This window comes from Xyrauchen texanus, chromosome 10, assembly GCF_025860055.1.
Source record: "Xyrauchen texanus isolate HMW12.3.18 chromosome 10, RBS_HiC_50CHRs, whole genome shotgun sequence".
NCBI classification, from domain to species: Eukaryota; Metazoa; Chordata; class Actinopteri; order Cypriniformes; family Catostomidae; genus Xyrauchen; species Xyrauchen texanus.
In genome coordinates this window covers 43790290-43934468 of record NC_068285.1, presented here as the reverse complement: position 1 = coordinate 43934468, position 144179 = coordinate 43790290, and the positions used below count along the sequence as shown (strand labels likewise).

The 144179-nt window shown below is 38.8% G+C and overlaps 3 protein-coding genes, 3 long non-coding RNA genes and 5 other non-coding genes across 16 annotated transcripts; 7 read left to right on the top strand and 4 right to left on the bottom strand.

The window, feature by feature from the left end:
• The first annotated feature begins 34340 nt into the window (after positions 1 to 34340).
• On the top strand, positions 34341 to 51696 carry LOC127650139 (CTP synthase 1). The gene is made up of 18 exons (XM_052135345.1): positions 34341 to 34521; positions 38038 to 38218; positions 38431 to 38601; positions 42156 to 42256; positions 42342 to 42458; positions 42568 to 42651; positions 46456 to 46536; positions 46743 to 46894; positions 47292 to 47424; positions 49120 to 49208; positions 49518 to 49612; positions 49696 to 49758; positions 49842 to 49885; positions 49992 to 50088; positions 50193 to 50248; positions 50510 to 50606; positions 51209 to 51353; positions 51551 to 51696. The coding sequence occupies exons 2-18, from the start codon at positions 38053 to 38055 to the stop codon at positions 51633 to 51635; spliced, it is 1776 nt and encodes a 591-aa protein (XP_051991305.1). The 5' UTR covers positions 34341 to 34521; positions 38038 to 38052; the 3' UTR covers positions 51636 to 51696.
• An 85-nt stretch (positions 51697 to 51781) lies between these two features.
• On the bottom strand, positions 51782 to 54175 carry LOC127650152 (uncharacterized). The gene is made up of 5 exons (XR_007971393.1): positions 54128 to 54175; positions 53101 to 53155; positions 52947 to 53012; positions 52505 to 52763; positions 51782 to 52335 (listed from the first exon to the last, which is right to left on the bottom strand). It is a non-coding gene; the product is annotated as an uncharacterized LOC127650152 (long non-coding RNA).
• On the bottom strand, positions 52398 to 52468 carry LOC127651125 (small nucleolar RNA SNORD99). Its single transcript, XR_007971523.1, has one exon. It is a non-coding gene; the product is annotated as a small nucleolar RNA SNORD99 (small nucleolar RNA).
• LOC127651110 (small nucleolar RNA SNORD103/SNORD85) lies at positions 52829 to 52911 on the bottom strand. Its single transcript, XR_007971509.1, has one exon. It is a non-coding gene; the product is annotated as a small nucleolar RNA SNORD103/SNORD85 (small nucleolar RNA).
• Positions 53224 to 53359, bottom strand: LOC127651111 (small nucleolar RNA SNORA16B/SNORA16A family). The gene has a single exon (XR_007971510.1). It is a non-coding gene; the product is annotated as a small nucleolar RNA SNORA16B/SNORA16A family (small nucleolar RNA).
• Positions 54176 to 54579: 404 nt separating the features above from the next.
• LOC127650153 (uncharacterized) lies at positions 54580 to 57807 on the top strand. Of its 2 annotated transcripts, XR_007971395.1 has the most exons (5): positions 54580 to 54712; positions 55432 to 55511; positions 55608 to 55673; positions 55851 to 57215; positions 57322 to 57807. It is a non-coding gene; the product is annotated as an uncharacterized LOC127650153 (long non-coding RNA). The 2 variants fall into 2 exon arrangements; XR_007971394.1 differs by having other exon boundaries at positions 55608 to 57215.
• Positions 57808 to 61242: 3435 nt separating this feature from the next.
• Positions 61243 to 68247, top strand: LOC127650146 (ras-related protein Rab-39B-like). The gene is made up of 2 exons (XM_052135361.1): positions 61243 to 61493; positions 64407 to 68247. The coding sequence occupies exons 1-2, from the start codon at positions 61279 to 61281 to the stop codon at positions 64831 to 64833; spliced, it is 642 nt and encodes a 213-aa protein (XP_051991321.1). The 5' UTR covers positions 61243 to 61278; the 3' UTR covers positions 64834 to 68247.
• A 4497-nt stretch (positions 68248 to 72744) lies between these two features.
• On the top strand, positions 72745 to 74254 carry LOC127650155 (uncharacterized). The gene is made up of 5 exons (XR_007971396.1): positions 72745 to 72757; positions 73029 to 73080; positions 73164 to 73214; positions 73366 to 73410; positions 73518 to 74254. It is a non-coding gene; the product is annotated as an uncharacterized LOC127650155 (long non-coding RNA).
• Positions 74255 to 77302: 3048 nt separating this feature from the next.
• On the top strand, positions 77303 to 99522 carry gmeb1 (glucocorticoid modulatory element binding protein 1). 5 transcript variants are annotated; one of them, XM_052135341.1, is made up of 10 exons: positions 77303 to 77370; positions 83770 to 83916; positions 84124 to 84179; positions 84808 to 84929; positions 85025 to 85128; positions 86763 to 86911; positions 87028 to 87159; positions 89012 to 89149; positions 92904 to 93026; positions 94822 to 99522. In XM_052135341.1, exons 2-10 carry the CDS (start codon positions 83783 to 83785, stop codon positions 95628 to 95630), a joined length of 1767 nt encoding a protein of 588 aa, XP_051991301.1. In that variant the 5' UTR covers positions 77303 to 77370; positions 83770 to 83782; the 3' UTR covers positions 95631 to 99522. The 5 variants fall into 5 exon arrangements, with proteins under 5 accessions (XP_051991301.1, XP_051991300.1, XP_051991302.1 ...); XM_052135340.1 differs by having other exon boundaries at positions 77341 to 77370; positions 83715 to 83916; XM_052135342.1 differs by lacking the exon at positions 77303 to 77370 and adding an exon at positions 77491 to 77822.
• Positions 79041 to 79133, top strand: LOC127651126 (U6atac minor spliceosomal RNA). Its single transcript, XR_007971524.1, has one exon. It is a non-coding gene; the product is annotated as a U6atac minor spliceosomal RNA (small nuclear RNA).
• LOC127651122 (U11 spliceosomal RNA) lies at positions 79590 to 79714 on the top strand. The gene has a single exon (XR_007971521.1). It is a non-coding gene; the product is annotated as a U11 spliceosomal RNA (small nuclear RNA).
• Positions 99523 to 144179: the final 44657 nt, after the last annotated feature.

Here is a 144179-nt window from a genome sequence, read left to right as displayed (position 1 = left end):
CAGGTTAAAAAATAGACATTTAATAACTGTGATTCTACAATACAACACTGCTACTTTACAGTAATTTCCCGAACCTGTTCGATGTGAAGTCGCATACGTTGTCTTTTAATTGTAAAATATACTGTGAAAGTCATGCAACTAGTAGCCAGGAAGTTACAGTAAACTCAAACAAAAATTTTTTACAATGCATGAAGCATTGCAAATGGTGTAATCCAGTTAAAAGATTAAACTATTGATTTAAAGTTTTTGATAGTAAGTCCAGAAACAATATGTTTTGATTTTCATACCCCCTATAAGAAGTGTAGAAGTGTAGAAGAAGTGTGTGGGGGGGGGGGGGGGGGGATCTTTATTTTAGTACAGATAATAATAACAAATACTATTTAATTTACAGTTAGGATACTGTAAACTTTGTGAATTATTTTCAATAATTAGGGCTATACAGTGCGAGTGTTTCTCATATTTGCAAGTGAAAATTATTGCTTGCGAATGTGGAAAAGTAACCGCTGATCTAACGGCAAAAGTTAGGAACTTATTGCAGCCTACCCTCAGGATAGAAATTCCACAATGCATCCTCCCACATATGCCAAACACTTTTAAAAGAGGCACGTTAGATGGGGGGCTGGATAGCTCAGCGAGTATTGACGCCGACTACCACCCCTGAAGTCACGAGTTTGAATCCAGGGCATGCTGAGTGACTCCAGCCAGGTCTCCAAAGCAACCAAATTTGCCTGGTTGGTAGGGAGGGTCTGGTGTATAGTTTCATAGAAAAACAAGAATAAAAAAAACAGCATATAGAGATGCAGAATTGATTCTTTGTGGCAGTCTATTCCTACACGCCTTCTAATTTCCACTGACACACATATGCACACAGTTTCCCAGGATGCACCATCAAGATCTGGAAGGCTCAGGCTTCTACAAGCAATTCACTTATGCAATATTACTTTGCTTAAATGTGAGTGATCCTCCCTAAGATGTATTTGTCAGTGCACTGAACACTCGAGTCCTACTTAACAAATGCCAAAGATTTGCATCCCTCACCTCACACTAGTGTTTTCCCAGCACACATTATTAGCAGCTGATTGATTAAAGCACTCAGTGGCCGAGCTCTAGTCCTAATGAGGCGATGATTTTGAGTTTTGTGTAACAGAAAAGCTTGGTAATCAGTAGAGTTCAGCGGTAGGTAAGGTAAAGGAAGTAGGAAGATAAAATGGCTTTTAAAATGTACACAAAAATGTATTTGTATTAATAGTATGAAACCTTTCGAGACAGACCCACCATGAGCTCCATGATTATTATTAAATGATGATTTTTGCTTTCAACTTATTTATATATATAAAAAATATGTTTATTGCCAATTTATTTTGAAGAAATACAAAACCCATAATCCTTAAACAAGATCAACCAATCAGAGAATTCGCTGTTACCATGAAATAAGTAATTGTGTCTCCACAATTAGAATATCGCATAAAAAAAACATATACGCTTACATGACGTTGAGACAGGTGAAAGCTGAATCCAGATCACCAGTCCTGATTCTGCTGGACCTTTCTGCAGCCTTTGACACAGTCAACCATCAGATCCTACTCTCCAGTCCCTCCTCGCTGGGCATCACAGGAACTGTGCTTGACTGGTTTAATTCCTACCGCTCCGGTAGGTCCTTCAAGGTAGCCTGGAGAGGTGAGGTATCCAAGCCACGTCAGCTACTTACTGGGGTAACTCGGGGATCAGTGCTTGGGCCACTTCTCTTCTCTATATACACAACATCACTGGGACCCATCATTCAGGCACATAGCTTCTCTTTCCACTGCTACGCTGATGACATGCTAATCTACTTGTCTTTCCAACCCAACAACACCACAGTGACTGCTCAAATCTCTGCCTCTTCTGCAGACATCTCTGCCTGGATGAAGGAACACCGCCTGCAACTCAACCCAGCCAAGACCGAACTCCTTGTCTTTCCACCCCTGCTGTTGAACACAACATCACTGTGTAACTGGGTGCAACTACATTAACGCCTTCCAAAACTGTCAGAAATCTAGGGGTAACCATCAATAACAAATTAAATTTTGCAGACCACATCTCAAAGACCATAAGATCATGTAGATTTACACTCTACAATATCAGGAAGATAAGACCCTTCCTCTCTGAACATGCCACACAACTGCTCGTTCAGTCACTTGTCATAACTAGACTGGACTACTGTAACTCTCTCATTGCAGTCCTCCCTGCATGCTCAATTAGACCTCTGCAAATTATAGAGAATGCAGCAGCATGTCTGGTCTTTTATGAACCAAAGAGAGCACATGTTGCACCACTTGTCTCTCTCCACTGGCTGCCAGTTGGTGCACATATCAAATTCAAGGCTCTGATGCTGGCATACAGAACAGTCACTGGGTTTGCTCCAGCATACCTAAAATAATTTCTGCAGAGCAACAGGCCTGCGGTCGGCTAAGGAATGTCACCTTGTTGTACCAACACAAAGAGGCACCAAAACACTTTCCTGGACTTTCGGTTTCATCATACCACATTGGTGGAATGACCTTCCCAACTCCATCCGTGAAGCTGACTCACATTCTGTCCTCAAAAAAACTAAAAACACATCTTTTCCATGAGCACTTAACCAGTCACAAAAAAGAAAAAATTATTGTTGCAATTTAATCTGTCTTCAATACTACTATTCTGATGCTAGTGAAACTTTGTTATGTGGCACTTTTCGTACCACTATCTCCTAAAGATGGTTCGCTTAAGTTTTCCTCTTGTAAATCGATTTGGATAAAAGCGTCTGCCAAATGAATAAATGTAAATGACGTGGATTTTTATTTTTATTTTATGAAAAGACATATAAACTATGATGGGAACACATTTACTGAATGTATTCCTACAGAATTTATAGGAATAGAAAAGCACATAAAAAAAATCATGTGACTTTGCTTCAAAAGCCATGTGAATACATACAGTAATTTGCTCAGAGAATATCATCAATATCATTGCTCTGGTTATTCTGAAATGACAAAGTCTGTCTTTAAAATGATTGCCTATGGTTACCTCCCAGAACTGTGTGACACGCTTTCGCTTCCAGACAGCTGAATGCTAGCAAACAGGAATTTTGTGTGTTTTGTCTGCGCACTCCAAATCGGAAGTCGATTATTACATTTAATAAAAGAGCAACAGTGGCTTCAACTTTCATTATCAGTTCTATTTTGCATAAATTTTGTGCAATTTCACACCAATAAAAGACCATGATTCTTAAACACATGGAATGTAAATTCTGCTTCACTCACTTTTTTTTTCTCCATAAATTTAATTCACAACTTCATGGAATCATGGCAAGTGATGTCGCATTACATTTTTATAAAGTTGGAATTTCCAACTTCCTACTTGGAAAAGTGCAACAGAGTGGAACTGAAGTTAGAATTCCATCTTGGAAATCCACACATTTGCCAAAATAAGAGTTATTATGTCACAGGAACACAGTTAGTGATAACAATGTAAAATATCCTCTCTGCTTATAATCGTACATCTTTAGAACAAATCCTAGTATTGTTTATGATCCACAATTTAGTTGCTAGGAGAGTTTTTTGTTGACACTTAACTGTGCCATTGCCATTCTTTCATTATACATCATCAACTGAACAATGTCCAATGGAACGCCTTTATGGTCGTAAGCTGGAGATATCAAGTAGGAATATTTCAGATCCGACTTTGATTGGAGCACATTTTGAGATATACAGGCTAGCGGAGGCTAACTGGTTAACAATATCTAACATTAGCTAGCTACATAACCTGAATTAATTTAGAATGTTGTACCTGATGTCCCTGCTGGAAAATAAAAATCATCTCAGACTGGTATAAGCTAGTCTTGACTAGCTTGACCACAAGACCAAAATCCCTGTGATGCTCCAGTTTTACCAGGAAGTAACAATTGATTTGTTATCCCATGTTGTGGATTAATCATATAAAAAGTACAGTAAAACATGTTTGATTTGGTTTTAGAAGCATCAATAACATTGTGCTGTATAATTCAATGTGGATTTCATAGGAAGAATAGTGTTACCATGACATTACATAAGCAGGCTGCTCCCATTTGGGAGCAACCTTTATTTGACTACATTTGTGTGTGTTTAAATGGGTGTCATGGAAGGATGCAGTCAGTCTTTTCCGACCTGGTTTGACTTAGGAATCTGCACTGGAATTCCCTTTCCACCTATGATTTGCCTGCCAAAGTTCTTTCTTCATGTTGTTCCAGGATTTCTTCAAGAAATGAATGAAAATACATCCAAATTCTCTCAGTGGAAGACTGAAGAAACACAAACTAGGCAAAGACCTTATAGTCTATCACTCAAAAGTGCTATTTTAAAGAGACTAGATTTTTACATTTCTGAGAAAAATGGTTACTAGGTGGTTGCTCAAGTTAAAAGAGCCCACTGCCAAGGCAATGTTATCCTATAGGAATTTTTAGTTTTTGCCTGTCTTTCATACACCAGATGAAAATTGTCCTGTCACTTAGAAATGTAATAGCCATGCCACTTGATTTGAAGAAGCCTATTATTCATATATTATACGAGTTATAAAGCTAAGAGGCTTTTACATTACAATCATCACAAGATTTAGTACTTGCTGGTCAGTTGCAGGTGGTTTAAAGAGGAGGGACATTCTCATTCTAGAGACCACTTGACTGGACACAAACCTATGGAGTGCAAGATGAGTCAATCAATATTTTGGTCCATTTTCCTAAAGACATGTTTATCGATCAGAGGTTCATTGCTGCTCCTAAAACTTCTCCTGAAACAAGACAAGTGTTGATATATTATATGGCCATAGAGAACTGAGCACAGTTTGAGACATTGAGTTCATTTCTGAAACTAGAAAGAGACACATGTTAGATAACTGGGGTCTTTTTTTCAGGGGACAGTATAATTTGCTCAAAGCTTGCATTGAAAAACACTGCACTCTAAAGCGCTGCATGTGTCTGAGCGCAGGTTTGATTTCTGTGAAGGGTCGTGACCCTGTCTAGTCGTGTTCTGCTGCTGCCACCACAAGCTGCTGCATGTGTCAGATGACAACAGAGCCGCCTGTCTCTGCAGTAAGTGCTCTTTTCACTCCAGCAGCTGGCAATGAAACCACAGGCACAAAATGGCGTTCTCTCTTTATCAGATGATGTAAAATAAATAAATAAAATCACCAGAAAAAGAACAAGGAAGATGAACAAGGACCGTGCAACAGCTAAAATCTGTCATATTTTTATACAGTGCAATGACAGATTATTTATTGATAGATAGATTTATTATTAAGCTGTAATTGAAAGAGGAAAACATGTATTTCTACCACTTTTACAATTTCTCAAGAAAATGAGTGGTTCCCCAACAAAATTCCCCCTGTAGCAAATGTGTAGCAAAAGGCAATTGCAATTAGATTAAATGTGTATGTGTCTGTGGTGAGCAGGGCAGGCCGAGCGGCATCTGGGCAGAGCGAGGCCGGGAAGATAAGTTGTGAATGAGCTCCACCTGTGTGCCTCATCGGTCTCGCGTTTCAGTGATGGTCGTTGGGAGTACCTGAGGAGAGGAGACAGCAGCAGACGAGAGAGAGAGATTGTCAGTGTATCTGCGTGTCAGTGTGGTGCTGCTGAAAAGCAAACCTTTTGTGTACAGGTGAAAAGTGGCCTTATTGTGTGCGACTGAAAAGTGCAACAACAAATCTCTACGCGTTTGGTCAAGCCGGCCCCAGCTCATGCGGGTTTCCAGAATGAGGACACACAACAGGATTCGTTTTAAAGGATTTCTGGGCTTTAAGCTGTCGCCATCTTCCAAAGGCATCTCCAATATTTATCCTTGTTTTACTACACCTCTGGTCATGGTGGTTTTTAGATGGATGGCTTTATAGGTCGGGTGGAATCTGTTATCTCTAATCCAGTCCTTTTGCTGGCTTCCATGGCTGCATAACGCAGTTTGCCTGCAAACTTGTTCATATCTGGCAACCCGGCGGTGCCGAAATATTGGTGAGTTGACAGTGGGTGGGATCACAAAGGCCAAAACAGAAATTTCCGCCGGAACGGAAACTTCAAAGTAGAATATATCGGAGAAGCCATTATTTCAACTTGGCATGTTTCCTAATTCTCTAATAACTGATTATGGTAATTTTATGATTTAGTAGAGTAACAAGATTAAATATAGCTCCTTTTAAGTTTTTTTTCTGTTTTTGTGCAAGATTAGTACAAGGGGTGAATAGTTAGTATTTAATGTAAATTATGTTGCGATTTAAGAGTTGTTGGAATTGTTGTGGGTTACCACTGTGGTGAAGAGTGGAGCTTGAGCATAGTTTGAGGAGGGCAATTTCTTAAAGGAATAGTTCACTGAAAAATGACAATGCACTCATTACCCATACTCACGTCAATCCAAGGTGTGTCTGACTTTCTCCTCTGGGAATACAAATTATGATTTTAAGAATATTTCAGCTCTGTAGGTCCATACAATTCAAGTGAATGGTGATCAATCCATTGAAGCGCCAAAGGGAGCATCAAAGTTATGTCATAAGACTTCAGTGTTTAAATCCATATCTTCAGAAGCGATTTAATAGGTGTGGTAATTCCAACGTATATATTTTTTTCATTTAATATTGTTTTATTAGGGAGTATGTCACATTTCATCACTTCAAATGGGTTGTGAATGCTGTTTCATGTTGGCTTTAATGAAAACCATACTTCTTACCTCAGCAATGTCAATGCAAAGTCACAATACTTACTGATGAATGTGTTTTTTTTTGGTGAAATAATTAGTTTCATGAGAGCTCTCTCTCTCTCTCTCTCTCTCTCTCTCTCATAAAATGTGCTGTCAAAAATTGACACATTTCATCTGTAGTACTTTAAGATTATTAAACATCAAAACATTGTTAACTTTCTGAATTGACATAACAAATTGGATAATCTCAAACTAGCAAAACATTAATTAGAACAATACTTGAAAGAAATATGTAAGAGCATGTTATGGTTTCTTAAGTAGGTATCTTAATGGGTATCACCATATATAGGTATAAACTTTATATACAGATAAACAGATAAACCAAGTCAAGTGGTTTAAGATGTGATGACTGGGTCAGAGCATCTCAAAAAATGGCAGGACTTGTGGAGTGTTCCTGGTATGCTGTGGTTAGTACCTAACAAAAGTGGTCCAAGGAAGGACAACCGGTGAACTAGTGACAGGGTCATGGGCACCCAAGGCTCATTGATGTGCGTGAGGAGCGAAGATTAGCCCGTCTGGTCTAATCCCACAAAAGAGCTACTGTAGCCAAACTGCTGAAAAATGTGATGCTGGTCATGATAGAAAGGTGTCAGAACACAGCCCATCTGGGGCTGCGTAGCCACAGACCGGGCAAGCTGTCCATGTTGACCTCTGTCCACTGCCGAAAGCACCTACAATGGGCACATGAGCATCAGAACTGGACCATGTAGCTTTGAAAGAAGGTGTCTTGGTCTGATGAATCACATTTCTTTTAGATCATGTGGACGGTCGGGTGCGTGTGCTTTGTTTACTTGGGGAACAGATGGCAGCAGGATGCACTATGGGAAGAAGGCATGCCGGCGGATGCAGTGTGATGCTCTGGGCAAAGTTCTGCTGGAACTGGCATTCATGTGGATGTTACTATGACACGTACCACCTACCTAAAGGTTGTTTCAGACCACATAAATCACTTCATTACAACGGTATTCCCTGATGGCAGTGGCCTCTTTTAGCAGAATAATGTGCTCTGCCACACTGCAAAAATTGTTCTGGAATGGTTTGAGGAACATTACAAAGAGTTCAAGGTGTTGACTTGACCTCCAAATTCCCCAGATATCAATCCGATTGAGCATCTATGGGAAGTGCTGGATAAACAAGTTTGATCCATGGAGGCCCCACCTCGCAACTTACAGGACTTGAAGGATCTGCTGCTAACATCTTGTGCCAGATACCACAGGACACCTTCAGAGGTCTTGTTGAGTCCATGCCTCGACAGGACAGAGCTGATTTGGCAGCACGAGGGGGACCTACATGATATTAGGCAGGTGGTTTTAATGTTTTGGCTGATCAGTGTATACAGTATATCGTGTAGCATTAATGAAACTATGGACTAAAAAAATACTGACACCTTTTCACATTACACAGCACAAGAGGAAGTTTACCAAAGTTATCTTTCTCAAAAGACTGCTGGTGCAGTATCATGGTATAGTGAACAAGTATTGTCATAATATATTATGGTATTTATATGGCTAGGCTTCTCCAAGGAAGATGCCCATTAAACATAGTATTGACTTTTAAGTGCTTTCATGTTTGTAAGTGTTTTGGTACTCCTTTAGATAGAAAATGTCTTCACCTGCAGTAGACATTCATTCACAGACTGCACTCGCACATGTTCTTCAGCACTGGCAAACGATTGAATGCAGCTGCAGGTTTTTGTTTCAGTGAATTGTAAGTATATTTTCACTTCATGATTCATAACAATTTTCTCTTCTAAAGCATTCCGTTACTGTTTTATTTCTTGATAAAGAGCTTAAAACGATTCAGCCTGCATGTTAGACAAATTCATTGAGAAGAACCGACTCAAAAGGGTGATTATTTCATGCACGTATTCGGGCATCGCTCCAATTCACGAGGCCCGTGCTCGTGAGCCTATGGACGTGTTCATAATGGCATTCTAGCCATAATTTTCTCAACAGTTTTTGACAAACACAAGACATAACAGAATCAGGAAGAGGAGTGTGGTAGTAAGACATTTAGTACACAGTCTATTTGTTCCGTTGAGGGCGACACAATACATTATAGGCACAGGGCGCATTTTGTTAAACACAGAGCGATGCTGCCCTAGGGGGTCGCCTATGTCGCTTAATGGGTTTACCAGCTCTGACTGCACCAGTTTATATAACAGTCATAAACTACACATCCCAGAGCTGGAAGAATGCTACTCACATTTACTAGATGAGAGCACATACATTTTGTACTACAACATTGTCTTTGCAATACAATGTTGTAATTAGTAGTGGTGAAGCTTGGATTTATTGCAGCCCTAACTTTCTAAATTGGGGGCATGTCAGTTAAAGAATCATGACAGAAATTCATTAGTCTTGTTCACAAACATTTGTGATTAATACAAAAAATATGTGAAGATTGCCACAATTCCTGTTTCTATGGTAACAGTTAGTCTGTATAGTGGCTCTCATATTTAGGATTATGGGTAGTGTAGTACCTCCCTGAATTCTGCATTTAAATATTTTTTATAAATGAACACTGACTCATGGCATCTACAGAAGCATATATAATGACTTCAGAGCTCATGATGTGTCTGTCTTGAAAGAGACATTTTTTTTTTATTATCGCTAAAATCAGTTTCAGTATTTTGAATGGTATTTTTCTTGTGGAATCTTACATTGCTCTATAGAGACAATGAAAGAAGCTCATTGGTTGAAATAGAAAAGAGACTTTAAATGAAAGTGAATACAAAATTAACTCCTCAGGCTTTTGGCTCAGGCAGTGGAGTGATAATAATGTTCAGAGTGCGAGACAGATGATTATGTTTCCTGTTTCCTCAGTGCGACTCTGAACAGCTGTGCCTGCGCTTTAATCATATTTCACCTGCAATCAGCGATGGGGAGAGAGAGAAAGAGCTGATTGGGAAGAGGGAAAGAGGGAGGAGAGAGAGACATTCACCAGGGATATGCAAAACTAATCATGCCACATTCATTAGCATAATGAACAAAAAACTAAGTGAGAAGAAGAAAGTGTGATACAAATGCACCAAAATCTAGATTAAAAGAGTTCCACATTAAAACTAATTTTACATGGATAGTTTGGACAGATATTATTGACTAAATTCTGACTGGATGAGCCGCACTAACAGCCTTTCATAAACATCAGATATACGCACACCAGTGAAAATTTTACTTTGTCACTGTACATCTTGTCTCTAGGCCCGATCATGATTTCAAGCTTTGGCAAGAATTGTATTAATTGGGCTATATATTTAATAATAATAATAATAATAATAATTTCTTCATCTCTCCCATACTTTAATAAGATTAGCGTTGTAAATCAGAGAAAACAAAAAATTATTGACAGTAAACAATCATTTTCATCCATTTGGTAAAAAAATAAACATACCAAGATTGGTTTATTCCATGGTTGAAATGTCCATTCTGTTTATCAAAAATGTCTAAGGTAAATACCCAGAATACCCTTATATATTCTGCATATTGAAATAAAATAAATGTCTGAATGCACTCAAACATGACTATTGTTGATTGAGCTTTTAATATTCTTAAAGAAGTAGGCAACCTTAAAGGGGACATATTATGCCCCTTTTTACACAATGTAATATAAGTCTCAGGTGTCCCCAGAATGTGTCTGTCAAGTTTCAGCTCAAAATACCCCACAGATCATTTGCCTTGCTCAAACAAGCTGTTTGAGTGTCTGTAGCTTTAAATGCAAAGGAACTGCTGCTCCCCACACCCCTTTCTGGAAGTGGGCTGTTCCTTTCCTGCTGGTACCATGGATATGCCAGGGACAACAATAACACTGAGAATTTACAAAATTCTGATTTACAAAAATGTGTACAGTATACTGTATATACTGTGTGCATATATATATATATATATATATATATATATATATATATATATATATATATATGAATAATGTACAGATTTTGTTGTTTCGGAAGGAATATGGTGCTTCATTGGTACACCAAAGTGGCATTCAACTTATCACAAAGTATAGTCAGGACATTACTGATGTTAAAAACAGCACCATCACTATTTGAAAAAAAGTCATTTTTGATCAAATCTAGACAGACCCCATTTCCAGCAGCCATCACTCTAACACTTTATCCTTGAGTAATCATGATAAATTGATCATTTGGTACCAGAAAACCACTTGCCATTATATCAAATACAGTTGAAAGCTATTTGGTTCATTAAATGAAGCTTAACGTTGTTTTTGTGTTTGTTTTTGAGTTGTCTTATGGTCAATATTAGGTCACAAATGGCAAAAATAGAAATGGCTTTCTCTAGAAACTAGTCAGTCAATCATTGTTTTGAGGAATGAAGGCTATACAACGCTTGAAACTACTAATAAACTACAGTCTTCAAATACAAAGGACAACTGTCTCTAACAAGAACAGAAAGAGATGTGGAAGACCAGATGTACAACTAAACAAGAGGATAAGTACATCAGAGTCTCTAGTTTGAGAAATAGACGCCTCACATGTCCTCAGCTGACAGCTTCATTGAATTCTACCCGCTCAACACAAGTTTCATGTACAACAGTAAAGGGAAGACTCAGGGGTGCAGGACATTATGGGAAGAACTGCAAAGAAAAAACACTTTTGACACAGAAAAAAAAAAGAAAAGGTTTGAGTGGGCAAAGAAACACAGACATTGCACAACAGATGATTGGAAAAGAGTGTTATGGATCTTAACCCCATTGAGCTTTTGTGGGATCAGCTAGACTGTAAGATGTGTGAGAAGTGCTCGACAAGACAGTCACATCTATGGCAAGTGCTACAGGAAGTGTGGGGTGAAATGTCATCTGATTATCTGGACAAACTGACAGCTAGAATGTCAAGGATCTGCAAAGCTGTCATTGCTGCATGTGGAGGATTCTTTTTATGAGAACTAGTAGTTTAAGGTCTGAATGTTTGTTTTCAAATTGTAATAGTTATTTTTCACATTATTAATGTCCTGACTATACATTGTGATCAGTTCAATGCCACTCTGGTGAATAAAAGTACCAATTTCTTTCCATTAGAGCAAAATCTGTACATTATTTCAAATGTTGGCTGCCAGTGTTATTCTGTTGACATTACAGTCTCTTTTTGTAGTGACTTTCTCTTTTGAATGAATTAAAAAGACTAGAGTCATGAGTTAAATGACATATAGAGAATCATAATCTAGAGTTAATTCACTTTTTTAAAAAAACAGCTAAGATTTATTTGCATGTACATACAACCAAGCACCACATTTGTCATAATACAAGTTTTTGAGGTGTTTGATATAACCTTAATATAGAATTTGCTAAATGATTGATTTTCTATAATAAGCACATTTAAAAAATTGTTCTTTAAATAGTTTTTTTTTTAATAACTTTATAAGTGCTGCGATGGACTGGCGACCTGTCCAGGGTGTCCCCCGCCTTTCGCCCAATGTTAGCTGGGATAGGCTCCAGCCCCCTGCGACCCTGTACACAGGATAAGCGGTTGACGATGGATGGATGGATGGAACTTTATAAGTGTGTTTTTTAGAGCCCGACCGATATGGGATTTTTGAGACCGATACTGATTTTAGAGGGGGGGGTTACCAATTACCGATTTGGGGTCGATATAGTTAATTTTTGAGCTGGAATGAAAACAGACCTTTTCTATGTGGATTTTGCACTGATATGACTATGCAAAGGTACTCAGAAGGCTGCTTTCTTAAACAAATATTTGCATCAAAGAATATTTGACATTATTATTATACATTGTCAACACATTTTTAGAAATGAACACTGAGAAAATAAAGAATAAATAAAAATACAATAAATAGCTTAAAAAACATCAATACTGTATGTTTAGTATCAGTCAATGGCTGACCATTTGAATAAAGAATAAATAAAATAAATAGCTAAATAAATATCAGTACTGTATGTTTAGTATCAGTCAATTGCTGATCATTAAAATAAAGAATAAATAAAATACAATAAATAGCTAATTAACATCAGTACTGTTTAGTATCATTCAAATGCTGACTATATTAATACTGCCAGTCAATTATTAGCAGGTTGTAAAACAAGAAGCATTTACACCTGCCGAGACAAGAGATAAACAGCGGCATTCTGCTATACAAGTTCAGGGGAAACTTTCAACGGTGGAAAACCAGACTTTTAAATATTACATTTTCTAAATACAACAACTGGAATTGTTGAAGGGGGTACCAAACTGCGAATCCTGAACAAAACAGTTTGATGAATACATGTTTAGACATTAGTTTCCACTCAGCTGACAAGGTATAAAAGTAGCTATGTGGTTAGCTAGTTAGCTATAAGCTCATTGTCACGGAGAGTAAAAGATGTACATTGTTTATTTAATTTCCAGCATTGTGTCTTACCAACTAGGTAACAATGTAGCATGAAATCAACACTCAACAGACACAATCCACCACCGCACCGTTGTCTGCTGAGCTGCAAAAAGATGCTCTGATGTTCATCTTTCAATCTGCTACATTACTGACTGCACTGACAAACTCCAGCTGGCTAACAGCAAACAGATGTGATAAACATGAGTGACATGGTTGTCAGGGACAGGGTTAACGTTATATTAGTTATATTGAAAAGTTGTTTATTAACTTTTCAGTATGTATTTCACAAACTAGTTATCAACTCACCAATTTTAAAGCATTGTTTTCTGCATTATTTGGTCTGAAAAAAAGTATATCATATCTGTGCATATCGGTAAACATATATGCTGATACCAATATATCTGTGAAAGGCTAATATCGGCCAATAATGCAAATGCAGTAAATAGCTTTAAAAAATATTTAAGCACTAGTGTTTTTATAAAAAATAAAAAAAAGACAATAATCTGAAAGTACTTTAGCTTGAATGATGTAAAACAGTGACACAGTAAAAAATAAAACTATAAAAAAACACTTTCTATGTTAAAGAGTGGAATACATTAAATGTGCACATCTAATAGTGTCATTGGGGCTGAGCCCCTCAGATAGAAATCCTAGAATCACCCCTGATTCCCACAGAAAAATAAACAAATATATTTTCACTAGAGGTTATTAAATGCTGTTACTTAATGAATATATTAAAATGTGCTTCAAAACATACACTTGCACTGAATACTTTAAAAATACATTTTTAATGAATAAACTCAGATATGTCCCAATGGACACACTTAACTGGATACTCAGTATAAAATACCCTCATGTTAGATTAACACATTTTGCAGTAAGTGCAAATTCTGATTTGTGCTGTATAAAACTCTTCTCTTGTATACAGTGCTGTGGAAAAGTAGTTGCCCCATCCTGAATTCTTTGTGTATTATTCATAATAAATTGTTTTATATCTTCAAACGAGATATAACATAAAACAAAGGCAACCTGAGTAAACACAAAATACAGTTTTCAAATATATATATAGTTTTATTTAAGCAAAAAAGTTATCCAGCACCTATATATGTATATAAATACTCCTGCTTACATTTAAGTCACTCCACAGTCTACCTCCATCATACCTTTCTGATTTACTTTCTCCCTATATTCCTATTCGCTCAATATGATCTCTTGGGTGCAAACTTCCTGTTCCTAGATTCATGTCTTTTTCTGTTGAGGCACCTTAGCTATGAAACTCAATCCCCCTGTCTCTCCCAACTACTACCTTTATCTCTGAATTAAAATCTCAGCTCAAAACCTATTTGTTCTCCCAATATTATCAGTCATAATGTGTATATGCGTCATGTACTGCTCATTGTATGTGTATGCTTATTTGCATTCTGATTGGGCCACTGCCTACACTACATACGCTTTCTAAACTGTCTATACAATGTTATGTGTTCTTTTGTACTGGATTGAAATGTCTTATTGATTGCATGATCTGATATCTGCTATATGCAACAGCATTTGTTTTTGTTCTGGACTAAGCAACTGTCCACTGTCCATATGATTGTCTATATGGTTGTAATGTTACTGTTCTTTATTGTGAAGCGTCCTTGAGCCCTGGAAAGTGAAAAACTAACTAACCCCTTAAACTTAATAGCTGGTTGTGCCACCTTTAGCAACAACTGCAACCAAACGCTTCCGATAATTTGAGATCAGTCTTTCACAATGCTGTGGTGGAATTTTGGTCCACTCTTCTTTGCAGAACTGCTATAGTTCAGCCACATTGGAGGGTTTTCTAGAATAAACTGCCCGTTTAAAGTCCAGCCACATCATCTCAATCGGGTTCAAGTCAGGATTTTGACTAGGCCACTCAAAAACTTTCTGTAAAGGGATCAATGGAAAGGAGGAGCCGAGAACCGGCTTGACAATATAAATAATATTTTAATAAGAAATTTAAAACAAGGACAGAAATACACATGACGGTGTCCGACATGTCCGTAATCTCTCTCTCCCGCACGATCCTCTGCAGTCGACCTTTATCCCTCTCGGGAGGCTTGATTAGCCTAATACGGGACCGGGTGTGTAGGATCACGACCCGGCCCGCCCTCCGCCCTGCCACATTCCTCCCTTGTTCTCTCAGGCTGGGGAGCCCCCAGCATGACGTACACCCCCCCCCCCCCTCTTTCCCTGGGGGAGGAAACAGATATAATGAAACTGGGGGTACTTCCTGTAACAGTGTAGTACCCCTCAAAAAAAACACTGTAAAATTTAAAAGAGAGGGAAAAGGCCAACGCAGAGCGGCAGTGAGAGAGAGAGAGGAAAAAAAAAAAACTACTCGCCGGTTCTCTGATACATCGTCGCATGGTCCTCGATCACTACTCCACCCTCTCAGGCGGACGACAGCCGCTTCTCCCCGGGCAGACCGGAGTCAGACTCACGACCCCCGGCGGAAAGAACGCCCCTCCGCATTCGATCTACGGTCTCCCCCGGTGGATGGCAGTGGTGCTCCCCTGGGTGGACGGCAGTGTCGAGGACTCCACGACGGGCATCCCTCCTCCTTCCCGGGCTTCGGCACCAGTGTAAAGGGATCAATGGAAAGGAGGAGCCGAGAACCGGCTTGACGATATAAATAATAATTTAATGAGAAACTTAAAACAAGGACACAAACACACATGACGGACATGTCCGTAAACGATCTCTCTCTCCCGCACGATCCTCTGCAGTTGACCTTTATCCCTCTCGGGAGGCTTGATTAGCCTAATACGGGACCAGGTGTGTAGGATCACGACCCGGCCCCGCCCTCCGCCCTGCCACACTTTCATTTAGCTTCTTTTGAGCCATTCAGAGATGGACTTACTCCAATGCTTTGGATCATTGTCTTGCTGCATAATCCAGCTGCACTTGAGCTTCAACTCACTGACTGATGACTGGATGCTCTCCTTTGGGATTTTCTGGTAGAGAGCAGAATTCATGTTCCCCTCAATTATTGCAAGTCGCCCTGAAGCAGCAAAGCAAACCCACACCATCACACTTCCACCAGCATGCTTGACTGTAGGTATGATGTTCTTTTTGTGGAATTCTGTGTTTGATTTATGCCAGATGTAACGGGACCTCTGTCTTCCAAACAGTTCCACTTTCGACTCATCAGTCAACAGAACATTCTCCCAAAAGGTTTGAGGATCATCAAGGTGTGTTTTGGCAAAATTCAGATGATCCTTAAATGTTCTTCTGGGTTAGCAGTGGTTTTCACCTCACCACTCTTATATGGATGGTATTTTGGGCCAGTGCCTTTCTGATAGTGGAGTCATTGATGCGAGAGAGGCCTGCAGTTCTTTATATGTTGTCCTTGGGTTTTTTGAGTCGTTGCTGTGCTCTTGGAGGAATTTTGGAAGGTCAGCCACTTCTGTGAATGTTCACTACTGTGCCAAGTTTTCTGCATTTGGATATAATGGTGGTTCTTTGGAGTGCCAGAGCCTTTGAAATAGCTTTGTAACTGTTCCCAGACTGAGGTATTTCAATCACCTTTTACATTTATGCATTTGGCAGACGCTTTTATCCAAAGTGACTTACAGTGCACTTATTACAGGGACAATCACCCCGGAGCAACATGGAGTTAAGTGCCTTGCTCAAGGACACAATGGTGGTGGCTGTGGGGCCCGAACCAGCAACCTTCTGATTACCAGTTATGTGCTTTAGCCCACTACGCCACCACCACTCCACCACCTTTTTCCTCAAATTTCTGGAATTTCTTACAACATGGCATAGTGTGCTACTGAACAAGTTCTATTCAGGAGCTGATTTATTGCTTTAAGTGCAATAAACAATGAACTCAATGTATACTATTTAACTAATGCAGGGGTCGGCAACATTTTTGACATGGTGTGTCATTTTGTTTTTCCTGGTCAATGGCTGTGTCATTATATAATTTAATTATTTAATCATTTATTTTTCATAGCAAATTATATTAAACAGTTTGAGTGAAAATGTTGTGCAAAACCTGATGATTATGATATAATCATGATCCTGCATCTAAAGTGCTTTAATGAAAGATAACCTGTCCTTTTGTGTTATGAGTTAAACTTATTGTCACAAATTTGCTTATTTGATGACTGATCACAAAATTGTGTGGAATCTTAAATATTTACATTTACATTTAGCAGATGCTTTTATCCAAAGCGACTTACAGTGCAATTATTACAGGGACAATCCCCCCGGAACAACCTGGAGTTAAATGCCTTGCTCAAGGACACAATGGTGGTGGTCATGGGGTTCGAACCAGCGACCTTCTGATTAACAGCCCTGTGCTTTAGCCACTACGCCACCACCACTCATAATATAATATATGTCTTATATTATGCCACTGTAATTATTTAATCACTAGCATGCAAGCAACAGCGAGAGAAAAGAAGGCTATATATATATAATCAATTTTGCGTATTTATATATAAATAAAATATGCAGAATTTATATAAATAAAATAGTCTATTCCTCTCTCACCATTGCTGGTGTGCCAGTGATTACCCCACCGTGTGCCAATACTGGTTGTGCCATAGGTTGCCGTACCCTGAACTAATGGATATGAAATATTATAAGGCAACCTTTTTTCACAACTTCAAGTATGAAAGTATAACAGTACACTCTTAATTAAAAGTGGGCCCATACACTCACTCTCAGCCCTTGATGCAGGCCTGTGCTTGTGTGTGTTATGGCCTTAGAATCCGAAAACTGGCCTCCTCACTCGACTGAGCAAAATAAAATGAGGCTGGAGGTACCTGAAATCTGAATTTTCTTTTTGAAAGAAGCTGATCTCCTTCTACACCGAATTTCACTCTCTCCTTCACTGCAAGAAGAGCCGCTCGTGGACTCATAGTGCTATCTGGAGCGTTGCATCACTCTTCGTCTCTCGTGGAGTGAAAATAAGCAGTTAACTACCGTACACGCTGATTTGCACAGCGATCCATTCTCACAGCTCATAAACTGTCCATTAAATAGCAGTAAATGTTTGTGATTGTGCTTTTAAGCAGCGATGAAGAGAAATACGAAGTCTGACACTTATAAACATTCACTCTAACACATAAACAAAATGTAAACACTTTTATAATGAAACAGAACATAATAACTTGCTTGTTTGAGCAGTTAATTCACTCATTCTCAGTATCGTACCGTTATTGCATCTCTTTTCGATCTGACACTCTTGGCGCTCTCGATGGACTGACTTTCTAAATTTCAGTAACAACCCGCATAATAGTGTGAGGGTGGGTCTTAAGCAATTAACATCCAATAAAAGGAAACAAAAAGATAATTTTGCACCATTGAAATTAAACTGAACTTTTATGTCTGTACGGGGTTTCTTAGGGTGTTTTCACACAGTCCTCTTTAAAAGAACCAAACTCAGACCCCTTTAAGTGGACCAACAAGTAAAAAAGGACCCAGTTCTCTTTGCGTTCACACTGTTTGAGACCTTGATAGTGGGCTCAGATCTCTTTTTGGTCCACTTTACCAGTTACAGGGTCTCAGTACTTTTTGCATTCACACTCTGTGTCATTTGTGGGACCGAGCCCACTTTAAAAAATATTGTATGTATTATAATTATTAGGGAAGTCTCAGTTTGGGTATGTGCCACATACTGTACACAGGAAAGAGTGTGCACCTCGTCAGGCAACACAAAATGAATAAGGACCCTTTTGTGTTCAAAGACGGCTGGACAGAGCACAATAAAATGCAGGGATCTTGAGATGCGTTCTTTGTTTTCAGTCTACTTCGCACTGCATATTAAAATGCAGAGTTTATGGCGAGAGATGCTGAAATGGAACGTTTCAAGAGCTTCCTTCTGACGCATGTGTGCATAGACAGAATGAGTCCTGTGAGAGATTAACGAACTCAATTGAAAATGGCTAGCTGTCAAGTGTAGGACAGTAAAATCAGTAAGGTGATTAGATGGTGGCTGAGTGGTTAAGGCTCTGGGTTACTGACCAGAAGGTCAGGGATTCAAGCCCTAACACTACCAAGACACCACTGTTGGGCCCTTGACCCTATCTGCTCCAGGTGTGCCGTATCATGGCTGACCATGCACTCTGACCCCAGCTTAGCTGGGATATGTGAAAAAAAAAATATTCACTGTATACGTATATGCAGAAATGTATGTATAATGTGTGACAATGGATCAATTATTATTATAAAATCAATGATATGGAAATAAGACAAACTATATATTGATATCTAAAGCCACTTTTTTAATTTTCTACTACTCTAATCAATGCTTTAATTCTACCACAATAATGTATTATGGCCTGTTTGAACTATATCATATTTAAATTAAATATACACTCACCTAAAGGATTATTAGGAACACCTGTTCAATTTCTCATTAATGCAATTATCTAATCAACCAATCACATGGCAGTTGCTTCAATGCATTTAGGGGTGTGGTCCTGGTCAAGACAATCTCCTGAACTCCAAACTGAATGTCAGAATGGGAAAGAAAGGTGATTTAAGCAATTTTGAGCGTGGCATGGTTGTTGGTGCCAGACGGGCCGGTCTGAGTATTTCACAATCTGATCAGTTACTGGGATTTTCACGCACAACCATTTCTAGGGTTTACAAAGAATGGTGTGAAAAGGGAAAAACATCCAGTATGTGGCAGTCCTGTGGGCTAAAAATGCCTTGTTGATGCTAGAGGTCAGAGGAGAATGGGCCGACTGATTCAAGCTGATAGAAGAGCAACTTTGCCTGAAATAACCACTTGTTACAACCGAGGTATGCAGCAAAGCATTTGTGAAGCCACAACACACACAACCTTGAGGCGGATGGGCTACAACAGCAGAAGACCCCACCGGTACCACTCATCTCCACTACAAATAGGAAAAAGAGGCTACAATTTGCAAGAGCTCACCAAAATTGGACAGTTGAAGACTGGAAAAATGTTGCCTGGTCTGATGAGTCTCGATTTCTGTTGAGACATTCAGATGGTAGAGTCAGAATTTGGCGTAAACAGAATGAGAACATGGATCCATCATGCCTTGTTACCACTGTGCAGGCTGGTGGTGGTGGTGTAATGGTGTGGGGATGTTTTCTTGGCACACTTTAGGCCCCTTAGTGCCAATTGGGCATCGTTTAAATGCCACGGCCTACCTGAGCATTGTTTCTGACCATGTCCATCCCTTTATGGCCACCATGTTCCCATCCTCTGATGGCTACTTCCAGCAGGATAATGCACCATGTCACAAAGCTCGAATCATTTCAAATTGGTTTCTTGAACATGACATTGAGTTCACTGTACTAAAATGGCCCCCACAGTCACCAGATCTCAACCCAATAGAGCATCTTTGGGATGTGGTGGAACGGGAGCTTCGTCCCCTGGATGTGCATCCCACAAATCTCCATCAACTGCAAGATGCTATCCTATCAATATGGGCCAACATTTCTAAAGAATGCTTTCAGCACCTTGTTGAATCAATGCCACGTAGAATTAAGGCAGTTCTGAAGGCGAAAGGGGGTCAAACACAGTATTAGTATGGTGTTCCTAATCATCCTTTAGGTGAGTGTATATTATTTGAGGGAATTAACAAATTTACAAATGGGATTAATTACAATTAATTTGATTAATGAATCAGCACATTGTGTAATTATTTTGATTAAAAAATGTAATCGATTAACAGCAATAATGATTATTATGTTTCCTATTAACAATTAAAATGTTAGGCTGATATAATCATTTAAACACTTTCCTGTTTACTACAGTGCAGAAAAAAAAAAATGTGTTTCTAGGTCAAAGTGACTCAAAATTATGGAGCAGGTCATATCTATTCATGCTATTGTTGTTTTTTTTCTATTGTTTGCTGGGAAGACAATAGATCTGCTTAGTTATAATTGGTAGAGACAATCCTTATGATGCTTAAACACTGAAGCTTCTATGGTAGATTTGTAGACATGCTAAATTTAATAAAGATAATAAAACGAGTTCTGTATGGAAGGCAGGGGTGTAGATTCCAGGGGGGATGGGCGGGGGGTAACCTGACTAATAATAAAAACACCTACAATTGCGGTCTTCACACTCAAGCAAATCTACGGCCTTGATGGAAGGCCAAATATAAATCTTTAAATAAATGTTAATATTTAAATAAATCTTTTAATACATAATAAACATGTTAAAAATTATAAAATCATTCAATAAATATATGTCCCTTGTATTTCATTTTTAAACTAGTTTGTGTCCATTTTTATTTTAGCATTATCATTTGGTTATTTTTTCATTCAAGTACGAGCTAAGTGTCTTTTCATTTTTTGGGTTACGGTTATCTGCATGTCACCTTGAATCAAAATTCTCACTACTAGCAGGCACTGCTTGTTCTGTCTGTCCCCATCTATCCCTCACAAGATAGAACATATTTAATGAGACATCACGGGATATCAAAAAACCATCTGACTGGGGTTAACCAGGACAGCATGTTCTTGGAGAAAACTACTGAAAAAACAAGCTTTACAACAGTTGAGTTCAGTCGAACTGTTTATATGACTGAAGATGAACCCTGTGCCCTCCAGTGAACTTCGTCCTGCTGTTTTGAGCTCTATGAATGTGTTTGTGCAGAGGTAAGTTGTTAATCCAAAGATGAAACGTTTGTCATCATTTACTCACCCTTCTGTTGTTCCAAAACAACATGACCATATTCATTCTTCAGTGGAACACAAAAGGAGATATTAGGCAACCTCATTCACTATTTACTTTTATTAGAATAAAAAAAAAAGATGCAACTGGTGACTGAGACTAACTTACTGCCTAGCATCTCAAGATGTTGCAATTCTACAACATGCCTTGAAGAACCTGTGATGGTTTAATATCAGTTTTAATTGTGGATCTATAATTTATCTCTAAGATATAATTTGTCTATGAATTGAATGGCTGCTCACAATCTTGAAACAGTCAACTAACATAAAGACAAGTTTTCTGATTGTCAAGCCAGGCCTACTTAGCTGGACCGAGTGAACGCAACTCAGAGGAGTACTAATACTGTGCAGGCAGCGTGTTTAAAGGTCAGTGTATTGATGAATTGTGGAGTAATGTGGGGAACACTGCCATCTGCCTATAAACACTGGAATACAAGATAACAAATCAACAATTATCTGCATTATCTGTTAACCCTGATACGTAAGCACAACTCAACAAAATGAGGCAATAAGTTACATCAAATTTAAGTTAATAAACTCCAAAGTTTAAGCAAATAGAACTATCTTTTTTAACACTGTCTTTATTGATTTTTATTGAAATAACCACTAAATAAGAAGCACACACTATTGGTGCAGCTGTAATTATGAAGACTCTTCATAGACATAATGATTTTTATACTATACAAAATATAGATTCTATCCCCTAACCCTCACAAAAAACTTTCAACATTTTTAATAAAACATAATTTAATATGTTAAGCTGTTTGAATTATGGGGACACTAGCAATACTGTCCTTATAAACCACATTTATAGCATAATACCCTTGTAATTAACAGTCTGTAACCAAACGCACATACACACAAACACATACACGATTCCATATGTTGTTGAATTTTTCAGGTTTTCCCTTAACAATATAGTTGAGTGTTTCCATAGTCAAACATTAATATAACTCTTCAATCCATTTATTACTATTAGGGCATTCTAAGTTTTTCCAGTATCTAGAGATTACAAGCTTTGCTTGTAATAAACAAAAGAGCTAGTTTAAGTACATGTTGCAGGGCAAATATTAAGACTACAAAGTTTAGGACATTTGGGGACATTTTGTTTCACCGCCAGAGACAAACAATCTAGAACTTTTTCCCAAAAACTTTGGACTGCAATTGAGGACAATTCCATAAGCAATGATATATAAAGTTCCTTTCTCTGAGTTACATTTAATACATTGGTTGGGAATGTGGGGTTACATTTATGAAGTATTTCTGGAGTTATATATACTCTCATAATCCATTTGTATTGCATTTGTACAAGCTTAAACCTTGTATTAGTAGTCTGGATCTGGGCATTTAAACATGTACTCTGCCATTCATCTACTGTTGTATCCTCTTTTAAATCTTGACACCATGCCAGATGCTTAGTTTCAGTTGTAATTGGTAATTAGTCTGTAGAACAAGGAGATTTATCCACCATCATTAAAGTGGTGTATTATGATTTTTTTTTTTCTATATTAGACAGATCCAGCAAGAGAAGTGAATAATGCTGTACCTTATTAATAAAATGTCTAATTTGAAGATATAAAAAAAAAAAAGAAAAAAAAAGTGGGTTTTAGGTAAATCATACTTGTGCATTAATTCCTGAAATCTAAGATGATTAGATGTATACATTACTGTATAAATCTGCCACCTTACTTAAACCTTTTGTTGACCAAATTTTAAAACCTTGATCATGCATCCCTGGGGTGAAATGAGTGTTTCCTCTTATAGTGGTAAATCGTGATAATTATGGAGTCTCACCAAGATGTTTTAAAACTTCATACCATACCACAATGGATTAGAAGTGGCTTTTTTTCAGTTTGGGCAATGGTGCAGAATACAGATACAGATGGCAATTGTGCAGTTGTACTTGCCGTAATCCTTAACCAAGGGGTAGAATTTTCGTTCGAAAACCAAAACATTGATGCTCTTAATTAAGGGGATGTGGTCCATTGTCCATCTAAAGTTTACATTTTGTTAATTACTCTTTCATTTTGTTGTGCCTTTATTCACCATGACAATAATCCCCCAGATTTTTCTCCTTGGTCATTATATGCTTTTTTTATGCCTAGGTATACTTGCCATAGCTTTATTAGTACAGATATTATTGAATTCTGCTTTGTGTAGCAAGAGTTTGTGTCTTAGTTCAGGTGTATCTTGTTTGAAAATGTATTCTTCTACTTCTTTGATATTCTGTTCCAATTCTATAATTTTTTTAACTTATTTGTCTTAGAACTGGTAAAGCTGAACATTTTGCCCCCTAATATAGGCTTTAAATGGCTCCCATCTTATTAAGGCAGACGTCTGGTTTGTATTCATCTTAAAATCATTTCCAATAAAATAGACAAACTCTGGATTATGTAACTTTATGTAATTTTATGTTTAAATGCCATCTAGGTGGGCTTTTGGTTACGCTTCTTAAAGTATAATTAATTAATTACTATATCTACAATTAGACACGCAATCAACCAAGCCCTTTGAAATAAGAAAATAGTCTATTCTAGAATATTTTTGAAAATACATATTAATTATGATCCTGGATTGCAAAAGTGAAGTGTCAATACCTGTGTACTATTCAAAGTACAATTAAAGTCACTGGTGATTATTAAGCTCCCCTGTTATGAGACCAAGGTCAAAAATAAGTTGTGAAAAAATTGTGGTTCATCCGTATTAGGGCCGTATACACTAACAAGATGGCAATATTCATTAAGCATATTACCATTTATAATAATGTATCTACACAATGGATCACGTTTAGTTTTAAGGATATGAAAAGAGACCGATTTATGTACCAGCACAGCTACCCCTCTTGAGTGTGAAACATATGGTGCTGCTATGACTTGGCCTGGCCATCTTCTACATAGTTTAATAACTTTGTCTCTCAATAAATGTGTTTCCTGAAGGAATATTATTTTAGAGTGAAGATATTTAGCTCCATTTATCCCTTGTTTCAGTTTAGTAATACAATTATGTAATACTACAGAATGTAAAAAAACATATAAATAAATAGAAGTCCACAGTATTGATTTACAGTGGCAGTCAGCATTCTTCAGCTATTGAAAATAATCTTCCATCAGACAAGGATCTAAAAAACAATTATTAAAAAAATAATAATAATAATAATATATTATGTGCAAGCGGAACACCCGGTCGGTTGTGCTGCGTTACTGAGTTCTACTGGCTCGGACCTGACAAAACAAGGGATGAGACCGACTCAACCCTGAGATTGTAAAATCTGGCAAAGGTATTGGGTGTTGCCCAGCCTGCTGCTCTGCAGATGTCTGCTAAGGAGGTGCCATGGGCCAGTGACCACGAGGATGCCACACTTCTCGTAGAGTGTGCTCGAACCCGCAAGGGGGCAGCCACGGCCTGGGTGTGATAAGCTAAAGAATTAGCATCAACGACCCAGTTAACCTCTGTTTGGAGACGGCGTTCCCTTTCCGCTGTCCACCAAAGCAGACAAAGAGCTGCTCAGAACATCAGTGGCAGAGCGCAGTTCCTGCAGCACGTCAGAGTCGGAACTACCCAGGTGCAGATCTTTAAGTGCCTTGGCTTGATGGACCTGCAGGAGAGCCATGGCATGCTGGGCAGAGGCGGCCTGTCCGGTGCCGCTGTAGGCTTTGGAGGTCAATGATGACGTCATCCTACATGCTCTGGTGGGGAGTACCGGGCAGTCCCGCCAGGTGGCAGCGTTCACGGGACGCTCGCAACTGCCCTATCCACCTGGGGAACTTCGTGTACCTGTGGACCGCCCCGCCATCCAGGGTAGTGAGAGCGGACGAGCGGAGGGGTCGGTTACTGGCAGTAAAAGTGCCCTCCACAACCGCGTCAGCTCGTCATGCACTACCGGGAAGAACGGTACCGGCAAGCATGTCAGCCATCTGCACGTCCGCCTCAGACTGGGCGGCCTGGCCCGAAGGCGGCAACCCAGTCGAGTCTTCCGTGTCAGACGCCAATGTCATTAGCATTCTATTCCTGACTCTATATTTGTGACACTCTGAGCTTGGAGGAGATATTGTTAAGTTCCACTTGATGAAAGTACATCTTATCTCTATGTTTTGGGGAAAAGCCAAATCTGATGAAGCTTTCAGCTTACAACCTTGAGCTAGTAAGATGTGTGTTTTTTATTATTGCTTTGTTTAATTTAATTTGTTACAAGTCCAGGGGCTCAAGGGAAAATGCCGGCTGGCTGTGAGGCGATCCGCACTCATCCCGAGCTCGGACAGAAGCGAGCGAGCGAGCATGTCGGGGGCGGGGGTTCGTGGGGATTTACCCAGCCAAACCGAGCCCGTCGTTATCCCCATATCGCCTTCATCGCCAGCCGGGTCATCCTCAATCCCGTGGGAAGAAGGAGCGACGCCGGGGGCGGCTGAAGTGGCATTCACCTTGAGGAAGGAGAGCCGCAACCACAACGCTGCCATGGTCATGTTCTCGCAATGAGTAAATGAGCCATCCACGAACGCCGCCTCAGTGTGATCGCTGCCCAAGCACACGAGGCAGCGTCTGTGGCCTTCGGTCTTGGAGAGACATCGACCGCATCCAGGAACAACACAGGGGTGGAAAGGCATCTTGAAAAAGACGCGTCCTGAAAAGGACGTTCAACGCCGCTGTGTATTGCTCTTTTGTGAGTGGAAAACACTTTTAGAGAAATCAAAACTCTTTTAGGAGGAGAACACACTTTTAACAGTGAAAAGCGCTGTTGAAGCTCCCAGGGGCAGGGACTGCACAGCGTGCAAAGAGAGAACGCCAGCTGGAAACGCGCCGTAGATCCAACAGCAATGCTTCTCGCTGACAGAGGTGAGTGAAACAGTGGTGAACTTCAGCTTGCTTGTTGCACAAGCTCTGAAGAAAAATTCTGACTGGCACTCGCTGCCCCGCTTCCCTTTATACCAGTATGCAAATTCTGTCTGCCAACTTGACATTGGCCTTTTCTCAGGTTCAGAGTTACATTTGACGTCCCATGAACATTAAAGACTAACAAGTTTCCATCTTTACCTTCATCTTGCACAAAGACACATTATATAAATCTTAATTTTAACATTTATTCTCCATTTTGAGTGTCAAGTTTCAGTTGAAGGGGTGTATATTTACCTTCACCTTCATCCTGATATCAACTATTAACCAGCATTTTTCCTTTGTGATTTAAGTAGAATTGTTTCATTACAATATATTTCGATAAAATGCTATTTTGAAGATGTATGCCTATATATATATATATATATATATATATATATATATATATATATATCTCTCTCTCTCTCTCTCTCTCTCTCTCTCTGTCTGTTCACCAAGTCTGCTTAGGCCTAACACAGGTCATCAGCATTCTATTCCTGACTCTACATTTTTGACACTCTGAGCTTGGAGAAGATATTGTTAAGTTCCACTTGATGAAAGTACATCTTATCTCTATGTTTTGGGGAAAAGACTTATCTGATGAAGCTTTCACTTGCAGTCTGTGAGAAATGTAAGGAACAGAACACCATGTTTGGAAATGTACTAAACCAGCGTTTCTCAACGGGGGCGGTACCGCCCCCTATGGGGCGTTTGGACAGTGTTGGGGGGCGGTGTGAATGAGGCAGCAGAGAGGGGGGCGCTCAGGCAAAAATGGGGGGCATTACTCAGAGGTACTCAACAGGCGGCCTGCGCAAAAATCTTTTCAGCTCTTCTCCTTAGCCTATGTCTTCGTCTTGCTCGGATTACTGCTGCCACTTCACCAGGAGGATATGCCAGGAGAGCCGCTTCGTTACACATGCTTTTAAGAGGCGGAGAATTTTCAGCACAAAATAGAGGCGCGCTTTCACCGGCTTTTTCTGTACATAACGCGGAATACATAATTAGGCGCATAATTAGTGCTCAGGGCCCACACTAATGACCGTAATTAATAAAAAAAAAGTGGCTGTTTTTGACGTCGTTTTTTTCTTCGGTTCAGTTCAGGTGGCCGAGCTGTTGTCATCTTTGTTCGTCATTTGAAATCAAATGACCGTTTGTAGGCTATTCAAATTTGAGTACTGCTGCTTACTGAATCCTGCATGGGTATATACTGTCTGTTGCCTAGAAATAGTAAATAGTAAGGTAGCTATTGGCCACTCCTTTCAGGGCTCATGTTGTCACACTGCAAGCTTTCTGTGTGTGTGTGCGTGTGTGTGTGTTGCTCGCTGTACTATCTGCATCTGAAACAGTATCTACCGGCTTCTCTTTCTCACTGACTTATTATTTATCACTTGTAAATCCCTCACTGCTGACAGAAGAAGCTATTGTAAACATGTAGCATGTAATGCAGGAGGCAATAACATTAGTGGATGCCATACCGAAATTCTTTGTTGTTGTTGGTTGTTCCTGAGCCGTGAGGGTTTGAGGGTTTGATCAATTTGAATCCCTAGTTTGTTGTCAATCCAAAACGGATGTGCACGGTAAAATGCACGCAGTTCAATCACTATAAAAATTGAAGGGAGATACATGCAGAAAAATCCACGCAGTTGAATTGCGATAAGAGAATAATGTAGTAAAAAACCTGATGCGCTCTGATAAATGACAGAGATTAAAATCTGAAAACAGATATATAAGAGATGCTAAAAAAGCTAGCAGGCTACAAACACACACTCGAGCTAGGTGCCAGCTAGGCACCAGGAGCAACAGGAACAGGAAGTGACTGTGTTATGACTTGACCCCTCAAGTCATAATTTGTTGATAAACCTGTTTTGCGTGATTAATACAGTTGTGTTCACACATAGGATGGCTATTTACAGGTGTGACAACTGCCTTCTATAACCAAACTGACATCCACAAATTTTCATATCTCACAACCGTATTTTCGGCACAACTGGACTGTGTGAGTGCAACCGTACTGGACAACTAGTTGTTAGTTATGCAATGAACAGTGAGAGAGACGCTGCACTGTACACACATGTGTCTCGAGTGTTTCATGTGGGGTTTTATGAACTCATGGAGATGAAGAAATGAGCTGTGTGTCATCCAAACATTCAGCCGCTGTCTTCCACTGGCTGCTCATGTGCACGAACCGTGCTACACAAAAGCTGCGCTCTGCACATGGTTATATAGCATTCAAAGCCGCTGACGGTTAATTATAATCTGATGGATGAGCTTGTGCCTCAATTGGACTTGTTTATTTAATAATGCGGCAGCAGCTGTTATAAGATATACCGGTGTTATGGACTTTGCCATCTTTTAGTCACTCTCACTATGGTAACAGCTGTTAGAATAAGAGCTTAACTTCAGTTATTCGTTCATTCAGACAGCATTCAAATGTCTACGGTAAGCTGTTGTATGAACAGGACATTTCAAGACTCACACCTGTAAGGAAATATGGTTGTCAATAAAATGTATTTTTAAATGTAATAAAATAAATGTATTTTTTATATGAGAAGTCACTGAATATTTTGCAACAGGTAGGTATCAGTTTACAGATCTCCCCGGATATTTGTATGGTATCTGCAAACTGTGAATTATTAGGCTTGTTCGAGATGAGCAATATCTGCACAGCACCGATCACCAGTGATCACTGCGAGGTGCATGTCGGTTAGAAATGTGTCCGAGTGTGGTCCGCCTTGCCATGTCATGCTGACGTATGCCAAAAAACTTTTGTGATGCCAAGGTGGACGGCCAGGCAGAGCAGTCGAGCGCAGTTGCTCTCCCTCCCTGACTTCGCCGAATAAAGGCATGATGGGAAACGACTTGCTGATGACACTGCTTAATGCTCATTGGCTTCAACAACTGTGACATTTTGTTCTCTTCTAAAATGTTCGATTTTTTATGGGAAGACACATCTTATGGGGGAAATGAAATAACAGGTACATTGAGTGTCTTTTTCATCATATTATCTTCATTTTAAAGCAACAGAATTGAAATTATACAAACTTTATCAGCAACAGCGGATGAACGTGAATCCTGTGATATCTACCTTTGATCTCAAAGTAGTCTGATCCACTACGAGAAGTGAGAACTGTTCAACTATGGCTTTCAATTTACCACAAAATTATGACTTTCCATCACACACTTATCTCACTGAACATGTCACTCAACGGCTTGATTTTTTAAATGTTGTATCATGTCGAGACTTAGACAAGACGTCACGTAAAGCACGCGTGTCAGTGAAGGGTCTAGGCAGTGGTGATTTGTGTTCAATTTCACTAACACGTATTGCAACATGGTATGTAACACGGCACAGTGAAGCATGTCAGTGTCTGCCCTAATCATTTTTTTTTTTTACTATGCGTTGAACAACATTACAACACATCATGTCACATTAAATTATTATTTTTTTAAAAACATTATAATAATAATAATAATAATAATAAAAGTGAATCCACAAATAAACACAAGACATGAAGTATTACTTAAAGATCTTATAAAAAGCACATAAATAACAGTCTTTATACTATGTTTGGTACTATCCTTAATAATAGACACATCATTTTCAATTTCTTTAAAAGCTACTGGGAAAATGGGATTCTTATTGGAAAACTTACACATATGTATGTGATACCTAACTTGTAAAATGATTAGATTAATTCAATTTGCCTAATTTTTAAGACTTTTATCATACTTTAAATAACACAAATTTACATTTTCAAAGAGCAAAACAAAGTCTTTCAATTATAAGCATAGATATCTCTTTCCACAAGCTTTTCATATAGCTACAATGCCAGAAAAGGTGGGGCACAGTTTCCAGTTGCAAAGAGCAAAAATAACAATTTAATCAATATCCTTCATAAACTTACAAAGAAAATGTTTAACAGGATAAAATTTGTGTATTATGCTAAAATAAATTTATTTTACTTTGTGACAAAAAATGTTTAAGGTAATAACCATACATTTTCCTAATTAATGTCACTAACAAATTTGGCCAATAAACAAAAGTATATGATTTAGTGGACACAAATTGCTTTGTTTTTGTTTCTGACTTGTAAAACACAGATTTTACCACACACAGTATCGGCTGGGTTGATTAAGGGCAAGGCAGTAGATTTTTTACACCTCTGCATAAAGAAATAACACCTATATGAATTGCACAAAATACATGAGAAAATTCACAGGAAACTTAAAGTGCAAAATAAATTTATCTTAAGTCATGAGATATCCCTGAGAGTTTAAGAGCTGACAAACCAGAAATATCCCTTTGTCAAACCATTTTTTTATATATATAATCTTGTGCTAAGTTCCACATAGAGGATGAGGTTTTTAAACAGTATTTTAGTCAATTCATTTTGAAGGTGTTATTCAAAATGTAAAAATCTAACAAATCAAGGCCAACATTTTTAAAAGAGTTAAAGAGCCCGGATTTATGAATATAGTGAACGCAGTTTCAGGATCAATGGAAAGGAGGAGGCGAGAACCGGCTTGATAATATAAATAATAGTTTTAATGACAAACTTAAAAGACATTTCCGTAAACTATCTCTCTCTCCCGCACGATCCTCTGCAGTCGACCTTTATCCCTCTCGGGAGGCTTGATTAGCCTAATACAGGACTGGGTGTGTAGGATCACGACCCGGCCCCGCCCTCCGCCCTGCCACACAGTTTTTCCATAAAAAATGTATAGTAGCTGGTCAATAATTGTTTTGGTGTCTAAATGTATTGAAGAAGCAACATAAGTGAGTCTTGAAATGCCTTCTGCTTTCAACAGAAGAACTTGACTTCTAAGGGAAAAGTCTCTTATAGCATCCAGATATTATATTTGTTTTTTATTAAAGTTAAGAAATTCTATTCTGTTGACTTTTGGAAATAATAATACCCAAATAGTTAACAGTTTCTTTAATAGGAAGACTATCAATAGATTAAGATGAAGGTACAAACATTAAGCTTTAAAAAAATAATTGAATTGTTTTAATTGCAAGTTGAACCTGACCAGAGTGTTTTAAGAACAAGGCTGTTATATCGCCCAACGGGGGGTGGGGGACTATGAGTGGAGGGGCAAATAGAGGTGCCAGGCTTCTGTCAGGGCCCCCCTCTAGAACCACCACTGCTGTAGACATGGCATTTTGAGTGCTCTCTCATTTTCTTTCTTTCTTTAAAAAAGGAAAAGTGTTTGTTGTTTTCTAATCATGGCTCTTTACTCTTTTGTATTCCTCAGGATTCATTTTTTTGTTGAACAGACACAATGCTCTCAGTCAATCCAAAATGTTATTGAACCTCAAACCTGAAAGTTTAACAAAGAAAAAGTGAGTTTTGTCTTTCTCAGGGGAATATATAAATGTGCACAATTATTAGGCGACTAAATTACAAAACTAAATTCTCCCAACTCAGTTGTTATTCTCAATCTTTAGAGTTGGTGCAACAAATAAGTAACACAAAATGACAATTAAATAACCATTTTGGCCTTTTAAAAATATTCAGTGACCAATATAGCCACCCTTCATTTCAATAACTGCCATGAGTTCATCCATGCAGTCTGTCAGTTTCTCGATCTGTTCTCAATCAACTTTCATTGAAGCAGAAGCCACAACCTCCCAAATGCTGCTCAAAGAGGTGTATTGTCTTCCCTCACTGTAAAGAAGGGCCCACAAGTTCTCAGTAGGATTTAAGTCAGGTGAGGAAGGGGGCCAACTCATTATTTGGGCATCTTTCAGGTCCTTGCTGGCTAGCCAAGCACTTGGATGCATGTGATGGAGCATTGTCCTGCATAGAGATCATGGCCTTCTTGAATGCTGAGGACGTCTTCCTGTACCACTGCTTGAAGAAAGTACTTTCCAGAAACTGGCAGAAGGTTTGAGAGTTGAGTTTCAGTCCATATTCAACTCGAAAAGGTCCAACTACCTCATCCTTAATGATAGCAGCCCATACCAGTATCCCTCCTCCACCATGCTGGCACCTGACTCGAAGTGGTGCCTTGTGTCCATTAGTGATCTAGCCACGGGCCCATCCATCTGGTCCATCAAGAGTCACTCTCATTTCATCTGTCCATAAAACCTTTGAAAATATCTGTCTTTGTGTTTCTTTTGCCCAATCTTGAAGCTTCAACTTGTGAATATATTCAGTGGTGGTCTTGTTTCAGTCTTCTTGGTCATGTCTCTGAGCACTTCTAGATACTCCAGGTAGGTTGCAGTTGTGTGTTTATTCTCTTCTGTCCTATACAACTGATAGACCTATTTACTATACAGTATATTCCATACAGCTCAATATACGATATGTGACATCCTTTGTCACTTCTTTTATTTAACTTCTTATCATTAATTAATTATGCAATTAAAGTCATGTAAATTACATGTTTATCATAAAGAAAAGAGATAGTTCACATAAAAATGGAAATTCTTTCATCATTTACTCACCCTCATGCCATCCCAGGTGTGTATGACTTTCTTTCTTCTGCAGAACACAAGTTAATATTTTTAGAAGAATATTTCAGTTCTGTTGGTACATACAATGCAAGTGAATGGGTGATCAGATCTTTAAAGCTCCAAAAAGCACATAAAGGGAGCATTATAGAAATCCACAAGACTCCAGCGTTTAATCCATGTCTTCAGAAGTAATATGATAGATGTGGGTGAGAAGCAGATCAATATTTAAGTCCTTTTCTTTTCACTAAAGTGAAAGTGTGGCTTTATGGTACAAAAAGGAGCTGTACATCTGTTTCTAGGAATATGGTAAGAAATAATTTTTGGTATTTCTTATCTTACAGAAAAGTGAGAAATACACTTTCAACTGTGAATTAAAAATGTTTTTTTTTCCAACCTTGCTGTCTTAAAATTATATTAATGCGTCTGCCTCCATATATTATGTAATAAATTCAAGTTCTGCTTTAAAAATGACCTTGAAATATTTTCAGTTCCAGGGGTGACAATGTGCTTACCATCAATTCACTGCACTTAGCAATTGGCCTATTGAAGTCAGGACTTTGACAAAAAAATTAAGATAAATAAATAAATAAATTTCTGCTGCCTGGCTTCAAATTGGTGATTCTGTAACTAAAGACACTTAATCTAATTTTTTCTCCTTATAAAATAAAATTTCCATACGGTCTTCTTTCTATCTTAATCTGAAATACTTCACAATCCATCTCTACGCAATAATGTATTTCTTTTCCACAGCATTCTCAGAAAAGTCTGAAATAGTTAATTTCAACAAAAAATGTAAAAACAAGTGACGGTTACTTATATTTGGCATACAATGAAACCAAACGGTAGATGTGGGAGCCAGGCAAAAATAAATAAATAAATAAATCATATTCATCACACTCATTATTGTTCAGGACAATGTTATATGTCACATTTAACTAACTATTTTCTTTCCAGTACATTTATTCAGCCATTTATTTTTTTATAAAAAGACAAAACGACAAAGCGCCAGAAGTTATAGAATCGACAACCATCCAATCAGAAGGCGTCATCAAGCTGATGTCGTCAGACAACATTCGTCCAATCATTTGACGTCTAAATATACCAATGGCGGGAGTTGCCAGAACACAGATGGGGGAAAAAATAACGCCCTGCAAACCTGTGAAAAGCGCCTGCCTATTGGTCGAACCTTACGTCACATAATTAATATTCATCATGATTTCGCTGTGAGCGCGCGCATCCGGATGCGCGGGGGTACGTGGAGCACCACGTGCTGATGCAGGAGATTAAGTGTGATTTAAAACATTGTTATTACCGCTTTACAATTACGCGTTTATTTTTTTAGAGGTCTAGTGCTGTCATCTGTCTTAAAAGGACAGTAAAGTATTTATAAACTTCGCGCATAGACAACTAAACGTCAACTAATCAGGTAAGTTAAAGTCTGCTCCTTGTATATTTTTTTTAGCTTTGTTTTGGGAGAATCAACAAGTCTGTGTGTGAACCATATACAAAGACAACAAGAGTATTTCAACTGTATGACAAATAAATAAAGCGAGCCTTTTCTTTGCTGTGTTTGTAGCATTTATAGCTGTAGTATATAAACGTTGCCTTTGTTTGCACATGTGCACCCCTGTATATGGATGCATGAATATGATGTTCTAAATGATGATTACATGTTAAAAGGTACCGTTTGATGTTAATGTTATTGAATTCCCGAGTTTATAGCAATATACCATAGTTACTAAATATCATAAAATATAATTTTATATAAAAAAATTTGTAATTCAGATTCTGAATGTATCTTTACACTGTTGGATATTCAATATTTATTGTGAGTTCAAAGTAACTATAGTCTAACTAGAAACTATTGTTACCATGATACATTTTTGTATATGTTAAAATTACTAAATTATAGGCAGTAAAGCCTTTAAGGAAAGGGCCTAGATTTATATGTATTATCTCCAACAGTATTAATATTATCTCAAGAAGTAATATTACGTTTCTGACCCCATAAGGATGTATGTGATTGTACATTTATTGTTTGGTTTCCACATTGGAGAATAGATGTTCTTGATTAAATTATGCTAGTGTTTGCTCACCAGTTGGAGTTGTCGAAGTAAGATTGTACTTAGCATTTCACAATTGCTATCACTATTGCCTTTTGTAAAAAAAATGTTTTTTAAAAATGCCATTGTTAACTCACTCTAATGATGCTCTAAACTCAAATGACTAGTATCAGTCAATTGCTGACAATATAAATAAAATAAATAGCTAAACAAACATCAGTAGTACTTATCACTTACGTGCTAGCCACTATATTAATACTGCCAGTCAATTATTTGCAGGTTGTAAAAAAATTATTTTAAATTGTAAAAATAGTTCAAAATATCAATGTTTTTATTGTATTTTGGATCAAATAAATGCAGCCTTGGTGAGCAGAAGAGACTTATTTTAAACGGTATTGTAGGTTTAAAATTAAGAAAAGTCAATGTAAAGAAAATGTATAGTCAGATTACTTCTTTTAACTTAAAACTTTGTTTTTTTTCATTAAGTCTCCTCACATTATTTCTCTTTCTGTCACATTCCTCATTGATTGACAAAATCCAGTTCTCAAAAGGCTTGTTGACATATGTTTATTATGTGTTATATGGCCTTATTTCAAAGACTTAAAATGTTTGTTTTTTCAAAAACCATCCATAAACGTTATTTTCTCAAAAATACAACCATTACACGCATATTATTGTTGCCCAGTTTGTGCTGAATACAGTGTTATCAGACTTTAGCCATTAATGTGTTTTTAAGCAACTGAAAAAAGCACAAATGTCAAGGCATGTCAAAACTTCTCCAGGGCCCAAAATACCCTCACACCCCAGAGGGTGTATTAAACACAGGATGTCACTGTGGCCTCCAAGCTCCACTCTGGAGCACTCTGAGTTCCACTGCTATGCCTTAGTTATAAAGCATGCCCCCTCATTACCATATGAACAAAGACATGTGGAAATAAATAAATGTGGAAATGTATAATTATGAATGTATTTTAATGTATACATGAAGAAATAAATGCATATAACCAATCTATGTAAAAATTTATAATTAAGGGAATAAATACATGTGGAAATAAATTAACACAATTATAAACAAGGAAATAAAGGTATAAATTCTTATTTATGTCAGATTTGAACATTTATATGTTTATATGTACAGTTAAAGTCAGAAGTTTACATACATTTAAAACAAAAAATCTTTAACCACTCCTCAGATTTTATATTATCAAGAGTATAGTTTTGGCAAGTCGTTTTAGGACTTCTACTTTGTGCATGACACAAGTCATTTTTCCAGCTGTGGTTTACAGACAGATCGTTTCACTTTTAATTGACTATATCACAATCAGAAGTTTATATACACTAAGTTATCTGTGCCTTTACGCAGCTTGAAAAATTCCAGAAAATTATGTCAAGCCTTTAGCCAATTAGCTTCTGACAGGTGTTCTGAATTGGAGGTGTACCTGTAGATGTATTTTAAAGAGCCCATATTATGCTTGTTTACAGGTTCATAATTTTATTTTGGGGGTCTACTAGAATAGGTTTACATGCTTTAATGTTCAATATTTTCTCATAATGTTCATTGCTGCTGCACCTCTTTTCACCCTCTGTCTGAAACGCTCTGTTTTAGCTCCTGTCTCTTTAAAGCCTCCCTTTCCAAAAAACCCAGTCTGCTCTGATTGGTCAGCTGGCCCAGTCTGTTGTGAATGGTAAACCGCTTAGAACGTGTTTCAGAAATGTAAAGACCCTTACCATAAAACAAGTAGCACTTAAGTGGGCATTATGCAGATGTGTTACATAATGACCTGGCTAAGTCTCGGAAGTAAGGCTGAAACGATTAGTCAACGTTGTCGACAATAAAAAATTGTTGAATAGTCGTTTACTCTCATTTAATGTAACATGAGATCACATTAAACTGTAATGATGATGCGTGAGAGCAGCACTGTAGTTCGCGTCTGACTGATGAGAGGAATAATTAAACGGCTCAGTCTAGATGCTCTCTAAGCTTTGCAAACAGCTTCAGGTGATTTATAAAAAATATTATACAAAATACACTTTTATATTTAAGATTAATTCTCTTAAAGCAAGTCTAAAAATCTTATATGTGGCTTCTCAAGTAAATTTATCTTGTTTTAAGGATTTTAGACAATTTTAAATGGAAAACAAAACATAAACACTGGATAACAATAGTTGTTTTTACAGTGAATTTCTTTACTGAATTAAACTTAATAAAGTGTTTTCCCCTTTAATTCAGTGAATGTCATTTAGAGGTATTTTTAAAAGATCATTTAGTCCTCTTTATTGTTAGTAAGCACGTTTAGTACAACATTTTTATTCAGGGCACAAGCTGAATAATCGGTTAAGAGCTAATGATTAATCTTTACAATAATTGTCGAATAATCGTTAGCTTAATCGATTATCAAAATAATCGTTAGTTTCAGCCCTACACCGAAGTAATGGCTGGACTGCAAACCAGCCGATGCAGGCAGTTCAGGAGCAGTGCTTTCTGTTGGAGAGAGTAACTTCCTGTACCAAGTTACATTTATCTTTAACAGTGCTATCAAAGTAGATAGCAAGCACAACAATGGTGCAACAACATGGGCCGCCAACTTGATTGTTTTAGTTTGAATGGATCACATGACTGCGGCACATGACAACAAATACTTCATTGTTTTTCAAATATCACAATTTCTTCTGTCCATACTACAATGTGAAGACTGTGTTTTCAAATGCATCCACTTGGTAGAGTGTTTTCGATGGAAACAAAATAAATGTTAACGAAATGTGTTTGTGTGAATGTGGCCTCCCATATGAGGAATTGCCACTCTTCCATATAATGAAAGTGTGTTTTATCCAATAATATTAAACACATTCTATCACCCTCATCTCATTTGTTCCTGCAGCATTTGAAAGGCAGTATGAAGTATATTCTAGTGACGGGTGGCGTTATCTCTGGCATTGGAAAGGGCATTATAGCCAGCAGTGTGGGCACCATTCTCAAGTCCTGCGGGCTACATGTCACAGCCATCAAGATCGACCCATACATTAACATAGATGCAGGGACCTTCTCACCGTATGAGCATGGTAACTTCACACAGGACTGATCATACACCCCTTTCATCTCTTCTGAGAATATTATTGTTAAACGATACCATACGTGTGAGTGGTATTAGTATCTTAATTATGATTGTAACTTACCATAATGGAAGTATTTCAATATTTAACCATTATTTATTTTGTATGATTGGGCATAGCCTTTGTAGTCTGATTTTAATCTGGCATTTTGTTCTTTCTAGGTGAGGTGTTCGTGTTGGATGATGGAGGAGAAGTTGATCTGGATCTAGGAAACTATGAACGCTTTCTGGACATCCGGCTCACCAAAGACAACAACCTGACCACCGGCAAGATCTACCAGTCAGTTATTAACAAAGAGCGTAGAGGAGATTACCTGGGCAAAACTGTACAGGGTAAGAGAGGGACCAGCTATTGACAACTAGTTTACCTTATGATACGGTATACATTGGAGCTCAAGCGATTCATGTTTTTCAGATTTATCTGCACTGATATCTGCTTTTGGAACTATTGGGTTTTGGCAAATATTGATGGTGATTAGTTCACAGATAATTATAATTAGAATCCAATTATGATATTGTATTTTAAATAGTGTGTATGGGGTTGTTCATAGTGAAATGTTCACTATGAACGTCCAAAGTATACTTTAGGTGTGTGCGTTGCTGATCATTCCACGCACAGAATGTGTGATGTAAATTGTGAAATCATTCCCAGTACATCAGCCTGAAAAAAAGACTAATACAAATTTGAAAATCATAAGGCTATCTCTCAATTTGCAATACATCCGAAAATTACCTTATAGTCAGCTTTAAATTTTGGGTACTGTTCACAGTGCATCCGTTCTTCTGACTCAATTCCCTGACTGGGCCAGCCATTTAAGGGCAAACAACCTGCTGTTGGCGAACTGTGCATGGGTCGTCCAAGTTCTTTATGATGCCACCATGATTCTTGAGCCAATCAATGAGTTGCTCATGTTTCTGGTCATGCAGAATCTTTGAGAATGCTCGCCTTGGCTTCTGCCCCATGAAGAGACCATTCTGAAATGCCACAAACCGAGCAGGATGTTGTTCTTCTAGTGTTGCCATATCACAGAGATGGATGGGCAGGTTCTGGGCATAATGGGTATGAACCAGTGTGAATACCCGTGGCATCAGAAAATCAAGTGTCTCCATGTAGAGAGAGAAGTCTCCTGAGCGACAGGACAAACTGTAAAAACAAAACAAAATGCGCTTTATATGAAATATTAGGAATATGTGGAGGAACTGTACTTTTGAGTTTAGAATGTATATTGGACAAAGGAGTGAATGAGACCTATGAATTGAAAAACATATCTTACTTGAAGAATGTCCAGCTCCATGGACTAAAACCAGAAATCTGGTTGGGGATGTGAGGCACACAGTGTCTTAAGCCATTCATCAAAGGGCAGAGGGATGAGGTCGCTCTGCTCATCATCATCATCATCATCATCATTAATTGGCTTCTCCACGTTTTGATTGTAAGCCTTCCTCATGAGCACATAGAGAGCAGCTACAGACACCTGATGCATTTACCGGGTTCTGCAGATGTGGTGAACACCAATGAAAGACGTAGTTTTGCCGCTAGTTGAGACCATTATTTTTAAGAGATGTAGTCCACCCACTGCCATCCAACCAGTCACCAGACATGCTTTACAGCATCTTCTCTGTATGCATTGGCCCCAATGTTACCAGGAGGGAGTCCTCACCTAGCTCTGTCTGGGGGTACTTCCACTGAAGTTTCTTGGCCAGTGTGATGAGTGGTTGATTAGCTACCATGACTGGTGTCTGACCTGGATTTAGGTAGTTGATTGCTTGGCAGAGGACTTTCATTGCATGCCAAACCATAGTGGGGCTGGTAGAGGACTCTGTGAATAGTGACAACATGTATGATTTGGCTGGGGTGAATGAAGTAGGCTCTGTGATGCTGGCATAATATGCAGCCCATGAGATACATTCTCCGGCTTCAAGGTTCTCTTTCAATAGAAAGTTTCTGACTCTAACCAACATCATTTGAAGGCTACCAGTGGTTGGAGAGAGCCTGCTGCTTCCCCATCTCAGCTGGATCTAGGATGTCAGTGAAATTCTCACTTTGTTGGCTGTCTGAATGTAAGTGCTGCTGTATGCTGATGCATGTTCCATGGATGGCTTTGCTCAGGTCATCATCAGAAACAAGGGACCAGCCACGATTCATTCTTGCTGCTTTGATGTCTGAAATCAGGCATTCAAAATCCACCCGAAGGCATGTGGTGTTGCATTTGATGTCTGGAAATTCCAGACCAGCAATGCACTTGTCATAGAGGGCTGCCAAGTCAGCCATTGCCAGTGATTCTCCTGAGCCATGGTAATCTTTGATGAGTTCAAGCAACTCGTTGAGGAAATGTGCTCGGATGACCTGAGGTGGATTACTTTCAGTCATATCACATCCAACAGTTTCTTCTTTTCTATAGAGCCTAGTCAGGCATGCATGATGATGATACACGGCATCCATATCGACTGTCACCAGCAGCTAGTTGAGCCAATAGATGCTCGTCACCCACCACCTGAGCACATAGTTTCACTTTTCTTTCTAAGCCAAGGGTGCCAGCCCGCCAACTTTTTGTTGCCCAATTTACCACAGAAGAGACACCGTGTGTTGACTGTTCATATGATGATGTTGAGGGTGTGGATATAGCCTGTGTGGTGGACTTGGCAACACTGTTCACGTGTTGTGTTTTTACTTGGCTCACAGACTCTTCATGCTTTTTTCTTGCTCTCAACTTTTTGATTGTCAGTGGCATTACTGGTTTCAACATCATAAACAGCACTACAACCTCAGCACCACCACCATTGCTATTACCACCACTAATGTCATCCACTACTATAAAATCAGGCAAATCACCTAATCCCTTCAGCTCCTGGATGTTATCTGTAACTTTGTAACATGCATACAGTTTTTAAGGAATGTTTTACAAATGAGGGATCTAAAACTTTTTAATTCCTTTTCTATTGGAAGAAAAATCCAAGTACTAATTTAATGAGAAATAAATTTGCTTGAACATCATGAGATGGACAAGGTGATAGATAAGCATTCACAAAAGCAAAAAATAATGAAAATGAAAGTTTTTAAAGGAGTCCGCCAATTCAATGGCCAATAATTCAAAACTCTTTATAGGCGTTACGATAATTAACAGATCATTGTAGCCGATTCCGATAATTGATAATTCCCCATTTATAGTTAAAGGGATAGTTCACCCAAACATGAAAATGTTCTCATTATTTACTCACCCTCATGATATCCCAGGTGTGTATGAATTTATTTCTTCACCAGAACAAAATTATAGAAAGTGATGAAGAAAATTATACAAATATCTTCACTCAGTAGGTCCTTAAAATGCAAGTGGAGTTCACTTTACAAGCTCCAAAACTCAGACAGCCAGCATAAACGTCATCGATAGGACTCCAGCTGTTCAATTAATGTCTTCTAATTAACATGATCACTTTTGATGCGAAAAAGCAAAATATTTAACTACCTTTATTTTTCCTCTAAATCATGCCTCCATTCTGCATTGGTATGCGCGTATGTCATAATTGCATTGGCATTTGAAACGTGAGAACTGGTGCACGTGAGTCACAGCCGGAAGAGCAGCGCTGTGAAGAGGATCACTGTACAGAAGCTTTGTTGATTTTGGTTAAGATCTGTATTTATCTGTTACTTTACTAACAATGGTGTGTTTGTGTGCTTTTATCCTGGATGTCTCATCGGAGTGGCAAATGTGAAATGATGTCTGTATCATGGCAACGTGAATAAGTCACACCAGAGACCACTTGAACTATCCCTTTAATAATCCCCACTTTATGCACTAAATCTTGTGCACAAAATCATGACATGTGCACCGGCACATGAAAGATGTTGGCATGTCATTGTTTTTCTCATTGATATTCATTCGTTTTAGTGGTGCCGCACATAACTGATGCTATTCAGGAGTGGGTGATGCGTCAAGCCAAAGTTCCTGTAGATGATGATGATGTTGAGCCACAAGTGTGTGTCATTGAGGTAAGAAAAGAAATGGACACCTCAGGTGATGAAATATTGATTTAACTTGTGATGTTTTTTTTAATCTGAGGTTGTCTTTGTGTAGCTGGGCGGTACAGTAGGAGACATAGAGAGCATGCCTTTCATTGAGGCCTTCAGACAGTTCCAGTTTAAAGTGAAGAGAGAGAATTTCTGTAATATTCACGTCAGTATGGTGCCACAGGTGAGCGTCGTGTGTTCACACCAACACACACACAAAGCATATATCACATCATATGTAAACGTACTGTGGTTATGTAAGTGACATATACAGTCTTGTCTCTGATGTTTAGCCCAGTGCGACGGGAGAACAGAAAACCAAACCCACTCAGAACAGTGTGAGAGAGCTCAGAGGACTGGGACTGTCACCTGACCTGGTTAGTCATGCTTTCAGAGCTGATCAGCATGAAGTTAAAATTTCTGTGCATGTTCCAAATCGTGAATAAATTCAGCCTCACACAAATATTTAGCTGCTGCCCATATTTCTGTTATCTCTAGATTTTTACAGTTGTGAGACACTTTATCAAAGATACTCAAAGTCCCATCCAGGGGCCAAATTTAGCCCCACATGACTTGATTTGCCAACCACAATCCAAACTTGTTTGCTGACAAGTTGCTGCTGCTTTGTTTGGACTTGAGTGATGTGTATTGAGTGCAGACAGCATTGTTGGTTATAATGGCAGTGTTTTATATTTGTCGAGCTGATTAGTATGCTTTTCGTGCAGACACGGACAAGACAACTGAATTTTCAAAAGTTCAGATAGTGGTTGGTGGGCCACTATTAACTTTGTCCACTTACATTTACAGTGCTGTGAAAAGAATTTGCCCCATCCTGATTTATTCTGTTTTTGTGTCTCATATACTAAATTGTTTCAAAAATTCAAAAAAATCTAACATAAAACAATCAGCAATCTGAGTAAAAACAAAGTACAGTTTTTAATGATAATATTATTTGTTGAAGCAAAAAAGTTATCCAATACCAAAAGTATTTGTGAGTGGTGGTTGCGTAGTGGCTAAAGCACAGGGCTGTTAATCAGAAGGTCACTGGTTCGAACCCCACTGCCACCACCATTGTGTCCTTGAGCAAGGCACTCTACTCCAGGTTGTTCCGGGGGGATTGTCCCTGTAATAAGTGCACTGTAAGTCGCTTTGGATAAAAGCATCTGCCAAATGTAAATTTGTTCCTTAGTTAATAAATTACCAAATCTATGAAACTGCATTCATAATGGGGTTCAGCTGGACAAGACACACCCAGACCTGATCAATTAAATCAACATCTGGATATAACTTTTTCAGTAGCATGAAGTTAGCTAAAAAGTCTCACCCTGTAGCATATTATGCCATGGTTGAAAGAAATTCCAGAAATGATGAGGAACAAGGTGATTGAAATACATCAGTCTGGGAATGGTTACAAAGCTATTTCAAAGTTTCTGGGACTCCAAAGAACCACAGTGAGAGCCATTAGTGGCTACCACATTAGTGAACCTTCCCATAAGTGGCCGACCTTCCAAAGTTCCTCCAAGAGCACAGTGACGACTCACAAAAAACCCAAGGACAACATATAATGAACTGCAGGCCTCTCTCGCATCAATGACTCCACTATCAGAAAGGCACTGTCCAAAAATACCATCCATATAAGAGTGGTGAGGTGAAAACCACTGCTAACCCAGAAGAACATTTGAGGATCATCTGAATTTTGCCAAAACACACCTTGATGTTCGTCAAAGCTTTTGGGAGAATGTTCTGTGGACTGATGAGTCAAAATTGGAACTGTTTGGAAGACCGAGGTCCCGTTACATCTGGCATAAATCAAACACAGAATTCCACAAAAAGAACATTATACCTACAGTCAAGCATGGTGCTTTAGGGCCAGGGCGACTTGCAATAATTGAGGGAAACATGAATTCTGTGAGTTGAAGCTCAAGTGCAGCTGGATTATGCAGCAAGACAATGATCCAAAGCATTGGAGTAAGTCCACCTCTGAATGGCTCAAAAGAAGCTAAATGAAAGTTTTTGAGTGGCCTAGTCAAAGTCCTGACATGAACCTGATTGAGATGATGTGGCTGGCAGTTCATTCTCTAACCTTCCAATGTGGCTGAACTAGCAGTTCCACAAAGAAGAGTTGGCCAAAATTCCACCACAGCATTGTGAAAGACTGATCTCCAATTATCGGGGCAGTTGAAAAAATCTTTACACTGGCAGCCTTTTGTTTTATGTTATATACCACACTGGTGGTATTTTTGAAAATGCAGTTGTCACTACCTGAATTTTTGGGGAGATAATTCAGTTGTAGAAAGAGGTTGTCACTCTTTCTTTTTTTTTTATCGAACCATGTGTATACAGAACAGGATTAAGGTCTAAAAGGTGAACTGTCATCTGAAATTAGCTGCAGTGTGTAAATGGCCTCAGTGTCTGTGTCTGGAGTCTGGACTAAACGAAACACTGATTCATCATTGTTTTTATGAGCATAATGACATTTTTCTTATTGCTCAATGTTGCACAACAACAACACATTGCAAATGGAATGTTTAGACATGACTGAAATACACCTAAAGGGATTTCTGTAATTGACAGTTTTCAGGATTAGTTAATTGAGGCAGCTGTGATTTAATGTCAGTTATTTTTCTGATTGTGTAGCCCTAATTTGCACCATATTCAAACTTTAAATGGAGTGCTGTACATTTAATTAAGCAAAGAATTATAGTATATATTTGTAAGATGTATTAATTAGATTCATGCAAATTTTGTGAAAATGGTTAAGAAATTAATCTATTGGAAGCATTTATGGATGGTGTTAATTTTTTATATATTTGTCCAATTTAAGTTGCTTTTCATAAAATGTTACCTTCCTATATTGATATGAAAAATGAAACAAGATTACAGATTGCCTGACCAGTACATAAGACCGTTCTGATGAACACATCATAAAATATTAATTTATGCAACTGTTGTTATTGGTAACTTGCCATTAAATGTAAATCCAGCAATTTCTAGAACTCCTCTGGGTCAGTTGACCGTGTTTTCCGGAATAAGTCGCTTTGTTTTCTCAATTTTGTATGCCCAATTCCCAATGTGCTCTTAAGTCCCCATGGTGGTGTAGTAACTCATCTCAATCCTGGTGGCAGAGGACCAATCTCTGTTGCCGCCATGTCTGAGACGTCAATCTTGGCATCTTATCACGTGGCTTGTTGAGTGCGTTACCGCCTTGGCGTGTGTGGAGGCTCACGCTATCCTTCGCAGTATTCAACCATAACTCGCCACGTGCCCCACCGAGAGCTAGAACCACATTATAGCGACCACGTGTGGGTTAACACAACGTGACTCTACCCACCCTAGCAACCGTGCCAATTGGTTGTTGGCCAATTGGCTTAGGAAGTCTGACTTGAGCCGCTCGGCATGCCCTGGATTTGAACTTGCGACTCCAGGTGTGGTAGTTGGTGTCATTACTCGCTGAGCTACCCAGGCCCCATAAGTTGCATTTTTATATTTTTGTTTTATTTTTCATCTTCTGCAAGGTCCTGAAACTTACCTTTTGAAGCTGCTTACAATATATACATAATTGATGTTGGCCTGTCAAACACGCTGCACATCAAAACATACGCTTACTCATAAACCGATGAAAACATCAGTCATAGAGATGGTAGCAGCACTTTAAAGAAGCAAATAAAGAGTATTCAAAATATTCTGTCCCATCATGACATTATTGTTTTAACAAAATCTCGACTGCTGTCAAATACAACAACTCACATAATAAGGTTTCGTCACACTCGCAGTAAAACATGTATACAGCATAGTTGCATATAAACAGATGTGGCTTATGTATTGCATTTATTTATTTTTTTTCATGAAACATATACAGAATATGAAAAACTGTTACATATGATTACTTAAAGCAAATGCTCCAGATAAAATAAGGCCAAATGCTGCACGATACGATGCATATAGATCCTGAGGGGATCTTCACGGAGCACGTCTTGCCATCTGTTTCTGAACAGCTGCTCCCGTGTCCTAGTGCCTATTGCATGCAATCTCTGTCACTGCGACTTATCTGTGTGTATTTTATGTGATTTTGACCAAGTGCAACTTGCTGTATTCAGGTGCAACTTTATTCCCATTAATTACAGTAATCAGATTCAACAACATGAGTGTGTCTGAGTGTTCTCTGGTGCTTGCTTTTCCAGATAATGTGCCGATGCTCCACTCCACTGGATAACTCAGTTAAAGAGAAGATCTCCATGTTCTGTCATGTGGAACCTGTACAGGTGAGTCTGGATCCCACAGGAACGTCTGATTTCAAACCACCAGAGAGACGCTTGACTAGCAGCTGTTGAGTTGGTGTGAAACATTAACCCCTCACATCTGCTGAGGAAAGAAAGTCCCATGGAACAAAATGATTCCCCAGAACAAATAACAACAACATTTGCAGTCATGTGAAAAGCTCTTTAACAAATGTTATCATCTTCTGCAGGTGATCTGTGTCCATGATGTCTCGTCCATCTACAGAGTTCCTCTGCTATTAGAGGACCAGGGTGTCGTGGGATACTTCTGTCGCAGACTAGACCTGCCCATCGAAACCAGACCCAGAAGAATGCTCATGAAGTGGAAAGAGATGTCAGACAGGTTAGCATGTGTTTAAATGATAGAAACACATTCAGGATCAGTTCAGACGTTGATTTGGAATTGTTATGGATGCACGTTTATCAGATCAAAACTCACAACGTTGGACCTTATTCTTGAAATACGAGCAGAACCAGTTTATTGTGCGCAGAACCATTTATGTATAAATTGTCACCATTCAATTCAATTAGACGGTTTACATGTATGTAAGAACAGAATTATGAGCTATTTTGCGAATTGTGATTTTACTTTAGAGAGCATTAATAAGGAAAAGGACTCTATCCTTGACATGGATAAAAGAGTGATAATGAGTTGATTGACCCAAATTATGTTTAGTAACTTTTTAATCACAGTTGCTCTAAGAATTCACATTTTTTCTGGATTGGGTTTTGTGTTGTAGATCAGACAGGTTGTTGGAGCATTGCTCTATCGCTCTTGTGGGGAAGTACACTAAGTTCTCCGACTCGTACGCCTCTGTGATCAAAGCCCTGGAGCACTCTGCTCTCTCCATCAGCCACAAACTAGAGGTCAAGGTGAGTTAATACTTGTGATGCACAGTTTGAAGAAATCATATTTCATTGTATTTGTTTTCGTTTGGTTGGTGTTGCTATTGGGAGACTGTTTTGTAGGTCGGTGGTTCTCAATAGCTGCGACCCAACATAGAAAAAACAACCTGTTTTTAATGTCAACTGGGTCAACTTTTCTTTTAACTTACAATGTTTTGTTCATGGTCTTCAAGTATAATGTCACGTATTAAGTGAAATTATTCTGTCAACAACAAAAGATTCAGGAAGTGTTCTCTCCCCACTTTTTCAAGTTATTAGCCTATTTATTTATATGAGCCAGTTTAAATGATGTTTATTTCCTAATATCAAACGTCATTTAAACAGAACATGTATTACACAGATGGAGAACTTTGTTCAGAAGTTTAGGAGGTCCAGACTTTAAAGCCCTTAATGTACTTACTCTTGTATTTACATTGCAATGCCATTTAGGCACAGGAAAGACGTGGATGGCTCCTTGTTACTCTGGTTGGGTCATTGTAGCTAGTCTTTCTAAAATAATAATATCAAATGGGTTGCATCAGTTTTGTGGTCTGTGCCACAATATCGAGGGAAGCCCGGTAGACATGCGCATGCTCCATACAGTAGGTTTGAGCGGAGCAGATCATTGGCGGAAGTGTTCTGTGATGACTGGCGTGAATACCTTGCTTCAATTGGGCCGAAGCATATTGAGTGTTTGTTACATGGCTTTCAGGAATACTTCATTCTGATTGGTCAATGCTTTTATCTTTTGGTCTGATATTTCTCTGTAACAACCGCACATCTACGTATCAGACCGCTCATCTGGGTTTCGTATTTGCGAGCCATAGTTACTGCTCAGATCACTGTGCGATCTATACAAGTAAGCTAATAAAATAATTTCAACTCAAATCAGTTTTTTATGTGCATTTATTTGGCAAGTAGTCATGTAATTAGATGCATAATGAGCAGTCAGAAGTTCATTAATTACAAAATATACACAAAAGAACTCGCAACCGAATACCGATTTTATCTGTTCACTGATTTCTTCTCAAATCAATGTTTTATGTCCATTTTATTTGTCCAGTTATTTTGTAATAAGCTGGAAAATGAGGAGTCATTACCAACAGAACTCATCTTATTTAAATGAAAAATATTTTATGTCCATGTTGTTATTTACTTGGTTAGTAGCTTGAAATAAGCATTATCACGTACAGTCATTCGGTTGTTATTGCAAAATAGTCATCCGGTTGTTATTGCAAAATAAACCCTTTCAGGCTAATCCAAACGTCCTCTGCTTCACGTCGGGGTCCTGATCTCCCTCTCAGGGTTTATTTTGTGATATCAACCGGCTGACTGTACATTATCCCTTACATGAAGTGCAGAATGCAAGATGAATATCATACAATTTTCTTCAGTGGGCCAAAACTTCCTTTGGGTTGCCACTGAAAATTTTTAAATGGAGGAAGAACCATTGCATTCTTTCCCTGCTATGAGCCGACCTGCGACCCACCAGTTCAGAAACATTGCTGTAGGCATAGAGTTTCATATCCATGTTGTCATGCAAGGCCACAAACATTAACACTTGAATAATAGACCACCCAAAAGTAGAAATCTGGTCTATATATATATATATATATATATATATATATATATATATACACACATTTTAATCAACACACCTCTTTTTCTCTCGTCATTCTATAGTATATTGACTCTGCAGATTTGGAGCCTAACACAGCACGGGAAGAGCCAGTGAAGTATCATGAAGCCTGGCAGAAGCTGTGCAGTGCAGAGTGAGTACCACTGTGTTTTTATGGCCCCATTGAATGAACTTGCACTACATGCACAATCTAAAGTGATTACGCTTAATCAGTCGACAACTTGCAATGTGATTTAAATCCCTTAAACAATGTTTTTATAGGTCATTAAAACATAACAGTTGTGAGCAAAACCCGTTCAACGTACATGTTTCACCGTTACCACAATTTTAATTTGCATGAATGCCTCATGCCCTTGACCAGTTTTCCTAATAAAATAGTGTACATTTAAATAAAATGTTTCCTCTTAATGAATATTATTGCCATTGTATTTGATGTCTCCAGTGGTATTTTAGTGCCAGGAGGTTTTGGAGTGAGAGGGACGGAGGGCAAGATTCACGCCATCAACTGGGCCAGAAAACAGAAGAAACCTTTCCTAGGTATGATCACATTGATTGCAATTCTTTAAAATCTTAATATCCCAAGTCTTCTGTTAACCTTAACGGTACCATTTGTCTTTCAGGCGTGTGTTTAGGGATGCAGCTAGCTGTGTGTGAATTTGCTAGGAACATGTTGGGCTGGTCAGGTACTTATCCAGCCTTTCATCAATTCAGTTTACAAAATGTACCTTGATGTTAAACAAAGTGTAACTATTATGTGTTATCACAGATGCAAACTCTACAGAATTTGACCCAGACTCAAAGCATCCTGTGGTTAGTAGGTTATGCAAGTGTAGATTACGAGTTGCATTTCAGTTTTGAATCAAACCCATAAATCAGGTGAAACAGGAAGTAATTGAATGTATTTGATTGGTTGCAGGTGATTGACATGCCTGAGCACAATCCAGGGCAAATGGGGGGAACTATGCGGTTGGGAAAGAGACGGACCATTTTCCAGAGCAAAAAGAGCATTCTTAGTAAGAGAAATACATTAACCATACCAACAATAATACAAAAAATAAAATCAGAAAATGTTGTAATAGTAATGTTATCTAAATGTATGTTTGATTTTATCTCACAGGAACGCTTTATGGTGATGTAGACTATGTAGATGAAAGACACAGGCATCGTTTTGAGGTAGATCTCCTTGTTATTGTATTGTAATATTGTACGTTGTTAGTTCATAATACTCGATGTTAATGAATCGAACTTAATTGTAAAGTGTTACCCTTATTTATTTAAAGTGTGTACTGTGCAGTATAGAGACAGTCAGTGTTCCAAACAGCTTTTACAATTAATAATATCATGCACTTCTCAATCAGTGGAGGAAGCACATGCTTGATTTTGTCACATGGCTGTAGCAGCATGCATGAAGCAGGTGTTTTTTCTTCTGTGCAGGTGAATCCAGAGCTGAAGCAGCACTTTGAGGAGAAGGGCTTCAGGTTTGTGGGTCAGGATGTGGAGGGTGAGAGGATGGAGGTCATTGAGCTGGACGGTACGTGAGAGAATTGAACACAAACACTCTTGAGATCTGATGGAGGATAGGGTTGGGTCATGATGGTTGACTAGGCATCTGTAGGGATGGGAAATGTAACTGATTCAACGGTTTCGATGCAGAATCCTCCTCAGAATACTTCTGAGGAAGAATAATTTAAAAATAAGAACTGTATATAAATGCTGTCATCAGCAGTCTGTTGCCAAACAATAAGATCATTTCAGGTGTCTACAGAGCAGACATAACAAATAAATGTGTTTGCATTCTTTTTAGAGGCATAAATGCAATCCAATAATTTATCCTAAATACTGAATATTTTAAATGAATAAAATCTCATGAAAGGTGCTGACTTATTAATTTATTATTTCATAAATGTCCACTTATTGCAATAACATTTCTGTATCTTTACCCACACATAGTCATTAATAACCAGTCAGTAACTGCAATTGCCAGCTATAAACCCAATAAAAATCTCACATTTTTATTTGTATGGCAGAGACCATCAAAAATAGTTGTTTCCCAACATATGTGATTTAAAAATTAACTTTGTTCTGAGGGCCTGCATTGTAAAACTGCAGTTTGACACCCAGTCTTTGTGACAGATCACCCGTATTTTGTTGGCGTTCAGTATCACCCAGAGTTCACATCCAGACCCATTAAACCTTCTCCACCATACTTGGGCCTGCTATTGGCTGCTGCTGGGAGACTTCCAAGTTACCTCCAGAAAGGCTGTCGGCTTTCACCACGGTATGGTTATCTTATCCAAAGTCCTGCTCAAGCATCTCATCCTGACTGAAAGCATGTCCTAACAAAAACTGGTTGGTCTCAAAAGAAAAGGGACCCAGTAGATGTGCATTTTTTATTTTTGTCAACAGCTGTGATGTTTAGCAAGCTTGGCATCAAAGGACAAAAATAAGGATTTTTGTTGGATTTTGTCTTCACAGAGATACATATAGTGACCAGAGTGGCAGCAGTTCCCCAGACTCAGAGATTGCAAACTACAAACTTTGCTCAATGACCCAAGATTAAAGCAGTGAACGGTGTAATTAAAGATGTGGTCCCTCCAGAGATTGTATTTTGTCTATGCTTTATTTTATGGAGATTATGCACAGACTAGTTTCAATTTAAACACTGCAGTTAAGTGGAAATTGATAATTCAGTAAATTATGGTTTAAAAAAAAAAACAACAACTGCAATGCCAACTACTTGGAAGATTAAGACATGTTGGTCAACTGATTGGGGTGGGAGAGTGCTGTTTTTCTACAATTTCCCCTATTTTTACCAGCCATAATTTGTCTAGAAGTTAGTTTAGTCATGGGAAAGGTTGAGCAAGCAGGTTCACAACTAATCTAGATCCAGATGTATGTGGAAATGTATTGGTCAGATTGAAAACCCCAGTATGTTTTTTTTTTGGTCAAATTGTAGTTACAAATTGACATTCCAATGTATCAAATTCCTACATCAAGGATATGGTTAACTTAGTATGTAAATAAAAGTATTTGAGATGTTCTGTACCATTCTTATTGAGACAAATTAAGTGCTACACTTCAGATGAATAAGCAGCAAGCTTTTATTTGCTTAACCAAAGAACAATTACAGATACACAAACTGAAATCCACAGCAAAACTCAGGTTGAATAACGTTCAGCATTTATGGGTGAGTCTTCACTCGCATAATCCACACCAAGTCCAAAACAGCAGTCTTACCTCCATCAGGGAGCAGGTGGGCACTATACATAAATATAAAAAAGTTAGTAATTACACATATACAGAGTAATCAAACTTAAATAAGTACTGATCTCAGTCCCATATCCGCAAGTTTCATCCAGCAGTCACCATTATAAATAATCATCCTTGATCAGGAAGTAGAAATTACATTGTTTATATACACACACATACCTGGGCTCCTGCAACCCCACAGGTAATCAGAAGTGACCATGGCCTTTAACGAGACCATTTATAGGACACATTGAGACCGCCACAAACACCGCTAAACAGGGCAGTCGAAGTCTTCCTGTTAATTTAGCATGTAGTTGTGAATCCCGTGCACTTGGGAGAGCACAGATTATTGGAACCCATGCCAATGCACACAATTCAAATCATACCAGTTGGCTCACTTCTGGTGATAGAGGCCATCTTTTTGTAGGAAGAGCACCATCTGGGGAGGCAAAATTAAACATGTTAAAGACAGATTAGGTTAAATAAACAAGTTACAGAATTACATCTGGCTCAGAAAATGAGGTTATGATTGTGTCATTACAGAGAAACTCTCTCAGATAGGGCAAGTTCTTGTCATCACGGCCAGCATGAAAGCAAAGGAGCTACAAAAACCCCTACCAACCTTATAGATGTTATACGCTTTCATTCAGCCCATTTCAAGGAGTGTGTTGACAGCAGGGAATCACATCTATAATTCAGGATTAAAAAAAAAAAAAGGTTGGGTTGGTACATCACACCAGTCCAAAGCCATAAAGTGAAAATAACTTGCAGCTTACCAAATTGAGGTGGCTCATTCTTCTAACATTGTCGACCAAAATGGTGATGCCAAACCTGCAGGAGCATGTGACAGTCAGACAAGGCTTCATAAGAGGAACATCAATTATAAACGGTTAAGGTGCGAGTGTCCTTTTCCTTAATGTTGCTGGGACAGTTACAGGTGAACTGTACAGCGACCGTCGGTAAAAGTGTTGCTGTTGGCTCCTGTTTGACCGCGCCCGTTATGGATTAACTGGAACGGCTTCGATCAGGGCCACACCGAGTGAATTTACCAATCCTGATCTTTATTATAAAACCTGTATTTACTAGTCAACCACTGGTAGCTAACCAACAGGTTCAAATAACACTTAATTGGTACGTTCTAATTTGTTAAGTCGCACACGTTGCTCACCTGCATTTGGCACAGAATTAAGTGTAAATAAAACAAACAAAAACAATGCCGCAATGGTGATGGAAGGTTATTGTGGTTGGACACACCATTCCTACCAAGTCCAAATACAAGTCGAATTTAGGGGGTCACTACAGAAAACACTTGGGATGAGTAGAACTTAAGCACAAACTGTTACTATAAAAGGGAGCCATTTTATATTTTCAGTAGCCTCAGAATAAGAACTAAGGCTGGTTTGTGAATTTACTCTGTAAATGCATGACAGACACTGAATGGCGTGCCACATTGGACAACTTTATTTTAAGATGACGGAATTTAAAAAATAAATAATAATTTGACTTTAAGTGTTGCTTCAAGTTAAAAATTGCCAAAAAGTTGCTTGCTTCAAGCACGACTTAAAGTGTTAATAACTACAGTATTGAAACTAATTCTCACAAAAAAAAATTAGTTAAGAGCCTCTTTCAGTAGACGAGCCCAGCACAAGCCACGCTGCGATTTCACGATTACAATTCATATTATTCTGCTGTAAAACTCAATAATACTAATTGAGAATAACGCTGGAACAACCAATACACTAATTTACGAGTACAGACCATTTAAAACTAAAAGGCGGAATTCGATGTTTAAGGATTACTCACCACACTGCTTACACTAAGAACGCGTTGAGAAAGAGGATGTACTGTGTAACGCGTCTATTTTATACAGCGCTTCTTGACGCTGATTGGTTGAATGAGGTGGCGCGGCCGCAACGCTTGCTGGGATATGTAGTTCTGATTTTGAAAATAAAATTATAATTTTTTTCTGATATATATAGCTTATAAAATCAGATAAATATATAATTTTTATCAACTAACACGACTTGTAAATTTAACCCTTTCGCACGTAAATTCTAAATTATTTAACTGATCCCCCCAGCGTGAATTGTTTTCGGCAGTTATTTTAAAACGTAGCAAATTTTAAACTCCAGTGTGACGCACCAAGCTTGTCACGTGATACTCTCGACAGTCAGATGACGGTTCACCGCTGTCTTGTCACGCTTTGAGCTGAGGTAAGCGTTTCGCTTTTTTCTTCACTTTAAACCCTTCCTCGTTGGTTTAAAACATGTATAAACTATAATAAATGTTTTAACCAATGGTTTATATTGATATTTATTTATTTTCTCGGGCTTTGAATTTCACTCCCACATGCAACTTTTCTGACAACGCATTACAGGATTGCTACTGGTGAGTACATTTATAGTCTTTTTTGATTGAAAATTATTTGCAAACACGTGTAGACCATAATAAATGCATTAATAATATGTTCATGCTGTGTATTTATCGTAGTTTGATGTGATTTACGTAATAGCTTGTGCTGTTCACTGCTTGTGTAATGTTGTGGGTATATCGTTTCTAATGTTTTATCTTGTTCACTTTGATTAAAAGCTGTTGTGTGAAGTATAGTCTATTCTAATGCTAATATTAGAAATGGGTTGCAATTGAAAGTAGCATGATATATAAGTTCATCAGCAATATATTCTAATGCAAAGGCAAAATACACATTTTACAAAATTGAGTTATGACTGAAAGTCTCTGATTATGATCTGTCTTGGGTATACATTTTAAAAAAACATGTATCTTTGCTCTGTGAGAGTTAAAACAATTATTTCATTTTATTTATTGATCTATGCTTTTTATATGCATTTGTTTATAGGCAATACAACTTTTTTTTTATCAATATAATGATTAACAATATAAATATTTTAACAAATACAAGCAACATAACCATAACAGCTACTAAACAGCATTCATAACATTCAATTATATGGCATTTGTGGTAAACAAAAGCCCACAATGCACATTTAATAGATTATAAACCAATTTCAAGGAAAAAAATACACCATTTACAATACATAACAATGGAACAGTAACCATAACTAACATTTGCTTATTTTATTTCACAGTTCTCAGTAATGCTTCAGTGTGTGGTACTGAAAACATGGGCTAACACAAATGGGAATTTTGCACAGCTCTCATGTACTATGTGAGTATCTTACTACTTTACTACTATGCTTCCTCTTTGCTCATTTTGCAGTTGATCATGGTCATTCTTATCCTATTTGCACCCCCTGTACCACAGGCCCTGTAACGTTTCTAGGAGAATGTGGAACTGGTATACCAGTATCCTTCCTCACATAAGGCGGTGGTAAGTAGGGCTGTACAATTAATCTAAATAAAATCGAAATCGCGATATGACCTTGTGCGATTATTAAATTGCAAAGGGCTGCGATTTAATTAAATAAATAGTCTGCTCACTTCAAAGTTTATTTGCACTGCTCTGTCCAGTCTAGATTAAGTTAGACCATTGTTACGGTGTTTTCAGAACTGTTCCGTGCTCCACAACTCCATCTCATGCTTATGGGTCTTTTCCACTGCACAGTACAACTCGAGACTGCTGGCTTTTTGGGGGTTTTCCACTGTGGATAGTACCTGGTACTTTTTTACTACCACCTTGGTTGAGGTTCCAAGGGAGCCGAGCCAATACTAAATGTGATGTCAAAATCCAGCAGATCACTGATTGGTCAGAGAGAATCATCACTCCCAGCGTCAAAGATTTCCGACACGGAACATCAAATTGTAAAAAGTAATGGCCGTGCGCAAAACCACGCCATGTTCAATAAGGTGCAAATGTTCCTCTCGTTATGCAAAATGGAAAAGTCTTTCAGGAAGCGTCTCAGCTGTTGTCCGCACACGGCTATGACCGGACCTACCAACAGTGTAGAGAAAAGTAAAAAATAAATAAAAACTTAAGTGACTACATTTATTAGCCCTATAAATCAATTGAACAATTTAACCATTTGATATTATGACATCACAACAAATATGAAATGTTCTTAAAAATATCCCTTTGACAAATATGTTACTAGTATGAAATGTTTGCTCTGTGAGAGACAAGAGATAAGTTCAGTATTAGCATTATTCTTAATTCTATTTTATTTAGTTGTATCTATTGATCTATGATTTTATTATGTATTTGTTTATAGATTATTTTTTAAAGAAATATCAATATAATGATTAACAATATAAATATTTTAATAAATACAAGCAACCATAACAACTAATAAATAGCATTCATTACATTCAATTAAATTGCATTTGTGGTAAACAAATAGATAATAAACCAATTACATGGAAAAAATACAATAAATAACAATAACTAATACAAATGTCATAACAATAATAACTTTTAATTAAAATGTGCTTATTTTATTTAGAACATATTTTTTTTATTAATTTTTTATTTAGATTAACTCAGTAATGCTTCAGTGTGTGGTACTCCTCAAAACATGGGGCAACACACAAGGGAGTGTTGCATGGCACACACATGAATTTGGTGAGGCGCCTCTGCTTTGTCCTGCGAGTGCTGGATAGGCAGGCCTTGCAGTGCCGACTGGTCCTGCTGCCCTGGGAAGTTTAGTTGGTATGAACTGGCGAAATGCCAGCCTACCTTTGAAGTTCATCAACGACTCATCGACACACAGATCCCTGTAGGGCACAAAGATGTTACGAAATGATGACGTGAAAGCAGTGAAAATGTTTCAGATTTTTTGCAGGGGTAGTTGATGTTTGCCATCGCATTGTTGGAGAAGTGAAGGCAGCGGTGGAGCAGAAGGAAGCGGTCCTGGGAAAACAAAGTCCCCAAAAAATGGTGTCAGGAGCATGGGATCTGTACTCCAATAATCACGAAGTAAGGTTTTTTTTCACAATTTCGATTAGCAGCACTGCCACCAGGATTGTGTACATTTCGTGAGCATTTGTTGAAACCCACTTTGCAATCTTGCCTTTCACATCAGGTGGTGTTTTCTTCTGCAGCTCTGAGGCATAGCAGTTTGTTTCATCAACAATTTCCTCAATTAGCTCCTCAGTAAGGAACATCTTAAAACACTGGACTTCATTGGGTGATTCTGGAGGGTTTTACACGCCACAAGTCCGGTCATCAAATGCAACCCCAGGTCCAGGATGGGTAAAATTACTGGTAGAACTCCAGCATGAAGAGCTTACCTCCTCCACCTCCCTTGGTGTTGTGTTTACAGGAGTAGGAGCAGTTGCTGAGGCATTTTCATTCTCAGCATCAAGGGCTTGGAGGTTGGGGGCATCTCCTCATCTGTGTCACTTCCCTCATTGTCAAAACTTCCCTCTTCCTCATCAGTATTAAAAAATATTTATCTGATCTCCTCATCTGTAATTTGTTTTCTTTTTATAAAACTGTAAATATATCGCGTGTGTGTGTGTGTGTGTGTGTGTGTGTGTGTGTGTGATAGGCTAGTGATAGTGATAGGCTATGGTCGTAGCCATTATGGTGTTTTTTTAAAGTGCAGGGATGTCTGGAAAAAATTATATATATTTACACAGATTCACAATTAAAAATAATTAACAGCATATGTTTCATGTGAATAAAACTTTGCGTTTGAAATTTGATAGTTTTTCTCGCTGTTGTCATAGACACGAGGAGTGTGTAGATATGCGCTGGAAAATTGTATTCCAATACTTCTGTTTATTTGACTACAATAAAAATGAAAGACTGTTCGAGCAGCTGTTTTAGACATAAATGGCAAGCATTTTATCAGTCACTCTTTCTATAGCAACGCCAGCTATACAGCAACGCAAAAGCAGATTTGGTGAGTTTATCATCTAGTTTGATGCTGTAATACGCGGTGTGTGGATATGGACAGTAAACTTATATCGTAAGTATTCTATGTTTGTTTGCATACAACGTAAAATAAACATTTTCATGTGATTTGAAAAGACTGTTCGAGCAGCTGTTTATACATGTTGCAACTAAACCATACGGCAGCTGATATGGTGAGTTTCAGTTAGTTTACATTGTGTAAATTTGTAGTCTTGTGTTAGTTTGAATGCCTGTAACAAACGTGGTTGAAAAGACAGTTTAAGCAGCCTTTTTAGGCATGTAAATGGCGTTGCTTAGCCAATCCCCCTCAGTAGCAGCTAAACAGCGGGAATGCAGATTTGAGTTTTTAAATGTGCCAGTTGATGACGTCAGACACGAACGTTCTAATCAAACCGGTTTGATGGTGCTCCCCAGGGACCACTCTGGAATGATCAAACCATTAAAGTACATTCTTACGTATTTGTTTAGAAAGTGTTCTATACAGAATCCTTACTTGAAAAGCTCTCATTATGATTTTTTTTAAATGAGATTAAAATTAACCTATTACATTTATCCTTTTACGATGTTTAAACTGACAAGACTAGTTGATAAATGTGGAAACTGTAAGATACTATTGTTTAGCAATAGATAAAATGATGCTTAAAAAAAATTGCAAAGGCAACTGACAATGGCTGAAAATCATAACCTTGGCCCAAATAAACTATGCAGTCAGAAATCAAACCATGTGTGGATGTAAAGAGCACAGATTCCATCTTTTTGCAGGTAATGCCCTACTGGAATTCACAGTGTGGATTCTGTTAATGGGATTGGGGGGGTTGGGTTAGTATCATCTGATTTAGATAGCCCTATTAAGCTCTTTATCTCCTTATATATATATATATATATACATGGAGGGCTTTTAAAAGTGTATTGTGAATCACAGGTGGCTTCAAGTCTAGGGTTGACTACTCAAATTTAGTTGAAGTGTGATGAAGCAGCTGCTACCCAAATGGTTTGTCCGTTTCAGAACCATGGACAGAGGAAATGCAAACACAGCACTGTGACTTGCCCTGACTTAGACAAACCAGTTTCAGTTGTGAAATTAGAAGAGTCAGACCGAGGTTCCCATGCTTTTATTTAATGACCATTCCTTTGTGATACATTACAGATAGACAGACATTTTATTTATCCTTTTTTTTTTTGTCATAGAGCCTAAATATTTTCAACTGTGAAAAGTATACTTATTTAAAGGAATTGGTTTATTATTGCCTTCAAATCCCATATACAGTTCTGAGAATGTTTGATTATGATTATACAATAAAAAAATAAATAATTGAAGGTATTATTAGGTTGTCAGTGTCACACAAACATCCCAATGTTTTGGGAAAGTTAGTTTATGATTTTAAAAATAAAACCTAAAAATAACCATTAAAGAACATTCATTCAGTATAGATTCTTTTTAGGTTGAATAAAAACAGAACCTTAAGAGAATGTTCTTAGACTTTATGAATTGGTCCCCCCCAAAAAGTAACCAAATAGGAACCATATACTAACATTAGGGGAACGTGCTGTGCTTGCTGGGCAGGAAGTGTCAAAGTGAACATTTGAAATGATGTACAGAGAGCACGTACCAATCAACTGTGTGCTAGACTTCAGCAACGGTTAAATGTGAATTGCCTGTATCATATTTTATTTTCAACAGAAATCCACTAATACAGTATAAACATTTACATATTATATAATTATTACTGTAATGTTATTGTTGGCTATTGCACACACAGAGCTCATATTAGTCATCATTCATAATTACTCTAAAGATATTACACTGAAGTTCTCCACACATAAACGATTGCATGTGGTAAAGTCAGTTTAAGTTTTGCAAATGTATTTTGTACTCGGCTTCAAAAAAAATTATAAATGCACTTTTGCTTTTGTGACAACATTTTGAGACGTTGCTCGACAAATACAACTCATCTGATTTGTGACCCCACATCTGCTTGCTAAGAACATTTTAGTGGAAAATTCTGTGTTCGATACAATCTAAACTCAATTTACAGGATTTTTGGCATAATATTGATTACCACAAAAACTAATTTAGACTCATTCATCCTTTTCTTTCAAAAAAAGCAAGAATTGAGGTGTGAGACACTTACAATCAGTGTTGGGTGTAATGCATTAATGCAGTTCATGAATAATTTATTTGAGTTTATATGATTTATTTGAAAGAATTTAAAGAACAGTTTCATGTCTATCCTTGTATTTTTCATCTGGTGGAGGTTTATAAGGTTTTTAGAAAGTAATAAGTAATGAAATTACTTTTCAGACAGAGTAATTAGTACAGTAATCTTATTACACTGTAGAAGATGTAATTAGTAGTTCGTAATTGATTACTTTTTTAGTGTTCCTTACCCAACACTGTTTACAATGGAAGTGAATGGGGACAATTTTTGGAGGGTTTAAAGGCAGAAATGTGAATTTTATAAAAGCACTTACATTAATTCTTCTGTTAAAACTCATGTATTATTGAGCTGTAAAGTTGTTTAAATTGTCCTTTTTACAGTCATTTTAGGGATTGTTGACATTCCATCATCGTTGTAAAATTGGCTCTAACTTTACACAGAAAAGGTTATTAACTGATTGTAGTGTTGTGATTAAGTGAGTATTTTAATGTTTACAGATTGGCCCCCATTGACTTCCATTGTAAGTGCCTCACTGTAACACAGATTGTTACCTTTTATTTTAAAGAAAAGGAGGAACGAGTCAAAATTATTTTTTGTGGTAATTAATATCATGTCACAAATGCTGTCGACTGAGATTAACTTGTACCCGGAATATTCCTTTAAGTGTCTTTTTTTTTTATTTCTCTCCGAAACAGAAAAATAGTGAACACACACACAAAACCCACATCAATTCTCATATTTTGATCCGTTACGTTTTTTAACCCATTTAAGATAAATTATTTTAAAATGGTACAAACTTATCTTACTCAAATGGCGAATCAGTTCACGTTTACCGTCATCACATGACTGCAGCAGCACATCCACCTCTCTCTCTACCTCCCCTCTCCCCCTCCCCCATATAGCTACTCAATGTAAACACCGTGTGTCGGGCGCTTTGTCTGGTGCTCTACACTCGCCATGACATGGATACTTTATGGCAATACCAGTTCAGGATCATTCTACTGGGTGACTCGACGGTTGGCAAATCATCTTTACTGAAGAGGTTCACGGATGGCATATACAGCGATGTAGCGGACCCGACGGTCGGTGTGGATTTCTACGCCCGTTCACTAGACATCGAACCGGGGGTGAAAATCAAACTACAGCTCTGGGATACAGCCGGACAAGAGCGATTCAGGTTATTATCATTATTATTATTATATGTCCCATCTGCTGACTGTTTTGGTTAATCATCCTCATGCACCAAGTGCTATGGATCAAATGATTCATCTCATAATGGCATGGTGTAATAATAATGAAAGCAATATGATAGCAAGTGTGCATACATGCATTTGATGCCAGTGGTTGTGTAATATGGTGTAGTGTAGGGTTGTGATTTAGGGCAGCCTATATTTTTAGTGGAATCAAAGATAATTTTTTTTATGTGTTTGCATTTCTTTGTCATCATTCCCTGCTGGGGTTCATGTAATTCAGTACAAGCATGCATGCACACAGGCCTATAGAGTGTTTATGAACGAGTGACACACATCAAAATGCCGATTTCCATTTATTTGTTCCAGCTCGTCTCATATGCATCACCTGTTTGGATTCTGAGGTTAGCTTGTGTTTAGCTGTATTGTCATCAGCCCTGAAGTCTCTGACCTGTTTGCCCTATATACCGAAGAACTGCTGGCCTTCAGGCTAAAGCATGCATTCCTCTTATTGCTTTTCAGATGAAAAAGACCATGCATGATATTGAAACAAACCTCCACGACAGAACACTATGCATGCACACTTAAAAAAAAAGCATTTTTGGCATAATGTTGATTATGACAATAATTAATTTAGACTTAAAAAAAAAAAAAAAATCTGGGTTCCAGTGAGGCACTTGCAATGGAAGTGTCACAGTTTGTCTCCATCATGTTCAAGGACTCTTATTTTGAAATGTTCTCCTGCACTACGTTTCCCAGTATCCACTGCCCTAATCACCTCATGTTATACCCTCTAGTTTTGTTCATAGTTTGTCAGTCCTTGAATGTTAATGTTTGAATGGCATACAGGTGGAGAATGTTTGATGTTAAGAGTTATTGTCCGTTTCCACTCCAGCGTTTGTTCTACTCCAGTTTGTATAATTAAAAGGCTCAAAGATTCTACTCCCTCTCTTCCACTCCTTGGGCACCAAACATTACAGGAATGTTAAAATACTCACTGTTTCAAAAGTATAACCACAAGACATAAACAATATGTGTGTTAACATGATTTTAGTCTGACAAAATCACACACTAACCGCACCTGTATAAAGTTAAAGGCAATTTTGCAACCTTGTTGCCATGACAACGTAACGCTATAAACCCTAAAATGACCATAAAACAATTTTGTGCGATCTACCAGCATTGCCTTTGCGATCGACTGGTAGATCGCGATCGACGTATTGGGCACCCCTGATCTAGGGGATGAGTCAGAAGTATTGTTAACGCTTAACATTAATATTCCCTTTGTTTAAAGTTTAAAAAAGATGTTTGTTAATGACTAATAAGCTATTTATATGTGTTTTATAAATCATTGATATGCGATTATGATATAATAACTTGGGCTGTCGATTTAACTTGTTAATTCAGTGCGATTAATTTGACAAAAAATAACGCGTTAAAAAAATGTACGCCATTAATCGCAATGCCCCCGGATTGTAATAAGGAAGATTCCTGAGAAATTAAAGCTTGTAGTACCACCTGTTTACTCCAGAGGGCAGTAAGTGAAATTTCAGCTGTGTGGTAATGTACAGTTTATACAGTGAAGAAAACAACCAGACAGCACAAAACAGACATGCGTTACATTCTTGCATTCAAAACACTTGATGGAGCGCAAATCTGAACTAAGGGATCTCAAGATGTGTTCTAAGTATTAAACTATATTTAACTTGACACAGTGACCTAAACATTTTATGTTTATGATGTGACGCACCCGAGACGCTAGTCAAGCATGTCTGATGCAGGTGTTCATTGACGGGTCCTTAAACAAGCCCTCATAATAAATCTTTGACTGATTGACAAATTCACTTGTGAAATGGATTTCTGTGAACTGTGTGTCAATGATTGTCTAATGATCAGTAATATGGTAGTAAACAATACATTGTATTCTAAAGCCGCTTTTTGTATTGTCTTATCAATGATGAACTCTTCTGCCACAATGTAATGCATTTTAATTATCTGAATATTTATATATATATATATATATATATATATATATATATATATATATATATATATATGTATATATATATAATTTTTTATATTTACGGATAACTATGTATCATTATTTCATCATTATATATTGAATAATTGTTATATGAGGGGCTTTCACAGCAAATATTTGTATATGTGATTAAATGCAATTAATCGTGATTAATTAATCATGTAATTAATTCAATTAAAATTTTTAATTGATTGACAGCCCTAATAATAACACTTATTCATCATTAGTAACCTATGTAAATATACCTTAATGTAAAGTGGACATCTGTGAAGTGTTAGTTATGCAGTTGGAAACCTGACATTAGTAACATATTTATATAAATTTCAGCATGGTTTAATGGTCATCAAGCTTTCTTATATGATATCTGCTGTGTATGAGCATGAAGATCTGAAAAGTGTTTTTGTAGAGGACTTTAGGTCACTAGGACTAGTTCATTTGGGACAGCACTCGGAGTAGCACCATTCTTTTGACATCAACGTGACAGGAAAAATAATACATTTTGGCTGTAATGTGACATAAATCATGAATTAGGGCATTTTATGTTTTTGGATAATATAAGAATAAACAAGTGCAAATAAGTGTATTTTATTAAGGATTTTATTTGTTAAAATGCTGACTATTTGGCATATTGCATGAATGTCACCCTTTTTATTCATGTTATTATAGCTGTATATAAATGATTTATAATGCATTTGTAAATGACTAATTAATTAACACCTTTATAAACCCCTTTATAAACCCTTAACAAAGGGTTTATTGTTAAGTGTTACCCTATTTGCTGTGGTAATCAATGAGCTTTACTTGTTTTGAACCCGGAACCTTCCAAACATTCTAAACGTTGTGTTCTTCATCCGCTCAGGTCCATCACCACTTCATACTATCGCAACTCTGTGGGCGGCCTCCTAGTCTTTGACCTGACTAATAGGAATACCTTCGATCATGTGCGGGAATGGCACAGAGAAGTCAGCGAGCACATCCTGCCCCATCACATGGTCTACATCCTGATTGGCCACAAGAGCGACCTGAACCGCGACCGCAAGGTGTCGCGAGACGAGGCGGAGCAGTTGGCGGCCGAACTCGGCATCCGTTACGTGGAAACTTCAGCCAAGTGCAACAGCAACGTGGAACGCGCTTTCGAGCTGCTCACACGGGACATTTATGAGCTGATGAATATGGGGGAGATATCCACCCGTGATGGCTGGGATGGGGTCAAAAGCGGCCTCACCGCTAAAGTTCTTTACCCAGCTGAGGAGGCGGCGGAGCGAGACAAGAGCTGCAACTGCTGACTCCCACAATCCACCAGTATCCTCTCACCTGTGTATCTGTCAGTTATTGCTAACCTCGGCTTTCACTAAGGGCGCCTACACACTAGAGTTGCGTCAGAGAATGTTGCCAATCCATTGATTTCAATGGGTATGGTGTGTCAGAAAGACGTAGAGGAAAAACGCAAGTGTTTGCGGAAGTGATGCGGCCATTGACCAATGAGAATTTCAGACAGATGGGTCCAGTTGTGTTTTCGGAAATCCAATGCATATTCCCTATTGATTCCGAACTGACCCGGTTCTTTACATTCTCTGAAAATTGAGTTTACGCATTCCTATTTTTCAAGTGCTCCATCAGAGCTTGTTTCTAGTGTGTATGCGCCTGAACGCATCACATCATGGTCACTGCCTCAGGTTCTGGTCTCTTTTCCCCAACTGCACTTACCTTATTGTTGCTGTATGAGGTTATGAGTTCTCTCAACGCAAGCCACTAAGAGATGTTCCTTCCTTCCAGTGTGATTACTGATTAAGTATAAGTGTAGTATGTTTGGACTGGAATGGATTGGCCCTTCTTCATTTTATAGAAGGCCATCCCATGATCAGAAGTCACCAGTGGTTAAAAGAGATTGCAGCAGTCTTGTGGACAGTAATGTTTGACTAAACATTTTTATTTGTCAGTGGGTTTTCACGGCCTAGTTCTCTTCTTTCCACATTCTCACGCACAGTGATTTTAAGATTTTAGGAAACATCGTCATTTGTAGTTATTTATTTGGCTTGTTCCATTTCACTTAACCATGATCACTGTGGCAAATTCACATTGAGAGAAAATATCTTGAAGGAATCTAGAGACTACAGTCTTATCCATATTGTCTATTGCAACCTGGTCTCATAGAATGAGCGTCACTATAACTACATTTTTGCAAACTGACTTTAATACCGCGCTGTATGTTTCGCCACAGTTTCCTGGTGAAATGGTGGAGGCACTACAACAAATGTGCGTTTAATTCACTTTCACACAAATCACGAGTACAACGGCTGATTATGACTTTATAAACACTGCTATGATATGATATGATATCAAAACACTTTTACTATAACGCATCATTTGAAAAATTATATATTTTAACATTTGTATTACAGACTCACCTACATTAACACACTTATTTCAATGTCATTAGCTTGCGTGTTTGACATCTAGTTTGACATCATTTAAGCACGCAAGCTGACCCTTGAGATGAGAGTGTCATAGAAGAGACACGAGATGACGTGGTTGTTTCAGAAATCTCATTTTGCATTTGGACACTATCGGTTAGGTTTAGGTTAAAGTTTTAAGTTAATGAGGTATGTTTTACACATTAAAGCCTCCATCTACTATTCACCTTAAAAACCTTATCTGATTACGGCACAATTTCACTCGCTTTTGGCGCCCCCCGCTGGACAGTGCAGCAAAACGTGTTTTGAAGCAGGTCATTTTGTTTAGCAATAATGTGCCCACAGTCATGTAATGTTCATGAGATCTGGCTGGTCTTACCCTTTAAGTGAGATGAAAATGAGACAGAGTTAGACAGCATCACAAAAATTTGCAACCTGGTCTCATAGTTACTATACCTACTGTACATGCTTATTTTAACCTGTCCCGTTGTACAAACTGCCACAGTTTCCTGGTGAAATGAACACTAGAGCCGCCAAACAAATCTGATTAATTTTCACTAAAATCACAAGTTAAATGGCAGATTTTCAGTTCATAATCACTTTTGCTATCTTAGGACATCTAAACACTTATAGCACATGACTTGTAAGGCGATACACTTTAACGTTTGCATTTCATAACAACTACATTAACAAGCTTCTTTGAGTGCGATCAGATTGTACGGTAGTTCAGGTACGAGTCCTAAAGTGCATGTGAGTCGACACATGAGCTGAAAGTGTCATAGAAGCACCACAAATTGAAATAGTTGCTTTAGCAATTGTGTTTTTCCATTCGCATTTGCTTTTCATGACACTACCAGTTAGGTTGAGGTTTAAGGATTAGAATAGGGAGGTCGGTTTTGTTGACTCAAAACTCGATAGAACATTAACCTTTGGGAGAATATTTAACTCACTTTTAGCGCCACCCAGTGGACATTTCACCTTGGAACTGCCTTCATACATGTAATTAACCTTGTAATTTTATTTTGCAAAAATGTTGCCACAGTTGAGTCATTTTTATAAGATCAGGCCACAAAATTGAGCTTGCATAGCTAGAAGCATTAGCATTCATGAACTTGTAGAGTTTCGTGCCTAAGAGCAGATTGTTATCGGCTGGTAATTTCTGGGGAAAAGGGCAAGAGTCTCTGACTAATAAATGGGTCTGCAAATGTAATTTAGCTCAATATTCTCTGATTTACCCACATTTCTCATCCTGTCAGGAGAAATAATAAAATTCCACTCTATTACTCAATTTATACCACTTAGTTGGTGCAGCCCAAGCTCTGCAGAAATCACTATGTGCACATGGGCCAAAATAATGTAATCATTTGTAAAATTATTAAAATAAAAAAAATAAAAATAATTGTAAATCCAGCCTATTTTCATTTAAAATGTCATCTTGTTTGTGGATAAGTACGTAATATTTTATCATATTATTTTTATTTTTTGAGGAAAGGCTGTTTCAAAAAGAAAATTATTCTGACTTATAACATAATTCATTAAAGCAGAAAAAAACAAAACAAACAAACAATCAAACGCTCAGAGCACCTTATCAACTGAAAGGAAACGACCCGGCAGCCACCCACAACACTCTAGCATTGTAGTTTTGTTTCTCAATCACTGCATATGAACCCTGGCCCATGTGCTTCATCGGAGCAGGTCAGAGGTCACAGGAATTAGATCATAATTACAGGAGACATCTCATCACACCAGCATTCTTCTATAATGCCACTATTACAGACCATAACTCTTTATCTTACACCCGGCATAGCTGAGTGTCTGAGCTCTGTCATGTGCTGTTGGCATTACTGCATGCATTTCTGTATAGCTGAACATATTGTACATAGCAACAGGGCACAATGTACTTAAACAGGTCAGGAGAGGCTTTGGCTGAAGCAAATGGTTTGTGTGGCTTAACCACAGGTCAGCAGCCTTTGTTAACAGTTGTAACATCTCTTTTGTTTTCATACATATCTCAAGGAATAGGAAGTTGAGACAACATGAAAGAGAGGAAAGCTTTCATTGTTCTAGAACATCAAAAGTAAAATTCACTTTTGTTAATCATTCACATTTTATGTACAAACTGCCAAAAGCTTCAAGGATTTACTTGTGGTCCTGTACAGTAAGTTCTCCTCTTCTCTTGCTCCTTGTGTGTTTGTTTATTAAATATTTTGATGATGCTTTGAGCTACCTATGTGTGCAGTATGGTAGAGTATTTACATCCATTCTGCAGAATTCTGCATGGATCCCTAAGAGGACGGGGGGGTTCCCTTGCAATACCTTTATCCATCACTCACATCATTGTTTTACTACATAGAAAAATAAATATTTTGTTGTGAAGTAAATATAGCAGAAAAGATTAAGTCATTTCTACATTGAATAAGTTAAAACATGAACTTGAATATATTAAGTAAATTCAACATTTGTAAAAATGAATGTTCTAGCTATGATTGTTTGTTATCTTCACAATGCATCATGCATCAGCCCTAAAATATCAAACATTTTCATATTTATTTGCTAATTTGAGTACATTTCACAGGTAAATAAAATAAGTACATTTTACTTAACTTTTTGAAGCTGGTGTTCCCAGCATGCACCAGGCTTGAATAATTAATCAGCTTGCATGGTTTCACTGTTTGCATGTTTATTCACACTGCATTTACTGTTGATTAAGTTGTTACATTTGTTAACTTCTTATTGCATTAAAATGACCTGTTCATGATCAAAACATTTACTGGTTGATTTCTACCGTCATCTTGTTTTTGTGCACCATGTGTTCAGTTGAGCGTGCGTGGCTGTATATCAATTCAACCGCTGAAAATGCAAGGTGATGTTGTCTAATGGATTACATCGCAAGCATTAAGCTTCGCAGTGGAAGGTTTCTTATTGACATAATTAAATGTGTTTATAAGAACTGTTCACAATATGACGTTCTAATAAAATGTTCATTGAAATTATGCTTCATTTATTTCAGTACTATGTACATCAGATTTTTACCGTATCAACTGAAATGTTTATGTTAAATTTACTCACTTTAATCAAAATTATGTAATTACGTTAAGTAGCTTTTACTGAATTTTATACCATTAATGAACAGTAACCATAGTTTAACTTTGGTACAGTATTTGTTGCTAAACCAGAGTAAGAACACATTTGACACATGGTTTCACTACAGTAACTATATGATATTCATAGTGATAGTACAGGAAAACCAAAACTATCAGGTCTACTATAGTAACCCCATGGTTAATATGTTTATCATTTTTAAAAGAATGGTTTTCACCCATAAAAAATAAAATACAAAATAATAATAATAATAAAGAAAATACATACATACACTTATGCAAAGTAACTATGGGTTTACTATAGTAAACCAGCTGTAACCATTATTGTAGGAATCTTTTTTGTGTGTTGTAAAAGGCATGGTTACAAGTCAATTAATTTCCGTTTGGGATGCCACATTCCACAATAATTCCCTCCCTGTCCTGTAAGGGGCCCTGTAGGTTTCCCTTAAAATCAGCACAAACAACATGTAAATAAAATGTGTGTAAAATATGTAACACCATATTCCTCCTGATCCATGTGTTTTAAGACAATCAATAATAATTATACATTAAGAGATTGAAGAATGGATTGAAATGCATGACAGACACACTGGTGTTGTGTTCTGGTCACTGGATGGTTTTATCACAGCTTCTATAGTAACTGAATGCAGAAATATGCACGTTGCTCCTCGAATAATATTTATATTGAATAATCATTTTAAATTGAATTTGTTCCCCACCCAACACTTGTTTTAATATGGAGGTGCCAAAAAACATTTAATACGTCCCCTTGTGGTCATCACAGAACAAATCTGAGGAAAGATGCTGCAGGGAAATAAATGTGGAAAATGTTAAATAGCCAGTCAGTGTACACTCACCTAAAGGATTATTAGGAACACCATAGTAATACTGTGTTTGACCCCCTTTCGCCTTCAGAACTGCCTTAATTCTACGAGGCATTGATTCAACAAGGTGCTGAAAGCATTCTTTAGAAATGTTGGCCCATATTGATAGGATAGCATCTTGCAGTTGATGGAGATTTGTGGGATGCACATCCAGGGCATGAAGCTCCCGTTCCACCACATCCCAAAGATGCTCTATTGGGTTGAGATTTGGTGACTGTGGGGGCCATTTTAGTACAGTGAACTCAATGTCATGTTTAAGAAACCAATTTGAAATGATTCGAGCTTTGTGACATGGTGCATTATCCTGCTGGAAGTAGCCATCAGAGGATGGGTACATGGTGGCCATAAAGGGATGGACATTGTCAGAAACAATGCTCAGGTAGGCCGTGGCATTTAAACGATGCCCAATTGGCACTAAGGGGCCTAAAGTGTGCCAAGAAAACATCCCCCACACCATTACACCACCACCACCAGCCTGCACAGTGGTAACAAGGCATGATGGATCCATGTTCTCATTCTGTTTATGCCAAATTCTGACTCTACCATCTGAATGTCTCAACAGAAATCAAGACTCATCAGACCAGGCAACATTTTTCCAGTCTTCAACTGTCCAATTTTGGTGAGCTCTTGCAAATTGTAGCCTCTTTTTCCTATTTGTAGTGGAGATGAGTGGTACCCGGTGGGGTCTTCTGCTGTTGTAGCCCATCCGCCTCAAGGTTGTGCGTGTTGTGGCTTCACAAATGCTTTGCTGCATACCTCGGTTGTAACAAGTGGTTATTTCAGGCAAAGTTGCTCTTCTATCAGCTTGAATCAGTCGGCCCATTCTCCTCTGACCTCTAGCATCAACAAGGCATTTTTGCCTACAGGACTGCCGCATACTGGATGTTTTTCCCTTTTCACACCATTCTTTGTCAACCCTAGAAATGGTTGTGCGTGAAAATCCCAGTAACTGAGCAGATTGTGAAATACTCAGACCGGCCCGTCTGGGACCAACAACCATGCCATGCTCAGAATTGCTTAAATCACCTTTCTTTCCCATTTCTGACATTCAGTTTGGAGTTCAGGAGATTGTCTTGACCAGGACCACACCCCTAAATGCATTGAAGCAACTGCCATGTGATTGGTTGATTAGATAATTGCATTAATGAGAAATTGAACAGGTGTTCCTAATAATCCTTTAGGTGAGTGTATATGATATAAGATTATAGAAATAGAATCAAACATTTGAGCTTAGCAGGATTTTCAGTAGTGACCCGCTGTTAGCACGGTGTCACCTCACTGATTATAGTCTGTATGTGAAGTGTTTAGGGACATCACAGACCTGAATGGACAAAGGAAGATGTTTCGCACATTTTAGATGTTGTAATCAAAACTGTAATGAATGCTAAAACCAATAGTTATGATGTACATTGGCATCTGGACATTGTAAACTGTCGATATATTTGCATTGTGATTTGGTATATGTTATAAAATGTTCATCATTTATGTTTCAATAAAATTAGGACTATATCTGTGTTCTCGTATGTTTGAAAAGACCAGCAATGCAACACGAAATTGATTTCCTCCATTGTGTAATTAGATGGATTTGGACATTTATTTCAAGATCATATTCTCTATAACCCCATACAGAAATCTGATATATAGCTAAATATGAACATATATATTGAGTTATAGTTTGTATATTTGTGAATAAATGCATATATTCAAATTCTACTGAAAATATATGGTACATACATGAATACGGACATATTTGTAGTATTTTTAGATATGTGTTCCATATTTGTCCAAGTATGTGACTTTTTATATCAGTGAAAGGCCTGTATTTCATATATGTGTTCAGGGGTCCTGCCAGAAATTCTGGGCCCTATGGAAACCAAAATTTCTGGGCCCCCTACATTTTTTACAGATAAAATTTAACCCAATAAACATGCCCAGTATACTTTAAAAAAGATACTTAGCACATTGCATAGTTAAAATGTCTAAAGATGCGTACAAAGCCTACAAAAACAAGAAAAATATATAGAAATATGTACTTTTTTACATAAAAGGGAGAACATTTATTATCTCAATTGCAATTGCAAGCACAACAGAACATAATGTAAACATATTGACATATACTTTACATGAACAAGCTTTAGCTGGGTCAAACTGCCCAATCAGGAAACATCAGCTAGAACTAACCCATAATTAAATCAGGCTGACACTGAGAGGACTGGGTCATTAGTAGGAGAACGAGGTGCAGACAATAAAGCTGACTCTGCATCTGTATAAGTCAAACACACACACACACACGTAATAATAAACATATTATTTTTATTGGCCTATTTAGTTTTCTTAATATAAAATATTAAAAAATCTATTTTGTAAACTCCTTATAGCCAATGGTTACTACAGACACATGTTTTTTTTTTTTTTCAATTTTATATTACTTTTTCTGGGGCATTTTATTCACATTAAGAACGTCAAGTTTGACAGCATCGATCGTAGCAGCAGCACTGTCACTTCACAGAACACACGACACACACACGGCAAACTGATTTTGTAATTTTTGAAGCGTGTAGATTACTTTTTGGTTTGTAAAGTTATCATCATGTGGCGAACACAGTAGATAAGACGTGTTTAGAGGCTTCAATCTTCGTGAAGTTTCGCGCTCAGGCTCACCTTGTTCGGCTGAGACGGTGACGAGGGACGTGGGAGAAGGGAGATATATCAAGCTGCAGACGCAGCACCACCAGTTTCAGAACCCCAGCGCCAGAACCTGAAGTGAGGGGCGGAGTTATTGACAATGAGACAAGCATGGCGGAGAGCATGGTGAGTTGTGTAACGTTGTCTAAAGTTTTTGACATCATGTGGTGAAAAATTCAATGTGTGTGTTCAAGTTTTGCCGTTCAAGTGTTTAATAAACTTGCTTAATGGTTACTTGCATGATGTTCTGATTTTGCATGCTGTGACAGTTTTTACAAGAAAGACCCAAATACTGTTGACTGTGTTTTTGCATGGATTCAGAGCTTCAAACTGTGTGCTGCACAATGTAACTTCATATTAACAAATCTGTTTTATTATTTTTGTATTTTTGTTGCAGTAAGATGACAGCCAAAATTGCACCTGGCACATGGGTGCTACTGAAAAACAAGGTTGGTGATAAAGAAGTCTGCTAAAGTTGGGACTGCTGAAGTGTCAAACCCTTAATAAACTCATGCTTTTTTTTTTTTTTTAGGATATCCCCCAACAGATTGGTGGTGTAGACTGTGGAGTCTTCATGTTGATGGTGAGACATTGTTTTGATATAATTAAACCAATGATTGGTGTGGTGGTGTTTTTATTTTAATTTTTTTAAGTTGTTAAATACGGAACAAGGAAGAAATTTTTTAATTTGACGTTTACAGAGATAATGTTCCTTAATTTTTGCTGTTTTCCAGTATGCTCTACATCTAGTCTTGGGAGCACCCTTTGATTTTACATCTGTAAGTAATTACCAGTTCAAGTAATTTACCTTTATGATGTTGTAGCAGATGAAATATCAAGATTTCTCTATTTTTGTCTTCCAATGCGACTTTCCACACATACGGAGATGGTGGACTCTTATTCTTCTGGAGAACTTTGGGGTTTTCTCTGAAAGGTAGATACTGGACATTTACTCCAGCCCACCGTTACATTTGCACCCTCTTCTGATCAATTTTAAATGAACCAAGATATATATATTCCAGTGCAGAAACCCTACAAGAGTCCCTTCCATGTGAAGAACAAGCTACGCTTAGCAGCAGTGAGGCAGTGTGTATATATATATATATATATATATATATATATATATATGTATATATAATCTCTTAACATATAATACATTTATAAAGTCACATTTTCCTTTAATATTCTGTAATGAAGGAGCTCCCAATAATCCGGCACATGAAAGAATCTGTGAATTGGCTCCATTCCAACAGCTATCTGCTCAGGGGTCCAGTGGAAGAGCCTCTTTTCATTCAAATGAATGAAGACGACAAGGAAAAGGCCCGCAACAATCTCCTGGAACAGTCAGAAGCTTCCAGAGAGCCCTTTCTATTTCATTTTGTGTTCAGGGATGACATGGAGTTATTTTAGCAAGAATGTAAGGACAAAATGGGCCTGAGAGTGAATTCCTCATTTGATACATTTTAAGTTTAATTTATACAGGATTGTCATGATAAAATGGGCCTAGGGGTGAATTGGTCATTTGTTGTATATATTGTTATTGTTTCTTTTAAAATGATGCTTAATTTTCTGTCTTTTTTAGTTTTTTGACATGTTTTATTTTACATAAAGAAAAATGCATGCTGCACGTGTTCTCGTGAAATAAAGTATATTTGATATAAAATGCCCATAAGTTTCAAGCATTTTTTTTCACCATCATGATCAGGAAGTAACGCTCATAATACAATGAAACGGATAACTATATACAATTATATTACACAAGATCAATGTTTTAAAATGCTTATTGTACTGTACCTTAAAGAATCATTATAACATACGTATAAAGTATGATGTTTCATTTGTAATAAAAGCAAAGTACTCTCCAAAACGTTAGGTGGCGCTACTCGGTTTAGAACGTAAGCTCCGCCCCTCACTTCAGGTTCTGGCGCTGGGGTTCTGAAACTGGTGTTGCTGCGGGTCTGCAGCTGGATACTATTGTGGGGGAAGGAAGAAGTGGGTGTGCAGCAGCCGCTGAATCTGTGTCTACGAGACATGATAACCCCGGAGACAGCAGAGATGTTATTATTGTTGGATGTAAATCATAATTCAGTAATTATTTTACTAAGCTAGCTAGATAAAAGCAGGTCATGTAGCAACAAAAATAAGTAACTCTGAAAGTTTTGGAATACAGAAATAGGGCAAGCTAACTTTCTTTTTGAAAAACTGTGTGACATACTGTCGACTTCGGCGTTCTCTGTCTTCTCTTTCCGTTTTTGATGCCCTGACTTTTGTGACATGCCTGTCTGCACTGCATCATAGCAAGTACAATAAGCAAGAGACGCTACACTAGCGATCGTAGCTTGGACAGCGCAGGTGGAATGAACCATTGTGAGGGGGAGGGGTGTGACTGAAACAGTATTTAATTAATTTAATAATTTTAATTTTAATTTAATTTGACCAATTGTCACACATTATACATACATTTCTGCATATACATGGTGAAATTATTTATTTTTCACATATCCCAGCTAAGCTGGGGTCAGAGTGCAGGGTCAGCCATGATACGGCGCCCTGGAGCAGATAGGTTCAAGGGCCTTGCTCAAGGGCCCAACAGTGGTGTCTTGGTGGTGTTGGGGCTTGAACCCACGACCTTCTGATCAGTAACCCAGAGCCTTAACCGCTGAGCCACCACTGCCCCACTACCCCAGTAAATACATGATTTGTTTTTTAAATATTAAATCTATGGTCAAAATGGACAAAATACACATTTAGTGCATGAGGGGCCCTAGCACATTTAATGTATGTATAAAAAAGAGAAAATAAATAAGAAAAGAATAAGGGGGTCTGCTCTTCTGGGCCCTAAATCAGCCTGGGCCCTTAGAATCGTCCTAACCTTCCACCCCTTAACATAATGTGTTTTACTTATTGCTACATATCAGATTGACTGGGATTATAGAAGTGACTCTTTCACACATTCAGATGCTTTTTTTTTAAGTATGAATGGAAATCTCTGGAGCTCATATTCCTACAATTGAATAAATTGTATTTTAAATATTTTCAGTACAGTAGAATAAATAAATAATTATAAACAGTTTATCTGAACCATCGTTAAATAAATGCCAATCGGTGTGTACTGAATAATAGCACTTTTGTGATTCATGTCATGTTCTCACAGCTAACCAATCAGAAGACACACAGAGTATCGGAGGCTTTTATTGGCCCAGGCGCTTGTCAATCTTTACCATCCCCGCTCAAATCCCATGATCCTTCACTTCAAAACAAACTGACAAATAATGTTTTACTATTTTTTGAACATATTAATCGACAAATATGCTAATAATCTACTACAGTATGATCATCTATTTAAAAAAAAAACTTTGAAACTGTGAAGTGTGTGAAAATAAATCGCAGCTCTTAATTTAAGTAACCTAAATGCTTTGTCACCATCACCAGGATGCTCTGACCGTTTTTTTTTAACCTCTGTTTGTTAAGCCTCTTGTAATTAGCTTAGCTGGACAATGGAAATTGACTGATTGTAGGAGTTGTTGGCAAAATATTATGGATGCATAATTTTGAAAAGGTAGTGTTAGTCTGAGTCACGATGGTTGTAGTCATGTAGGTTTGGAATTTCTCGCAATTGTTAACTCCATATATAAAATACCATTGTTATGGATGTCTGTGAATAGTCTGTTGTGTTTTATGTGTTTGTATGGCAAACAATTTCGCATTAAATCGCGTGCTGCATATTAATGATATATATCAACTCAATTAAATTTAGACTAGTCAATTTTCTATTAAATGTTTGTTATTTTAATTAGTAATTACATTTGCACTCGTGAAAATGTAATTCTCTCTCTCTCTCTCTCTCTCTCTCTCTCTCTCTCTCATATACACACACACACACACACACACACATATTGGACATACGTTTAATAAAAAAATATAAATATATACTGATTTAAAAAACAAATAGCATTTTTCACTAGTAGTAATCCATTCATTAGTATAAGTTTGTGGCTAAGGAGTATGTAAACACCTGAATAGCACTATACTACAGAAATGTCACATAAATAATTTATGAAAGATTTAGAATTTCGACTGGTAAGAAATGCATTGTAGATATCTGTATCTGTGTTTTGAACATTAGTGAATGACAGAGCCTTATGAAATTTTACTTAATTCGATTTTTTTATATGAAGAATTCACATTTTTAGTAGTGCAAATTATATAAATATTTATACCGATTTATGTAAATATAAATAAATATAATAATAAAAAAAATGTATACTGATATAAAACAAATGTCAGGTTCACTAGTAGTAATCCATTCATAAGTATTACTAGTGTACCTCTGACCAATGAATTTCCATGATTTTTTCAGTTGTTCATCATTCGATACTGGGTATTTTATTGAATCATTTTATAGAAACAGATTTCCATTTATATGTCCAATCCCAAATTACTAATCTATAATCTATTTATGATCATCTATATGAATAGAACCTTATACTAAATGTCACTATAGAAATGTCCAGCACTTTTGATGACTTTACACATTTCCGTGACTTTCATTGAAAACCCCCCAAGGTTCCCCATGAGCCTGTGTTTGATAGTTTCAGTGTTTGTGTGTTGCAGTCACGTCTCTCGTGGCTTCAGCTGCACCAGGGACGAGTTTCAGCAGGAAGTCTCGCTCAACAAACTGCGCATGTTCAATCAAAGCCTCTCACTATGTACGGATGACACCGACGGCGATCTAAACGGTAAGGCCGATCCAGCTCGTTTTCATTCTTTAAAACGTAACCGAGGCGCGGACACCTGTGCTGCACTTCACTGGCACGTCGGCTTGAAGTTTCCGCGGTTCAGGTGTCGACGGCATCGACAGCCCCCCTCGAATGGCGCAGGAGCGTCCGCTCGTTTGTGTGCGTCCCGCCGCACGGGCTCACGTCATGAGAACAGAAAACCGCGACGCGACGCCAGAGCGTCACTTCTAAACAGTCCGCCCGACTCGCCGAACACTATCATCAATTAGATGACGTGAGGTGTTTGCGAATGTGATATTTGTTTGTAAACACAGTAACTCACACGGACAAACAGATTGTGAAGTGTTGCAGTGTTAGCATAGAGCACAGAAGTGAAATGGCGCATCACGGAGAGCTAATGTGCTAACTCAGTTAGCCACTGAACATCACAGACCCCTTTAACATTTACCATGGTAACCAGATTTCCTGCCAAACTACCATGGTTACTGCTTTATACAATATATAATGAATACAGGCTCTCCTTTAAACGATTTAAACATATTTGTCATTTAGTTTATTATATGTATTCAGATGACAGTGGTGGCTAAGATAAAATTGCGTCTGTGTTAATGTAAATAATATGGGATTTACACGGAGATCGTGCTTTTTGTTCTGGTGTTATGATGATACAGAAATGGAATCAGATTCACCATGGTAACCATAGGCTCTAACAAAATAGCTATGTTACTACATTTATTGCTACTACTCTAAAATCTTAAGAAATCTATGCAATATCCTTTAAACAGTTCGAATGTATTTGTGTTATTTTGTTTAATTTCAGATTTAGATGACAGTGGGGGTAATGCCAAATTACCACAGTTTTATTGTTGTAAATATGGTGTTTTGGCAGAAATCATGTTCTGCATTGTGCATTTTTGTGATGGTGGTATGATGGTATCAGTATGTCAAATACTACCATGGTACCACCATAGAAGATCACTGTCCACCTCCTCAAAAATGTGCCATGGTAACCATACCATGAATATCTTCTACCAAATTAGTATACTTGGTACATTTATTGGCTCTACTCTAAAGTCATATTAAATTGATGTGGGGTCAAATTTTTAGAAAGTTTAGAATGTTGTTTTAATGTCATTTGGATTAATTTCATATTTAGATGATTGCGCGGGGTAAATACATTTATTATAAATTAATGTGAACCAAACCTTACATTTTTATTTAATAATATTTCATAATATTTCATAATTTCATTTAATTTGTACTCACTGATCAGTTTAATCTCAGGGAAATTGGCATTTACTGGTTGTCAATTAAAAAAAAATATATATATATTAATTATTATAATTAATTAATTAATTAATATGAAATTATCTTTCAGCATTAAAAATAATAAATTAATTGAGAATTAATAATAGTGTTGTTAGGGCTGGACTGGGAAGAGAAATCGGCCTGGAATTTTACATAGCACTTTCCCCTAAATCTTTTTTATTGGGGGTGGTTCGTTGTCCTATTCTGCATGTCGCGGCACTGTTTTGTGGTACGTTTTGCATTACGCGACCCCCCCCCAGCCCGCTCTGTTCTCCCGATGGCCAGTCCGCCCCTGATCGTCCCGAAAGTGCGTCGGCCCACCAGGAAAATGCCTGTATGCCAGATTACCAGTCCAGCCCTGAGTGTTGTATGATAATAGAGAAGATTAGCACTCCCCTTGACAAAGATGAAAGAGGTCTGAGTGGTCTTCAACACATTTACGGTGAAAATGTTGGGGCCTGTGTAGCTCAGCAAGTAAAGATGCTGACTACCACACCTGGAGTTCGCAAGATCGAATCCAATGCGTGCTGAGTGACTCCAGCCAGGTCTGCTAAGCAACCAAATTGGCCTGGTTGCTAGGGAGGGTAGAGTCACATGGGGTAACCTCCTCGTAGTCACTATAATGTGGTTCTCACTCTCGCGGTAACGGGCTTAACAAGGCACGTGATTAGATGCACGGATTGACGCGGAGGCAACTGTGATTTAGGCGAGTCACTAAGCCACCATGAGGATTTAGAGCGCACTGGGAATTGGACATTCCAAATTGGGGGAAAAAGTTAATAATTAATTATTATACAGTTCATTGAGGTCTACTGGCTCTGTCTTTTATTGTTGTCTAGACTCTATAAATTACCCACATTGAGGTACCTGACTCTTTAAGATGGGTCGTTCCACTGCGAAAAAAGGGGTTTAAAAATGGCATCTGCTATGTCGTGGAAGGGATTCACTGAGACAATTATGGAATTGCTATCAAGAGATTTAGATGCACTATATTTATAACCTGGTGTCGCCAATGATGGCTCATCTTGGTATTATTGTTAATCAGAGAATATCAAACACATTATGCATTAAATATCTATTGTTGACACAACAAATACATCTAAAATATAAGTTAAGTTACTTTATAAAAATTTAAGTTCTCAGAATAGCCATCAATGGTATGAAAACATTTATTTATTTTTTATTATGAATTCATATTATTGTCACAATTAGTGGTGACCAATATATCGCAGATATTTGTAATTTTATAATTATCGGCGTCGGACGATACATTTTCCCGTTTGGCTGATTTGTTTCTTGAAAGCGCTGAGAATTGGCTGTTTGCATGTGAAGTGACTGAGACATGTACACAACTAGTCATGGTTCGATTTGTTGTTATGTGCCATCCTGCTACTACAATGATAGAACAGTGAGCAACACCATGTCATTTTAATGGTCCGCATATCGGAGACACCTGCGGCAGACGCATTTGAGCTCATAATGTTAAAGTGCTCGTCTGTTTCATTCTGCCTCTCTCTCTCCTCAACAGTTCCCAGTAACTGACTTGTCTAATGATAAAAAGGGCAAATATAAAAAAAAATAATATCAGGCCTGGGTTGCTCAGCGAGTACTGACACTGACTATCACACCTGGAGTCATGAGTTCGAATCCAGGGTATGCAATCCAGGGTTGCTTAGGAGAACTGGCCAGCCAGTTCTCCTAAGCAACCAAATTGGCCCAGTTGCTAGGGACGGTAGATTCACATGTGGTAACCACCTCGATTGCGATTAGAGGTTTTCACTCTCAATGGGGTGCGTTGTGCGAGTATCATGGAGAGTAGCATGAGTCTCCACATGGTGTCATGCACGATGAGCCAAGTGATAAGATTGAGCCAACTGAGACTTGTCCTCCACCACCGGGATTGAGGTGAGTAACCACGCCACCACGAGGACCTACTAAGTAGTGAGAACTGGGCATTCCAAATTGGGAGAAAAGGGGATAAAATAATATTAATAATAAGATAATAATATCATATACCAGCTGCAAATATATGCATATCTTGTTTAATCAGATGTAATATGTTCAGACATTTTCAGATGACTCCGTAGTTTGTGGATGTATTTCTGAACATTATGAGAGTGAAAATAGGTAGTTGACTGGTACCAGCTTAATACAAGAAAGTCAACAGAAATTATAGTGGATTAGTAAAGGACGACACATCAAATAATACCAGTAAACATCCAGGGGATGGACATTGAGACTGTCAATTCATATAAATACCTGGGTGTCTACGGATCTGATAACACAAACTATTTATATAAGAAAGGTCAAAGTCGCATTCATCTCTTGAGACGACTGAGATAATTTGGTGTGTGCCAGGTACTGTTCAAGACTTTCTATGAAACTGTAGCATCTTTCATTTTGTATGCTCTGGTATGTTGGGGTGGGGTATCATGGAAAGAGAGAAAAAAAAAAAACTTAACAAGTTAATTAGAAAGGTCAGTTCTGTTGTGGGATGCTCTCTGCCTCTTATAGATCAAATAGGAGACAAGTGGATGGCTAACAAACTATCTCGTATTTTAGACAATAACTCCCATCCACTCCATGAGACGGTGTGGGCTCTGGGCAGCACGTTCAGAGCACTGCTTAAAAGAGCGTTACAGAAAGTATTTTTTGCCATCTGCCATAAGATTGTACACTCAATATTTTACATGATTTATTTTTTACTGGTGTAATATTATTATGATGCAGTGCTTGGGTTGGTGCAATATTGTTTATTGTCTGTTGTTTTGCTTTGTTCTTGTTTTTTTTATCTATTATATGAATTATGGGTTGTGTTGCTGCTGTAATGTGTGAATTTCCCCCGAGGTTGATCAATTAAGTTATCAATCAATAAACAAACCTCACAAAACTTGAGCACATCCAGCATCCTGTGTAATGCTCACAAATCTTCCTCTGAGGCACTCAACAGTTCCCTGTAACTTTTAACTGTCTTGTCTAATGATAAAAAGGCAAACATCAATCAAAATAATATCATATACACTCACCTAAAGGATTATTAGGAACACCATACTAATACTGTGTTTGACCCCCTTTCGCCTTCAGAACTGCCTTAATTCTACGTGGCATTGATTCAACAAGGTGCTGAAAGCATTCTTTAGAAATGTTGGCCCATATTGATAGGATAGCATCTTGCAGTTGATGGAGATTTGTGGGATGCACATCCAGGGCACGAAGCTCCCGTTCCACCACATCCCAAAGATGCTCTATTGGGTTGAGATCTGGTGACTGTGGGGGCCATTTTAGTACAGTGAACTCATTGTCATGTTCAAGAAACCAATTTGAAATGATTCGAGCTTTGTGACATGGTGCATTATCCTGCTGGAAGTAGCCATCAGAGGATGGGTACATGGTGGCCATAAAGGGATGGACATGGTCAGAAACAATGCTCAGGTAGGCCGTGGCATTTAAACGATGCCCAATTGGCACTAAGGGGCCTAAAGTGTGCCAAGAAAACATCCCCCACACCATTACACCACCACCACCAGCCTGCACAGTGGTAACAAGGCATGATGGATCCATGTTCTCATTCTGTTTACGCCAAATTCTGACTCTACCATCTGAATGTCTCAACAGAAATCGAGACTCATCAGACCAGGCAACATTTTTCCAGTCTTCAACTGTCCAATTTTGGTGAGCTCTTGCAAATTGTAGCCTCTTTTTCCTATTTGTAGTGGAGATGAGTGGTACCGGTGGGGTCTTCTGCTGTTGTAGCCCACCCGCCTCAAGGTTGTGCGTGTTGTGGCTTCACAAATGCTTTGCTGCATACCTCGGTTGTAGCGAGTGGTTATTTCAGGCAAAGTTGCTCTTCTATCAGCTTGAATCAGTCGGCCCATTCTCCTCTGACCTCTAGCATCAACAAGGCATTTTCGCCCACAGGACTGCCGCATACTGGATGTTTTTCCCTTTTCACACCATTCTTTGTAAACCCTAGAAATGGTTGTGTGTGAAAATCCCAGTAACTGAGCAGATTGTGAAATACTCAGACCGGCCCGTCTGGCACCAACAACCATGCCACGCTCAAAATTGCTTAAATCACCTTTCCCATTCTGACATTCAGTTTGGAGTTCAGGAGATTGTCTTGACCAGGACCACACCCCTAAATGCATTAAAGCAACTGCCATGTGATTGGTTGATTAGATAATTGCATTAATGAGAAATTGAACAGGTGTTCCTAATAATCCTTTAGGTGAGTGTATATCATCTGCTAATATGCACATATCACGTTTAAACGGATGTAATAAACCAACCTCACACAACTTCAGTAGATCCAGCATCCTGTGTAATGCTCATAAATCTTCCTCTGAAGCACAGCCTCTTCTCAACAGTTCCCTGTAACTTTTCTAATGATAAAAGGCAAATATCAATAAAACTTCTATTATATACCATCTGCAAATTTTCAGATATCTTATAGAAAATCCAAACAGTTTTCTTACTGTGGAGCGCTCATCTAATATCTTCCGCTGAAGCGCGAATATCAGCCAGAATCAAAACTTCAGGAGCAAAAGATCCTCTGATTCACAAATCATGGTGGTCAGTCCGTGACAATCCAAGCAGTTGATCCAGGCTGTTTAAACTGTCATGAGATTGCTGCTCGCGCTGGGTCCGCACGAGCGTGTGAGTGAAATTTCAAAGTAGCAGAGCTTTACGTGTGCTATAACTAAATGTCATATTCACCATTCACTGTATGTACAACTGGTTTGATTCTGTATTTTTTGAGTAAATGCGTTTGCTAACAGGGACATGTCATCCATGGTTGCTGGACTACTATGTGTACTGATATTTCTTTCTTCCTAATGTTTTTTTTTATTAAAACTTAATTTTTATAAATAATTTTTTTACAAAGTTAAAGTTTAATGTGAAATTGAGTAAATATAGTGCTAAATAAGAGTTTATTAATTTAAAATTTGTATGTTATTTACTATATTAAATTGTGTGATTAGTCGCTCTTGGTGTGAATAGGCCTTACGTGTTATTTATGCTTTTCTTTGTTATAGTACTTCTGAAAATTCACTTTAAATTGAAATGACCCCCACCCCTCCACATGTGCAGGAGAGAGTGGGCTATGGCAGAGACAGAGGTCACTGTGTCTGTGGAGGACATGTTGGTGCTGAAGAGCACTGAGGAAGAGGATGCTGAGCCTGATGAACAAAACAAGACTCAACAAGTGATTCTGCAGTTGCAGCCCATCACAGCTGGGTAAACTACCCAAATAGAAACTAAAACTACACAACTTACATCAACACATCCCAGCATAGACGTGTTAGATAATACCATATAATAATACTTCGCCAGCATATTGTTTATATCATACATGCAGTCACTTTAATGGACATAAGTCTATGGCAGTATCTTGTGAGTAAACAGCTGGAGGTTAATGTCATGGACTGATGTTTTATGTTGTAGACTTGGAGATGAAAGCAGTGAGACAGATGCTGCGGTTGTGGCAGTGGAGACACAAGGTAAACATGCCCTTATGCTTATTAAGATTTCTAAGTCAAGCATCACTATTACTAGTGCTCATACTTGGGGTTAGTGAACAAACCCCTGAGTATGAAACTTCTGTGCATAACGTGTTCTGACACTTTGTGCTACAGACATGAATAATACCTCAAATAATTCAGCTTTTCGAGGAGTGATGTGATATTACTTACTTCTAAAGCAATTGGACTTTCTGACTGGCAGAAAAAAACCCATAGACTTCCAGTGAAGGAGGGACTCAAATTAACCGCATATAGCAACACCTTAATAATCCTTTAGGACACTTGAGCAACTGCATAGTATCTTGCTAAACCCACTTAGGACGCACTACCACCAAGCAACTACCCAGAACACCCTAGCTAGCATTGTGGTGAACACAACTCGCATATTCTTCAAATAATGTGACAACCTAGTTTAAACGGTCTTTAATTTTCACCATAATTATGAGACAGTAATTCTACTTTAGTTTATTTGCAATCATGCTGTTACATGCAAATGTAAATGCTGAAAGGTCTGTCGGCTCAAATGTATTAGCACTCTTCAAGCAGTGGATTACACTGGATGTTTTACACAAAGAATTCTTGTTGATTGTGTGTGTGTTATTTTCAGATGAGGCGTCAAATGAAGGCCAGGTTTTGGAGCTTGGTTATCCCATTACATGTGGCGAGAGTAAAGCCATCCTTCTATTCAAGAAGTTTGTCTGCCCTGGAATCAATGTCAAATGTGTTAAGGTTGGAGTCTTTGGGGGGGGGTGAGAGATTAACGTTTCAGATTAACAGTTGATATTGTGTTTCATCTGGCATTCTCTGTCTCAATGTCTTTTCAGTATGAGGATCAGTTGATCAGTCCAAAGCAGTTTGTGCACATGTCTGGTAAAGCCACATTGAAGGACTGGAAGCGAGCGATCAGGATGGGAGGGGTTATGCTCAGGTAAAGAGCATTCTGGGTCATGCTAGAGACCATTGCCAACTCTCACCAAGTTATGCTTTTAAAGAGGTCATATCATACATTTAATTTTATTCTCCCGATGTTCACCTATTATCTAAAACAGTCATTATACATATATATATATATATATATATATATATATATATATATATATATATATATTTTAATACATTTTCTACCCTTTCTCTAACAATTACACAAACTGCCTGTAAGATGTCTATGTAAACTACGGAGCCTTTTAGAGGATGGGGAGAGAATTTATTATCCCTTTTAATAGTTTTGCATTCTTTCACAAAAAGTTTTGCATTCCTTATTCTGTTCCCTGACAATAAGTTTGCAATAGTTTGCATTCCCTCACAGTCAGTTTTGTGTTTTCTCACAAGATTTTATTCCTCAAAAAGTTTTGTTCCTTCACAGTGTTTTGCATTCCCTTGCAGTAGTTTCTGTTTCCTCACAATAAATGTTGTTCCCTGGCAGTGTTTTGCGTTCCCTTCCAATAGTTTTATGTTCCCTCACAATAATTTTTGTTTTCTCTTATAATAGTTTGTTCCCTAACAATAATTTGCATCCCCTCACAAAAAGTGTTGTTCCTTCACAGTTTTTTGCGTTCCCTTGCAATAGTTTTATGTTCCTTCACAGTAGTTTTTTCCCTCACATTGTTTTGTTCCCTGGCAGTGTTTTGCGTTCCCTTCCAATAGTTTTGTGTTCCCTCACAAAAAGTTGCCGTTCCTTCGCAATAGTTTGAGTTACCTTACAATAAGTTTTGCGCTCCTTTGCAAAGGTTTTGTTTCCTCAAAATATTTTTACGTTCCTTAACAATATTTTGCGCTCCTTCACGAAATGTTTTGTGTTCCCTCACAATAATTTTTGTTTTCTCTTACAATAGTTTGTTCCCTAACAATAATTTGCATCCCCTCACAAAATGTTTTGTTCCATCACAGTGTTTTGCGTTCCCTTGCAATAGTTTCTGTTCCTTCACAAAAGTTTTATGTTCCTTCACAGTAGTTTTTTCCCTCACTTTGTTTTGTTCCTTTGAAGTGGTTTGCGTTCCATTGCAGTAGTTTCTGTTTCCTCACAATACGTTTTGTTCCCTGGCAGTGTTTTGCGTTCCCCTTCCAATAGTTTTGTGTTCCCTCACAAAAAGTTGCCGTTCCTTTGTAATAGTTTGAGTACCCTTAGGAGTTGCGCTCCTTTGCAAAGGTTTTGTTTCCTCAAAATATTTATATGTCACTGTCCTCTAAGGGGCTCCATAGTAAACGGCCTCTTCGCATGTGAAATGTTTACTCAAGTGATGTTGGTTTGCTTTCAGGTCCAATACAGTTTGCACTACCCTGTCCTTCAATTGCAGCCTATTCAAACCTGTCTGATGTCACAATGATATGGAAGTCATTTTTGCAGCTTAGTTTGTGAGGGAATGCAAATAAATGCTTTTTTTTTTTTTTGGCAGTGTCAGTTTTGAGTTCTGAAAGTTACAGGATGAAAGATAAAGATCAAGTGAAGTTCAGTTTGTCATGATATGACCCCTTTTATGTTTTTCAATAAAAACAAATATTCTTCAGCTGAGGATTAGTCATATAAATCTCTGAAAGGTTTCTATATGTGTGTGTATTGTGTAGGAAGATGATGGACTCGTGTCAGCTGGATTTCTATCAGCACAGTACACTCTGCACAAACACCTGCCGCAGCACCAAGTTCGACCTGCTCATCAACAACACACGCTTCCCACCGGACGGCAGTGGAGTCAACACACCCACCACAGCTCAGGGTTAGACCCCCACACACACACACGCATGAATATCTTCACTGGAAGTTTACTATCTGAAGATGTTTTGCATTTGCTTTTATGATTTCTTTGTGTGTGTGTGTGTGTGTGTCGTGTAGGGCATGTTTCTGTGGCGAACGGAGGTCAGGTTACTGTGGCGGAGGAGAAGACAGAAGATGTGATGGATACGGTGGAGTGGAGCACAGATACTGTAGAAACCCCAGAAAAAAGAATCACATCTGTCATCTCAGGTAAGCATCAGGGCCAGTAAAACAACATTCAGAAAGTCTTGTGGTCAGTGCTGCCCAACAAACATTATTCGTGACTTCCACACACACACAGCCTTTTCCATAAATTTAACAGAATTTAACATTTCGAGGTTATGTGTGAACAGGACCTGTTTTCAAAATACTTAAATAGGAGCAAGAAAGTCAGAAAGAAGTTTGGAACAAAATTGTGGAGTGAATGATGACAGAATAATAATTTCTGCATGAACTGTTCCTTTTAAGTTGTAACGTTGCTGGAAAAGTTCCGTAATGATGCTGTGTAAGCTGTAAGATTAATGGTTTGAACATGTACAAAGTTTGAATGCTCTGACACAAGAAGTCTGCTGTCAAAGAGTTTGAGCCAACTTCTGAAGGAGCTGAACAGTTTATTTGTTAGCCGGTGACATGGTTGAAATATTACATTATCTATGTTTTGGAAAGAATTGTTTAAATGAACAGATGCTGAAATGAAAGCACTTCTGTACAGAAGCCTGTTTCTGCTACTTGGGGGGAAAAAGTGCTTTGGTAAGACTTAATCATGAGATTCTAATTTGTCATTTTTATGAGATACATAGTCAAAATGATTGAAGTCATAATTATAAATTACTAAGTTAAATATTAAATACGAATAATAAGTTAAATATAATTTTTTAATAAAAAGTCAAAATTATGAGATCAAAAAGTCATATTTAGGAGATATACTGTCATAATTATTAGATTTAAAGTAATAATTTTGAGTAAAAGTAATAATTATGGGATTTAAATGAATAATTTTGAGTAAAAGTAATAATTATGAGATTTAAATTAATAATTTTGAGTAAAAGTAATAATTATGAGATTTAAATTAATAATTTTGAGTAAAAGTAATAATTATGAGATTTAAATTAATAATTTTGAGTAAAAGTAATAATTATGAGATTTAAATTAATAATTTTGAGTAAAAGTAATAATTATGAGATTTAAATTAATAATTTTGAGTAAAAGTAATAATTATGAGATTTAAATTAATAATTTTGAGTAAAAGTAATAATTATGAGATTTAAATTAATAATTTTGAGTAAAAGTAATAATTATGAGATTTAAATGAATAATTTTGAGTAAAAGCCATAATTATGAGATTTAAAGTCATCATTTTGAGTAAAAGCCATAATTATGAGATAAAAAGTCATAATTATGAGATATTAAGTCATTTATGAGGATTTAAAGTAATAATTTTGAGTAAAAGTCATAATTATGAGATTTAAAGTAATAATTTTGAGTAAAAGTCATAATTATGAGATTTAAATGAATAATTTTGAGTAAAAGTCATAATTATGAGATACTAATTCATTTATGAGATATAAAGTCACAATTATTAGATTTAAAGTCATAATATCTCTATAATTATGACTTTTGCTATATATGAAGTCAGTAAATTTTCAGATAAAAGATATAATTATGAGATAAAATTCATAATTATGAGATATTAAGTCATTTATGAGAGTCCTAATTATTAGATTTAAAGCCATCATTATGAGATACCTAGTCATTTATGAGATAAAAGTCATAATTATAAATGTTAGTTAGTTAGATATTAAGTCATATTTATGATATTAAAAGGTCATAATAACTAGCCTCTTCAGTACAGCTGCTTAAACATCATTTCTGGCAATCGAGAACACTTTTGTCATTTAATGGCACTTTGGTGACGATGTGTGAATGGCATCAATAAAAGAAAAGAAAGGAAGCCGTTGGATGTGTGAGCACACATAAAAGGTAAACCGTCAATTTTACTGCAATTTAACAGGTTTCATCGGTGAAAGTGGCTAATGAGTATGTCTGTGTGTTTGTCCTACAGATGAGACGTTGAGTTTCTGGAGGGGTATCGCTGAGGTGGGGCTGATGGGGGAGGTGGTGTCTAATATCCGCTCTGAGCTGTTGGGTCTGTTGAGAGGAGTTCAGCTGCGCACTGACCAGAACTCACTACAGGACGCAGGTCAGAATATCCAAATATATTACTCACAATAGATGTCAGTGTCAGCTCTCAATTTTCAGTTTGAAATCAGTTTGGATAGGGGTGGGCAGTATGAGTCATGGAAACGCTATACATCCCAATATAGATATTTTTGATAGAAATTCAATGAAATAATTGTTTGTTCATTACAGCGCTTAATCAGAGTACCAAAAACTGGTTGAAGTCAACACCACCACACAGAGGAAACAGCAATAGATGAAATATTAAGTATGTTATTTATAACTTATTGGTAAATAGTTCATGTTTGAGGAAATAAGCCAATAAAAATGGATTTAGCCCAGGTCATGAGCTATTAGGAATTATAAACCCTTAATAATTTAGATATATATCAGGGCTGTCGATTTAACACGTTAATTCAGTGCGATTTAATTGTATTAAAAATAACATTTAAAAATTTTTTACGCCATTAATCGCAATGCCCCTGCACCGTAACAAGGAAGATTCCTGAGAAATGAAAGCTTGTAGTACCACCTGTTTACTCCAGAGGGCAGTAAGTGAAGTTTCAACTATATGAAAACGCACAGTTCATACAGTGAAGAAAACAACCATCCGGCAGTCAACACAACACAAAAATGCTGTGACATTCTTGCATTCAAAACACTTGATGGAGCGCAAATCTGAACTAAGGGATCTCAAGATGTGTTTAAAGATTGAGTATTAAACTATATTTAATTTGACACAGTGACCTAAACATTTTATGTATATGATGCAACACACCCGAGACGCGACACAAGCATGTCTGATGCAGGTGTTCATTGACGGGTCCTTAAACAAGCCCTCATAATAAATCTCTAACTGATTGACAAATTCACTTGTGTAATGGATTGCTGTGAACTGTGTGTCAATGATTGTCTAATGATCAATAATATGGTAGTAAACAATACATTGTATTCTAAAGCCACTTTTTGTATTGTCTTATCAATGATGAACTCTTCTGCCACAATGTAATGCATTTTAATTATCTGAATATATATTTATATTCTTTATATTTTTTATATTTAAAGATAACTATGTATAATAATTTCATCATTATATATTGAATTATATTTATATGAGGGGCTTTTTCATCAAATATTTGTATATGCGATTAAATGTGATTAATCGTGATAATTAATTCGATTAAAATTGTAATCGATTGACAGCCTTAATATATATACCACTATAGTTAAATTAGAGAGTGGACACGTTATGTACCCAGAACCATCAAAAGCATGAAAGATGTAAATAAATATACACTCACCTAAAGGATTATTAGGAACACCTGTTCAATTTCTCATTAATGCAATTATCTAATCAACCAATCACATGGCAGTTGCTTCAATGCATTTAGGGGTGTGGTCCTGGTCAAGACAATCTCCTGAACTCCAAACTGAATGTCAGAATGGGAAAGAAAGGTGATTTAAGCAATTTTGAGCGTGGCATGGTTGTTGGTGGCAGACGGGCCGGTCTGAGTATTTCACAATCTGCTCAGTTACTGGGATTTTCATGCACAACCATTTCTAGGGTTTACAAAGAATGGTGTGAAAAGGAAAAACATCCAGTATGCGGCAGTCCTGTGGGCGAAAATGCCTTGTTGATGCTAGAGGTCAGAGGAGAATGGGCCGACTGATTCAAGCTGATAGAAGAGCAACTTTGCCTGAAATAACCACTCCTTACAACCGAGGTATGCAGCAAAGCATTTGTGAAGCCACAACACGCACAACCTTGAGGTGGATGGGCTACAACAGCAGAAGACCCCACCGGGTACCACTCATCTCCACTACAAATAGGAAAAAGAGGCTACAATTTGCAAGAGCTCACCAAAATTGGACAGTTGAAGACTGGAAAAATGTTGCCTGGTCTGATGAGTCTCGATTTCTGTTGAGATATTCAGATGGTAGAGTCAGAATTTGGCGTAAACAGAATGAGAACATGGATCCATCATGCCTTGTTACCACTGTGCAGGCTGGTGGTGGTGGTGTAATGGTGTGGGGGATGTTTTCTTGGCACACTTTAGGCTCCTTAGTGCCAATTGGGCATCGTTTAAATGCCACGGCCTACCTGAGCATTGTTTCTGACCATGTCCATCCCTTTATGGCCACCATGTACCCATCCTCTGATGGCTACTTCCAGCAGGATAATGCACCATGTCACAAAGCTCGAATCATTTCAAATTGGTTTCTTGAACATGACAATGAGTTCACTGTACTAAAATGGCCCCCACAGTCACCAGATCTCAACCCAATAGAGCATCTTTGGGATGTGGTGGAACAGGAGCTTCGTGCCCTGGATGTGCATCCCACAAATCTCCATCAACTGCAAGATGCTATCCTATCAATATGGGCCAACATTTCTAAAGAATGCTTTCAGCACCTTGTTGAATCAATGCCACGTAGAATTAAGGCAGTTCTGAAGGCGAAAGGGGGTCAAACACAGTATTAGTATGGTGTTCCTAATAATCCTTTAGGTGAGTGTATATAGGCTTATATGTAAATACAAGTATGTGTACTTTTGAGTGAAATGATTGTATAGTATATAAATACATATGTATTGATATACTGTGTGTGTGTGTGTGTGTGTGTGTGTGTGTGTATGCATATGTATTATGCACACGTGAAATGTATTTATTTATTTAATTTTTTTCTGTTTGTCTTTTGATTTTGGTGCACTGAGGAAAAAACCCGTTCCAGTTAATGTTTACAAAATGTATTGAAAAACAATCAAATACAAAAAATGGGTTGTTATTAAATAGTTTTGTTATTAAAATGAGATGTTAAATAAATGTTGTAATGCCTATTTTGGACAATTCAGTGAATGAAATGCTTTGCAAATGAAAGGTACTTCATCTCAATTGATCATTCTCTCTTTAAGTTAAACGTTATGGATGCAGAAAATATTATTCATAAATGAATAACAGCTGCACAATATGTCATTCTTTAAAACAATCATTTAAAACATTCATTTTTATGAGATAGAAAGTCCAATTGATTTAAGTCATAATTATGAGGAAAGTCATGCGATCAAAAAGTCATATTTATGAAATACAAAGTCATAATTTTGAGAAAGAAGTTGAAATGATGAGATACATAAGATAAGAAGCCATAATTATGAGATATCAAGTCATATTTATGAAATAAGTCAATTATGAGATCAAAAAATCATTCATGAGATACAACATCATAATTATTAGATTTAAAGTAATAATTAAAATAAAAGTCATAATTATTCAATTATTCATAAATTATTCTCAAAAAAAAGACTCATGGAGGAGTCACATTCAAAGCTGTTGTAAGCCCATGTACACCAGTTATTGCACATTGGTCTGGCAATCTATACAATAATGCGGCAAATGGCAACGATGCTCTGCTACAATGTAAAGTCTTACTCTGCTTCATGTTACACCCTTTAATAGACCTCATTCTCAGTAGTGCCATGTTTAGTTTCTGACGGGAATGAAATCGAGGCTGTAAGGGGTAGACTTACACTCTCTTCAATGGGTTGTGCTGTTGTTTAAAGTGCTGTTAATCACTACACTCATCAAACACTGAAAATACATTTCTCTAAAATGAACTAGACAAAGAAAATCTAGAAAACATGAGAATCAAATCCGGTTTTATCGGGACATCCGGTCACCCTACTATTTAATGTCATGTTTGAGTTTGTCTTTGTTGAGTCTGTATATGTAGTAGACTGCTGTTTGTGTTCATGAGATGTTATTTTCTTGTCTGTCCTCCAGAGATTGCAGTTCTGAGTAACCTGGCACAAGTCTTTGACCTGCTCGACTCCATCAAACACATTCTGAACGTTCGAAGGCAAATGATAGACCCCGAGCAGACACAAGTCCTCAGAACACTGACAAGTGAGTGAGGAGACACTTTTCACACTAGAGCTTTTGATTTGAACTTTATTGGTTCTCTTGGTTGGAGCAAACGCTGTTTTCCAAACCTAAGTGTACACCAAGAAACTGCACCCAAGCTGCCACAAAAATGCTGGTGTGGGGTTTGGTACATGTGAATTCCAGAATGGTTCGCAATTGATTTGAAAGCAATCTTTCCTAATATCACGTATAAGTTGCTTGTAGTATAATGCATTTATCATAGCTGCTTATATCTGCAGAAATTTTCTTTGGTGAGCAGCTCATATTATTTACATCTCTTGCACCAGCGTTACTCAGTATAGTGATGCGTGATGTAGGGCTGAAACAATTAGTTATCGACAACGTCGACAATTAAAAATTGGCTCTCTCATTTAATGTAACATGAGATCACATTAAACTGTAATGATGATGCGTGAGAGCAGCACTGTAGTTTGCGTCTGACTGAAGAGAGGAAGAATTAAACAGCTCAGTCTAGATGCTCTCTAAACTTTCCAAACAGCTTCAGGTGATGTAGCTTGCAAAGTATGAGGGAATTATACAAAAATGTGTAAATAAGTAAATACAGAAGAACTCTCGTTGTGGAATAAGTGGAGTCGGAGCTCTTTAAAGGAAACACCCCGGTGTTATATCTTTAATGCAGTTATATTTAATTTGTTATAGCTTTATTTAAGTTAAAATAATACGGAAGCAGGTCAAGTTATTAACTACAAACTCCGAAACTGACATTTCTGAGCGGTCAGCGCCTCTTCTATGAGTTGAGCGAATGTCCCGATCTAAGGTGGAGAGATTGAAACTGCACCCGACTGATGCACACTCTGTCATGGGAACACTCGCCCCCTCACGCGTGCACTTGATGCAGCTAGATGGCTTGTGACTTATTGTCATATTATGAATTATAATATATCACTGTGCATTTCTTATCATGAAAGACATTGTCAATATTCAGCTTTATTAATAAGATAAGAGTTTTGGCTTATTTTTCCAATATAAATATCTAAAACTCATTTATAACAACGCACATTTACTTTAGGAACTGTACTGCAGAAGAAAAAATTGTTATCAGGGAATGGTTGAATATAATATTAAAAATACAAATCTTTTAAAATATCTAAAAATCATTTAAAAAAAAAGATGCATTCACCTGATAAGCAGCATATAAAATATTTAGACTTGCTTTTAGAATATAAGTATATTTTGTCTTTACTGCACTCGCAGAAGTATAAACAAGTGAAAAAATACACTTATATACAAAATACACTTTTATATTTAAGATTCATTCTCTTAAAGCAAGTCTAAAAATCTTATATGTGGCTTCTCAAGTAAATTTATCTTGTTTTAAGGATTTTAGACAATTTTAAATGGAAAACAAAACATAAACACTGGATAACAATAGTTGTTTTTACAGTGAATTTCTTTACTGAATTAAACTTAATAAAGTGTTTTCCCCTTTAATTCAGTGAATGTCATTTAGAGGTATTTTTAAAAGATCATTTAGTCCTCTTTATTGTTAGTAAGCACGTTTAGTACAACATTTTTATTCAAGGCACAAGCTGAATAATCGGTTAAGAGCTAATGATTAATCTTTACAATAATTGCCGAAAAGTCGAATAATCGTTCTAATAATCATTAGATTAATCGATTATCAAAATAATTTTAGCGTGATGTGCATTTAACACGTCCTCAGCTGATGTCCTTCCTCACGTATACTTGGACAGAAGCTGGGTTGTAATTCTCAATGTAAAAGTACTGACAGGCACTCTCTAATGTTTATATTTAGCATTGGAGCATCAGGTGGAGGAACAGAAGCGGCAGAATTCTCTCAGCTGGTTGTCTTCATCACAGATCCTCAGCGGTCTGGTTCTCCCCTCCACCCCTCCAGCCAAACGTGCTCCCAAACGACCCCGCCTGCAGCGGCCCGCCTCCACCACAGTGCTCGGCACATCCATATCCCAGCCCCTCGCATTCCAGCCCCAACAGTTCACTGTCCTCTCCCCGATCACCCTCTCCTCCATCGGCCAGTCATTCACCATTGCCGGCCTCACTCAACCATCCAACACAGTCACCCTACATACTCTGCCCGCCGGCTCGCAGCTCTTCACACGAATCGGCGCAGTTTCTGAGGGAAAAAACGAGTCTATCACGCTCCACCCTGCCTCCGGGCTCACGCTATTTGGCACCACGGCAGTGCAGGACCACGGACAGCTCGGAACCATGATGAGCCCGGTAGAGCTAGTTCAGTTGGCGCAGAAGGCTACCACGCACAGTGTAGCCCAAGATGGTCAGATGGTTGCGGGTACGGTAGTGATGCAAGAGGGTGTGGTTAGGGTGGTGCAAGAGGACGAGAACCAAACCGACACCACCCTGATCGAGATCAACCCAGCGGATGCCGACCACAGCATGGGCGTCATGGAGCTGCAGCTTGAGGGAGACGTAGTAAGAACTGTGGTGGAGGGCAGCGAGGAGGTGGTGCAGGGTGAAGCGGAGGAGGACGCGGGGGAGATTGAGTTGGATGCGAACAGCCAGTTCCACAATCTGCCCATTGTAGTGGTGGAGGAAGAGACACAGGGCGTCGGTACGGCCAAATGAGACACCAGCAAACTCACACAAACCGCCCTCAGAGACCGGCGGGCCGAGTCAGACAGGGAAGTGGATTGTGTCGCTCCAGCTGTCTCGTTTTTTTTTTTTGTTATACTTCCTGCACAACCAAACTCAGCTCTGACGTGTCACGTATTTGTAAATGCAAGTTCAGTCTTCAATTCGTTCAATATTTTTGACATGTGAACTGCAACAATTTGTGACGTTTTGTAGAAGCACATTCAGTATTCAGAAGTTTAGTTTTGGGGCACTTCGTTTTTATTTCACTTTCGTTTCTGTGCCAAAATGTCACACCGCAGCCGTGGCCTGATCTCCAGTCTTGTGAATCTTCAATCGGAGGGTCAAGACTTGAAATACTAACAGTTTAACTGATATTTAAGACACTCCCGTAATAAGAATTGACACTGTCTATGGTGTTTGTGTACTTACTGATGTGAAAATCAGGGTAAATGGCACTAATGTTGAGTGATATCTTAACACACACACACACGAGGATGGATGTGTGATGAATGTCTTTGTGAATGGATCTTGTGTCTCCTTCACTGTAAATAAAACTACTCTTATTTTCCCTGAATATGATGGAAGAGTAAAAGATTGTTGTGCTTTTCTGTTGGTCTGTTACAGTTTTACATGAGCGGTTAGTCACAGGATTAATGCGACTAACAGTACCACATGATATTATGAGATAATTATTTGTTTTCAACAAAATTGTTAACAATATTAGCTTTGGAGGTTACACTGTTGTAATTTTGCAAATGCAGTTAATTTATTACATTTTAAAGGGTTAGTTCACCCATAAATACAAATTCTGACATCATTAACTCCGACATAATCTTTTTTTTTTTGTGGAACACAAAAGGACATATTTTGCAGAATGTTTAGCAGCACTGCTTTTTTTTCTCTCCATACGATGAAAGTGAATGTAACAGATATTGTCAAGTTCTAAAAAAGCACCATAAAGAATCAAGAACATCCACCATGGCTCCTGTATCTATTTTGGACTTTTGCATATTCAAATTTGCAAGTGTATTTGGTTACAACACATGCAAGAACAATGCAATTCTGCCTTTTATATTGTTATGCAATATAACACCTAATTTCAATATACACTGATAAGCCACAACATTAAAACCACCTGCCTAATATTGTGTAAGTCCCCCTAATGCTGCCAAAACTGCACCAACCCGCATCTCAGAATAACATTCTCAGATGATATACTTCTCACCACAATTGTACAGAGTAGTTATCTGAGTTACTGTAGACTTTGTCAGTTTGACTTTGTTGGGGCCAGATGGGCTGGTTTGAGTATTTCTGGGATTTTCACACACAACTGTCTCTAGAATTTACTCCGAATGGTGCCAAAAACAAAAAACATCCAGGCACGAGGGGGACTTACACAATATTAGGCAGGTGGTTTTAATGATGTGGCTGATCGGTGTAAATAATTGAGATTTCTGGTTAATAACAGCTTACATTTCGGTCTGTTCCTTGCACAAGTATATGACTGAGATGTGGAATACCTCCTTGGAGTCATATGAACTACTTTAAAATAGTAGTTCACCCAAAAAGGAAAATTCTCATAATTTACTCATCACCATGCCATCCCTGATGTGTATGACTTTCTCTCTTCTGCAGAACAGAAATTAAGATTTTTAGAAGAATGTTTCAGTTGAAGTGAATGGTCTTTATATGCATTTTGGGCACATCATAAAAGTAATCCATACGAATCCAGTGATGAAATTCATATCTTCAGAAGCGATATGATATGTGTGGGTGAAAAACTGTTACATTTTTGTATCTTTTTTTGTTTGTAAATCTCCACCTTTGACCAGCCAGACCAGTAGGTGACAATATGCAGAAAGAATGCGAAGCTTCAAAAAAACAAAAGAAGAATCTGGAACTGAAAGTCGAGATTTATAGTAAAAATGGAAAAAGACTGATCTGTTTCTCACCCACACTTATCATATTCTAAAGATATACATTTAACAACTGGAGTCATATGGATTCAATTTATGCTGCCTTGGTCATCATTCACTTGCATTGTATGGATCTACAGAGATATTCTTTGAAAAATCTTTGTTTTGTCCTTCAGAAGAAAGAAGGTGAAGGTCATACACATCTGGGATGACATGAGAGTGAGTAAATGATGAGAGACTTAATATTTTTGGGTGAACTATCCCTTTAAGATGCTTTCTAGGTGCTTTTTGTCATTTTTGGAGCTTGACAACCCCAACGCCCATCCATTTTAATTAAAGGTGCACTCAGTAATTTGTCAAAGTGGCATATATTGACTTACACTGACACCTAGTGGCATGGATGCTGTTTTTATTTATACACAGTAGTTTTCAGTTACAGATGTCGTTGTAGAATTTTACCTTTTACAGTTAGCTTTGTTTCATTGAATCTATTAATGAAAGTGTCATAACAGGGCAGTTACTGAGATGAATTCCTAAATTGCTTCACAAACATACGCACAGTACAGTTTATTCATGTGCAAACAACATTAAAAGAAAGGGCTTGCGCCCATTTACGCGCTCCACCTAGAACTCAAGATCCGTTGTGCATTTGCTGCCTTTTTTGAATCACATATTAAGTAAAAATATTATATTAATCTTGTTGATTTAGCTGATTAAGCTCATATAGAGGCTATATTGAAGATGCTTTTGAAAATGTGTCATTAAAAGCTCTTTAGTTTCCCGGGGCTCACGCTCAGGGCAATCCTCACCATACTCTTTCTACAAGTTCAGCTGTTCATGCTCCATTGTGCGTTCGCTTCATTGCAGATGTAAGTTATAAGTTATGTAATATATTTATTCTGTTGATGGCTTGTTTATCTCATATATATAAAGTGTATATATAAGATGCGTTTGAAAATAGGTGATTATAAAGGCACTTCCACTGGTATCGGCGCTTTCATCTCTCAAAACGAAGCTTAAAACAAAATTTTATTCAAGATTTTTCTTCTTCTAAAACATTGTCAGTGCATTGGTAATATATTGCACTTTAGTGACATTAACAGTTTAACAATATTAACAAAATCTGACATCTGGAATATGTTTTCTCCTTGACTTGTACATGTTACAGACAAGATCGGCCATATAGTCCAATAACAGACAGAAATTAGATTTGTATTTATATTTTGGGGGTATTTTGTGATATTTACAAAAAGTTTCATTTTTATTTTGTATTTGGAATGCCCAATTCCCAATGCGCTGTAAGTCCGCATAGTGACTCGCCTCAATCCGTGTGGCGGAGGACGAATCTCAGTTGCCTCCGCATCTGAGACAGTCAACCCGCGCATCTTATCACGTGGACTTGTTGAGCGCGTTACCGTGGAGACCTAGTGCATGTGGAGGCTTCGTGCTATTCTCCACAGCATCCACACACAACTCATGTGCCCCACAGAGAGCGAGAACCACATTATAGCGACTATGAGGAGGTTAACCCAACATGACTCAACCCACCCTAGCAACCGGGCCAATTTGGTTGCTTAGGAAGCCTGACTGGAGTCACTCAGCACGCCCTGGATTCGAACTTGCGACTCCAGGTGTGATAGTCAGCGTCTTTACTTGCTGAGCTACACAGGCCCCCAATGGTGCACTTTTTTAAATTTTAATGCACAATAAACGTGTCATTTTCAGGCACTCTCTCCCCTGCCCTTCAACCACCGTATAAAACAGTTCACCAGCAGTGATTAGCCCTTACCCACTGCGGTGGTAAAAAATTGCCAACAGAACAGCAACTCTTCTTATACAAAATGAAACAGTACTTCAGTATGATAATGAGATGTTTGCACCAGATCGTGTTGAAACAATCACTCTCAGGCAATAAACTGTTGTGTTGGATAAAAATATGAGAGAAATGATTTGTTGAAATACTAATTAACAAGCCAATAAAGACTTTTCAGTTAAAATGTCTTATTTCTTTGTTTTAATGCATAAATGATGACCAAATCTTTAAATATTTTTTACAGTGTTGATGTATCAAATATCAAAGCCTGCAAAAACACACTTCAGAACAAACACACATGGACTAAAAGCCATTGTGACTTCAATAACAGGAAACTCTTTATCCAGTAGGGGGCACTTGAGCTCCACTGGGCACAATGTTCAGTAAATATGTTGTAATTCTCTGTGTAAGTGGGTCTCATGTCTCTGTGAGTGTGGTGTCACTCACACCATTACATCTTATATACATTTTTGTGAAAGCAATTGTGTTCAAACAAAAACTGCCCGAATGTATCCAAACAACAATTTGTGGCTCACTAAAGACCATAAATTGAGACTTAATGAGAAAAATGTTGCTTTTCTCTAAGGTGATAATGATCTGGTTAGAGAGAATAAAAAGAAGGGAACTCAGGGGATAAATTAAGAAAGTTAAGTTTGAATATAAGAACAAGATTGAAAGTAAGTTTTGTATGGGTAACGCAACGATATCCTTTACATATATAGTGCATCCTCTGCAGAAGATCTGAATATATTCTACAGTAGGTTTAACAGTGGGAAGCGCACTACTGAATGTGATAGTGTGTGCCTTGTAAATGAGCCCATTATTCTTAAAGAGAATGAAATAGGAGCCAGCCTCTCCAGCATTAAGCCAAAAAAGGCACCAGGCCCAAATGGGTTGAAGGGGCGAGTGTTAAAGAACTGCGTTTTTCAATTGACGGGGATTTTCACCAGGCTGTTTCAACTTTTGTTAAACAAAAGCACAGTTCCCAGCTCATGGAAATGATCAAACGTTCCTTTACTGAAAACCTGGCGCCACTCAGTTAAATGATTTTAAACCCATAGAACTTACATCTCTTTTGTGCAAAAGCATGGACATGGACATGCAAGGACAACTTTTAATGTCCTCTTTAAGCAAAGATTTGAACCCCCTCCAATTAGCATATAAAAGCGCAAGAGGTACTACAAATGGTGCATTAACTTTTAAGTAACTCAGTTGCTGAACATATATAACAGACCACACACTATGCTAAAATTGCATTTAGAGATTTTAGTTCAGCCTTCAAAACAATGTAGAGATAACTTGATCTAATGGTTAATGGTGGTCTCATCTGGTGGATCTGAGATTTTCTTTCCAGTCGTCAACTATGAGTGTTTGTAAATGGTAAATTTACAAAGACAACTATTTTCAACACAGGTTCACCACAAGTATCCATTCTGTCACCTTTACTATTCTCATTGTACAGCAATGAATTAAACATTTAAAATTCAAGATGCACATTTCAGTCCATTATGCAGATGACAAGACACTTGTCTGCCTTTTGAAAAAGGAGAAAGAGAAAGGAATAATATTTATAATAACCATGTAAATTCCCTCCAAAATTGGTGTCGGCTGAGAGCACTTTATTCATGTGAATAAACCCAAAGAATTGGTTGTTTCTAGCAATAAGCGTGAAATCCCTGAACAGGTGCAACCCTTAATACTTGGTGCGGACCCTGTAGAAATAGTTTGTAGTTTTATATATTTGGGAACATTTCTATCTTAAGTTGACTGAGAATACAGATTGTGTTTTTAATAAAGGCAATGCAGAGACTGCATCTTATTAGGAGGCTGTATCACTTTGGTATAAGTAAATACATTTTAGAAATGGTTTACAAGAATCTCATGGAAAGCATTATGTCTTACAGTATGACCATGTGTTACAGAATCCAGAGAGTAACAAAGCAAAGTCATCTAAAGTTGTTAATGTAGTAAGTAAAATTGTAGGTGAGACACAGAGGCAACTAAACAATATTAAAAGTAAAACAAAAAGCTTTGGTCATTTCAGTTATGACCCTCAGGGAGGCATTTTAAGCCAGCGCCACACTAGCTGATTTTTCCAATCATAGGTCCCCCTCATGCTGCCAAAACAGAACCAGGAATGTAAATATTGATCTGTTTTTCTCCCACTTCTATCAAATCGCTTCTGGAGACATTGATTTTTGGAGCTTCACAATTTTGACACCTATTCACTTGCATTGTATGGACCAAAAGAGCTGAGAAATTCTTCTAAAAATCTTAATTTGAGTTCTGCTGAAGAAGGAAAGTAATACACATCCGGGATGGCATAAGGGTGAGTAAATGATGAGAGAATTATTTTCATTTTGGTGTTTGGGTGAATTTTTCCTTTAAGGCGTTAGTTGGTATTCATTTATCATCTATGTTTACTATTATAAGAGAGTGTAGTCAGTTCTATGACCAAGAAGATTCTGGCGGAGGTCAGCGAGGTGTGCCTCATAGTCCAACTGGAAGGTCATCCTAAGCCTGAGGTGCAGACAGCATAAAGTGAAGTATACCTGGTCTTACTGTAAGAGTTTGTAGCAGTTCATCCTCTGTGAAGTCAATTGTGGAAGACTGAAATGCAGTCCGTGATTATCAAAACGCCCCCTTGCTGTCTGGTTGGCACAGGCTGCATTTAGTAGTCATCACTCAGCAACACACATAGCAGTTGGAGTGGGACATCGGTCTGGACTGAAGCTGGATCTGGTAGACTTTGGTAACCTTGGGACAGTGACATAGCCAAGGGTGGGCCGAATATTAGAGATTATTTTTTGACTTCAAATATACATTTGATAAAATTGTGTAAAAAATGCATAAATTCTGCTTTCTGAAAGCGTGAAAGAATTGTTTGAATGCGCCGCCTTTCAATTTTTCTGGAAAAGTAATTTCCTGGCTACGCCCTTGCCTTGGGATATATATCCTGAGGTTAAGACAGTGAAACAAATAGAATACTTTAATATAAGTATAGATGCCATTAGGGATTCGATTCCGATATCGGAAATCTCAGTATTGGCCGATAACGATCCGATACCAGTGTTGTTTTTTTGCATAATCAGTTTATAATATCTTTACATTATTGTCTGGAAATAATTGGGAGTATTCTTTAATATGTAAAGAAACACAAACCTCTAACTACACATTATTTCAATATAAATGTATCGCTTATTAATAAACACTCTATTATTAACTAGTATACTGGATAATGGAGCAGCAAAATTAACAGTAATTCCAGTATAAGTCATCTGTATAAATTTTGGCAAAAACTTTTTTTTAACTTGTAGGCCTATCTGGACTTTAATGGATTCAGATCTCTTTTTTTGTTCAATTTAGTTGTAAGATATCAGCTCACTTTTCATTCACACATTCACTTTTTGGAACCCATCCAACTTAAATATCATTATAATTTGTAAACAAATGATGATAATAATAATAATAATAGTTATATATAGTAATATATCTCAATCGTGCACGTTTCGTCACTCCCTGAGTTCTGATTACACGCACCTGCACATCATTAGTGGCTAATCAAAGACTGCATAAATACCCCGCTTTCACACACGCACACACTTTGTCTGTTCTCATCGATAGTGTCTCTGAGACTCCAGAAATTTCTACTATGTCGAACTACCCGTGTCTTTATTATTGCCTGCAAGTATCATACAATTATTGTGAGCTATCTCTTTCATCATGTCTATACACTGTCTGGATATTACTTACCTGCTGTTTGCCACTCTGCTTAACTGGATTTACTCATAATGTTTACATCACTGTTCATATCTCTGCCTCCATGAGTTTCTCCGTGACCGCTTTAACTTTTAAACCCTCGTGCTTTTTATTCAGTTTAATTCGCTTCTATAAATTATGGAAAAATTCTAAGTCCTTATTATAAGGGAACCGAGCATCTACAACGGAGATGTTGTTCGTTTGTAGCGCTAAAATATTGCGCACGCGTGATACAAAAAATAGCCGTGTGTGTGTGTGTAAACGGAGAAGCGCCATTCACTTACGCGTTGCAGCTGCACGTGCGTTTTATGTTTACTTATTAAACAGCCTATTGCGATTTCACTGAGCTATCGCACGTCTTCCATTGGCTTTGAATAAAATGCTCGAATCATATGAACTGCTTTAATGGCGTTTTAACAGTTCTTTTGTCATTTTTTTTAGCTTGACCGTAGCGAACATGACTAACACACAGTGGCTATCTGATTTGCCTAAAAACGTTAGTGTCGAAGCCGATACTGATCCAGGTATTGGGTTTCATTGAAGCCCCCCATTTGGAAATTCCCAATGCGATTAATTCCTCCTCTGCTTCAAGAACTATAAAATTAGATCAAACTAACAAAACTCCACGTACATAATACATGGCTAGAAGCAGACATTATGAGCTGAAGGCTCTCATCTACAAATTATTCAGATCTAAAACCATTTGATATTCAACAGGGCTTTGCACACTAAACATGACACGATTATGCAATTAGACCATTTTGATGGAGTTAAAAATGATTGTTTTTTCAAATTAGTCCTTTTGAATTAATAAATGACTGGTATTGTGCTTTTCTGACACTATACTCAAAGTGCTTTACATAGTGAACAGGGGACTCCCCTCAAACACCACCTGCCTGCAGCATGTGATGAGAAGCCATGTGCCAGTATGCTCACCACACACCAGCTAATTGACAGGGCCAATTAATGGTAGGGTGACCATACATCCCCTTTTTTTTTGTTTTTTTTCAGAAGTCGTCCTATTTTTCAGACCATAAAGCGTCCGGCCGGGATTTCAAAATGTGCAAAAATTTCCAGAATTCGTCTTTACTTGCATTATGATGTTTGTCTGGTCTAGTACTTCATTGTGTGTATGCGTGCACATAATTGCATTGCTTAAGTCCCGCCTTCTTGCACACCAACTGGTTGATTATAAGAGGCTTGCAGCAACTATTGGCCGAGTTCCTGCCTGTTAGTGTCTCTGCGAACACTCAAAGCACTGTTGTGTTTCGCATCAAACAGTTCCTTGACAATAGCAGCAAATGACAGCTGAGTGAATACAATGCCCAAATGAAAGTGGCTAATAGAGTGTCTTTTTCACTGCGTTAAAGTTTGCATTCATAGTAGCACTGTTTTGAACCCTATTATTCCACCCCAATCCCCAGCGTAACCCCAGCTTCCCTTCTTCAGCCAGCACCAGAAGTAGGTCTCACCCTGATTGTCTTCTTTACAGTGGTTGCTTAATAAATCTAGGTTTTCTGATGGTGAGCAGTAATCCCATCCCTGGGCAGTGTGACACCAAAAGTAGGATTCACCGCTTTGTTCGCATCGGTCAAAACACAGTTCACCTGTCCAGGATCCATAACGGATTTTGTCCTACTTCACCAGCCCACAGTAACCCCAAGCAAAGATATCAGTTTTGCACCAGTAGTAGGTCTATCCATACAGCCCACATGGACTGTCAGCTTTGCACTGCCTACTCTGGTAGTCCATGTTTTCCAGAGGTGAACATCACATACTCTGGCAACTTCCATCATTATCAATAGTCTTGCACATGTACTCCTCACCGTAGAGCTTGCAATCGTCTATACACAGGGTTCAGTGATAGGTCAAGTAAGTTATCCATGCATTTGGCCATGGTGAACAGAAGAGGAAAATAAAAAAAATAGGTGGACAAGTGCATTGTGAGTAGATGTTCTATTATTTCTGTGAAGAGGAGGACCAGTGAGAGTTAGAGGCAGCAGTAAGTGTCCAGAACCCAACTTTATGCTACTTTAAAAACCAATATTGGCTAAAATTTAAGAGAGCACATGGAATTTACTCATTTAATTTAACAGAGAGCTTTAGATTTCATACAGTTGACACTGAAAAGGTGTACTTTTTACACTGAGTTTATTAAGGTGTTTCCACAAAGCACATTTTTACATAACACGAGCTACCTGACAATTTTTTTTTTTTTTTTACATATGTAGTATATACAAAATTGGTGAAAAAAAAAATGTATTGGTAAACAATAATACCCTTCAAAGGCAAAACACAGTAACAACGCTTTTTGTGAAAATTTAGTTATGACTGAAATTGGGTCTCTCAAGGCTAAAATGTGACTCATGTGGTAACATCTAAATTACTTGTAAATGGTTTGATTGAAGTATAAATAAGTATATGTGTATATATATTATTTAACACAACCAAAAGAACTTAACTGCATTAGGTTACAGCATAAAAAGCCAGTTTAGGGGTTTAAACAAAGAGAAGTAGTTCTTTAAGGAACAATTGAAAGAAATGTAATGCAATTTATTAGTGTTGGCATTGTTACATTTGACTTTGTAGGGCAACATTTGACTGTTAATAGCTTTGGCTTGATAACTTCAGATTTTGCAAGTCAACTCAAACCAACCGATAATCAACATCAAATTATATGGCTTATTTTTATTTAAAGACCTGCTTCTCGGTCAAACTGTGACAGCAAAAAATCAGTAGCTTACTGATGTATAATATATAATGATACTTCAGTGGAGACTTGGAAGCATTTAGAAGAAAAAAATAAGCCTCATTCCTTGTACAGTACTGCATTATTGCAGTGAGGGTCTCACTTTGGCAAATGAACTGGTATACTCTGGCACATTTGTGTTACCCACTAAGATCCAGTGTTGGATGAAAACCGTGAATTGAGCTGTGTGTAAATGTGAGTTCCGGTTGTACGCATAATTAAAAGAAAGCTTTTTCACCATTCAGATATGAGCTGTAATACCATATAGTATATATCATAGATCCTCACGTCTATAATATACACTGCTGCTGAGCTATGAGATGCATGGACCACGGCTCACGGACCACGAGCCAGCGCCCACAGCCATCACCGTCCACGAGCCAGCGCTCGCATCTGCTATGGACAAAGAGCCCGGAGTCGGCGCCTGAAGCCTCGTCCGTCATGTTTTGGTCTGTCATGCCAAGGCATGTTGTCTCGGCAAGCTGCCACGTCTGACTCAATATACCAGGTTGCCTTAACCCCTTGGTCTTTGTCTCCAGCGGCAAAAGCCTGGGTCCCTGCCTCCAGCGGCTCCGCCCCCTGAAAGTACAGCATGCCATGCTGCCACTTGAGCCTCATCATGCTACGGTGCCTCGTCAGGCCCTGCACCACTGCTCAGGTCCTCCTTACCAGGCCATGCTCTAAGCCAGCAGGCTCTGCCTTGGTCTCCTGAAATATGTTTCCTTTTCTGTCATGTGATTTCCTTGTTTGTCATGTGACCCTCATGCTCCACCATGTTTATTAGTTTTGTCTTTTGATTGGTTCTTGTTTATAGTCATCTTATCCGTTCTTTTTTTATCATTGGTTCTTCATTGTCTTGTTATCTTGTTATTAGTTCAGTTTTCCCATTGGTTGTCACTTTACCCCTGTCTATGTATTTGTAGACCTCATTGTGCAAACGTGCAAAGATCTCTTGTCCATTGTGAAGTATTGATTGTGAATGTAAAGTTTTTCGGTTTGGTTCTTGTATAACTTTCATAGTCATATTCATGGTTCTAGTTTCATGCTCATGGTTTTTATTTGTTTTGGAAACTTTCACATTTTTAGTTTATAAATGGCACTTGGGTTCTTCACTTCATTATCGTCTCGTCCTGCCCTGCTCTGCCAGCACGTTACATTTAGTTTCCTGTCTATTGAGGTTGGTTTCAAGATTCAGTATAGGTTTTTTATTTTATTTGCAACCACTCTAACTGTCAGCATTTTATAAAAAAATGTTCTACTCTGTTTTTGGGTCTATCTGCTAAATATAAATTCTGATATACTAAAAAGATTTTCTACACTGAAAATAACGCTCTTGGAAGGTTCATTATTCCAGCCATAAAACATTCACGCATCAACTGTGTACAGTTTATATTTTGGTATAACATATGTAAGGGGGTGTTTTACTATGTTAATATTGTTCTTGATTCCTACTTCCTGCACTGTTTGCATCAGTAGCACATACCTGTAAATAGTAACTGGTCTACACAAAAGTTTTTTGTTTTTTTTTATTAAAAAATACACATGGTTTATTTCAAACCAGGGGAAAGAAGTAAAGCAGATCTAGTTAAACAATTGAGAATCAAAAAGAGTCTTTGTCCAAAGGATTTGTATGCCCAAGCTTGAATTAAAACTATTGGTCTGCACCAATTTGTCAAATGTATACAAAAAAAGAGTATTTGATTTGATCCTAGTGATTTTAGATGCTCGTGTATTAGTTTTAATGCATAGGGATCTCTAAGCAGCATATATTTTCTTGATTTGTTGGCATGATGGCACAATTGCCACATATGTGCCTAAAGAGTATTGATATCAATATATTTAGACAATCTCTTTCCTTTTTAATGAAAACATGCCTTATTGTAATGGACAAAGTATGCGTTTGTCACTACACTGAATATATGATGAAAGATGATTATATGACGAACGACAAACACCAGTGAATGTATCCTTTCACAGCTATAAACGTGATAGCACCATGTATTTACACTTTATTTGGTACTGTCATGCGTTACTCAGCATTTGTAAAAGAACTATGCAACAAGATACACCCCGTTGTTTACACTTAAGTCTTCAAGAACACACGCCCCCAAGAAACTGAGCATTTGAACCAGAGGCACAAAAACTGGATATAAAATGACCAATTATTCCTAAATGATGACTACTTTTAATGAAAATAATCACGCTAACATTATACGTGGACCTCAAGAAACATTTCTCACATACACCTATCAAAAGACTGTATCAAATGACTGGATATGAAACCACCAAAACAACACCTGACCAAGACCAGACCCTCTAAGACCCAGACTAATTCCAGACACTTTCAGACACAAACCAAGACCAGATTGTCCAAGACCCAGACCAAAAGATGACCCCTCAGACCTTGACCCACTGCAGAACAAGACTGTACAATACAAAGACCAAAACCACATCCCTTATGACCTAAACCAATACAAGACCCTCTAGGAATCCAGATCATCTCTAGACCCTCCAAGACCCAGACGAATAACAGACCCCCTTATACCCAAACAATGACTAGACTCCCTACGACTCACACCAATATGATGACATTTGAGTCCCAGGCCAAACCAGACCCTTCAAAACTCAGACCAATATCAGATTCCCTAAGGGCAAGAGTGACACCAGACCCACAAAGTCATAGACAATATAAAACCCACTAAGATCCAGACCAATAATGGACCCCTAAAACCAAACCAAGTCTAGACTCCCTAAGACCCAGACAAATACAAGACCCTCTGAGACCTAGACCAACACCAGACTCTTCTAGACCCAGACCAATATTAGACCCGCAAGAGCCAGTCTAAGACTAGACTCCCTAAGACCCAGACCAATAACGGACTCCTTAGTAACTTAAACAATACATCACTCTCTAAGACCCAAACAAATATTAGACCCTCCAAGACCCAGACCAATATGAGACCCTCTAAGCCACAGACCAAGTCTAAAATCCCTAAGAACTAGACTGATACGACACCCTCTAAGACCCAGACCAATGCGAGACCCTGTAAAACCCAGACCAAAGCCAGACCATTCAAGACACAGACCAATATCAGATTCTCTAAGAGCAAGAATGACACCAGACCCACCAAGACCTAGATAATATAAGACCCCCTAAGATCCAGACCAATAATGGACCCTTAAAACTCAAACCAAGTCTAGACTCCCTAAAACTCAGGCCAAAATGAGACCCTCTAAGACCTAGACCAATACCAGGCTCTCCAAGACCCAGACCAATATCAGAACCCTAAGACCCAGTCCAATACTAGACTTCCAAAGTCCCTGACCAATACGAGACCCTCTTCGACCAAGGTCAACACCAGAACGTCGAAGATCCACACCAACATCAGAGCCCCTAAGACCCAGGCCAACACCATACACTCTAAAATACAGACCAAAATAAGACCCCAACACACCAAACAATAATGGACCCCCCTAAAACCCAAACTAATACTATACAATACAAGACCCTCTTAGGCCCAGGCCAATACAAGAGCCTCTAAGAACCAGAAAAAGTTTAGACTTCCTAAGACCCAAACTAAGACTAGACTCCCTAAGACCCAGACCAATACCAGACTACCTAAGACCTAGACCTAAATAAATATCCAACCCTCTTAGATCCAGACTAAGACTAGTCCTCTCACCCTGATCCAGACCAAGATCTGTTGTTCCAAGGACAGTGCTGTCCAATGTACTGAACTGAAATGCTTAATTTATAGCAGTATCAGTCTCAAACTTGTAACCCATTTGTACAGTTGCCAAGAAGCCATTTAGATCCATGGAAGTCTTGTAATTCTTTGTAATGGTGAATACATTTTTGCTGACCTGTGATTAAGGTTAATATCAGTTTTAACACACTGAAAACAGACCGTGGTCTTGTATGTGATCATAATCCAAAACACAAATCCACACCTAAATCATGTTTATAAGAGGTCACAAGATCAAGACCTTGAATCTGGAATCAACTACTGCAGGCCTTTCCTCCAGTGACAAAAAATTATGAATTCCCCTTTCCACCATGTGCCCGGCTATGATTAGAATTAATGCCACAGAAAGGAGTACATTTGTCAGATATTAACATCAGAAAAGTGTGTAAACTGTGAAAGGTGTGAATGTCGGAAGTACATTTACAATGAGTTTGCTGTCACTTTATATTATTCTATAAATAACTCATTGCCAACCTGTCTGAGACTTGTGATGTGTGAAATGTTTTCCCTGTATTGGCTTATGTTAACCAGCCATGTAAGTAAACCATAATCAGACATTGACATTACTTTGTAACAGTCTGTACACCACTTGTACATTAAGAATGTTAAATTAAGATTTATAACAGCTGACAGAATAACAAGCCTCATTGCTGCTCATGTGGAACAGACTGCAAGTCTTTAGGTGGATGCAAATCCAGGCAGGCAGCGCTCTACAGGTAGCAGCCTCGAGCTGCAGGTAATTACAGGCATATGGATACACGTAATACATAATATGTAACAATAGTGAGTTTGATATTGCTTTTATACTACAGTTTAAAAAGCAAGTAAATTATATTAAATAACTTAGTTTAGTCAATGATTGAATGACTCACTCATAACATAACATTTGTCGTCCCATCACTATTTGAAAAGCCACAAACACTGAAGTGGAGTAAGTCGATGCATGTATGCATGTAATATGTATGTGACAAATTATAAACACTGAACTCTTAAGGAGGGTGGCTAGTGACAGCTCCTCATTTACTGTAATTATTGGCATATACAGTTCTGTTTCACCAGTGTCTAATGTTGTATAAAACATGAAATAGAATGTTGTTTCCCTGGCTACACATGTTAGGTAACAGCTAGAACCGTATTGTAAAGTGTTACCGGCTCCTTCAAAAGCAAGTTGTAGATTGGTCTCTACACACCCTCATAAATTTTGTTCTAGAAAGTCTTGGCAGTAATTGAAAAAGTGAATTATGTGCTTTAGTGTAGATACTGTTGTGAGGCTGGTGAGAGCAAGACAAGGAATTTGTGTGGCAATTCAATTAGTGAATTTCAACCGAAATGTAAGTAGAGTTGAAATTAGGGTGGCCAAATGTCCTGTTTTTCCAAAGGCAGTCCCATATTCAAGGATTTCTTCTAGTGTCCCTACTTATTCTGAAAATGTTTTTTGTCCCGTAGTTCCCCTCTCCATTTCTCTATCGCCTATGCGGCTTTCTCAGTCACTTGAGTATTCTAATCAAGGGTAGCCAAGCTTGTAAAACCAATAAAGTCACACAGTGTTATTTGGAGTACATGATTGGATTAAACTATCCAATCACAAACCCTATCAATAAACGTCCAGTTAGTGAACTGATTGAAAAGTCGGTTTGAAAGAGCATACAGATGAAATTGTACACTTGTACAATGTACAGATGTACACTTAATGAATCTTCAAAATCAGTTGAAATTTCTAAAAAAGGAGTCACAGACCGAGCTCGATTTTCCATCGCCCATGGAGGCCGCACCGACATCATGCAGCATGTTCATACGAACAAGCGTCTGGATGCTGCTAAAAGTAAGTGTGCCAAACCAAGTGTTAGTGATTTTTCTGTGAAGCAAAGTTCAGAATCTGACAAGGTGCACACAAGTGAAGGACTTTTTACTTATCATTCTGTTGTGCACGGCCATAGTTTTCGGTTGGATGACTGCACTGCGAAATTGATCAAGAAATGGTATGATCTGAAATGTTCTTTTGGCCGCACCAAATCTGAAGCTGTCAAATGCAACATACTCGATTTTGTGCAGCTGGACTATCAGAAATTACTTCAGCATGGCAACACACGTTTCACACTCAAGCAAACAGCCACTTTTAACTGAGCTCTGGAGGTAGTAGTGCAAGACCACATATCAGCCACTGAAGTGGCTTTACACATTCATGACCTGAGAAAGGTATTGCAGGCCAGGCTGGAGGAATCATTCATACCCTCTGACATTAAAAAAGCAGTTGGATGCCCTGGTTGAAGCTGGTGACATTTGAGTGGATGATTTCTATTGTGCAGTGAGAAATCTTTATTCAGCATCGGTGGATTACCTCTAAAATTGGAGCCGCTCATTGGAGAACACAGACAATCTTGAGTGGGCCCTGCTGAGAGACATCCCAGAGTGGAAATACATTCAGAGCATCTCAAACACTTCTACTCCAGAATCCCTGCTCTCAGTTTGATTGACAAAAACACGCTCTTTGATGAGTGGGCTTAGACGAAAAACATTGTCACTCGTTACATCACTGATTGGAACATGAACAAGACGGCCGTGTCTGAGAGATGGACAGACGTTTTTCGTGAGCTGGAGAGCAAGACCATCAACTTCAGAGTCTTAGTCATGGAGTGACTAAGACTCGTGGAGTTTGTTTTATGCCTGCCTGGGATATCGGCATCTGTGGCGCGTGTGTTCTCATTAATGAACGCAGCATGGACACCGGATAAATCTCGACTCAGTGTAACAGTCATGAAGGCAATGCTTTTCATACGTCTTAATTATGGACTGGACTGCTTTGTATTTTACAATAAACTCTTGAAAGACAAGTGCATACTGAGAAACATTTCTGGCACTGAAAAGTACAAAGTGACAGTTACTGTGCCTAGGTAAGGATACGATAATGACATTTCTGTCCCGTTTTCCACATGCAGGAATCTGGACACCCTTGTTAAAATGGAATAGAACTCAAATAAACCTCTTTAGTTTTTAAGAATGCATTGCATTTTACTGTGTGAATTACCCCAAAACATGTTATCACACATGCGATATATAGGGTATTTCCCTAAATATTAATGATCAATGATTTAGATGTCACCAATAGACATTTGTACATACTATGTATTTCATTATATTTAATAAAATAACCTACATTTACATTAACATTTTATTTCATAGACGACTCTACTTTAATCTCTTGTTTTAATATATTGGGTAACACTTTACATTAATGTTCCCTTTGTTAAGGGTTTATAAAGGAGTTCATTAACGACTAATACATTTACATTTACACATTTGGCAGAAGCTTTTATCCAAAGCGACTTACAGAGCACTTATTACAGGGACAATCCCCCCGGAGCGACCTGGATTAAGTGCCTTGCTCAAGGACACAATGGTGGTGGCTGTGGGGATTGAACCAGCGACCTTCTGATTACCAAATTACCAGTTATGTGCTTTAGACCACAACACCACCACTCCATATGTGGTTATAAAACATGAATAAAAAGGGCGACTTAAATGCAATACTTGCCAAATAGTGAGCATTTGAACTTACATGTTATAAATGTTTAATACACTTATTCATACTTAGTGAGATTAAAAGGAGAGATTATGTCATTTTTTGTTTATGTTCATGACTGTAATGTTTTGATTCACTTGTGTCATCACTTTTCTTGTCACGCTGATGTCAAAAGAATGATTTGAACTAGTCCTAGTTACCTAAAGTCCTCTTCAAAAAAACTTTTCAGCTCTTCATGCTCATTCACAGCAGATATCATATAAGAAAGCCTGATGACCATTAAACCTACTGAACTTTATGTACATAGTTTACTGATGTTTTCAACTCCTTCAAAATGCTTCATATGAGTCAGCTTTGCATTAAGGTACATTTTCATAGGTCAATAGTGTTATAAAGCATTTATAACAGGAAGTAAAACGGCTCAATAAAAGACAAATATTGTATGACGGTCACCCATTTTATTCATGTTGTTATAATTGCAAATCAGTGATTTATGATGCAATTGTAGATGAATAGATTATTAATAAATCCCTTTATAAATCCTTAACAAAGGAAACATTGGTGGAAAGTGTTACAAAATATTGAATTATCAACAGATTCAAATTTCAAAATTCAGTAAATTCCCCTTACTTGCATTCCAAATCAACTCATCCTGTGGGGCGTGACAAATTGAGTTGAAATTCATACTCATGAATCAAAAGGAAGCCCATTCTTGAATTGTGAATTTGGCCCAATCCTGGAGAGCTTTTTTATGAAGGTCTTTTTGACATTTTTGGCACACTAAAGATAAAGAAACCGCACAGTCAGCATGACATTGCAGCTGATGTGCTGTCAAAATCGCAGCCACAGCAATGCCATCATCACACAGGCGGACATTGTGTGCTGCCTTCAATGATCTCTGACAGGGAATTCACATTTGCAGCTTTAAGAGGATGAAAAAAGACTTTGAGATGAATGGAAATGGATGGACAGAGGTGTGAACCCCATCAGTCAGGCTGGAAGATACGAGTCGGCTTGTTTACAGAGAGAGACGTGGCAGAACCCTTGTCACGGAAGGAAGAGAAAAAAGCTATGCAAATCATCACCTTGTCTGTGACAGGCGTTATCATGCCCACTCGCATGATAAGACGTGCTGTTTGAGTGCGTTTAGAACTGTCGCCTCCAAATCATTTCATACTTGGCTAATCTGTGTCTCTCACTTAAGTTTTTTTGGCATAATCCTCAGATATATGACATGAGGTAGGAGTGTTTAGATACATTCCCAATATTCATATTTAGAAGTGCCGTTATCAAGCTCCAACCACCTCCGTAAAACAGGCTTAATCAACCCTGAATTAACCACAGTGACTGCAGCCATCAGACCGCTCAGAGTATTAACTAATTCATGAGCTTTATCTGCTCTCACTACATGCATTTCAATAGCTGTTTCTCAGGGAAGAACAGCAAAAGTCTTGTTATGACATTTGTGCTTACATGACACATGGAGAATGAAACAACTAGTGCATGCAGTTGACCAAGAGCAATGTGACAATTCAAATTTCAGTTTTTGCATTTGCCTTAAAGGTGACGTGTGGCTTTTTTCGATGCTAAAGCGCTTTCCCTATTTAAACTATTTATAGGTTAATTCTGCAAAAACATTAAATAAATATGTCTGGTTGTTGCCAATCCAGCATGACACAGCAACGTTGACTCAAACATTGGTGTGAGTTTGGGGGCGGGACTATCTGATTGTTTGACCAATGAAGACAGGCGGAGTGTCAGAGTTTCTTGTAATAGAAAGCAACAGTGCTCAACCAGTTTTTCAGCCATCATGGTTCTGGAATAATTTTTCCACAGGGATTTCATAAAATCTAAGCCTTTAACCAAGCGTTCTAAACCATTAATCAAAACCAACCAGCTCAGAGGTGAAACACAACATTGCAAAATGTATTTGAATTAAAAAAGACAAAGGAACAAGACTGTACTTGACATCTTTAATGAGGGAATTAACTACAATCACATGAAGCATTGCGAATGATGTAATTAATTCCCAATGCATGCTGTTCATTCTAGTTCATTCCCTCATTAAAAACGATGGAAATACTGTATAAACCCATTTATTTTTATTAACTATTCATTAAGACTGTTGATTGATATATATTTGAAGTTAACCTATATACAAATATAGTTTGAGAGTGTAGAGTGACCGACACATTTGCATCATTCACAGTGCATCATTGAAGTAAGCCGTCACTACTGGGCTGGTTTGGTGCACTTTGTTTGCAAATGTATTCTCTGATTGGTGGATCTTTCTCTTTAGGATCATGGGTAGTGTAGTTATTCACCAGTAATTCCACTATTAAACACTGTTTTAAAAATTTAAGTTGAAATAATGCTGACTGATGGCTAAAGAAACATAACATCGATTAACAACCTTCGAGTTCATGCAAGTTTTGAGTTTAAAGGTTTACAAATAATTATTAAAAATCAATTTCCCTATGGACAAAACTTACTTTTGCTGCTGCTGTTTGACTGTTGGACTCTAGCCAGAACAAAAATGCATTTATTGAAAGCCCAATGTCAACAGACTGATCTCACGGAGAAATCGGGATAACAGTAGGTCAGTCTGTGCTTACCGAAATACGAAACTTTCCCCTAGAGGTAAGTCTTGTTGGGCAAATGGGTGTAATGTACACAGAGGGGCACCAAAAATAAGTTGAAAAGTGAGTTGTTAATACAGTGAAGAGGAATGCAAGTTTTTTAAACTGAACCCTCAAACCCAAACTTCAACCAAGGGCGTAGATTTGACTTGAACATTTGGGGGTTACAGTGTGAAGAATTTACATGTTTTCATTGATCACGGTATAAATGGGGGGGGGTACTTGTTTTGATTATTGATTATTTGACCCCAAATGTAAACTTAACTATTACTGGAGTAAAAGAGTTATATTGGAGGGTAAATTGCAATCTCCGAATTGTGTTCGTCGCTAATTACGCTAACGCAGTTACTTGCTAATTTCAATCTTCTTCATACACCTAAAGCATATTCATTCTGAAACCACTTTGAAGTTTGGCAGCAGGAAACTAATCATAAAATATAGAGATGTGTTTGTTTATATTTACATTTATATAGACAATTGTGTTTTCTTAGTTGTGAAAGTTAGAATACGCTTAAAGTATTGATGTTGAGTTTACGGTTACAATTTGAATTCAGATTGAGTCTGACTCTGCCCTTTTTGGACTCGTACTCGATTGTTTAAAGACTCAGACTTGTCTCAGACTCGACAAAGGTGGACTCAAACCCAACACTACATGTTGATGTCCAATAACAATCTGAAAAATAGTATTTTCATCCATCTTAGTTGCGATTGCTCGGATGGCGCACGCGACTCTGAAAGCACCTGACCCGGATGCTGTCATCTTTGATCACGGGCAATTCGTTTCTGAGATATTTTTTAAGTCAATCACCTGAGCGTTCAACTTCTTGTGATGTAACACTCTTTATGTGCTGTCAAAAATTGCACTGTAAATTCGTGATGTCCAGTCTAGTGAATGAATCATTCTTTTGAATAGGTTCTTGTCAATTAACAATTTGAACCAGTTTGCCCAGTTGGACTCAATCTGTTGAAATAGTTTGCGTCTCAAGTCAAAAACAGGGAGAAACTGAGAGTATGTTTGACTTATTTTCCAGTTAAAACATGTAAGCATCCTTAAAACAAAGAAAAATGACTTGAGAAGCAGAATAACGTAAGATATAAAATGTTGTTTTCAGAGAAATCTAAAAATTTGGGGGGCTTTATGCTTAAAAAAAACTATTTGCCAAAGATGGGGTATTAAAAAAAAAACATTTTCAAAACATTTTCATTGGCGTATTTCAATAATATGAAGGAGTTGGCTATGACAGAGCTTAACTAATGCAACACTGGTACAGCAGAAACAAGAGTTTTTGCCAGGTCGTCTGGTGTCTATTTGTTTCATTTTGCTGCTTCTCACTTGAATGTATGACATGTAAGGGATAATGTACAGTCAGTCTGCTGTTATTGCACAATAAACCACGACAGGGTGATCTGATACGTCTTAATCTCTGGATGTGCGGTTGTTACAGATACATTTCTGACCACAGGATGGCGCCATTGACCAATCAGAATCGAGTATTCCAGAGGGTCGTGTAATAAGTAAGGAATAATTGACAACGGTCCTCTGAATTATTTAATTTTTCAATTCAAACAAAGACAGTTACGACAATACAATGCTTGCTCACTGAGGGATTGTAAGTTACTATTCTATTCTTATTCCATAAATCTAGGATTTATTATTACTTATTTTTACCAGGGTGGACTATTTTGTCTGCCAACTCAAGAATGTAAAAAAATTTTTTTATCGATTTCACAGTCATACAACATAGTGACTTCTGCAACAGTGTAAATTCATCATTTTGCTCCGAAAGAGATTTAAAGACTGAACCTCTAGGGAAGTTAATTGAATACCTCAATGACAATGATATAAATGATACCTCTTTTTTTCAATTAGTTGCAACCGACAGCCTGAGTATTAAAGTGAGCTCTCGTTAAAATACTTCAAACCATTTCCCACTCTTCCTAGGAGATGGTCTGGTCATTTTAAGAAAGGTGATAGATATATTAAAGTGACAGAGTTTAATATTTATGCGTGGAAAGGAACTGGATAGTGATACCTGATTTGTCAAATGCCTACTTAATATTTTCCAATTTCACAGAGCAATTCTATAGAGTATGTGCACCCATTACTTCTTAGAAAGATATGATAATTTGTTCTCACAAGAAAGAGAACTGAAATCTAACGCCATTACAGTGATCCATTGCATGAGAATAATGACTACGATAATTCGGTTTTCGCCTAATTATCAATAAATTCTCCGCTTGAAACACTTTTAAGTGGAGAAACCCAACCATGAAAGAACACTGATGACACTCATTATAGCAGTTGATCTATCCTGCTGTGTTCAGGGTTATTCCTGTTTTGCAGTACATTTTGAACTCTGTGAAAAACAGTATATGCTTGTGTCGTAATTTAAAGGTGCACCCAGTTTATCTATGTAAGTGAAAGCATTCAATTCCAAGCTATATTTGGGATATGTTATAATACATTATACTGTATGTAATTATATTATAACATACCGTAATTAATAATATTCAGCTTGTCATGTGATTTCAACACGAAAGCACTCATGAATGTGTGCCCAGTACCATATGTAGAAGACTGGTATGAATAGAGTCTTCGTCTTATGAGTGTACACATTTAAAAAATACTATTCTGCTGTTGTAACCCGCACACACACACACAAGATGAGACAGTCACAATGTTGGAGGAAACTGCTTTTATTGAATAGCAGTGCAGGCAAAAGTACAAACAAGGGGCAAATCCAGTGAAGAGTAGTCGTGGAAGTGTAGGGTCAAAAGCCGGGGAATCAAAGAGTGTAAAGGGGGCAAATCCGGGAGAGTAGTCGAGGGGAGCGAGGGTCAAAGTCGGGGTAAACAGGATGTATAACTAGGGCGAAGAACAAGACGAGACTAGCGGGAACAAAGACAGGGGAACGAGAGGAATGGGGAGCTGGCAAGCTAAGAGGTAACGAATCACAGGGGGGTCAAAACTAGACGAGACTAGCGGGGGCAAAACTAGATGAGACTAGCAGGGGTCAAAACACTGGAATCTAAATACAATAACCAACAAGATACAAACGGAAGGATAGTGTATTTATAGGGGCGAGTGCAGGTGTAAACAATGACAGGTGATAGGGACGAGTGCAGGTGTATGCACTCGGTATGCAATGTGTGGGGATTGGAAGCGCGTGAGTGCAGGTGGTCATAATGTTCTGGCTGAAGCGGGCATGTGAGCCAGAGGGGGGAGATAGTTTACGAGCGTGAGCTCGTAATAGCAAAACCGGGCGTAGAAGCCCGAGGGAAGAAAAAGAGCGTACGAGCTCAAGGGGGCGGAGCGAGGGAGCGGGAAGAGAGCACGCTCGCGGAGTGCATGTGTGCGTGCTGGAGGAAGCGGAGATGGGGCAGAGGAGCGGGGTTCGTGACAGTACTCCCCCCTCTATAACGGACGGCTCCTGACGGCCGCGCTTGGCTGCTAAGCTCGAGGGAACAGAACGAGCGTGTGAGCTCGAGGGAACAGAACGAGCGTGTGAGCTCGAGGGAGCAGAACGAGCGTGTGAGCTCGCGGGGGCAGAACGAGCGTGTGAGCTCGCGGGGGCAGAACGAGCGTGTGAGCTCGCGGGGGACAGAACGAGCGTGTGAGCTCGCGGGGGACAGAACGAGCGTGTGAGCTCGCGGGGGGGCAGAACGAGCGTGTGAGCTTGCGGGGGGCAGAACGAGCGTGTGAGCTCGAGGGGGTAGAACGAGCGTGTAAGCTCGAGGGAACAGAAAACCCACAAAACACACAAACAAAATGAGGGCAGTCCAAGGGGGATAGAAGGTACAAAATGGAAATAAAACAGTCCATGGGGGTCAATGGGCAGTTCAAGGCAAGGTCAGGAGGAACATAGCGGACAGGCGGGTGGTCGGGAGATCTAGGGGGCAGCCGTAGGGCAGAGACTGGGTCAGGGGGTCTGGAAGGTGACTGGAGGACAGGGACTGGGTCCGGGGGTCTGGAGGGTGACCACCGGACAGGAATAGGGTCCGGAGGCCAGGGAAGAGGCCACAGGACAGGGAGAGGGTCAGGAAGTCCGGGCTGAGCCGTGAAAGGCGGAGTATACCACCGTAGGCGGCTCTGGAGGTGGGGTTCTGGAAGGCTCTGGAGGTGGAGCCGAAGGAGGCTTTAGGGGCGAAGGCCTGGAAGGCTCTGGAGGTGGAACCGAAGGAGGCTTTAGGGGCAAAGGCCTGGAAGGCTCTGGAGGTGGAGCCGAAGGAGGCTTTAGGGGCGAAGGCCTGGAAGGCTCTGGAGGTGGAGCCCAGGGAGGCTTTAGGGGCAAAGGCCTGGAAGGCTCTGTAGTCTCGGGGGGTAGAGCCGTAGGAGGCTTGGGAGGCGGAGCCGCAGGAGGCTCGGGAGGCGAAGCTCTAGAAGGCTCTGGAGTCTCGGGGGTAGAGCCGTAGGAGGCTTGGGAGGCGGAGCCGTAGGAGGCTCGGGAGGCAGAGCCATAGGAGCCTCTAGTGGCCGAGCCCTGGAAGGCTCGAGAGGCTTGAGGGGGGAGCCATGAAAGACTCGAGAGACGAAGCCCTGAGAGGCTTGAGAGGAGGAGGAGCCCTGAGAGACTCGAGAGACGAAGCCGTGAGAGGCTTGAGGGGTGGAGCCATGAAAGACTCGAGGGGAGGAGGAGCCCAGAAAGACTCGAGAGGGGAAGCCCTGAGAGGCTTGAGAGGGGGAGGAGCCCTGAGAGACTCGAGAGGCGAAGCCGTGAGAGGCTTGAGGGGTGGAGCCATGAAAGACTCGAGGGACGGAGCCCTGAGAGGCTCGAGGGGAGGAGGAGCCCTGAAAGACTCGAGAGGGAAGCCCTGAGAGGCTTGAGGGGGAGGAGCCCTGAGAGACTCGAGAGGCGAAGCCGTGAGAGGCTTGAGGGGTGGAGCCCTGAAAGACTTGAGAGGAGAAGCCCTGAGAGGCTTGGGAGGGGGAGCCCTGAAAGACTCGAGAGGAGAAGCCGTGAGAGGCTCGAGAGGAGGAGCCCTGGGAGGATTGAGAGGAGGAGCCTTGAAAGACTCAGGAGGAGAAGCCCTGAGAGGCTTGAGAGGCGGAGCTCTGGGAGGCTCGAGGGGTAGAGCTCTGGGAGGCTCGAGAGGAGGGGCCTTAGGAGGCTCGAGAGGAAGAGCCCTGGGAGGCTTGAGAGGAGCCCTGGGAGGCTCGTGAGGTGGAGGCCGCGAGGGCTCTGAGGGGCGAGCAGAACCCGGCAGAGTCGTGGAAGACTCTGAGGGCGGAGCAGAACCCGGCAGAGCCGTGGAAGACTCTGGGGGCGGAGCAGAGGTCGGTAGAGCTGTGGAAGACTCTGAGGGAACCTCTGCGGTCTTGAGCACAAGACGAGACTGGGGAGAAGGGGCCCTCTTCCTTCTCTTACGTCTTCGGCCAACAGGGGACGTGGCCATGGGGACGGTCGAGGCTACAGGCGCTGGCTCTGGGGCGGTCGAGGCTACAGGCGCTGGCTCGCTGACCGTGACAGACATGGGCGCTGGCTCATTGGCCGTGGCGGGCATGGGCGCTGGCTCGTTGGCCGTGGCGGGCATGGGCGCTGGCTCGTTGGCCGTGGCGGGCATGGGCGCTGGCTCTCTGGCCGTGGCAGGCATGGGCGTTGACTCGCTGGCCGTGCCAGGCTTCGAGACTGGGGCCGTTACAGGCTTCGGGGCTAGGGCCGTTACAGGCTTCGGGGCTAGGGCTGTGACAGGCTTCGGGGCTAGGGCTGTGGTCAATAAACTGAGCCAGGTTAAGGGAGCAGCGACCACCAGGCATTAATGAGGTTGGCTCATTCAGTCCACATTGAAAAATGTCTTTCAGAGCCACCTCATCAAAATTCACCTGGTTGGCCAGGGCACAAAAATCCACAAAAAAACCTCCAAGGGTTGACTCCCCTGACGCAACCCGCGCTCAGAACACGCCACGAAAATCCGCTCTAGAGAGCTGCGCGAATCCGTGGAGTACATTGTGACTGTCTACGGTGAGGTTGGTTATTTCCGTAACCCGCACACACACACACACACAAGATGAGACAGTCACAATGTTGGAGGAAACTGCTTTTATTGAATAGCAGTGCAGGCAAAAGTACAAACAAGGGGCAAATCCAGTGAAGAGTAGTCGTGGAAGCGTAGGGTCAAAAGCCGGGGAATCAAAGAGTGTAAAGGGGGCAAATCCGGGAGAGTAGTCGAGGGGAGCGAGGGTCAAAGTCAGGGTAAACAGGATGTATAACTAGGGCGAAGAACAAGACGAGACTAGCGGGAACAAAGACAGGGGAACGAGGGGAACGAGAGGAATGGGGAGCTGGCAAGCTAAGAGGTAACGAATCACAGGGGGGTCAAAACTAGACGAGACTAGCGGGGGCAAAACTAGATGAGACTAGCGGGGGTCAAAACACGGGAATCTAAATACAATAACCAACAAGATACAAACGGAAGGATAGTGTATTTATAGGGGCGAGTGCAGGTGTAAACAATGACAGGTGATAGGGACGAGTGCAGGTGTATACAATGTGTGGGGATTGGAAGCGCGTGAGTGCAGGTGGTCATAATGTTCTGGCTGAAGCGGGCATGTGAGCCAGAGGGGGGGGAGATAGTTTACGAGCGAGAGCTCGTAATAGCAAAAACCGGGTGTAGAAGCCCGAGGGAGGAAAAAGAGCGTACAAGCTCAAGGGGGCGGAGCGAGGGAGCGGGAAGCGAGCACGCTCGCGGAGTGCATGTGTGCGTGCTGGAGGAAGCGGAGATGGGGCAGAGGAGCGGGGTTCATGACAGCTGTTACTATTTCTTTCAGTTAAATGTTTAGTAACTTGACAGTCTTTTCCCTATGGAGCTTCTTTCTCTCACAGAGTGTCATCTCTTTATATAGATGACTTCTCTTGCCCTAAATCCTGTTTGTACACAATTTAATCCCAGTCTCAGGAGTCATCACCATAACAACCTGCCTCACTTGTGTCCTGTTTCTATTGGACAATTGTAAGAGGAAACCTGGAGAAAGTTCCATGGACAATTAGTGAGAGTTGCGGAAGAGGGAATAATGAAACATTGTATCTGTATTCCAACCTGTGGTATGCCGAGATCTTTGTTTAATAAGCATTTGTATGTCCCTGCCACCTCTTTTGCATGAAATTGGTAAGTTAATTCCCAACATGAACTTGTTTTAATATCTGGACCCCTGAGAGCATGTTTAATTGCGGTGTGATGATGAGAAGGCTATGGCTTAAAATACCATCTCCAAAGCAATTACTGTGATGTGACGGAGAGAGAGAGAGAGAGAGCACCAATTTCTGGTGTGAGACTAGAGTTGCTTGCCAAGTCCGTACTTGTTGTGCATCTAACAAGTGACTAAAGTTTTGTTATTAAAAGCTATTTTAGTAGATCAACTGTAGGGAGAGCTTGAACAATGTTTCAAACAATGGTTGAACTGATAAGCTTTATTCTGAAACTCAGTGAGCTAGCCTGGTGTGCGTTTCCCAAAAGCATCATTACAATAGTCGCAATTTCCATGGTTACCAACATAGCTCAATGATTTGGTGTTTCTCCAAACCGTAGATCAACCGAATAGTCACAAAGAGCATCACAGAGTTGGTGGTTGGGACTACAGCTCTTTAGCTGTGGTTAGAAGCATCGAATCGGTCTTTTTGAACAAATATTTTTATATTAAGTGGCTGAATCATTCACGAGACAACTCATCTAATTCGTGAATGAGGATCTGCTGAATGACTGAACGAGATGGAGGCATGTAGTTTGTTCAGTTTGGCATGCGAGTCAATCGCGTTCAGCAAGGAGATAAAGCGGTGAAATTTGACTTAAGAAGTCACTGTACTATAAAAACATACTTTAAGTTTCAGAACGTAAAACTTACTCCTGAATAGAAAAAGAGCATTTAATTAAAACAGGCTCCAGAAACGGCCCCTTTGGAATTTGTGGAATTTGTAACATCACAAGGACCAAATCTTCAGCAAGACATCAACACCTATTTTTTGTCATTGCACCCTTGGGGCGGCTGTGGTGGAGCGGCTGTGGCTCAGGTGGTAGAGCGGGTCGGCCGCTAATCGCAGGGTTGGCGGTTCGATTTCTAGCCCACATGACTCCACATGCCGAAGTGTCCTTGGGCATGACACTGAACCCCAAGTTGCTCCCAATGGCAGGCTAGCTCTGCCGCCATTGGTGTGTGAATGTGTGTGTGATTGGGTGAATGGGACAGTGTAAAGCACTTTGGTAACCTCTACGGTTAAAAAAGGCACTATATAAGTGCAGACCATTTACCATTTACCTTGGCCCTGCCCACTGGTGCTCACAGTCAGTAACACAGGTGAAGAGGAGGGAGGGCCTGTCATGGGAGATTCATCTACAGCTTGCTGACTAAAGCGTGAGCCAATAGCTTTCAAGATTGGGCTGTGAAGGCGCATATCATTGGTTTGACCAACTGAATGAATATGCTCCCTTCTCTGAAATAGTCCCTCATTTTGTTCACAAACAAACTGAAGGAATCAGTCATCTCGTTCATCAGAGATCTTCTGATGGGCTAAATGAGAGGAGGAGCTGCATGTCATTTGTTCAGTTCGTTAATGTCGTTCAACAAGAAACAGAGCCAGAGATAGGAATAAATGTGAGTGATGACCACACATTACAGTTACATACAACAGTTGTTGAAACTCATATTTATGTTTTAGGCTACTATTGTTGTCCTTTTTGAAAAAAGTTATGCTCAGCAGTTCAGAATATGATTGGGGAAACGCTTATGATGCTTAAACCTTCTGCAGTGCTGTCTCGAAGTAGAATTGTTGACACATATTTTTATAAAGGATAATTAAACTAGTTCTGGATGTGAATCTCTGCTTTTGGTTCAGTGCGATTAATCCATGCATACCGCTGGATGTAATGTCCTTGTGACATCTCTCGAATTAAATTTGAATAATTTGTGATTAACACTAACATACTGTATGCTAAAAGAATATAGAACATAGAATAATGTAATATAAACTATATACAATCACTTCTTTAATAATTTGAGGATTTTGATTTATCCTAGTTACTCTAGTCTTTTGAATCTGTAAACCAAATATATATATATACACACACACACACACACACACGGGTGGCCAAATGTTCAGAATAATGTACAGATTTTTCTCTTATGGAAAGAAATTGTTACTTTTATTCACCAAAGTGCAATTCAACTGAACACAATATATAGTCAGGACATTAATAACATGAATAATTACTATTACAATTACAAAAAATTCAAAAATAATCTACTCCTCAAAAAAATCCTCCATGTGCAGCAATGACAGTTTTGCAGATCCTTGTTTTTCTAGCTGTCAGTTTGTCCAGATACTCAGATGACATTTCACCCCACACTTCCTGTAGCACTTGCCGTAGATGTGACTGTCTTGTCGGATGCTTCTCACGCACCTTACAATCTAACTGATCCCACAAAAGCTCAATGGGGTTAAGATCCATAACACTCTTTTCCAATCATCTGTTGTGCAATGTCTGTGTTTCTTTGCCCACTCTAAACTTGTATTTTTATTTTTCTGTTTCAGAAGTGGCTTTTTCTTTGCAATTCTTCCCATAAGGCCTCCTGAGTCTTCTCTTTACTGTTGTACATGAAACTGGTGTTGAGCGGGTAGAATTCAATGAAGCTGTCAGCTGAGGACATGTGAGGTGTCTATTTCTCAAACTAGAGACTCTGATGTACTTATCCTCTTGTTTAGTTGTACATCTGGTCTTCCACATCTCTTTCTGTCCTTGTTAAAGCCAGTTGTCCTTTGTCTTTGAAGACTGTAGTGTACACCTTTGCATGAAATCTTCAGTTTCTTAATAATTTCAAGCGTTGTATCGCCTTCATTCCTCAAAACAATGACTGACTGATGAGTTTCTAGAGAAAGAAGTTTCTTTTTTGCCATTTTTGACCTAAAATTGACCTTATGACATGCCAGTCTATTGTATACTGTACAAATCAAAAACAAACACAAAGACAGTGTTAAGCTTAATTTAACAAACCAAATATCTTTCAGCCATGTTTGATTTAATGGCAAGTGGTTATCTAGTACCAAATTAGCAATTTAGCATGATTACTCAAGGATAAGGTGTTGGAGTGATGCTGCTGGAAATGGGGTCTGTCTAGATTTGATCAGAAATTACTTTTTTAAAATAGTGATGTGCTGTTTTATACACCAGTAATGTCCTGACTACTTTGTGATCAGTTGAATGCCACTTTGATTAATTAAAGTACAAATTTCCTTCCGAAACAGCAAAATCTGTACATTATTCCAAACTTTTGGCCACCAGTATATATATATATATATATATATATATATATATATATATATATATATATATATATATATATAGTTTATATTTGAATTCTTACCTTAATTGTTTTTTCCTTTCCCCTTCATATCTTGTATGTCTTATTTACATTGGCCTTATTTTTATTCCTGTAATGTCTATTTTAAAACTTTACTATATAATGTGCTGTTATGCTTTGAAAATATTGTAAATGCTGACAATTATGGCAAGAAATAAGCTTTGATTCTGACTCTGCACATTACATCTACACAGCAATTACATCTTTATGCCAGAATGTGGTGAAAAATGAAGAAAACAGCATTAGATACTATATCTTTATCATTATATTTACTAATATAATGACTAATACGTGCCTAAAAGGAATAAAATATGATGATGCAAAAGTAAAACGCGCTTAAAGATTTAAAATAAACTTTAAAAATTGTCGTTCTCTCAACATAAATTGTGAGATATTGTGGCCACAAGGATGCTGTTTCCTCAACTGAGACTTGTTATCAAGTTCCCACGAGTTAATATGTCATGACCTCCACATACTATGATGTTCCCACTTGTTATTATGACATGGCTACATCAAAATTAATTAAACAAATCCATCCCTTCCTGGGCACTTTAAAGGCCCCAGCACACTCATGGCGAAGTGCTTCTTCGTTCTTCACTCAGAACCAAAAAGAAGCTCGAGACAGCTCAGCAACAACATACTGTTTGCAAACATTCAGACACTGGCCACACTGCTGTGGGAGGCATTTAGAAGAACATTTAAATATGAGAACGTTCAATACTACATGTAAAACATCAACTAATAGGACATTAAAACGTGTTGTCAATTAATTCATGGCTCATTCTTTGAGTAGAATTCACACGAGCTTAGTAGAATATGCAGATTTAACCACTCGATTATGATTTAAAATACATATATATATATATATATATATATATATATATATATATATATATATATATATATATATATATATAATGTGACAGCATGAGAGGGTCAGAATCTTTAGTGTGTGCAAGTTCCCAGTAAACACCACTTCAACAGTCTCTTCAGTATGTCGGTGTATTTAATAATTTAACAAAAGGTTTACAACTTAAATCTCTTCAGCTCAAAAGTAACTTATTCGTCTTTGTTTCACAGAGGTATGCGTCCTTTCTCCAACCACACACTCCAACAGTTTCTCACACCCACTATTAGAGCCTCGTGCTGGTCTCATTAGCTGCAGCTGTACTCTCAAGGCAGCCTGGGTTTTGTAGTCCTTAACAGACGGCCATCTTGCTCCAGCCATCTGAGGGCCATGTATCTGCCCTCTAGAACACGCCCTCTCATGATGCCACATACCCCCTCCTCTGCTCTGAGGCTCTTGGTTGGCAGGCCCCTGTGAAGAGGACATCCTTGCGAGAGAGGGCATCAGCGTTTCCATGGCATCGACCAGGCCTGTGGACAACAGAGAAATTGAAGGCTTGCAGACTTAAAAACCATCTAGTTATTCTGCTGTTGCTCTCCTTGTTCGGGCCATCCATTGCAGAGGTGCATGGTCTGTCATTAATACAAATTTCCTCCCCAATAGGTAGTACTTGAGTGCCTCTAGTGCCCATTTAATAGCCAGGCACTCTTTCTCAATTGTGGCATAGTTTTTCTCATGCTTTGCCAGTTTCCTACTGATATAGAGCACAGGATGTTCCTCAGCCTTTATGTGTTTGAGAAAGGACTGCTCCTAGACCCACCTCAGAGGCATCAGTCTGCACCAGGAATTCTTTTGTGAAGTCTGGGGATTTCAAAATCGGCCTGGAACACAACATCCTCTTTAACCGGGAAAAGGCCTCCTCTGCCTCTTTGCTCCACCTTACCAGTCTGGAGTGTCTGTTAGTGGTTAGCTCTGTAATGGGTGCAACCAGACTTGAAAAGTTAGGCACAAATCTCCTATAATAGTTGGCTAGGCCAAGGAAGGACTTTACCTGTCTTTTGGTTTGTGGCCTAGGCCAGTTCTGAATGGCCCCAACTTTGGCTTCCTGAGGTTGTACTACACCCCTGCCTATTGTATAGCCCAGATACTCAGTTTCACCGTAGGCAATTTTACATTTTTGGGGTTTGCAGTCAAGCCCGCCTCTCTGAGGGAATCCAGCACCTTCTGCACCATTCCAAGATGGCTTTCCCAGTCTGTGCTGTGGATTACCACATCATCTAAATAAGCAGCAGCATACTGCTGGTGGGGTTGAAGAACACGGTTCATGAGCCTTTGGAAGGTGGCTGGGGCCCCATGAAGGCCAAAGGGTAGATGAGTATAATGGTATAGCCCTTCTGGTGTTGCAAATGCAGTCTTCTCTTTGGAATCTGAAGATAAGGGAACTTGCCAGTAGCCTTTTGTCAGATCTAGTGTTGAAATGAAGCTTGCTTTACCTAGCCTGTCAATCAATTCATCAATGTGGGGCATAGGGTATGCATCAAACTTTGAGATCTCATTTAACTTCCTAAAGTCATTGCAGAAACTTACTGTGCCATCGGGCTTGGGGACCATCACTATAGGGCTCGACCATGCACTCTGCGACTCCTCTATAACCCCTAACTTAAGCATTTCCCTCACCTCGTCCTTAACGGCTTCTCGTCTGGCCTCTGGGATTCTGTAAGGCCGCTGCTGTACAATTTTCCCTGGGACAGTATGGATCTCATGCTGGACCACTTGAGTATGGCCTGGGACTGGGGAAAAACATCTTTGTTACGATCCACTAACTCCATTACTTCCTGTCTTTGCTGTGGGTTCAGATCTGGGTTCAAACGGACTTCTTCTCGTGGTGGATCACTGGATTTCCTTGGGGGAAGAGAACACACCATCGCGTCTCTAGGGTGCCAACGTTTCAAGAGGTTGATGTGGTATATTTGATCAGGCTTTCTCTTGCCTGTTTGCTTAACCCTGTAATTGACCTCCCCTACCCTCTCTATGACCTCAAAGGGTCCCTGCCATGTGGCTAGGAATTTGCACTCTACTGTGGGCACCAGCACTAACACTCGGTCTCCTCGGTGAAACTCTCTAGGTTGAGCTGGGCGGTTATATATAGCTTGTTGTTCCTGTTGCGCTTTCTCCATATGTTCTCTTACCATAGGGTAAATGGCTGCCATTCTGTTTCTCATTTCCCCCACATGATCAATGAACGACCTATGGGGGCAAGGCTGTTCTTCCCACGCTTCCTTTGCTATATCCAGCAGACCCCTTGGCTTGTATGGGTACAAAAGTTCAAAAGGGGCGAACCCTGTAGAGGCTTGTGGTACTTCTCTAATTGAGAACAACAGATAGGGTAAGAGTTGATCCCAGTTTCTGCCATCCGTGTCAATGGTTTTACTGAAGCATTTGCTTAAGGGTCTTATTAAAACGCTCCACAAGGCCGTCTGTCTGTGGATGGTACACTGATGTTCTTATTTGCTTTATCTTTAGGAGGGTGCAGAGCTCTTTCATTACACGAGACATGAATGGGGTCCCCTGGTCTGTAAGAATTTCTTTTGGGATACCCACTCTAGTACTAATCAGAAACAATTCTTTGGCAATTTGTTTTGCTGTAGCTTTCCTTAACGGCACCGCTTCAGGGTAGCGGGTTGCATAGTCTATCATCACCAAAATATATTGGTGACCCCTGCTGCTCCTCGGAAGAGGCCCCACAATGTCCATCCCAATCCTCTCAAAGGGGTTTCGATGATGGGTAAAGGAATCAAGGGACTTCAAAAATTAGGTTTTGGAGCTGACTGCTGACACTCCGGACAACTACGGCAGTAGTTCTCTACTTCCTTATGCACACCAGGCCAAAAGAACCTTTTAACACTCTTTCTTTGGTTTTTCCACACCTAAATGTGCCCCAAGCAGATGAGTGTGGGCTAGTTGCAGTACTGTGGCCCTATGAATTTGAGGTACCAGCAACTGCTCTACAGTCTCCTCCCCCTCTTTTTTTATTTGGTAGAGCAACCCATTTTTAATTGCAAAATATGGGTACACTAGTGGAAGATTACTGGGAACTATTCCATCAACCACTTTCACATTTTTCAAAGCATTAACGAGTGTAGGGTCATTCAGTTGGGCTGTTCCATACTGGCCTGTTAAACTCTGGTGCCCTGGCACTTCTGGACCACTATCACTCCCTTGGGTTGACCCCAGCTCCTCGGTTTCCGTCTGTAACTGTACCCTGTTTTGAGTGATGGGCTGTGGTGGTGGCTCATCTGCTTGTTCTGAGGCCGACTCCGTCTCTTCCAGGTTGTCTCCTCTATACGTCCGTGTCTGCACTGGAAGACAATGGTGTGTTAGAGTTTGGACATTTTGACTTGCCTGATTTATTATATTTTGTCTGATTTTACCCCTGTGGACTAGCCCATCTGGGAGTAGGGGCTCTAGGGAAAAACTTTTGTTGGGGCTGCACACTGGTTGGGAACCGTGAGTTCAGCATTTCTGCACTGGCTTGGTATCTTTCAACTTCTTCTATCAATTTTTGGGGTGAATTTGGGTTATTCAGACAGACAAATAGTTTTGCTTCAGCGGGTAGGGCTCTTACAAATCTATCCATCACCAAGGAATCAACCACTTCTGTTGCTGAGTGCCTATCAGGCTCTAACCATTTCTTCGCCAGACGCATTAATTCGTGCATCTGTGTACGGGGTGGCTGTTCTTTCTTGAAGCACCATGCATGGAACCTCTGGGCCCTTCCGAATTCTGTAAGCCCACTGCGACTTAATATTTCTTTCTTTAAGGAGTCATAACTATTGGCCAAGGTTGGGTCTAGATCTAGGAAGGCTTTCTGTGATTCTCCAGACAAAAAAGGTGCCAATAATTTGGCCCATTGAGCTCTTGGCCATTTTTCTCTGAGAGCGGTTGTCTCAAAGGCATGCAAGTAAGCTTCAACATCATCATTCTCTCCCATTTTAGGAATAAAGTCACTAGCCCGTATCCTGCTAACATCTTGGGCTTGTTTCATTTCCAATTCTTTAACTTTAAGGTTATTAGCCCGCCTCTGTTCCTCCAGCAAACCAGCTTGGATTTGCTGCTGCACTTTATTACTCTCTATCATTGTTTTCAGTAACTCTTCCATCTTAGAATCAATTGATTGTGTACTTAGCTTAGCAAACAGGCTTGTGAGGTCCTCCACGTCACTCTGGAACATCAGCAGTCATCCACTTGCCCGCATTCTCCACCAAATGTGACAGCATGAGAGGGTCAGAATCTTTAGTGTGTGCAAGTTCCCAGTAAACACCACTTCAACAGTCTCTTCAGTATGTCGGTGTATTTAATAATTTAACAAAAGGTTTACAACTTAAATCTCTTCAGCTCAAAAGTAACTTATTCGTCTTTGTTTCACAGAGGTATGCGTCCTTTCTCCAACCACACACTCCAACAGTTTCTCACACCCACTATTAGAGCCTCGTGCTGGTCTCATTAGCTGCAGCTGTACTCTCAAGGCAGCCTGGGTTTTGTAGTCCTTAACAGACGGCCATCTTGCTCCAGCCATCTGAGGGCCATGTATCTGCCCTCTAGAACACGCCCTCTCATGATGCCACAATATATATATATATATATATATATATATATATATATATATATATATATATATATATATATATGCAGAAGATAAAGTGTAATTTTTAATGTTTACTTTTTGCATTTATGGCACTAATGCGCTAACAAGCTATACGCAGCCATAATATGCGCTGGTTAAAGTCAGTTATTGTAGTATATGATGACACTGATACTACTGCAAAGATGGGTGTATAAAAGAGTGTTCATGGGTAGAATACAGACATAAGAATGATGATAGGCATATCATATTTGGGCAGATGTTTGAATGGTTTTCAACTGCAGATGCACTTGAGTCAAACAGCGTATCAAACAAAAGTGAGTGAATTTTAGTGAATTAAGAGTATTTGAGTAGATTTGATTCCTTTTGTACATTAAGTAAACTAAATACATATGTAAATTTGCACCAGCTTGCTAATAACGCCGGTATGTTTATGTTGACTGATCTTAATTGACTGAATGAAATTAGTCAGAGTAGGTGAGGTGTACACCTCAAAGTAGGTGTAGCTCCAGGTGACACTATACAGATGCATGGACCAAATTTTAGCATCTGGTAAGAATTTTTCCCGAAGGTTTGCGCTGGCGAGCTTTTACGACCGACTGAAACAAACTAAAAACTACATTGATTTGGACAGGTTTTATTCTAAATGACGTCACACTCGTTTGTTCTTCAATTTCTTAAGAAATTTCAAATCAGTCGCTAATGAGGTTCCATTTCAGCATGCTATAGAACATTGCTGCCTGTGTAGACAGCCGACAGCAAGGCAACCCAATTTGGTTGGGAACCCCAATGATGGTTTCACAGCAAAACTGTCTTAGACCAGCCTAAGGTACTCACGTAGTACCTGGCCAATCTTACCAGGCTGGTCTAGTTGGCTGGTTTCAGAGAAGTTTTGGTCAGTGGCCAGTCTGGGAGACCAGAAAACAGTTTTTGTTTTTCCCCAGCAAGGAGTTTGTGTGTTTCCGTGTTTGTGTGTTCATTTGTCTTGTGGTGGCTGGCATCAGTGGAGCCATTTGTGAACTCATGAAAATAAATGATGCTGTTGAGAGGAAAGGAGGAAGATGGGTGGCTAGACCTGGTGGGCAGCAGTATTTGTCTCCTCCCTGTCAGCTCCCTGTGAGGAATGCTGCTCTGTGCTGTCAGTACGACATGCCTGCTTTGCATTAAGATGCATGATGCCCACAGCGCGCTCACATGCACACAAACACACACACAGTCCCCCTTAGCTTAGCTGACAGTCCAGGGTGCTGAGCGTCAGATCAGCGGCACACGTTCGCTATCAGTATTCAGACCCTGCTTCTGCTGAAACTACCATCTACCAAACAGCTTCCCAACCATCTCTGTTTTCAACCAACTATGAATTCTCTTTCCACTTATTAGCTCTGCTAAGCAAATGTGTTGAGTGTTGAGCTACACACATATCTCACACTTACTGCAGTGCAGCTCAATCATCTACCCGAACCCTCCATAATCAAACTTTAATACACCATCCAACAAAATGGGATTCGCCATGATATCTGCTCATATGGGATTACTGTTGCCAAAAGTACCTTTACTTCAGTACCAAGTCAATACTAAAATATCCTATTTTATTTTATTTTTTATGATACTAGTGTTTCAGCAGTATGGTAGAACCGAGCACTGATTATATTCAGTACCGGCGTGCATCTGATTTACAGGTGGCTGCTAACAAATGCTCACGTGATCATTTGAGCGCATGTTCTGTGACTACTTTTACACTGAAATGCACAATTAACCAAACGTAACACCAGCTGTACAAATGTGATGATAGCTGAAGCCCCATTTACGCCGCAAGCGACATTGCCATTGACTGTGAAGTCGCTAGTGGACATTCCTACTACTGTAGCTCTAACATTATTGGTTGACTGCACAAGTAGCCATAGCTTTAGAAAATCTGATGACATATGGGATGTATTGCTTGACAAGAGATCTGTTCTTCTGCCTCTTAAAATGAGCATTCTGCAGGGGGAAGTGTTTTGTATAATCTGCAGTGCTCAATGCATCATATAATGAATACAATTTATGATCTATCAATATATGAATCAAACTCACTCAGAATGCCAACAATTTCTGTCATGGTTTCCCACACATCATTGTTTTATTATCTCCATGCATGTGGTTACAGACAAATGATAGAAAACAGTAAAATCCCTCAAAACGTCATAACTTCTCATCAGTCTTTCCAGCACTCCACACCAGGATCTCACAGGAGATGGATGACTTGAGCTGCACTGCCTTCTCTTCCATTGGTAGTTGCTCCAGAGTTTCATTTGTCATTTGCATAAAGTTTATGCTGCAAACAATATCTCAGCTCAGTTGGTCCTTAAAATGGAAGTGAATGGAGATTTCTCTCTCTAAGCTCTAAAAATTTCAGACAGTCAGCCTAAACGTCATCGATACGACTCCAGCTGTTAAACTAATGTCTTCTAAAGCAATACAATCATTTTTGGTCCAAGAAATATATATACTTAAGTACTTTTTAACTTTAAACCATTGCTTCCGGTAAGCTTCACAAGAAGGTGGAGTTCAAGCGGTCTCTCGTGTGACGTATTCACGTTGCCATGATACAGACGTAATCTCATGTTCTCTACTCAATTGAGACATCTAGGATGAGCACACAAATACAACATTGTGAATAAAGAAACAGATAAATTCAGATCTAAACCAAAATCAACCAAGCTACTGTACAGCATTCCTCCTTCTCACTTGTAAACAGCGCTGCTCTTCTGGCTGTGACACACTTGCCTCAGTTCTCACGGGTTTCAAATGCCAATGCGATTACATCGCACGCGTGTACTGCTCTTGACCGGAAGCATGATTTAGAGTAAAAAAGTACTTAAATAATTATAGTTTTCGCACAAAACTTATCGTGTCAGTTTAGAAGACATCGGTTTAACAGCTAGTGTCATATGGATTACTTTATGCTGACTGTCTGTGATTTTCTGAGCTTAAAAATAGAAATCTCCATTCACTTGCATTTTAAAGACCAACTGAGCGAAGATATTTTTCTGTTTTTCTTCAAATATGTTCTGCTGAAGAAATAAAGTCATACACACCTGGGATATCATGAGTAAATAATGAGAGATGTTTCTGTACATTTTTGGGTGAACTATCCCTTTAAGAACAGTAAATGTTATGTCACCACCTTGTGGTCTCCAAATGTTACTGCAATACACTACATTAAATAGAACGAAACTGCCACCGAGTTGGAAAGCACACAAATTAGGCTTCAAATTTACACGCTGGCTAATGTTAATATATTGATGCCTCAAAAACGTATATAGAAAATAACGTGGTGCTGAATAATCAATGTATCAACATTTTATGACATTCCTAATAGATAAATAGATAGACAGACAAACAGATGCCAAGGAATAGATTGAACTTGCATCCCTTGGCTTGTTCAGAAGTCAGAGGGGCAGAATGGTGTCCATCAAAGCCTCATCCACACTTGAGACAAACCGCAATGAGTCGGGATGGAGTTTGTTTGAGCTCAGAGTGTTTTGGTCCACACCTTCAAGGTCTTAATGAAGTAAGAGTGACTGGTCTGTAGTTTCCTGTGCTGCCGGGGCGCCTCACTTTTGACACTACAGGATGCAATGCAGGATGCGAGATCTGGCATACCTTCATTAAACTCACAAAGAGAACAGATGCTGAAGAACCGCACAGATCTGCCTGGTGCATACCTGCAGCATGCTGAGAGGGTCTCAGAGGAAAGTGAGGTCTCTCTCTCTCTCCCTCTCTCTCTCTAGCTCCGTTTCTCTCTTTGCTAAATTCTTTAAAAATCCTCCTCAGTATTCTGAAAATCTCCACATCTGTCATGATACGGCTTTCTGCGGGGCCGGAGTGGGATTCATATTCAGCTGGTAATTTAATGTCCAGTTCAGGAAAGGGATAGTTCAACCATAAATGAAAATTCTGTCATCATTTACTCACCCTCATGATATCCCAGGTGTATATGACTTTCCATCCTCTGCAGAACACAAACAAAAAGTTTTATAAAAATATCTCAACTCTGTTGATCCTTTCAATGGAAGTGAATGAGAAGCAGTGAGAAACAGATCAATATTCAAGACCTTTTTTACTATAAATCTTCTTTCACTTTTTAAAGGCTCTTCTCTCCTAAGAGTTCTTTTTAGTGATTTACATTCTTCATGCATAGTGCCACCTACTGGGCAGGGTCTGTTTCTCACCCACACCTGTCATGTTGCTTTTGAAGATATGCATTAAAACTCTGGAGTCTTATGGATTACTTTTATGCTGCCTTTAGGAGATTTTCACTTGCAGTGAAAATCTTAATTTGTGTTCTGCTGAAGAAAGAAAGTCACACAGATCTGGGGTAGCATGAGGGTGAGTAAATAATTTTGGGTGTACTTTCCCTTTAATGTCAAGTTTATTTGAAAGTGTACCAAGGCAAATAATATGACTATAGAACTGTAACTGTACATAAATATTTCAAGATATACTATCTAGATCATTTAGATAATTAGCATAGCACCAGATCCAATGAAAACATGTGCAGCAATGAAATGCTCAGGAAACAATGAAGGTTGAGTGATTGGCTTTACATTTACATTAACCAACAATAAAGAGTGAAAAAAATATTTGTACTTTTCTTTTACTTGAAATGTAAGTGTTATGGACAGCGGCAATATGGTTACTGTCTCTTTAAGAGGTTATGATACAATATTGAAGGCACTCTGCACAATTCTTTTAATTGAGTTTAACCTTTTGAGAGCTGTAAAGTCCCATTATTTTCATTGTATCTGTATTCATTTACTTTTAAGTATTCTTTTATTCTGCAACAATAAAACTGATTGTTTTCATTCTGCAATGTTAGGAATGAGGATTTCAGAGATTAACTGATTCAGTACTGGCTACAGTCACCTATTGTCCACTGTGTGGTACAATAAGCGAATAACATGCTCTCCCAAACAGATGAAGGTTTTAAGGTTAATGCTCTGTCGAGTTTTAAATCAACAAAACTGGCCTCCCTACCTTAAACCTACTCCTCACCAATAGTGTCATAAAAGCAAATGTGAGATGAAAAATGCAACTACATAATAAAGTTGAGCTAGTAGGCTACACTACTATTCAATATTACATTAATAGATAAGTAATGTATCTTGTTGTTTTCCCATCATGTTAGTGCAGCTGTCAGCTAGATGCAGACCCGGTTCTGCAGGGTTGCGAATGTTAGAGCACCCTCAATTAAATATGTAAGCTTGATAAAACTGTATATTAGCAAAGCATATTTCCTTGATCCCAGCAAACACACACAAACAATCCCTGCATCAAAACTAATAAACATGTATGATCTTGCAGATCAGTGTGTCCTAATATGCAGGTGCAGCATTCTGCTTTCATGCCTTCATTGTACGATTGACCATTTGATTGGTAAAGATTTCCGCTCTCATATAGAGAATTTCATAGTGGAATTATCTCACTTTATCAATTGGCCGTTGCTAATTAGAACTGCATTTTTTTTTTGCCATTATTTGAAGATGTTTAACAGTGGCGGAGCAAGGGGTTGGCCAGGGGTGGCCGTGGCCATCATGGACCGAAGCCTGGCCACCCCATTTGCAATTGGTGTTTTAGTCATTTTTATGGTATTTTTTTGCCACAGTTTAGTTCTTTAGAGGTAAAATCATCTCTGTACTTAACATGTGCGCACACCAAGGTTGCCAATCCTTTCTAACCTGGGTGTCATTGAACCCCCCCCCATTTCTGTGCCACCATAGACTGATCGCTTGCCCCTGCCTGGCCACCCCTTTGAAAAACAATTGTAAACCAGTCCAAAATATACAGCAAGATTTTATATACTAAAACACAACAATAAAATCACATCATTTTGGATGTGTACGTTACTAAGAATTAGATAATTTAATAAATGTTGCCTTATAGTCTATATTTCAGCCCATGTGGGCAAAGGGGCAGTTGCTAGGGCCAATGTAGCCACCCCGTGTACGTGACCAGTAACAAGTATACTACAGAGACATTTCATTTTGGAGCGGAATTTGAGCAAACTTTTTTTACCGGTGAGCGTATGTGCTACTTGAGCGGAGCGCTCGCTTGGGCTGTGAGCAGTTGAGCAGAGTGCACACACATGTAGCGAGTTATTGAGCGTCGTACCACTCCGCGTCACTCACATGCTCTGATCGCTGGAACAATATTTAAGGATTAAATAATTCAAAATAATTCTATTTAAAAATCAGATGTATAATAGAACAATTCAGATTTATTAAATACTTTAATATTGTAATATTTAAGTATATCACATTTTTGTGGCAGATGAATAAAGCATTGATTAGGCAATAAATAAACAGGCTTCACCTTGTGCTGTCTGCTGTCAGTAAGTGTGGTTTGTTGTTTGTGAAGCTGGAGTTGCGCTTTCTGCCCCCTGCTGACTGAGACTCTCAAAAACATGAAGGTGGTCCTGCAAGCGTGATTTTTTATACATATATATATATTTTATATAGAATTGCACTGAATTAACACGTTAAATCGACAGCCCCAGTTAAAATGTATCGACTTACAAGTCATGCTCTATAGTAAATGTGTTTTGATGTTCTAATATAGCATTGTGTGAGGATAGTATTCAGTTACTGATGTCACTGCAAACATGTGCTATTTACAGTCAGCCATGATTCATTTATTTTGTGAGTTAAAGCATCCTAGGACAGGAGATTATTGAGATCAAGCAGGTAATATACAGCTGGTCTCATGATGCTCACCCAAGTCCCCCTGTCCCTTCTGTTTTCTAAGTCTTGATGATTCTAAACTGTTCTGACATTTGTTTCTGACACTCTAAATGCATATGTTATGGCTGTAACCAGAGCTGTGCTCCAGAGACAGAGCAAAACGCAACTTTAATTAAATATCTGATTACCATACTCTTACGCCCTGCAGAGTGAATTGAGATTCTTTTGTTCCATCGACTACATGCTCTCAAGCAGAACTAGATGTGATTGGCAATATACTTATTTTTCAATAAAAATGTTAGTAACGCAATGCCTTTTGTGGAAAAACAAAACGTCTGTGCCAGGGAAAATTCTGAACCCTATATAACTCATTTTCATATTTCACCTTCAATATGTATTCTGTCACTGTGCAACCGGTTCAATGTCAATGAAAGCACTTTCTTTGATCTTAGATGGCCCGAATGCAATGGATGCAAGTTGGTTATTCCCAACTTGCTGGTCCTGATTTGCAATATGCATGAATTCATATTTATGTTAATGCCTGTAAGTCGTGCCCAGAAGCCCAGCAGTTAAATATGTGTGAGTGCAGAGTGCCATGCAAAAGGTCAGCATATTTTACTGTGAATTTATCCAGCATTCTCCCAGCTCATTACTGATTCTGACACGCTACAGTCATGGTAATACAGCGCAACAATGACTGCCCTGTTTTTCAGCCGTCTTGGTTTCAGAAGTATCTTTCTCATTCATTTTCTCCATTGATGTTTTAAAAACAAATAACTTCATTTAAGAGTTGTAAGCCTTGAACCAAACCAACCAGCTCTGAGATGAATCACAACATTACAAACGTTGATTTTAAGCTATAAAAAAAAAGCATGTGAAAACTGGAAAAACAGACAAAGAAATAAGACTGTACTTAACGTCTTTTAATAGGAAATTAACTACATTTCCCATGAAGCATTGCAAAGGATTAAAAAAAGACAGTAATTTATTATATGTATAAAAATCAAAGTATGTTAAGTTTATTGCAAAATATTCAGATATATACAAATATATAATGATTTAAGAGTGTAAGGAGTTTAAATTAATAACAGCATTAACTCCAATTCCATGGTAACAGCAGATAGATTCTGATTGGTGGATCTCTTCAAGATTATGGGTAATGTAGTTCTTCTCCAGAAATTTGCCTATTAAAAAACATTTTTCTCCCCTTTTCGGAATGTTCAATTCCAAATGCGCTCTAAGTCCTCATGGTGGCGTAGTGACTCGCCTTAATCCGGGTGGTGGAGGATGAATCTCAGTTGCTCCGCGTCTGAGAGCATCAATCCGCACATTTTATCACGTGGCTTGTTGAGTGCATTACCGTGGAGATTTAGCGCCTATGGGGGCTCATGCTATTCTCTGTCGCATCCATGCACAACTCACCACGCACCCCACTGAGAGTAAGAACCACATTATAGCGAGCACAAGGAGGTTACCCATGTGACACTACCCTCCATAGCAACCAGGCCAATTTGGTTGCTTAGGAGCTGGCTGGAGTCACTCAGCACACCCTGGGATTGGCAAACTCCAGGTGTGGTAGCCAGCATCTTTAACACTGAGCTACCCATGTTAATGCACTATAGCCCCATTCACTTCTATTGGAAGTGCCTCACTGCAACAGCGATTTTTTACTTTATAATAAATCACTAGGGACATGCTGAAAATAATTTTGTTGAAATCAACATTATGCTAGAAATACTGTCGATTGAGATTAACTTGTATTGAACCAAGAACATTCATTTAAAAATAAGTTTCTCTAAGAAATTGAATGGGGTTTTTCTTGTGGGACCAGAATACACATGATCACAGTGACTAAGGGTGCATTCAACCCTCAAACTGGTGGTATGATTCTCTTCAGCATTTGAAGCATTAAGTAGGGTCATTTGACAAACGTTAAGAGTCTGCTGAGTGATTAATGCTTCTTTTTATTTAAATGAAGCCTCTCAGCAAGTGAGCTGATAAGGGCCAACTCAAGGTTAAGATTCAGTCTTGTTTTTAGACTAGACATGAACATCTTCAACATGCACGTCCACCTACACATGCTATCTGCAGGGTTTCTGGTGTATTTTGAGAATGCAAATGTTCATTTCTGTCACATTTAACATACTGTAGAATGGATTGGTTATGGTCCTGCAAGCCCTGGGTGAAAAAGGTCTAAATTGACAGGATTTTTTCTTTACCACTTTATCAGTTCATTGTGCTCATGTCTGGGGACTGAAATTAATTGGTCAAATCCACAGGTATACTAAGATAAAAAATCTTTGCAATTTACATTTGTGTATTTGCTTGGATATGACAGATTTCAATAATCTCATGGACTCAGAGTCTAAAATGTATGTTTTGCCACACATGCCAATGGCAGGAAAAGTGAGAAAATCTATCAGCCAATTTAAATATATATATATATATATATTGTTATATTTAAAATAATATTTTTGTATATAAGATGCATGGATTGACTGTCTCAGACGTGGAGGCAACTGAGATTCATCCTCCATCACCCAGATTGAGGCGAGTCACTACGCCACCACGAGGTCTTGGAGTGCACTGGGAATTGGGCATTCCAAATTGGGGAGAAAAGGGGCAAAAAAATTAAAAATACATCTTATTTCTTCTATTTATGGAAATTGCTGGTGGCTTAATATTCCACATACAGTTATCTCATCAATATCTCATACACATAATTTAATTATCAAAGCAAATTTTTAGGACCAAAACATACTTATGCAGAAATATGTAAATGCAAACGCATCTAAAATAGTAAGTGGAACATTCAGTAGATATTATTTGATGATAAACGTTTTAAACATGCTTCATTGTTGTCACAAGACCTCATCATGTTGCATGTGAGTGGTGTCAAGTCTCTTGTCTTTCTATGCTGTCTGTATTCATTTTATGTGTTTATCAAAGCACTTTTTACCCAAGAGTGCTTTAAATGGAAATAGGAAGATGAAATATTAGAAAGTAATGAAGAAAAACTCAAAGGAAATCACAAATATGTCTTATTTTATTGCATGATTGCATGTATCTGGTGGTTATCCTCTGCCGCATTTGACGGGCCTGGGCCTCATTTCCCAAAAGCATCATAAGCCTTAGTAGATCGTATAATCAATTTTATGATTCATTTTAGTTTTGTGGCCAATTTCTTAAAGCCATCGTAATTTAAGTAGTACTTGAAAATGCTTGTAGATTAACGAGTGCTCTGGAGTAACTGTGCACCACTAAGAGCATCGTAAGCACACAGACTTCTGCAGACACTTGCAGGACAAGTGCAAAATTACACCTGATACAATTTAAATAGCTAAAGCTACAAAAAGTAAAGAGCAGACCTCCGTTTTATTGGTGAATGTCCCTAAAGCGCATCTTCTAAACGGCTCCTTATTTTGCACTGCATGATAACACGGTGATGTACGCATAAATACAATGAAGTTGCGCTATACGGTCAACATTTCACGTTCCTTGGACGTTCATATTAAGTGCAGTTTAGGGAAACGCACGTAAAAAATAACAAACCTTCAAAAGATCGCTCATAGAAAATGCTCTTAACAGCTAAGATCGATCATTATTGGGAAACGAGGCCCTGAAGTCAAGTCCTCAGCTTCATTCTCCTGGAAACACACAACACTTATCTATATTAGCTATATTTTGCTGGTCATTTTTGTCTGCTAAACTAAACCCAGATAGCACATGTTTGTTTTAAAGATAAAGAGGTTTGCTATTTGCTGAAGCGCTGAAGCACGACCTTAAGCGTGTTGCGTCAGAAGTGTGTGGGAGACCGGGGTTCGGATACTGAAACCAAAACGTAATCGCGTTAGCATAATCAGTGATGAATGCATTATGGTTGCATTTTACCTTCTAACATTACACTTATACTCCACTGTTGGTTAGGTTTAGGTTGAGGTTTGGGGGTTTCAGTTTATAGAGCATGCATTCCTCTTTACTGTATTAAATCCAGTAGAGCTGAAAACAACTTGCTTTTGGCGCCCCTCTGTGGACATTACACCCAGAATGTTATACTCATACGTGCACATACGCCCAACACTTACCACTTTGGTCACCGGGGGCAGTGTTTCAAATTTCGGTAAGCACACACTGATTTTAGCTAAATAAAAGTCAACCTACTGTTTCCAATTTCACTGTGAGGTCAGTCTGGAGTGTTTGTATGTGTGCTGGGCTCAAACTCACCCATGAGCAGTAACACAGTTCTGCTATTGCAGAGGTATTGTACACTCCCTGTGGTGAATTCAGTTTATAATGATCTTCTATAGTTGGCTTTACATGTCAGTATCGATGCTGTATGTCCACTGTGGAAAACCAAATAGATCCAGACAGCAACTTAAATGCCTCACTCAGTGCAATTTACCCTTGTTAAAGGAAGTTCTTTATTGTCACAGTATTGATTTTTCTGTTGTCAAGATAAAAATACGCATGCCTTTCTTTAAAAAAAAAAATCTAAAGTAGCAACCAGTGTCCAAGGACTTTCTTGTCTTGCTTTGATATAGCACTAGCAGTCCCCCCCTCATAAAGACATGCTGCAAATATCTCTGCACTTCATAAACAATGTTTTAATAGACTGAACTTGTGCAGGTGACAGACTGGATATGTGTTGAGGCCAGAGCCTGTGAGCGAAGCGGAGCGGTGTGACACTCCGCTCAATAACCCGCTTCGTTACGTGCCGCTCAGCCGCTCACAGCCCAAGCAGACGCGCCACGTAAAAAAGCATTTGCTCAAATCCCGCTCTGACATTATATTTCTCTGTAGTATACTTGGTTCCAAACACGCACACAGGGGGTAGCTACAGTGCCCCAAGCAACTGCCCCTTTGCCCATATTGTTGTGTTTTAGTTTATAAAATCTTGCTGTTTATTTTGGACTGGTCACAATGGCTGTTGGATAATCGGGTCTACCAGACCTTCCTTATCACTTGTAATCAGTCAAATATTGGCGGCACACCCCCACCAGTCAACAACTGTGGGGGGTTCCCATGTTGAAGCAGGTTTCGCCCAGGGCACCAAACAAGCTAGAACCGCTACTGGCAAGAGTGGATATCTTAACCAATCAATTGCTCAATTGTACAATGAAGGCATGAAAGCGGAACGCTGCACCTGCAAATTAATGTTCGCAACCCTGCAGAACCTGGGACTGCATCTAGCTGGCAGCTGCTCTAACATGATGGCAAAACAACAAGATACATTACTTATCTATTAATGTAATATTGAATAGTAGTGTAGCCTACTAGCTCACCTTGTTCTGCATTACATCGCGTAACACCTAGTGCTCTCTGGCAATGTGACACTTATTAGCAGGAATATTTGCTAATTATCACGGTCTTTCCACAGTCCCTATCGATTTCCTCATTCCTAACTTTGATTTATACTTTGAATTTATTGAGGTTATAAGGTTTTCAACTTCACTAAAACAATGTTAGAGCTCCATAACCTCAGGCCTATTGCTTATTTCACAGGTTCCTGACCCAGCATATGACAAAGCGCATTCTGGGTTGAGCGAGCGGCTCTGAGCGAGCGGAGCACAATCTTCAAAAGGGACTCTTTGCTTCAATCCGCTCACATGCTCTGGCAACATGATCACACGGTAAGTTGCCATGTTGCTTCTGAATGTTCCCATATCCTGGCATCGGCCCCTTCATGCTGAGGTTCTAACTAGCAGAATCTCCCATCAGACATTTTTGCATCGGTTCAAACTGCGATTTTACACTTGAAACCACAACTAGTTCTAGCAGTCAGGCTTATACAGTAGGGCTAACTGCCTGTTTTCATTGAACTCAGTTTATTCCTGTTTTA

Excerpts from the sequence above, each read along its gene's own strand:
- LOC127650146 (XM_052135361.1), top strand. The coding sequence starts at position 61,279 with ATGGATACTTTATGGCAATACCAGTTCAGGATCATTCTACTGGGTGAC. Across the intron at positions 61,494-64,406 it reads GCCGGACAAGAGCGATTCAG|GTCCATCACCACTTCATACT; the intron begins GTTATTATCATT and ends TCATCCGCTCAG.
- LOC127650139 (XM_052135345.1), top strand. The coding sequence starts at position 38,053 with ATGAAGTATATTCTAGTGACGGGTGGCGTTATCTCTGGCATTGGAAAG. Across the intron at positions 38,219-38,430 it reads CTTCTCACCGTATGAGCATG|GTGAGGTGTTCGTGTTGGAT; the intron begins GTAACTTCACAC and ends TGTTCTTTCTAG. Across the intron at positions 47,425-49,119 it reads GCCACAAACTAGAGGTCAAG|TATATTGACTCTGCAGATTT; the intron begins GTGAGTTAATAC and ends GTCATTCTATAG.
- gmeb1 (XM_052135340.1), top strand. The coding sequence starts at position 83,762 with ATGTGCAGGAGAGAGTGGGCTATGGCAGAGACAGAGGTCACTGTGTCT. Across the intron at positions 83,917-84,123 it reads TTGCAGCCCATCACAGCTGG|ACTTGGAGATGAAAGCAGTG; the intron begins GTAAACTACCCA and ends TTTATGTTGTAG. Across the intron at positions 85,129-86,762 it reads ATGGGAGGGGTTATGCTCAG|GAAGATGATGGACTCGTGTC; the intron begins GTAAAGAGCATT and ends TGTATTGTGTAG.